The 138565-nt window shown below is 51.8% G+C and overlaps 6 protein-coding genes across 17 annotated transcripts; 4 read left to right on the top strand and 2 right to left on the bottom strand.

The window, feature by feature from the left end:
* The first annotated feature begins 9846 nt into the window (after positions 1-9846).
* Positions 9847-19083, top strand: LOC105471648 (solute carrier family 35 member C1). Of its 3 annotated transcripts, none has more exons than XM_011724222.3 (3): positions 9847-10248; positions 11616-12142; positions 16861-19083. In XM_011724222.3, the coding sequence occupies exons 2-3, from the start codon at positions 11647-11649 to the stop codon at positions 17418-17420; spliced, it is 1056 nt and encodes a 351-aa protein (XP_011722524.2). In that variant the 5' UTR covers positions 9847-10248; positions 11616-11646; the 3' UTR covers positions 17421-19083. The 3 variants fall into 3 exon arrangements, with proteins under 3 accessions (XP_011722524.2, XP_011722523.2, XP_011722522.2); XM_011724221.3 differs by having other exon boundaries at positions 10234-10345; XM_011724220.2 differs by lacking the exon at positions 9847-10248 and having other exon boundaries at positions 10352-12142.
* A 33514-nt stretch (positions 19084-52597) lies between these two features.
* Positions 52598-90868, top strand: LOC105471649 (cryptochrome circadian regulator 2). Its single transcript, XM_011724223.3, has 12 exons — positions 52598-52830; positions 61145-61253; positions 63586-63728; positions 65716-65900; positions 67229-67317; positions 73899-74039; positions 76411-76722; positions 76958-77109; positions 77235-77437; positions 77744-77836; positions 78990-79131; positions 88532-90868. The coding sequence occupies exons 1-11, from the start codon at positions 52616-52618 to the stop codon at positions 79127-79129; spliced, it is 1782 nt and encodes a 593-aa protein (XP_011722525.2). The 5' UTR covers positions 52598-52615; the 3' UTR covers positions 79130-79131; positions 88532-90868.
* A 2421-nt stretch (positions 90869-93289) lies between these two features.
* On the top strand, positions 93290-114088 carry LOC105471651 (mitogen-activated protein kinase 8 interacting protein 1). 2 transcript variants are annotated; one of them, XM_011724226.2, is made up of 12 exons: positions 93290-93570; positions 105736-105841; positions 107787-108104; positions 109630-109711; positions 109998-110810; positions 110992-111067; positions 111615-111787; positions 112081-112190; positions 112350-112466; positions 112603-112673; positions 112783-112881; positions 113280-114088. In XM_011724226.2, the coding sequence occupies exons 1-12, from the start codon at positions 93470-93472 to the stop codon at positions 113350-113352; spliced, it is 2139 nt and encodes a 712-aa protein (XP_011722528.1). In that variant the 5' UTR covers positions 93290-93469; the 3' UTR covers positions 113353-114088. The 2 variants fall into 2 exon arrangements, with proteins under 2 accessions (XP_011722528.1, XP_011722529.1); XM_011724227.2 differs by lacking the exon at positions 93290-93570 and adding an exon at positions 104247-104607.
* A 90-nt stretch (positions 114089-114178) lies between these two features.
* On the bottom strand, positions 114179-117159 carry FREY1 (Frey regulator of sperm-oocyte fusion 1). Its single transcript, XM_011724225.3, has 3 exons — positions 114758-117159; positions 114477-114550; positions 114179-114317 (listed from the first exon to the last, which is right to left on the bottom strand). Exons 1-3 carry the CDS (start codon positions 114856-114858, stop codon positions 114196-114198), a joined length of 297 nt encoding a protein of 98 aa, XP_011722527.1. The 5' UTR covers positions 114859-117159; the 3' UTR covers positions 114179-114195.
* Positions 117160-117287: 128 nt separating this feature from the next.
* Positions 117288-126390, bottom strand: LOC105471653 (peroxisomal biogenesis factor 16). 6 transcript variants are annotated; one of them, XM_011724232.3, is made up of 11 exons: positions 125913-126390; positions 125620-125706; positions 124104-124180; positions 123571-123704; positions 123336-123436; positions 122472-122552; positions 122182-122334; positions 121997-122069; positions 121685-121804; positions 118488-118552; positions 117288-117765 (listed from the first exon to the last, which is right to left on the bottom strand). In XM_011724232.3, the coding sequence occupies exons 1-11, from the start codon at positions 126022-126024 to the stop codon at positions 117674-117676; spliced, it is 1095 nt and encodes a 364-aa protein (XP_011722534.1). In that variant the 5' UTR covers positions 126025-126390; the 3' UTR covers positions 117288-117673. The 6 variants fall into 6 exon arrangements, with proteins under 6 accessions (XP_011722534.1, XP_011722535.1, XP_011722539.1 ...); XM_011724233.3 differs by having other exon boundaries at positions 117288-117762; XM_011724237.3 differs by having other exon boundaries at positions 117288-117896; positions 125671-125706.
* A 4612-nt stretch (positions 126391-131002) lies between these two features.
* Positions 131003-137239, top strand: LOC105471652 (LARGE xylosyl- and glucuronyltransferase 2). 4 transcript variants are annotated; one of them, XM_011724230.2, is made up of 14 exons: positions 131003-131209; positions 131300-131646; positions 131951-132033; positions 132303-132426; positions 132651-132822; positions 132926-133030; positions 134175-134287; positions 134358-134483; positions 134578-134733; positions 134847-135007; positions 135447-135725; positions 136052-136201; positions 136309-136504; positions 136762-137239. In XM_011724230.2, exons 2-14 carry the CDS (start codon positions 131362-131364, stop codon positions 136975-136977), a joined length of 2166 nt encoding a protein of 721 aa, XP_011722532.1. In that variant the 5' UTR covers positions 131003-131209; positions 131300-131361; the 3' UTR covers positions 136978-137239. The 4 variants fall into 4 exon arrangements, with proteins under 4 accessions (XP_011722532.1, XP_011722533.1, XP_011722531.1 ...); XM_011724231.2 differs by lacking the exon at positions 131003-131209 and having other exon boundaries at positions 131300-131443; positions 131537-131646; XM_011724229.2 differs by lacking the exon at positions 131003-131209 and having other exon boundaries at positions 131306-131443; positions 131537-131646; positions 135577-135725; positions 136762-137233.
* The last annotated feature ends 1326 nt before the right edge of the window (positions 137240-138565 follow it).

Raw genomic sequence — 138565 nt, 5'->3', positions numbered from 1 at the left:
GAAAGAGCATTTGGAAGATGTTTGCTAAATTAAACCGATTTCAAATTCCCAGGCATCCACAGCAGCCCACCTCACCACCACCTCATTGCACCTGCCAGGTTTACAGCAGAGACTAAGAGAAAGAAGTCAACCTTAACCTGCACCCGCCTGCTGGCAGCCCTTCTGCAAACACACCAGTATGTACACATCCTGGTCTACACTTCCTGCTGCCCTGCTTTTTTCCTTTCTCCCTGCCCCTGCTCTTGGAACCCCACCACTTAAGAAGAAGGTGGGGCTGTGGTGTCCAAACGTGTCCAAACACGCTCCCTGGCACTGGTCAGTTCCTGCCCTAACCTCTCTCCTTGGACAGGGAGAAATGCCCACAATGTTATCTAGGGTTTTCTGATTGCAAGCAACAGATACAGACTTCAGCCAAGTTATGCAAAGAAACGGTTAATAGAAGAGTCCAGGGAAGCTCACAGAACTGAGGAAAAAGCTGAAGAATCAGGCTGGGATGGAACCACAAGCAGGGCAGCTCTGGAAATCTCAGTTGCAGGAAACCGTGAATGGTCTCTCTGGATGTTGTTGCAACTGCGAATCAGCTATAACCAATTTCAGGCTTTGTTGTTGTTGCGTCTGCTCTGGATTCCATTTCAGAGAGAGAAAAAGTAAATAATTGGTTTATTAGCCTTGCCTGGGTTATGCACCTTTGGCTAGGTCATGCCCTGAGGCTAGAGGAGAGCAGGAGTCTGGGTTGATGGCCCCAGAATACTAAAACAGCCAAGGTGGGACACTACCAACAAGAAATGGGACCGGGCGCAGTGACGCACATCTGTAATCCCAGCACTTTGGGAGGCCAAGGCAGGTGGATCACTTGAGGTCAGGAGTTTGAGACCAGCCTGGCCAACGTGGCAAAACTCCGTCTCTACTAAAAATAAAAATTAAAAAATTAAAAAAAGAAAATGAGCCGGGCATGGTGGTGCATGCCTGTAATCCCAGCTACTCAGGATGCTGAGGTAGGAGAATCACTTGAACCCGGGAGGCGGAGGTTGCAGTGAGCCAAGATCATGCCACTGCACTCCAGCCTGGGTGACAGAGCGAGACTCCATCTCAAAAAAAAAAAAAAAAAAAGGATGCTCTTACTAGATGCCTCCTGCCCATACCTCCTTCACATCTCATCACAAAAGGAATGGACAGGAGCAGCTCAGAGTGACCATCGGGCAGACAGACTCTAATAGGAGGGCCTCCCCAAGGAAGGGGCGTCTTCAGTGAGCCCTCAAAGATATGTTAGCCAGGTGTAGGGATGAGTGTGTGAAAGATATGTTAGCCAGGTGTAGGGATGAGTGTGGGAGAGCTCTGAACAAAGTAGGAACCTTCCAGATTCCCTTCCCGGCTTCCAAGGCAGGCTCCTCATGTGGACACTGGTAGCTTGCCGTCCAGCATTCATCCCCTTGTGATAATACCTCCCAAAATTCACTTGCAGAGTCCTCCCCAACTCTCAGCCCCCCTTGTCTGGGCCTTTGGCTAGGAACCCCCAGTTCCCAGGGAGTGGAGCTTGTGACACAGGGCTTAAACCAGAGTGCTGGTCTTATCTACTTGGCCACCGTGATTGGTCAGGGTGGTCATGTGACCTGAGCCAAGCCAATCAGAGTGAACCTCAAGACTTTGGAAGAACAGTGATTTTTTCCCCCCACCGGACTTCAACCAGATGGTGTAAGATGTGGAATAGCTGAAGGCATTTTGCCATCACATGCAGCCTCAGAACAAAACCAATACTTGGATAAGAGCCTACACCAGGATCTGTAATAACTGGGTCAAGCTGCACCTAAAGCTAGTAGATCTCTGAGACTTCCCAGTGACATAAGCCAGTAAATTTCATGTGGCTTCAACGGGCCCTCCCCTACAACCCACTTACCATCTGGGATGAGAATCAGAGTCTTTTACCTTAGAAGCCATTAAGCCTGGCTCCCCTTCCATCTTACTGATGGGAAAACTGAGGTCTAGAGTGATGGAGAAATTATCTAAAAATCTCAAGATTGTAGCCACTAGGCCAAGACCTAAAAGTCTGGGAAGGTTTGCGCCATGCCTCAATGTCTCTCCAGGTGGATCTGCGCCATGAACTCACAGAGTGAAGTGTTAACTCAGCCACTGAACCCTCTCTCTCCTCACCCCCAGCCAAGATTGAGACAAAGCTGTTGCTTTTTTTTTCTTTTCTTTTCTTTGAGACAGAGTTTCACTCGTTGCCCAGGCTGGAGTGCAATGGCGCAATCTTGGCTCACTTCAACCTCCACCTCCCGGGTTCAACTGATACTCCTGCATCAGCTTCCTGAGTAGCTGGGATTACAGGCGCTCACCACTATGCCCGGCTAATGTTTGTATTTTTAGTAGAGATGGAATTTCACCATGTTAGCCAGGCTGGTCTCGAACTCCTGACCTCAGGTGATCCGCCTGTCTCAGCCTCCCAAACTGACAGAGGGTGAGTCACTGTGTCTGGCCAAAAGCTGTTGCTTTTGTGATCCCCCTGGGATTTATCGGTGAAGCAACAGTTTCTGGTTTTGTTTTTCACAAACCTACTACGTTAGTTTCCTAGAGCTGCTATAACAAATTACCACAGACTTGTAGCTGAAAACAACAAAACTGTATTCTCTCACAGTTCAGGAGGCCAGAAGGCAAAAATCAGCAGGCGTCGGTTGCGTTGGTTCCTCCTGGAGGAATCTGTTCTGTGCCTCTCTCCAAGTTTCGGGAGCTTGCCAACAATCCTTGAAGATTCTTGGCTTGGCGCTGCACCAGTCCTATTTCTACCTTCTGCCTCCATCTTAACAGGGCCTTCCAGCCATGTGTGCCCACTCTGCATCTCTGCGTCACCAAATCTCCCTCTCCTTACAAGGACACAAGTCACAGGACTGAGAGCCCACCTTAATCCAGTATGAACCCATTTAAACTCAAAACAGCTGCAATAATCCTATTTCCAAGTGAGGTCATATATTCTGGGGTTCTGGGTATGAATTTGGGGGAGATACTGTTCAACCCAGTACACTGGCTATGTGCCAGCCATCGTGCCCCATGCCATGAGACATACCAAAGATGTACTGGAATGGAGTGGTGTGTCTAATAATGATATGAGCCCTGGCCTCACATCCATTCAATGCACACTTCCTGAGCACCCACTGTGTGCAAGGCATTGTGCTAGGGGCCAGAGGCCTAAGGATGCCTATGATGCAGCCCCAGTGCTTAGAGAGCTCACGGGGCAGGGAAGGAGCCTAGGGTCTGGCAGGGCTCTCTATGAACAGTTAGGAGAGCAGGGTTCCAGTCCTGTCTCACCCTTTCATAAACTGTGTGACCCTGAGCAACTCATTCCTCTCTTGACCTATTCATTCTCTGTAACATGAGGGGGGGTGGGCAATTTCTAAGGTTTTTTGAAGCTCCAATGCTCTAAAAGCCTTTTTTTAATGTGGGTGAAAATGCTTTGTAAACCACAAAGTGCTATATACACAAGGAGAGGCAGAATAACATGAATAGTTAAGGGAGTAAATCAGTTGGCCTGGGGTTCAAATCCCAGCTCTGCTACTTATCAGCCCCTATGACCTTAGGCATGTTAACTTTACCTCTGCAGACCTTAGTTTCCTCTTCTGTAAAATGGAATAAGAATGCCCAATTCACAGAGGTATCATGGGAATTAGAGGAATTAATCCATGCAGTGTCGAGGCCAGGGCAGAGCACACAGCAAGTGCCCAATAACTATTAGCTATGACGATCCCTAGACAGCCTCTCTACTACCACGGAGCTTACAGTTAGGTGGGAGATAAGATTAATGGGTGGAAAAGCTACAGACAAAGACCAGACAATGGATCGGTCAGAGGGTTCTCAAGTACCAGCGTGGAGAGAACCCTGGGACTGGTGCAATCCAACCCTAAGCATGTATCTGCTCTTCAACAGCAGGATGGACAGCAGCAAGGCCAGGGTCACTCCATAGGACCAAGGACCTGGAAGACCAATTGGAAAACTCTCTTGGAGTGAGGTGAGCTCATGCAACAGGATAAACTTCTGCTCAGAAGTCAAAATGGCCTGGGTTCAAATCCAGCTCCTACCTCCTCACTGGGTGTCCTTGAACCAAAGACTTAACATCTCTGTGTCTCAATTTCCCCCTCTGGAAAATAAGGATATGATGGTGGACTCTACCTCACAGCATTGTTGTGAGGACTGACATGTTGTATATAAAACACCTGGTGTGAAGCCAATCTCCAATAAATGTTAGCTGCTGGTAACACACCCTCCACCAAGAGGGGCAGACACCATTACTCCCAATGGATTAGGATGGGGGAGACATCACTCCTGCTCAGAGATTAATCAGATACATATTTCAGGAGTTTTGTGAAGTGATGCTTTTTACTACTTGTATTAGTCCGTTCTCACATTGCTACAAAGAACTACCTGAGACTGGGTAAATTATTTTAAAAAGAGGTTTACCTGACTCACAGTTCTGCAGGCTGTACAGGAAGCACGGCTGGGGAGGCCTCAGGAAACTTACAATCATGGCAGAAGGTAAAAAGAGGAAGGAGTCATGTCTCACATGGCCAGAGAGGGCGGAAGAGAGCAAAGTAGGAGGTGCTATGCACTTTTAAACAACCAGACCTCGGGAGAACTCTGTCATGAGACAGCACTAGGGGGATGATGCTAAACCATCTGAAACCATCCCTGTGATCCAATCACCTTCCCCCAGGCCTCCCCTCCAACACTGGGGATTACAATTCAACATAGGATTTGGGTGGGGAACACAGAGCCAAACCATATCACTACTCTACATCTCAACAGATCCAAATAGGCCAGCACTGTCCAAAGTCAGCCACTGCCCAGAAGCCAGACCAGGGATCCAAGGTGGTGCCTTGTGTCATTGTGAAAGGGGAGCCAACTCTGTGCCAATCCCCTGCCTATTTCCCGTTCTTGCCTGAAGAATCCCCTCCCCTCGTTTCTAGCCACACATCTCATGCTTTGGGATTTGTTTGTCCTCATTCTGACTCTCCCACTCCCAATCCTTCTCTGGCAAGTGGGCCCTGCCTTTGGAATTCTCCACCCCACCTTTAGCTCATCAGCATGGGTTCACTCCCTGACAAGTGAATCTTCCACATTGCTGCCCCAGACCCAGAAACCACCCAGTCCTGAGCCTTCCTGGAACCTTCAACATGAGTTCTAGCAACACTGAATTGCCCACTAGAGCACTGTTTACATTAGGACTTTCCTCCACAGCCAAAACCAGAATACCATCCTGGAGAGGTTTAAACTGATAGGGGTTCGTCATCTCCTACAACAAGGCTTAGGCAGCCCAGAGCTGGGAGGGAAGCTTAGCCAAGCTCTAAAGGACTCAGGACAGCTCCAAGCTTCTGTTCTGCCATCCTTAGTTTTCCTCTTCATAGTTTTTGCCTCATGGCCACAGGATGGCTGCTGCCTTTCCAGACATCAGTTCTGCATTAGGCAGAACAAAGAAAGGAAAAAAAAAAAAAAAAAAGTCTATACCTATGGTAAAAAGCAAAAACTTTCCCAGAAATCCTCAGCTTACTACTCATTGGCCAAAATTATGTCACGTAGTCACCTCTAGCTGCAAGTAACCAGTTCGAGGTGAAACATGTTGACATGTTGACTTACAAACAAAATATGGGGAATGTTAGTAAGAAAGAAGAATTTTTTTTTTTTTTTTTTTGAGACAGAGTCTCATTCTGTCACCCAGGCTGGAGTATAGTAGCACAATCTCAGCTCACTACAACCTCCGCCTCCTAGGCTCCAGCAATTCTCATATCTCAGCCACCCCGAATAGCTAGGGCTACAGATGTGCACCACCACGCTGAGCTTATTTTTGTATTTTTAATAGAGACTGGATTTCACCATGTTGGCCAGGCTGGTCTCAAACTCCTGGCCTCAAGTGATCTACCCACCCTGGTCTCCCAAAGTGCTGGGATTACAGGCGTGAGCCACCATGCCCGGCCAATTATTCTTCTTGAATAATTTAATATAGAGTAAACCAGAGGTCTGCAAACTACATTCCCCATGAACCAAATCTGGCCCACTACTTGTTTAACGTTTAAAAAAAAAAATACTGATATAATTGTACTTTTTGAGTACATGTGATATTTTGATACATGTATATAACGTATAATGATTAAATCAGTGTAATTGGGATACCCATTACCTCGAACATTTATCTTTTGTGTTAGGAGCATTACAATTCTTCTCTTCTAGCTATTTTGAAATATACAATAAATTATTGTCAACTATAATTCTTCTACTCTACTATCGAATACTAGAACTTAGTCCTTCTAAAACTGTATTTTTGTACCCATTAACCAACTTCTCACCATCCCTCCATTTTTACAAATAAAGTTTTATTGAAATGCAGCTGTACCCATTTGTTTACAATACTACAACAGCAGTGTTGAGTAGTTTCGACATAGACTACGTGGCCCACAGAATCTAAAATATTTACTCTCTGGCCTTGTACAGAAAAAGTTGTCAACTTCTGAAACAGATGGTTGGTAGTACCTGCCACAAGCACTAGAAAAGGAGGACATAATTGTTTTCTGGAAATAACTTACTATTTTCAAAAGAGCATTCCAGTAATGAGAAAAAAAAAAGATTTTTGCTCTGCTCACATGTATTTTGTAGTTTAGTGTTAATTTTTACTTTGAATTATATGTGGGATGAATGAGAAGCCTTATAAACTTCAGGGATTAGGGTCAACAAAGTTCTTAAATTGGCCCTGATTTCCAGGCATTCCTACCCATGGTCTGACTTCTACTCATTCCACAAAGAGGCACTAGGCACCTACTGTGGCAGGCATTGTGCTAGGTCCTGGATAAGGTCAGGATGGACAGATGGATGGTTGGATGGTTGGATGGATGGATGGATGGGAAGCCGCGAGAGAGAAAGCAAAAGAGACAGACAGGAACAGAGAGATTAGACTAACCAATTTCATGCCTTCTCAATTTTGCCTAGAAAATAAATGTGTGAGGAGGAAATGACATTCCAGTAGGCATGTGGGTAAAGGCCTGGTTGCTGTAGCAAAGAGACCCCTTTAGAAGTGTGTAGGTATGCAGGGACATAAGTTGATTTCCTGCAGTCCACAATGGCTAGTGTCTCTGCTCCACAGAATCAGGGACCTTGGCTCTTTCCATCACATTCCTCCACAGTCTCTAAGACGTTGTCCTTGTCCTCATGGTCAAGACTGGGTTATAGATGCATTTGGTTTCCAGGTTATGGGAAGAGGAAGAAAAAGCATGCAGGAACACACTCCTAAAGTTTTAAAGACCTAGAAAGTAGCATATCTCTCCTGTTGCTATAGACTGGAAGTGTCCCTCCAAGATTCATATACTCAAATGAACCCCTAAGCCCCAGTGTGATAGTATTTGGGGATGGGTCTTTGGAAGGTAATTAGGTCATGAGAGTGGAACCCACATGGTGGGATTAGTTCTCTTATAAGAAAATACATGAGATCCTACCCCCAACTCCACTCCCATCTATCTGCCCGGTGAAGACAGAAGGAGAAAGCAGCCTTCTACAAGCAGGAAGCAGCCCCTCGCCAGACACCAGATCCACCTGGGCCTTGATCTTGGACCTCCCAGCCTCCAGACTGTGAGAAATAAATGCTTACTGTTTAAGCCACTCAATCTATGGTATTTTTGTTATAGCAGGCTGACCTCACCAAGACACCTCCCTTCACCATCCACAAAGTCACATGGTTCATCTACTTAGAAGGAAGGCTAGGAAATGTAGTCTTTGGCTGGGCAACCATGAGACTAGCTACAATCCAATTATTTTGGATGAATGGGGGAGTGAATTTTGGTAGACAACTAGGAGTGTCTATCACATAGAGTAGGCTCATGAGTCCTTGTTGAACTCAAAGAGTGAGACAGTCAACATCTGTGTGTTCCCAGAAGTTCTCAAGCCACATAGGTATAAATCCACTGACACCTGAACCTGGGAAATTAGTTCTGTTTACTGTGACTGGCAGAAATAATTTCCTGCTGACATTATTAGTGGCTCCCAGCCAAGGCAAGAAAATGAGACTACACCCATAAAGGGACTATTACAGCCCTTCAGGTGCCACGTTGATGATCTTATGCTCCACCTCACACCAAATTCACACCCTGGGTAATCACTCTTGGCAAGGCCTAAAACTTCACCCTTTGTGGATAGTTTAAACAATTAACATTCCTTAAAGAAAATTCAAAAGCAAACCGTTTATGCAAGGTACACAGTTCCTGGGGGCCTTAGACCCCCTAAGAAACATCCCCACCACTCCTTTCCCTCATAAGGCATAAAAAGGATTAGAATCCAGGAAACCTGCTGTACTGGCCTGTTACAACCTTAATCCAAGGGAGTGACACTAATGACAGAATTTCAGGTATGATGTAAGGTGAGAGATTGGAGACAGGGGTGTACGTTAGCCTCCATAGAGAGCCCACACTGTCTCCCACACACACAGCACTGACTGCCCCTAGGCCTCTCTCAGCGAAGTGCTTCTGGCCTATATACGATATATATCTCTTCCCTCCAGTTCAAGGTGGCAGGAGTCATCAGACAAATTCCTGCTAATGTGCCAAGGAGAAGGCCCTTCCAGGTCACCAGTGCCTCTCAGAGACAAGTTTGCCCTGTCATTAAATTATTTCTCATGGTAAGCTCTCGGGCATAAGAGAGGAGAGACTGGAACAGGTACGCATTGCTCTTAATAAACCAAAACCCACACCTTCAAAGGAAAATCCCAGAGGTAGACTCCAGGTGGGGTTCAGGAGATCAGCTCAGTCCCTTTTAAGCCTTTCTTTCCCCAAAAGGATATTTTGGTTCCAAAAGTGACAAGATAACCAGACGGTATCCTCCAGGTGGAGAACAGCCCATAACTAGGAAGCAGAGTCTCATCCCTTGAGGAGGAAGAGGGCAGTGGAAGAGGGTAGGGTGTGGGCCGGGCTTGCTCTGGCCCAGCTGTTCACTTCACTGCAGCCTGCAACCCTCCCATTTCCCTACAGCCCACCCAGGACTGCACTCAGCTCCAGTGAAGGTTTGTGCAGTTAGGATCTGAGAGTTTAAATTACTACATAGGTTTTACCTTTTTATTCTGGAAATTTGCAAATGTACACAAAAGTAAGGAAACTCTTGTAATGGATCCTCGTGTATTTATGCCCAGCTACAGTTATCAATGGCTTATCTTGTTTAATCTATCGACCTTTTAAAAAAATATTTTTGAGATCGGGCGCGGTGGCTCACGCTTGTAATCCCAGCACTTTGGGAGGCCGAGTCCGGCGGATCACCTGAGCTCAGGAGTTAGAGAACAGCCTGGCCAACACGGCGAAACCCGTCTCTACTAAAAATACACAAAAATAACCTGGTATGGTCATGGACGCCTGTAATTCCAGCTATTCGGGAGACTAAGGCAGGAGAATTGCTTGAACCCGGGAGACGGAGGTTGCAGTGAGCTGAAATAGCACCACTGCACTCCAGCCTGGGCGACAGAGCGAGACGCCGTCTCAAAAAGAATAAATAAATAAAAATAAAAAATATTTTTGGTGAGTATTCTGAGTATTTTAAAACAAATCCCAGCCATGACATCATCTTACCCGTTCATTAAATGGCACTAATTAAATGGTGCTTAAAATATTACAAACATCTATGTTCGACCATACCACCTAGAGTTCTGGGCAAGAAGGTTGGGACCCACAGGTCAAGCCTAGCCCCTTAGTTTTACCACGAAGACAACTCAGGCCGTTTGAGGAAGTGGCCGCCCCACGCAGGTGCTAGAGAGCGAACCAGAGAAGTCGGTCCTCCGCGTTCCCCCGGCTGCCTGGTGAGTGGCAGACCACAGGCTAGATTTCCCGGGCCCGGCCCTGGAAGGGGCGGGGGACTCTCCCCTCAATGCCGGCTGGAAGAATCCGGGCGGTCCCCTCAAGCACTTCTGGAAGTGCAAGCTGGGAGCGCGGCGGGCCAGGGATAAAGCCAGGTCCCGGGACGTGCCAGCTCTGATAACTGAGGCCTGGGTCCCGGGCGGGCGGGGGTACCAGGGACAGGAGAGGCCTTAGAAAGAGGAGGGGGCCTGCGCCCACGACCGTCGGAATCGCCGCCTCTCCGCCGGCACCCCCGGGCCCCATGCCGCTAACAGGCCGGCGAGCCTGGCACGGTGCCTGGGCCCGGGGCGGAAAGCAGGAAGTCGACCCCGCGGGCGCGGCCCAGGGTGCGGCGCTGCAGGTGCGGCGCAGGGTGGCGGGGCGGGCGCCCAGTGCACCGGAGGAGGTGAGCGCCAGGTCGCCTTCGCGGCCGGGGGACAGAGGCAGGGGCGCGGGAGCTGGTGCGGCTGAACCGGGCGGGGAAACAGTATTTTCTGGAAGGGGTAAGAGATGCTGCCTTGAGCCCTTGGAATCTTGGATCTGGGCCGCCCAGAGAACCTCGATAGGAACACAGGGATGACAGACTGAAGTCCGAGAGAGGCGTGGCCTCCGGCCTCTGGGAGCGCTGCCGGGAGTCTCGGGCTTGGGAGAGGGCCTGGGGGAGGTGAAAATGGGGGGAAAGGAGGGGACCACAACATCGTTGTGGAAGAATGAGTCGGGTTGGCAGAGGGACGTGGAGCTGCAACGCGGGGCTCTGGAGGTGGAGGAGTCCAGGCTGATGGAGCGCCGCCCGGGTCCTGGGTCGGGGTTCCGGGAGGTGGACCTGCGAGCCGAGCCAAGCCGAGTCCGGGGCAGACGGAGATGAGGGTGGGCAGGTGAGGGTGATGCAGCCCTTGCAGGAAGCAGGGCGAGGCTCAAGCACACAGAAAAACCTGTGGCCGCCGAGGTCCCCCCGCCAGCAGCGGGCAGCGGATCGCAGGGGCGGGGCTGGGGACTGGCGAAAGCCGCCTCTCTGGGGCTGTCGCTTTAAGGGCAAGGCGGGGCGTGCGGGCCCTTTAAGGCCACGTGGGGGCGTGCCAGGAAGTGAGTCCCGGGCCCGCCTCGCGGGGAGTAGGCCTCGGCTGTCCGGAGGCTCCTGGGCTGAGCCAGCGACAGAGCCCGGGAAGGCAGCGAGACGTGGGCGCCGGCCCAGCCCCCTCCCGCGTCCGTCAGCCCCAAGTCCCGAGCCCCTCTGACCCCTCCGTAGCCCTCCCTCCAGCTGCGCCCGGCCTGCGGCAGCTCCCTTAACGCCTCCCTCCCCCTGCCCACCCCTCCCTCCCACAGCTGCCCATGCCGCCCTCTCGGCAGCTCTTCCAACTCTGCCCGGCGTCCTTTTCCTGCACCTTCGCCCCGCGTACCGCCTCCTGCCCCGCCCTGCCATTCCTCTCCCCTCCCTTCTCTCTGCGACCCCTCCCTGTTAGGCCCCAGCCTCTTCTCCCCTCACAGGTCTTCTCTACCCTGGCCTCACCGCCTTAGCCTATCCCTCCCCCTTGCCCTGTGTCTTGTCTCAGGAGCCCCCTTGGGGTGGGAGCAGGTTGTGGAGCGGCACTACTGGGCTCACCCCAAAGCAGAACTTCTCTATCCATGAGGACACTGGGGAGTCCTTTAGGCCAACCCCCATGTGACAATCAGGGCTGCGGCTTGCGGAGAGCACAAGTGAGCTCACTGCCCTGGACTCCAGGGAATCAGAGTTCTGGCCGCGGGGTGACCCAGCTCCTGTGCTACCATGAACAGGGCCCCTCTGAAGCGGTCCAGGATCCTGCACATGGCGCTGACCGGGGCCTCAGACCCCTCTACAGAGGCAGAGGCCAACGAGGAGAAGCCCTTTCTGCTGCGGGCATTGCAGATTGCGCTGGTGGTCTCCCTCTACTGGGTCACCTCCATCTCCATGGTGTTCCTTAATAAGTACCTGCTGGACAGCCCCTCCCTGCAGCTGGACACCCCCATCTTCGTCACCTTCTACCAGTGCCTGGTGACCACGCTGCTGTGCAAGGGCCTCAGCGCTCTGGCCGCCTGCTGCCCTGGTGCCGTGGACTTCCCCAGCTTGCGCCTGGACCTCAGGGTGGCCCGCAGTGTCCTGCCTCTGTCAGTGGTCTTCATCGGCATGATCACCTTCAATAACCTCTGCCTCAAGTACGTCGGTGTGGCCTTCTACAATGTGGGCCGCTCGCTCACCACCGTCTTCAACGTGCTGCTCTCCTACCTGCTGCTTAAGCAGACCACCTCCTTCTATGCCCTGCTCACCTGCGGCATCATCATCGGTGAGTGGCAGCTGGGGCCACGCGGGATAGGGTGGTCATGGGGACTGAAATCCTGAAGAACAACCCTTCTAGGCATCCTAGGACTTCATCTGTCCCAGCTCCTTTGGTGCAGCAGTCATAGGAGAAAGCCTGGGGGCACAGAGAGAGCAAGTAACTTACTAAAGGCCACCCAGCAAGTTAGGAGCCCAGCCAGGGCAAGAATAATAGTAATAATAATAATAGCAACAGCAGCAAAAGCAACTGACGTTTGTCGAGTGATTTAAATGTGCCAGGCACATAGATCTTAGCCATATTAACTCAGTTAATCCTCATAACAAGATGGGATTATAATCCACATTTTACAGATGGAAAAACCAAGGCACAGAGAAGTTAAGTAACTTGTCCAAGATCACCCGGCTAATAAGTGGCAGAGCTGGAATCTGAACTCAAGCAATCTGGCTTCGCAGTTCACATGCCCGACCACTGTACTTTATTGTTTCTCAAGAGCTCAGGTGTCCTGATTTCCCATCCAGTGCTCTTAGTAGAGGACAATACGTCTTTTAAGAAATATACCATCACTCTCTGCCAGCTCAGGATAGCGCCTGAGACAGTAGCAAGCGATACGCTTTAAGAGGCCTCAGCTGTCTTCCCGGACTTGATCCTCAGAAAATAATAATTATTGACAGGGAAATTATGCTGATTATTTCACATATAGCATCTCCTTTGTTCTCCCAGAGATCCCTGGGTTGTGGCATCACTACCAGTGGTCATCTCTATACAAACAAGGAAACTGAGGCTCAGAGATGTTACATTACTTGCCTACGGCCACACAGCTAGCAAGCAGCCAGGCTGGGATGCAAACCCAGATTGGCCAGACTCCCAGGCAATGCTTCTATCCCCTCTGCTCTTCTTGGAGGTTAGAACTGCAGTATTCAATACAGTAGCCATTGGCCACTTATTTAAATTAAAATTCAGTGAAATGTTAAACATTCATTTCCTCATTTGCAGGTGTTACAATCTGATTTTCTAGCCACATTTCAAGGGCTCAGTAGCCACATGTGGCTGAGGGCTATGGTATGGGACAGCACAGGTTAGATGGGCCCATATTTTTCTGGGCCCCATGCTGGGTTAGAGAGCCTCCAGCATCCCATTCGCTCCGAGTCTTCCCAGGGCTGTGTCATCTAGGAATGGAATCCTCATTTGAACCTATGCAGGTTTTTCCTGGTGCTATAAAGTTTATCTTATTTGGCCTACATATCACATTCTTTGCTGGTGGCTCAGAGTCCCAGGCTAGATGCACCAGTTGGTGGGGGAAGGGACCCATCCATGCCACCTGTCCTAGAAAATGTTTCCCCTTGTTGGGCAACTGCTGGATCTAGGGCTGCTGGGTCTAGGTCCAAGAGGGGAGAGGGGAGAAGGTCATGGTTAGAGTGGGGGAAGCTGCAAGACTCCTGCTTGCCAGAACTCTCCCGACCTGCTTCCACTTCCCCCTCAGGGGAACAGGTGTACCTCCCCTCCTCTGTGTGCTCCTCAGATGCCCCAGGGCTCTCTACTCCATTCTTGCTGACCCTGCCAGGAATGGACTCAGGGGTGGAGGCTCCTAGTTGGAGAATTTGCTTGCAGGAAGGTGAAGACACTAGGGTAACTGGGCCCAAACCCCAAAGGTCATCCAAGTAACCAACGGTGAGGTTCTGAGAATGGTACATTCACCGGCCTGCCTGACTGGGACAGGGGCCGGGGAGGTGGGTGCTCTCTGCTGACCCAGGTCCTGGCCTCCTATCTGCAGTGTTTCCTCTTTCTTCCTCCTTGTGGGGGAAGACAAGTCTCAGGCAACTATTCTAGGCCTCCCCTCCTAGCCCCCCATGTCACAAAATACCTTTCAAAGCTCCTTCTGGGCCGGGCACAGTGGCTCATGCCTGTAATCCCAGCACTTTGGGAGGCCGAGGCAGGTAGATCACCTGAGGTCAGGAGTTCGAGACCAGCCTGGCCAACATGGTGAAACCTGTCTCTACTAAAAATACAAAAAAATTAGCCAGGCATGGTGGCATGTGCCTATAATCCCAGCTACTCGGGAGGCTGAGGCAGGATAATTGCTTGAACCCAGGAGGCAGAAGTTGCATTGAGCCAAGAGCGCACCACTGCACTCCAGCCTGGGCAACAGAGCGAGACTCAGTCTCAAAAAAAAAAAAAAAAAAGGAGGCCCAGGCAGGCAGATCACGAGGTCAGGAGATCGAGACCATCCTGGCTAACATGGTGAACCCCGTCTCTACTAAAAAATACAAAAAAAAAAAACTAGCCAGGCGATGTAGCAGGCACCTGTAGTCCCAGCTACTCGGGAGGCTGAGGCAGGAGAATGACGTAAACCTGGGAGGCAGAGCTTGCAGTGAGCCGAGATCCGGCCACTGCACTCTAGCCTGGGCAACAGAGTGAGACTCTGTCTCAAAAAAAAAAAAAAAAAAAGTTCTTTCTGGGTGAGAGTCACTCTAGAACATTGAGGTTGCAGTTGCTTCTGGACTCAGAAGGTAACCACCAGGAGGGCTGTGGGTGCTCTAGCCAAGCAGGTGAGTAGGTGGTGCAGTTCTCTGCCCCCCTCACCCTGCTCCCAGCAGGTCTATGGGTACCTCTTGTGCAAAGGTTATGTCAAGAAAGAGGAGGGTCAGGCTCTGTGGTTGGGCTGGGCATGGTGGCTCATGCCTGTAATCCCAGCACTTGGGGAGGCCGAGGCGGGTGGATCACCTGAGGTCAGGAGTTCGAGACCAGCCTGGCCAACATGGTGAAACCCCCTCTCTACTAAAAATACAAAAATTAGCCAGGCATGGTGGCGCATCCCTGTAATCCCATCTACTCAAGAGGCTGAGGCATGAGAATCACTTGAACCCAGGAGGCAGAGGTTGCAGTGAGCCAAGATCATACCACTGTACTCTAGCCTGGGTAACAGAGCGAGACTCTGTCTCAAAAAATAAAGAGAAAAAGAGAAAAGTGCTGCGTGTTGAGTGCCTATGATGTAGGAGATATCCTGTCTCCTTTAATACAACCACCTCCATAACAACTTTCATTCATTCATTCCACAACTAGTAATTGGTGGCTAAACACATGCCAGGCACCGTGCCAGGCTTTGGGGATACAAGTTTGGAAAAGGTAACCTCAGCTCCTACACTCCTGGAGGGCATGGTGGTGACAGTTACACTAGCATGGTAAGGGCTGTGATGGGGCATGCATAAAAGGGGCTGTGGGAGCTCTGGGCGAGGGAGGGGACCCAGGGACAGGGCAGTCTAAGCAGGCCTTCTGGAGGAAGTTTAGAACCTGGGTTTAGAGGAAGAAGTAGGGACAGAACGTTCTAGACAGAAGGAAGAGCATGTGCACTTCTTCATGGCTGGACCACAGCGAGACTCACCAGACACGAGGCTGCCCAGTCAGGCTGACTCCACGTGGTGCAGGTCCTGAGAGCTGTGGTGAGTGAGTCGAATTTCTCCCGAAGGCAGCGGAGAGCCACAGAGGGGCTTCATGCCAGGGCACGGCCTGGGCTGATCTAGACTTCAGGATGATCATTCCGGTTGCAAGGTGGAGAGTAGATTAACTGGAGTGGACAGGGAGGTGACCCAGAGAGCTCAGAGAGGTTAAGTAACTTCTCCCGGGCCACTCAGCTTCTAAGTTGCAGAGAGCCTGATTGGAAGCTAAATCTGTCCCCAAAGCTTTCCCCACTGCCCCATGTTGCCAGATGCTGTGGCAGGAAGTATAACGTGCATCGTTCAGCCCCTGCCTTCTAGGAGCATGGGATCTGGCTGAAAAGACCAGGCTGTCACCATGGGCAGGGGCCCAGCAGCCCAGAGCAGGCAAGGGGCTTTGAAGGAAAGCGAGGCAGTAAGAGTCCAGGTTCTGGGGCTATCAGGAAAAGATTCCCCCAGAGAGGCCAACTTTGACCTTGACAGATATGCGTAGAATCCCCCAGAAAGGAGGAGGGTGTTTCTGGCACAGGACATGAACAAGGACACTGAGGCCCAGGGTGAGAAGCAGGGAGACGAGCAGAGAGGCTGGGGCAACCACAGGACAGAGGAAGGGCTGGCAAAGGTTCAGGGACCCCCGCCTGCCATGCCAAGGAGTATAGTCCCGATGGCAGAAGTGGGGAGCCATGGAAGCTCTTTGAGCAGGAGGTGACACAAGATGAGAGTCTCAGAGTCACTGCCACAAATGACACAAGAGATTCTAACTTAATGCTCCCCATGATGACATCATAGGCTCCCATTCCATGCAAGAAGCAGCCAAGACTTAGACACTGAAAATCATTTACCCAGGGTCACCTTAAATCGCATTAACCACTAAGTGGCACTCATCTTTCAGAACTCAGTTCAAATGTTATTTTCAGATGCCGCAGGCCAGCTCAGTCGCCCACTTACGGACTCTCACAGCACCTTGTACTGCTTTATGGACCTCATTACAATTCTTACAATTGTAATTAAAGAAGTAACTGGGAAGCGATTTGTTTTCCTGTCTGTCTTCTCTGCTAGCAGATAAGCTGCCAGAGGAGGTTTTCTTGCCCTGGGCCGCTCCCATAGTCCATGTAGAGTGCCTTGCCTGCAGTAGAGACTCTGGCTGTGCTTATTGGAGGGAGGCCTAGGGAGGAGTGGGGAGGGCCGCAGTACTCAGTCTATGAACTTTGGTGTCTGATCCTCTGTCCTTCTTCCTCCTCATCCTCATCCCTCTTCCCCACCCTTCCCCCACTCCTCCTCTCCCTACTGCAGGGGGCTTCTGGCTTGGTGTGGACCAGGAGGAGGCAGAAGGCACCCTGTCGTGGGCGGGCACTGTCTTTGGCGTGCTGGCCAGCCTCTGTGTCTCGCTCAACGCCATCTACACCAAGAAGGTGCTCCCGGCGGTGGACGGCAGCATCTGGCGCCTGACCTTCTACAACAACGTCAACGCCTGCGTCCTCTTCCTGCCCCTGCTCGTGCTGCTCGGGGAGCTTCAGGCCCTGCGTGACTTTGCCCAGCTGGGCAGTGCCCACTTCTGGGGGATGATGACGCTGGGCGGCCTGTTTGGCTTCGCCATCGGCTATGTGACAGGACTGCAGATCAAGTTCACCAGTCCCCTGACCCACAATGTGTCGGGCACGGCCAAGGCCTGTGCCCAGACGGTGCTGGCCGTGCTCTACTACGAGGAGGCCAAGAGCTTCCTCTGGTGGACAAGCAACATGATGGTGCTGGGCGGCTCCTCTGCCTACACCTGGGTCAGAGGCTGGGAGATGAAGAAGATTCCGGAGGAGCCCAGCCCCAAAGAGGGCGAGAAGAGTGCCATGGGGGTGTGAGCGCCACAGGCACCCTGGATGGCCTGGCCCCGGGACCCGTACAGCAGTGAAGGCGGTCTTCTGGACCCCAGAAGGGTGCTGTGGTATGGACTGGGCACTACTTACAGACCCAATCAAAATACGGTGGGGTCTGAGAAGGAACCAGTGTTTACAAGTAGTATCAGAAAGTTGAAGGAACCAGTGTTTATAAGTAATACCAGAAAGTTGCCAAACCCGTCTCTACCCTCTCGTATTTCTGAGTTTTTGACCTTCCCGAGGGAGTACCCTAGTGAGAGTTGAACCCCTTCCTTCCGCCTCCAGGGCCTGTCTGCCTCCACATCACTCTGAGGACAGGGACAAGCAACAACCTTGAAGGGACAGCAATGGCAAAGCCACGAAGGCTCACTGTACTCAGGGGAGATGGCCCCACCACAGCCACCTGGAGAGGGTTGAGAAACCTTCCATCTGCGGTGGGCAGGCAGCCTCACCCTGGGCCCACAAACCAGCCTTCCTTCGGAGGAACGTGTGGGCTGGACTGAGGGAGGAAATGATCGAGTTCCCTCTGAGACCAGCAGATCCCCAGGGGCTGCTGGGCAGTGGCCCAGGAATGGGGTGGATTGTGAGAAAGTGCCCACCACCTGCACCCTGTACGTCCAGCTTTTGAACACGAGGGAACCATGCTTCTCTTAGAGGTTAAGCAGGGCCATTAACATCCTCCCCCAGTCCCTAACACCACATTGTCCTGCGTGGCTCCTCTGGCCCTGAGTGGCACCTGCCCCTCTGGTCTCCCAGCACCTGGCTTAGGTAACAGCCTTCTGAAATCAGAGCCAGGGAGCTGCTTCTCTCTTCTCCCAGTTCTGCCTCCCCCACAGCCTTCCTCCCCAGGTGGGACTGATGGAGCAAGGGTCCAGACTAACAGCCTTCCACCCCAGCTGTGTCTGGCGCCCCTAGATCTCTGCAAGGGAGGTGTTACAGCTTGTTCTGAGCCTCTTGCCTTGTGATGGTAAGACACCAGCCTTTACATTCTCCCCTGAGGTTGCGGCTGACAGGGCCTACTTGGCCCAACTCTTAGTCCAGCGAGCTCCTATATCAAGATGCTGTAGGCCAGGTGGCTTACAAACAACAGAAACTTACTGCTCACAGTCCTGGGGGCTGGGACGTCCAAGATCAAGGGGCCAGCAGATTCAGACTCCGCTGAGGTCTGTTTCCCATTCCATAGATGGTGCCTTCTTGCTGTATCCTCAATGGTAGAAGCACAAACAAGCAAGCTCCCTCCTGCCTCTTTTATAAGGACTCTAACCCCGTTCATGAGGGCTCCGCCCCCGTGACCCAATCAGCTCCGAAGGCCCCACCTCCTAATACCGTCACGTTGGGGGTGAGAATCCCAACGTGAATCTGCAGGGGGAGGGAGGGATACACACAAATGTTGGGACCATAGCACCCTTCACCGCACCCTCCTGCCCTCGGGGTGGCTTTCACTCCCCGGCCCTTCTGGTGGGCATTTGGTACGTCCTTTCTCTTAGGGTGATTTCTGAGGTTTTTAGTCCCTACAGTGAAAAGCTGGGGAGAGTGGATCTTCTCCCGGGTCCCGCTCCAGTCCCCTCACAATCCCAGGGGGGTTCTAATGCAGCTGCTGGGGCCTGACGCCCTGAGTTGTTTGTGATTCAATAAAGAATCAGTAAGATCCTGTGTGTGTGGCCTGAGGGAAGAGGCAGCAGGGCTGGAGAGCATTTATAAACAGGGCCGGGGGGTGGAGGGGAGCCGGGGACCTGTCAGAGGCAGCTGGGCTGGAGGTTTGTGAACAGGGCCCTGAAGTGGTGGGGAGCTGGGGATTGGTCGGGAAGGAAGGCTCATCCCTGCCTTCGCCAAGCCCACCCACTAGCAGGCAGCCTTTGTAGGAGCTGGTTCTTTCTAAGGATACCAGGCTCCTTCCTGGAAGGTAGGTGACCAGACTTCAAGTTTCCTATTAGTTGTCATTGTCATTTACTGGGTGCTTGTTGGGGGCCATAGGCTGTGCTGAGTGTTGTACATCCACCCTTGTGAAGTTGTGAAGTTCATCTTCATAACTCCCCATGGCCCCTGAGGTGGGAGCTGTCACTGATCTCTTTTTTTTTTTTACAGATGAGGACACTGAGGCTCAGAGAGGGCCACAGGAAGGAAGAGGCAGGAGGAGGATTCAGAGGTCCGTGCCTTCAGAGCTTGGTACCTAACTCTACCCCAGCATTCTGAGTCCAATACCCAGCACTTTTTTGTTGTTGTTGTTAAACAGTCTTGCTGTGTCACCCAGGCTGGGCAATGGCACGGTCTTGGCTGACTGCAACCTCCATCTCCTGGGTTCAAGCGAGTCTCCTGCCTCACTCTCCCAAGTAGCTGGGATTACAGGTGTCTGCCAACACACCTGGCTAATTTTTTGTATTTTTAGTAGAGACGGGGTTTCGCCATGTGGACCAGGCTGGTCTCAAACTCCTGACCTCAGGTGATCCACCCACCTCGGCCTCCCAAAGTACGGGGATTAGAGCATGAGCCGCCGTACCTAGCCTACCCAGCACTTTTCTGAGCACCTGTTATATGCCAGGCACTGTGGTAGGTTGTCTTCATCCATTTAGTGTTGCTATAAGGGAATATCTGTGGCTGGGTAATTTATAAATTAAAAAAGACTTATTGGTCGGGCATGGTGACTCTAGCCTCTAATCCCAGCACTTTGGGAGGCCAAGGCAGAAGGATCACGAGGTTAGGAATTCGAGACCAGCCTGGCCAACATAGTGAAACCCTGTCTCTAAGAAAAATACAAATATCAGCCAGGCGTGGTGGCACACACCTGTAATCCCAGCTACTTGGGAGGCTGAGGTAAGAGAATGGCTTAAACCTGGGAGGCGGAGGTTGCAGTGAGCCGAGATCGCGCCATTGCACTCCAGCCTGGGTGACAAAGTGAGACTCCGTCTCCAAAAAAAAAAAGGCTTATTTGACTGATGATTCTGATGTTGGGAAAAGTTCAAGGTTGGGCATCTGGTGAAGGCCTCAGGCTGCTTTCACTCTGGGAGAGCCAGCTGTGCAGGGATCCCATGTTGAGGCAGGGAAGCAAGACAGAGGAAAGAGGAGATGCCCCGGCTCTTTTCTTTTTTAAAGGCAGGGTCTCACTGTGTCGCCCAGGCTGGAGTGCAGTGGCACAATCAGCAATCCTCCCACTTCAGCCTCCAAGTAGCTAGGACTACAGACGTGCACACTATGCTCCGGGTGGATTTTTTCTGTTTTTATTTTTGGTAAAGACAGGGTCTTTTTATGTTTCCCGGTCTGGCTTTGAACTCCTGGTCTCCAGCGATCCTCCTACCTCAGCCTCCCAAAGTGCTGAAATTTCAGGCGTGAGCTACCACGCTGGCTGCCAGGCTCTTTTTAACAACTAGTTCTCATGAGGCTAACAAAGTAAGAACTCACCACCCACTCAGGGAGGATATTACTATAGAAAAGAATAATTATATTATAATCTTAAGAATTAATCTATATTATAATCTTAATAATAATAAATTTATATTAAGAATATTAACAAATCGGGTGCGGTGGCTCACACCTGTAATCCCAGCACTTTGGGAGGCCGAGGCAGGCGGATCACAAGGTCAGGAGATCGAGATCATCCTGGCTACCACGGTGAAACCCCGTCTCTACTAAAATATACAAAAAATTAGCTGGGCGTGGTGTCGGGCGCCTATGGTCCCAGCTGCTCAGAAGGCTGAGGCAGGAGAATGGCATGAACCCGGGAGGTGGAGCTTGCAGTGAGCCGAGATTGCGCCACTGCACTCCAAACCGGGTGACAGAGTGAGACTCCATCTCAAAAAAAAAAAAAATTGACAAGTGATTATTAATCTATATTAATAATATTTAATAATTAATATTGTTAATATTAATATTGTATGGTTAATGTATTAGTAATAAAATAGTATATTAGTGATATTAATACATAATAGTTAATGTATTAATATAATATATTAATGATTATATGATTATTGATATATTAATATATAATTCCTATAGTATCATATAATAATTGATATATTATTGATTCATGAATAATATAGATTATTCATGTGGCATCTGCCCCTGTGACCCTCCCATTAGGCCCTCACCTCCAACATTAAGATCAAATTTCAACATGAGGTTTGGTGATAAACATCCACACTATAGCAGTTATATTAATATGAAGACCCAGATCTGCTTCCAGGGGCTCGCACGTAAACATGTATGCCAGCCCCATAACAGAAGCCACGTTGGAGATCTGAATATATTGCCATGAGCAAGCAGAAGGTGGACAGACCAAGTCTGGGGAGTCAGCCAGGTCCTCACAAGGGCCAGGATATTGGAACAGGCTTACTGAGTGAGCAGAGGCCTCAAAGAGGAGATTTGGAGGAAAAGCAGGGAGAAGGTTAAGCTCAGGAAAGAGCACAAGTGGGAGCGGTGAGAGGGGGGGTTGGAACTGGAGAGGAAACCAGAAAGGCAGGGTGGGATGTGGGGTGAAGACCTTGAATGCAGTGGTCAATCTGGACATGATCGGATTGATTGCTACGCCATTGCCAGGTCCCTAAAACAGAATGGACATGATCATTTCTGCTCCCTTTGTACACTCAGAAAATTGGGACTATTTTCTTAATGCTATTTGCACTTTTTTGAGGGAAATCTAAACTGGGCATGGCCGCTCATGCCTGTAATCCCAGCACTTTTGGGAGGCCCAGACAGGAGGATCGCTTGAGCCCAGGAGTTCAACACCAGCCTGGGCAACAAAGCAAGACTCTGCTGCTACAAAAAATTTAAAAATTAGCTGGGCATGGTGGCGTCTGCCTGTAGTCCCAGCTACTAGGGAGGCTGAAACAGGAGGATCACTTGAGCCCAGGAGGTGGAGGCTGTAGTTCATTGCACCACTACACCCCTGCGTGGGTGACAGAACAGGCCCTGCCTCTAAAAAAAATTGAAAATAAAAAAAAAAAAGAGAAAGATCTAAATTTCAACTTTTCACCAAAAATGCTTAAATGCAGACAAAAGGATGCGTGACTTCTGGCTTCTCAAACGTAAACAAATTCATGAGTTAAAATAGTTCAGAGAGGGCCCAACTCTTAGGACACAATTGAACAGCCCTCACCCACTGTGCAGGACTCCACACACACATACAAAGACACACAGTGTAGGTAGATGGGTTTGGATCCACACAGTGCCGTAGGCCCCAATTCTCATGCAAATGAAGCCCAGGGTTAGCCTGAGCCAGCTGGCCAGCATCCCAGCCAGGTTCCCCTGTCAGCACCGCCCCACAGCTCATCTCTGTGGTATTTAAAGGGGCCAAGACCACCTCCAGGAATGATGTTTCTCTGGCAAGAAAGAAGAGTGCTGCTTCCCCCACCCACCCCTGGCCAGAGCCCAGACTGTCTCCCCTTCTCTCTTGTCCCTTTCAGAAGGCAGGATGTAGATGCTGAGCTGCCCAATTAAAAAAAAGAGTAGGCCAAGTGTGGTAGCTCAGGCGTATAATCCCAGCACTTTGGGAGGCCAATGCAGGCAGATTGCTTGAGCCAGGAGTTTGAGACCAGCCTGGGCAACAGTGAGACCCCCATAGCTACAAAAAAAATTAGCTGGGCGTGGTGGCTCCCACCTGTAATCCTAGCTACTTGAGAGGCTGAGGCACGAGAATCGCTTGAGCATGGAAGGCTGAGGTTGCAGTGAGCCGAGATCATGCCACTGCACTCCAGCCTGGGTGACAGAGCAAAAAACAATAAAAGACATGGAGAATTTAGGAACAGTGACCTACCACACGCCTCTCCTGCGTCGCCCTTTCACTTCTGCTTTTGAAGAGCACCTGATCAGGGGTCAGGAGACCTGCGTTCCACTTCTCAGAAACTACATAGCCTAAGGCAAGTCTCCTAACCTTTCTGGGCCTCACTTTTCCTACCTGAGGTATGGGGATAATCCTTGCCCATCCTGCCACACAAAATGATTGTGAATGAAGCATGTAGAGTGCACAGCATAGTACGGGACCATAGCGAGCTACTGTTACTGTGCACATCAACAAACAACAGTCTCCTCATTGAGTGCTAACTATGCCCAAGCACTAGGGGAGAAGCAGTGGACAAGACACTAAAAGCAAATAAACAATCAAATAAATGCATGTGTGATAAGGACAGTGAAGGAATAAAACAAAAAGGCAAAATGTAGATGATCTGGGGGAACCTTCTCCAGATGGAATATTCACAGGCCTCTCTGAGCATAACATTTAACCTCAGGCCCAAATGGTGGGAGGGAGCCAGCCATAGGAAGAGTGAAGAAAGGGCATTCCAGGCAGAGGTCACAGCTTGTGCACAGGTCCTGCAGGAGGAAAAGAGTTGAAGGTGGTCAAGGACCAGAGAGAAGGCCAGGGTAGCAGGAGCAGACTTGAGGAAGCTAATTGACTGTTTCCACTGGGGTCCAACCTCACAGGGGAGGACAAATCCCAGAAATAGGAAAGGAGGTAGAGATAAATTTGACAGCTTTCTGACATTCCTTCAAAATGCTGTTTCCTTTTGATTCCACTCACCATGGGGAAGAATGGAAAGAGGGGTTAGAGGCCTGGGCTCAGGCAGGGAGTACCAGATTGAGCACCACAGCAAGGGGTTTAGATTTATTCCCCAGTGCCATGGGCAGCCACTGGGAGTGCCCTGATTTGATTTATAATTTACAAAGATCTCTCTAGCCTTTGTGAGGAGAATGAATAGACACCAAAGGCAAGGGTGGTGAGGGCACAAGTAGGGTGACCAGTCAAGAGGTTACAGTGTGGCCAGGAGAGAAACAATGGTAGCTTAGACTAGGGTGGTGGCTGCATAATTTATAGACAATAGAAATTTATCGCTCACATTTCTGGAGGCTGGGAGGTCCAAGATCAAGATGCCAGCAGACTCATTGTCTGATAGGGCTCATTCTCTGCTTCATAGATAGTGTCTTGTTGCTGCATCCTCACATGGCAGAAGAGCAAACAAGTTAGCTCTGGCCTCTTTTATAAGGGCACTAATCTTATTCATGGGGGCTCCACCCTCATGATTTAATCACTCTAAAGGTCCCATCTCTCGATACTATTGCAGTGGAGCTTAGGTTTCAACATATTTATTTTAGGGGAACAGAAGCATTCAGACCATAGCATAATCTTTCTTATAGCTGGGCATTGATAGCAGCCCCTCTGTAGCCCATGATATGTAGGAAAAACAAATGGGACATGTCTGTGTTATTTCATATAACTCAGCCAGGAACCACATTAGATCTGAATGTATAATGAAAGTTTAAGCCCAGTTCTTCACAGAACTCCCAGTGTGCCCTCTCAATAGTAATAGCTAGAGGTTTATACTATGCCTTTAAATTTTCCTACCACTTTCTCACTTAGAGTCATGGACTCTCAGAATCAGAAAGGATCAAGATCACAGATTATCCAGCCTAAATATGAGCCTGCCTCCCTTCATGGAATCATCTATGACTTTGATTAAGCTGCCTCTAATCATGACTTTTTGAATATTGTTATTGTTGTATCTAAAAAGCATTAAAATTCATTTTTTTCGGTAAATATTTTTTGAGTACTTACCATATGCCAGGCATACCTCAGAGATTGAGACAGACCACAGTTCCTACATTCTTAGAGGTTAGTGAGAGAAGAACAACAGTCAACAAAAAGACAGAATATAAATAATACATAGCAAATGCCACAAAGAAGATAAGGCCTAGTTAAGGGACTGATGGTGTCAGGGGGATGACTTTAGATCAGAGGGTCGGAGAAGACCTCTCCACATAAAGATGTGAGTAAAGATCAAAATGTGGCAAAGGAGCACTCAGAAGAAGATCTGGGGTCAGAACATGCCCGGAAGAGGGATCAGCACGTGCAAAGGCCCTGGGATGGGAGTATGGCCAGCATGAGTAAGGAAAGGCAAGGCCAGGGTGGCCGAGAGATGCTAAGAGATGAGATCAGCGTATGGAAGGTGGGAGTTCATAAATGATAGGATAAACTAGTTAAATTTCTTTTGCCTGCAACTAAGAAATCAACTGAAACTAGTCACAGTAGTTGCATGCACACCTGGTCACTTTCCGTTCCTTCCAGCCCCACACGCACATACTGGCAAGAGGTGGGTTCTGTTGAATCTTTAAGTCAGGGCTGATTGTGTAACTTACTCTAACCAATAGAATACAGAAAAAGTAACATGCTGGGGCTTCGGAGGCCAGGCCTTAAGTGAAGTGGAAGCTTGTGCCTCTCCCCTCGCAGTCCTGAGACCACCATACTATCAGGAAGCCTAAGCGAGTCGTATGTAAAGGCCACATGGAGGAGAATCGAGGCACCGCAGTCAACAGCGCCTGCTCTCAACCCCACTGGATGAACACAGCCACACAAGTGCCCCTAGGTCAAACCAGCAAAAGAACTACCTAGTCCACCCACAGATTCTAGAGAAATAGTAAATTGTTGTTTTGATCCTCTAAATTTTGGGGTCATTTATTACACAGCAATAGATAACTGATACATTAGCCTAAGTAAATGGGGCAGGGGTTGTTTGAAGGAAACTGGGGTTTCTTATGGAATTTCAAGATCAGAAAAGCTAACTCTCAAAAAGGGCAGGAACCAGAATTCTGTAGCTCAGCAGCAGGAGTTTAACAGCCTTCCAGCCAGAGCACCTGTTAATGCGTCCCAGTCTAACATTCAGATCCGACTCTCCACTTCCTGGGAGGAGGATGTGATTAGGTCAGACACCCTCACCCCCAAGCAAGGACACATAGGTCACCCAGACCATTGCTAGGGGGCCCCACAGCATGCTGGGACAGTAGCTGAGGCTGCACCCACTACACTGGAATATTCCCCGCAACGGACTCTAATGGGTAAAATTAATGTAGCAAAAAAAGTTTTGATTTTTTTTTTCTGACTTGATCTTTGTTCATAAAATGCTGCTCATCACTGAACTTGCCCAAGCTCCTTACTTTGCGGTTGAGGAAACTAAGACACAAAATGTTAAAGAAAGTTTCTGAAGCCACAGAGCAAAGTAGTGGCTGTGCCCAAAGTAGACCATGAGTCTCCTGATCCTAATCGCAAACACTTTCTTCTTGCTTAAGGTCACATGCTGATTGGCAAGGGAGCTATTTTTTAAATTAAGCAAACATTTAAATAAACTTTACTGGATGTCAGGCGTGGTTGAAAGTGTTTCGCAAATATTAATTTACTTAATCCTCATAACAACCCTATGTGGATACAATTATTATCTTCCATCTCACAGATAAGAACTGAGGCACAGAGAGGTTAAATAATTTGCCTGAGGTCACACAGCTAATAAGTACCAAAACTAGAAATCAAACCTAGGCAGTCTGGCTCTCAACTGTAAAACCATGTTGCTTCCCTAGTATAAAATTTATTATTTTCATATTATCATCATCATAATCCCATAATGGAAGTAAAGGTGAAATTATCTAAAGGTAAAAAAAGACTAGGTCTTAGGGTCTAAAGATCTAGATTCAAACCATGTGCTAGTTGTGTGGGCTTAGCCAACTCACTTAACCTCTCTCTGATTCTTTTCCTCCTCTGAAAGAAAGGAAAGTTGTTCTACTTTAAGAGATAATATGGGTTGGGCACAGTGGCTCACACCTGTAATCCCGGCACTTTGGGAGGCTGAGGCGGGCGAATCACAAGGTTAAGAGATTGAGACCATCCTGACCAACATGGTGAAACCCCGTCTCTACTAAAAATACAAAAATTAGCTGGGCATGGTGGTGTGTGCCTGTAATCCCAGCTACTCAGGAGGCTGAGGCAGGAGAATCCCTTGAACCCAGGGGGTGGAGGTTGCAGTGAGCCGAGATCACATCACTGCACTCCAACCTGGCGACAAAGTGAGACTCTGTCTCCAAAAAAAAAAAGAGAGAGAGAGATAACATGATGGCTTAAGGCATCAACATATATAAAATTTAATTGCCAGGCCTAGCATGGTGTCTCACGCCTGTAATCCCAGCACTTTGGGAGACGGAGGTGGGCAGATCACTTGAGATCAGGAGTTAGACACCAGCCTGAGCAACATGGCAAGACCCCATCCCTACAAAAAATGCAAAAATTAGCTGGGCCTGGTGGTGCATGCCTATAATCCCAGCTACTCAGGAGGCTGAGGCAGGAGAATCTCCTGGGAGGCGAGAGGTTGCACTGAGCTGAGATTGCACCGCTGCACTCCAGCCTGGGTGACAGAGCAAGACTCTGTCTCAAAAACAAAAAACAAAAAACAAAAAAAATTAGTTGCTAGATGAAAAACTGAGGCCCTAAAGGGTCAAAGGACTCACCCAGTGTGAAGAAGGAATTAATGAAATCAACCATAACCTAATAGTAGTAGTAACAGAAATTTTAAAATCCTCTTAAAGTTGCTGCAAAATGTGACCCCTCCCCGCTTATACGCAAGTTAAAAGGGAATATTAACAGCCTGTCTTCTCTCTGTGGACAGTGGACCTTATCTATACTCCCCAACTCCACATTCCTCAAAGTTTATTACAGGCCAGCGAGTTCCTGCACGGCTTGCAGGGTCACAAGACCGCTAAGTTTAGATTGCAAGACATGTTTCTCTCAAGATGTAAGAAATGTTGTAATGCTGCCTTTGTTTCTTGCTTTTGTAACTTGCTTCCAGCCTCACATAGTCCCCGCCTTAAGATGTTTAAAAGTAGGAAAAGCCCTTTGTTCGTGGCTCAGACTTTCTGGACATACGTCCAGCTGGGCTGGTGATCACCTTAATAAACTCTCCTGAACCTTCTTTTCAGTCTCTCCAGTCTTTGATTGTCCCACAACAAGTGCAATGATGACAAAATCGGATGCAGTGCTCAGCTCTCCTGGCCTCCTGCCTGATTCGCTTTGGAGTATACCACATGGGTGGAAAAGCTGCCCCCACCGCATACAGCCCTCACGCACAGGCACAGTGTGATGGGCAGAACCAGGACCAGACCTACTCGGAGCCCTCCTCCCACACACTGTGGCTTCTGTGAAAGGACTAAATTTAGGACCTGAAACCAGCTGAAATGAGGACAGGAGAGCCTGCTGTGCTGCAGCTGCCCATCCAGGTGTGCTGGGAGCACAGAGGGAGTGTGGGTGTGGGGGAGGGAGGGGCGATGGCAGGGCTGTCACTACACACCCAGTGGGGAATTGACAACATTAGAGCTGGGAACCAGTTTGGAAGTCAGAGCCCAGCCCCCTGCTCTGCTGACAAGGCTGAGACTCAGAGGAGCCTCAAGAAGCCTGAGGTCACAGTGTGATGGGGCAGAACCAGGACCAGAGCTACCCAAAGCCCTCCTCCCAGGCCAGTGCCCTTTCCACTGAGTGTAATAATACTAATACTTTTTTAGAATTGCTCTGTCAGCCTGGTGTGGTGGCTCATGCCTATAATCCTAGCACTTTGGGAGGCCAAGGCGGGCAGATCACAAGGTCGGGAGTTTGAGACCAGCCTGGCCAACATAGTGAAACCCTGTCTCTTCTAAAAATACAAAAAATTAGCCAGGCATGGTGGTGGGTGCCTATAATCTCAGCTACTCAGGAGACTGAGGCAGAAGAATCGCTTGAACCCAGGAGGTGGAGGTTGCAGTGAGCTGAGATGACGTAACTACATTCTAGCCCAGACAAAAGTGCAAGACTCTGCCTCAGAAAAAAAAAAAAAAAATTGCTCTGCCACCCAGGCTAGAGTGCAGGGGCACAATCATAGCTCACTGTAACCTTGAACTCCTGGGCTCAAGCAATCCTCCTGCCTTAGCTTCCTGAGTTACTGGGACTACAGGTGCCTGCCATTATGCCCAGCTAATTTTTTTATTTTTTGAAGAGATGAGATCTTACTGTGTTGCTCAGGCTGGTCTCGAACTCCTGGCCTTAAGCAATCCTTCTGTCTCTGCCTCCCAAAGTGCTGGGATTACACAGGTGTGAACCACACCATGCACGCCCATAATTTTTTAAATAATAACTAATATTGTGTTGGATACTTGCCACATGCCAAGTGCTATTCTAAGAACTTGAGATATATTCACATCTGAAACAGATACTATTAATATGCCATTCACAGGTAAGGAAACCGTGGCACAGAGAGGTTAGCGACATGCCCCAAATCACATGGAAAGGCCTCCCTCTCTGCACACCGAGAGACCAAATATACAAACAGACAATGGTCAAACCGTATATGATAATAGAACTCTGCCCTACAACCTCCATCATGATCAGCCCTGGAAGCCAAACCACCACTTCTGCAGCAATTGGCCCAGAAGGATCAGGACTTGGTCAATGATTGCCAGTGACTGCCAGTTTCCTTATGTCCCCCGACACCCTCCCCAACAGTACAACCACCACATCCAACTCAGGACCAATCAATCACGTAGGATGTTGGGCTTCTAGTTAGCTGCCTCTAGCACCCCCATGCCAACAGCCTCCAGTGAGGGCACACCCAAGCCTTCCCTTTTTCTCACTGCAAATCTTTCTCACTCTGTCTGACTCTGAGTGTTTGCCAAATATATGTAGTATGAGATCATGCAACTACACTCCAGCCCAGACAAAAGTGCAAGACTCTGTCTCATGTTGTAGTGGTGGCCAACTCCCTTGCTATGGCTCTGAATAAAAAGCCTCTGTGTGGTCTTACTTGTGTGGTCATTGTTTATTTCTTTTTCTTTTCTTTTTCTTTTTTTTTTTTTTTTTTTTTTTTTTTTTGAGATGGAATCTCACTCTGACACCCAGGCTGGAGTGCAGTGGTATGATCTCAGCTCACTGTAACCTCTGCCTCCCAGGTTCAAGTAATTCTCCTGCTTCAGCCTCCCAAGTAGCTGGGATTACAGGCATGCACCACCACACCTAGCTAACTTTTTCTGTATTTTTAGCAGACGGAGTTTCACCATGTTGGCCAGGCTGGTCTCGAACTCCTGACCTCAGGCGATCCACCGGCCTCGGTCTCCCAAAGTGCTGGAATTACAGGCGTAAGCCACCGTGCCCCACCTGGTCATTGTTTATTTCTACACCCTCCACTGCCTGTCAGCTTTCTGTCCAGGTACTGGCTGGCTGGGGAGGAGGAGAGGATTCATTCTCAGAGGATTCTCAGGCAGGTGGAGGGTGCCTGTGGGCTGGGGGTAAGGCCAGCTGTCATTTCTACCAGGCCAGGAGTCTGGCACCCACACACCTTGCTCTGTAGCCACAGAAGGGTTATCTGATTTTCCAGCCAGCCAGTGATTCCAGCCCTGCTGCTTCCCCAGGTCACTGTACCTTGGGTCCCTGCCCCACCTCATCTTTCATTCCCCTATGCCAGAAGGAGGGAGGACCTGCCCTTCTTGAGTGCCTAATATGTGCTGGGCCTGAGCTAGCCTCTTTACATCCTTCACCTCATTTTTAGTCCTAACCCTGTGAGGCAAGGCCATGTTTCCACCACATTTGAGATACAGAGTGTATCCAAAGTCACTTAACTTCCCCCATGCCTCTGTTTCCATGTCTATAAAATAGAGGGAGGGGCCAGGCACAAAGGCTCATGCCTGTAATCCCAGCACGTTGGGAGGCTGAGACGGGCGGATCACTTGAGGTCAGAAGTTCGAGACTAGCCTGGCCAACATGGTGAAAGTCGGTCTCTATCTACTAGTTAGCATTTCAAAGTCTCGTTTGTTATCAAAATTAACCAGACAAATCGCTCCACCAACTAAGAACAGCCATGCACCACCACCCACGGAATCGAGAAAGAGCTATCAATCAATCAATCCTGTCCGTGTCCAGGCTGAATGAGGTTTCCCATGTTGAGACTGCAGTGAATAGAGATTGAACCATTGCACTCCAGCCTGGGTGACAGAGTGAGATTCCATCTCAAAATAAATAAAATAAAATAAAATAAAATAAAATAAAATAAAATAAAACAAATTTGCTGGACAAGATCAGTGCCTCCAGGAAGCTTGGAGAGCCAAGTAGGCTCCTGGCCTTCACTCCTGCTTCAAGCAGGGCAGCTTCAGGTGTGTCCCTTCACACATGGAGGATGTGCTTTAGATGTAGTTAAACTAACAGGGGTAGGGGGAGCCTTGCACACATTGGCCATAGGATTTCAGTGAGGGGAGTGAGTAGAAGTCCCTGTGGACCAATCTCTGCTCTTTCATCCTTGCATACAGAGCCACAGTTTTGTTCCTTTCTCTTCTGCGAAGACTTGGAGAAGGGAGAGGTGGCACTAAATCTTGATTCATTAGAATGAATTCTGATCATCCCAGCCTCCTTGTCAGTTATGAGTTTAAACAGGATTGGCCAATGAGGCATGAGAAGTCTACTAGTGGCTTCTGGTAAGGGTTTCCAACTCTTCAAAAGAGACACAGAACAGGAATGTTCCCTCTCTGGTCTCTTGAGGGATGCTCAGCATGATGGCTGGAGCTGTGGCAGCCATTTGGGACCATGAGAGCAATCACTTTAGGACACCTGAGTCTTCGGTGACATCACTGAACTTTAGAACTAACCAACTTATGCACCATTTATGCTTCTTTTAATGGTTTTCCCTCCCATGCAGCTAAAGTGTCTTAGCTGGCTTAGCTCAGCTTTTCTGTTCTGTGGTTAACATGGTCCTGTTCTAAGCCTTAAGAACCCATGACTAGAACAATGGGATGATGCAGCCCAGCGGGGCTTGAATTGAAACTATTCACCCAACAGCATCTGTCAGAGCAAGCTCCTGGGCACCTGCCTGGGTTCTCAACCTCCAAACAATCCCCTTCTTTTCCTTTTACTCTGTACTGTGCTTCTCAACCTATTCCCAGCCTTTCATCGGTTCTATGGCTTCCCCGCTTCCCCCTGAACCAACCTAGGCTCCACTCCTGGACTTTCATCCACTCCTTAGGCTTTCTGGTTAATCCGGGTAACAGTTCAGCCCCATTCAGCCTGCTCCCAAACTCCTGCCATGATGCCTGCCCATGGGTTTTCCTGCCTACCTCCTCCCAGAAAAGCAAATGAGACACAGAACCCACACCTGTGTTTGAAAACCCCTGATCTAAAGCACCGTCACTTTGGATTGAATCTCAAAGGGAGAGAAAGTAGAGAAATGATTTAAAACGATACAATCAGTTCAGTCACCACCGCAGTGAATCAGTGGATCCTGGAACCAACCCGATCAATCCTCTAAATCTTGGGCTCTGGAATGGCATCATAGCCATGGAACTGAACACGAACCAAACCATATTCCATTTGTCTCTGCTCTCAACTCCCAAAACCTGGTGGGGTAGGATCCACAGAGACAAACACAGACCTTCATCTCTGTCCTAGAACTGAGAACTCAAGCCCATCAGAGTTGAACTCTGGGAGGTAAGAGAACGTGCAGAGAATGTGAAGGTTGTCACCCCTCCTGAGGCCAGGCGGGCAACATGCATGAGGAAAGAGGCCAGGGTGTGAGGCAACAGCATCGGTGGGACCTGTGAGAAAGTGCGGACCGATGAGACCAGCAAAAAGCCAAAAGTCCAAATTTTCAAAAATACTGCCAGCTAAACTAGTTTGCCCCACTGGCCTCCAGTTTTCCAGCTTCTAGGCTTTGGAGTCAGTTGACCCTGCAATGGAATCCCCGCTCTGCCATCTGTTGGCTGGGTGACTTTGCAAGAGCAAGATAACATGTCTACAGCCTCAGTTTCCCAGCCACTTCTTAGCTGTGTGACCACAGGCAAATGATGTCTCTAAGCCTTGGTTGCCTCATCTGTAGCGTGAGGATCATAATAATTTCTATTCTAGAGGGCAGTGCAGTGGTTGGATGAGATCATGCATGTTGCATTGCTTAGCACATTGGCACACAAACAGCAAGTGTGATTATTAGATGGAAGCTTCCAGGAGAAAGAATGGCAAGGCTTTTTCCCCTCTGCTATGTGGGCTCATGGATTCAGCTCTGAGGCCTGCCAGAACAGCCTTCTAGACTGCTGGGTGGGAGAGGGCTGTGCTGGCAGGAACTAGAGATGCGTGGACCTTAGTGCTGCATCCATCCCTGATGCCCTCATCTGCTAAATGGATCTCCACTCCTTCCCTGCTGCTGCAATCTCAGATAAGATGAAACTTACTATCACAGGAGTGAATTCCTAATGAAAAGCCCAACGGGGACAACTAGTTACATAAAGGAGGAAAGCAAGCTGGATGGAGACGATGGTAAACTAGACAGTTCTGCATGGGGGAGCCACTCCTCAGCTCTCGTCATTTTTTGCCATTTGGGAATGTGGGCCTCAAAGGCTGGAATTTCTAATTTTGCAAGAGAAACCGGAAATCTGAAAGTTTATGTGCAATTTCCCGAGTTTAAAAGAAGATTCAAATGTATAAAAGACTGTGCGTGGGGGCTGTGTGGCACATATGTGGACCAAATTCAGCATCAGGCCATCGTTTCGCAGCCTCTTAGAGGATAAATTCTTTGCAAGCTTATCACATCAGTGAGAGGTCCAGTAGGACACAGAGCCCACAGGGCAAAGGTGGCAGTATCTGTACCAACCAGAGCTAATGGGATTGTGACTATTTTCTGTCCCATTTCAAATGCCATTCTTTTTCCACCTCCACAGAAGAGAAGCTTCCCATAGGGGATCGGTCTGGCTGCTTCTACCATTTTCCAGCAGCGATTAGTATCATAAAAAACATTCACAGGCTCTCTGAGTGTGTGAAAGGTTTTACTGCCCTTCTCTACTGTGTTCTTGCTAATGAGCAAGGCAGGGAAGCAAGAGAGAACTAGAGGAGCTGTGTGGTTGCTTTTGCTACTGCTGATAATAATAGTTATAATAACAAGCCTTCTGTTATAATAATAATTAATAATAATAACAACAGGCTGGATGCAGTGGCTCACGCCTGTAATCCCAGCACTTTGGGAGGCCAAGGCCGGTGGATCACTTGAGGTCAGGAGTTCGAGACCAGCCTGGCCAACATGGTGAAACCCCGTCTCTACTAAAAATACAAAAATTAGCCAGGCATGGTGGTGGGCGCCTGTAATCCCAGCTGCTCAGGAGGCTGAGGTGGGATAATCTCTTGAACCCGGGAGGCAGAGGTTGCAGTGAGCTACTGCAACCTGAGATCATGCCACTGTACTCCAGCCTGGGTGACAAGAGTGAAACTCTATCTCAAAAAAATAAATAAAAATAAAAATAGGCCGGGCACAGTGACTCAAGCTTGTAATCCCAGCACTTTGGGAGGCCGAGACGGGCAGATCACAAGGTCAGGACATCAAGACCATCCTGGCTAACACAGTGAAACTCTGTCTCTACTAAAAAATACAAAACACTAGCCAGGCGAGGTGGCGGGTGCCTGTAGTCCCAGCTACTCCGGAGGCTGAGGCAGGAGAATGGCGTAAACCCGGGAGGCAGAGCTTGCAGTGAGCTGAGATCCGACCACTGCACTCCAGCCTGGGTGACAGAGTGAGACTCTGTCTCAAAAAAATAAATAAATAAATAAAAATTTAAAAATGAGTACGAACCATTTTGGCCTGCAACAATTTGGGGAGGGCCTTAGGGAATTCTTTGATACCTCAGGATCTGCCAAGCTTTGCTGTATGTTGAACCAGCTTGCCAGAGTCACTATGGGCCATGCATCCAGCCTGCTGAACTCCCTTCCTCTAATGGCGTCTTCACTTGCTCTTCCTGGGGAAGGCCAATGCATTTTCTATAAGGTGCCCTGAGTGATCAGAGCCTGCTGGAAAAAGTTGTCTCTGGTGTTGAATATGTCTCCTTCCTCCTCCCAGGTGAGGCGGGCTCTGCCTCTGCTGTGTTTCTTTGCCTGGCTGGCTGGGATGCTTACACTATGGTGGGAGCCCAATAATGGTAGCTTTTATAGGCCTGGGGTTCTTGGCGTCAATTTTGCCTCTTTTTGCTTTTTATCTTTTGGTGCCTTTATCGGTTTAGACTCCAGAAAACTCAACTTGAAGGGCATAAATCAGGAGTCAGCAAATGTTTTCTGTGAAAGGGTAGATAGTAGCTGCTTTTGATTCTGTGAGCCGTGCAACTTTGTAAGTTGCAACTCTGTCTTTGAAGCTCAAAGCCGTAGATCAGGTGTAAACAAATGAGCAGGGCTGTGTTCTAATACAATTTCACTTACAAAACAGGTGATGATGGATGAAGCTTGTAAGCATTATGCTGAATGAAGAAGGCAGCTTCAAAAGACCACATATTGTCTGATTCCATTTATAGGAAATGTCCAGAATTGGCAAATCTCTATAGACAGAAAATAGATCTCTGGCTGCCTAGAGCTGGGGGTGGGAGGTGAGGGAAAATCTTCTAAAATTAGATGGTGGTGGTGGTGGTTGCACAACTCTGTGACTATAATAAAAAGCATTGAATTGTACACCTAACTGGGTGCATTTTTTTTGGGTATGTAAGTTATATCTTAATAAAGCTGTTTAAAAAGAAGAGTACACCGAGGTTCATAGCAGCCCTAATCACAACAGCCAAAAGGTGGAAATCAGTATCTGTCAATGGATGAATGGATAAACAAAATGTGATGTAGACATACAATGGAATATTATTCAGCATAGAGCGGAATGAAGTATTGATACATGCTACAGCATGGATGATCCTTGAAATCATGGGCTAAAGTGAAAGAGGCCAGACACAGAAGGACTAATATTGTGTGATTCCACTTATACGAGGTTCCCAGAATAGGCAAATTGATAGAGACAAAAATAGAATAGAGGTAACTGAGATCTTGGGGCAGGGGAAATGGGGGGTCATTGTTTCATGGGTATAGAGTTTCCATTTGGGATAAGGTACAAGTTCTGGAAATGGATAGTGGTGATTGTTGCACAACACTGAATGTACTCAATGCCTCTGCATTGTATGCTTTAAAATGGTCAGGCCGGGTGCAGTGGCTCACACCTGTAATCCCAACACTTTGGGAGGCTGAGATGGGAGGATTGCTTGAGCCCAGGAGTTTGAGACCAGCCTGAGCAACACAGTGAAGCCCCATCTCTCCAAAAGAAAAAAAAAAAAATACAAAAATTAGCCAGGCATGGTGGCATACACTTGTGGTCCCAGTTACACAGCTGGGACCCAGCTACACTACTTTTACAACTGGAGGCTGAGGCAGGAGGATGGCTTGGGCCCAAGAAGTCGAGATTGCAGTGAGCCATGATCACACTGCTGTACTCCAGCCTGTGTGACAGAGCAAGACCCTGTCAAAAAATATATATATATATTAAAACGGTAAATGTTATGCTACGTGTATTTTACCACAATTTTTTTTTTTTTTTTTTTTTTTTTTTGAGATGGAGTCTCGCTCTGTCGCCCAGGCTGGAGTGCAGTGGCCGGATCTCAGCTCACTGCAAGCTCCGCCTCCCGGGTTCACGCCATTCTCCTGCCTCAGCCTCCCGAGTAGCTGGGACTACAGGCGCCCACCAACTCGCCCGGCTAGTTTTTTGTATTTTTTAGTAGAGACGGGGTTTCACCATGTTAGCCAGGATGGTCTCGATCTCCTGACCTCATGATCCGCCCATCTCGGCCTCCCAAAGTGCTGGGATTACAGGCTTGAGCCACCGCACCCGGCCTTACCACAATTTTTAAAACCTGAAGAAAATGAAACAGGATACAGGTGAGGCAGGGACGGAACATCAGGGTGGCTGGTGCACACAGAAAGCAAAGTGGAACATGGCAGGAGGAAACTAACAAGGTGGATGGGGTCAGCTTATGCAGGGCCGTGTGGATGGAAAGGAATGAGCAGATTCCAAAAAGATCCAGATCAGGGAGCCATGACCAGGACACTGCATGGATCCTCAAAGGAGAAGGCCAGTAGAAGAGGACAAAAATGACCAGCAGCATCCCTAGGAACAGGCTCTGCTCTCCCCACCACACCACCCCTAGTGCGCCTACCTGCAGTCAAGGCTGTCCCCCACGCTGTCTTGTCCAGAGCATGTGAACAGTCCCCAATCACCCACCCACACAGACACCCCAGCACCCAGCAGGGTCTGCACACAGTGACCACTAAGAAACATTTGTTTCTTAAACAACAAGAACAAAAAGAACAAATGAGCATATCCCACTCTATTGTGTAATTGTGCTGGGATTACTTAAGATTTTTCTATTATTATTATTATTTAATTTTGGGACAGAGTTTCACTCTTGTTGCCCAGGCTGGAGTGCAATGGCACAATCTCAGCTCACGGCAACCTCCACCTCCTGGGTTCAAGCGATTCTCTTGCCTCAGTCTCCCTAGTAGCTGGGATTACAGGCATGTGCCACCACACCCAGCTAATTTTGTATTTTTAGTAGAGACAGGGTTTCACCCTGTTGATCAGGCTGGTCTAGAACTCCTGACCCCAGGTGATCTGCCCACCTCGGCCTCCCAAAGTGCTGAGATTACAGGCATCAGCCACCGCATCCAGCCAAGATTTTTATTTTCTGATTGGCTTTTCTGTGAACTTGCCAACTTGTTTAAAATGAACTTACACTACTTTTACAACTGGAAAAACAAATTCCATTACACAAAGCAACAGAAACCCAGATGAAACTGTTGGACCTACCCTCTTTGGGATTTTCGGGCCCATTTCTGCTCAGAGCCTATCCCCGCTCTCTGCTCATTTGGGATCTGCTGGTTTTACTTGGCTCCTTAACCCTTGGCCCATCCTGTTCCTCCATTTCCATCCCCCACCACATCAGATCCTCCTGTCTGGATCACATTTTTTGGATCAACCCACATGATCACTCCCTCAATCTCCCAGGCATTTACCTCCAGATCAGTAGTTCTCAACTAGGGGTAATTTGGCACTGTCTGGAGACATGTGGCTGTTACAGCTGGAGAGTTGCTATGGAATCTGGTGGGTGGGGGCTAGGAATGCTGCTAAACATCCTACAGTGCTCAGGACAGCCGCCACAGCACAGGACTGTCTGGTCCGAAATAACAAGGTTGAGAAAAACACACCTGAGCCAGTAACGATAATAACGTGATCATCCTGACCGCCATTCAACAAGAGCCTTCTATGTGCAAGGCAGTGTGCAGTGTGCATTACACAATTTAGCAATCAGAATCCTTGCAACAGCCTTCAGAGGGAGGTAATAGTACTATCTCCATTTTATAGATAAGGAAACTGCAGCCCAGAGAAGTTAAGCAACTTGTCCAAGGCCACACAGCAAATATCCAAGCTGGAATTTGAATCCAGGTCTACCTGACTGCAAATCCCATTAAAAGCCCCTAAGGGGCCCTCAAACACACACACCCCTCTTCCCTTGACCTTTAAGAATGGTTACTGTTTTCTTGAGCAACAACATGTGAAATTAAACAAGGTTACGTGCCCCTGTTCTCTTGGTTGGAGCCCCTCCTCTTGGTTTTGCTTTCTTGTATTTGCTTTATTTATTTATTTAAGACAGGGTCTTGTTCTGTCACCCAGGTTGGAGTGCAGTGGCACCATCATAGCTCGTTACGGCCTTGAACTCCTGACCTCAAGTGATCCTCCCGCCTCAGCCACCCAAAGTGCTAGGATTACAGGCACAAGCCTCCATACCCAGCCTGTTTGTACTTTAATATAGAGTCCACTATCTAGGCTGGCCCCTTGTCTCTCAAGGAGAAACTAAGGGCAGCTTTTCTGCGTGGTGGAACTGAGTAAGGGCTCAGTCCCAGGTGATCTGAGCATAGCCTCCTATGAACCCAGAAAATCTGAGACCGGTCTCAGTTAATTTGGAAAGTTTACTTAGCCAAGGTTGAAGACACAGCCTCAGGAAGTCCTGACGACAGAGGCCCAACGTGGGCAGGGCACAGCTCGGTTTTATACATTTTAGGGAGACATGAGACATCAGTCAATACATGTAAGAAGCACATTGGTTCAGTCTGGAAAGACGGGAAGACTCGAAGCCAGGGAGGGGGCTTCCGGGTCACAGATAGGTGACACACAAATGATTACCTTATTTGGAGTTTCTGATTAGCCTTTCCAAAGGAAGCAATCAGATGTGCGTCTATCTCAGGGAGCATAGGGGTGCCTTTGAATAGAATGGGAGGCAGGTTTGCCCTAAGCAGTTTCCAGCTGGAGTTTTCCTTAGTGATTTTGGGGGCCCAAGATATTTTTCTTTCACACCTCCCATTCCCTCCCACCAGCCCTTGACTCCATTATCTGATGACCACACTGCTGGAAAGGAACATCCGGTCTACTCATAGTCAGCTGTAGCGAAGATAAGAAAGCACTCACGTGCCCATTTATTTGGCCCTTTGTTCTAGGTTACCAGGTCAGGGTGCCAGGCAGGAGGCCAGGCCCAACTTTACTCAATGTCTCCTCCTCCCATGCTGTTGGATAAATAGTGCAAGCCCCGGTAAGACTTAACAAAAGGATGCTACTAGCTACTTCCTGCCTCCGGCAAAAACCTGTGTATGGCTTTAAGAGCTTAGGTCCCACAGGTCCAACTTCCTCAATTCCTAGAACCGGCAGAACATTCTCAGAAGGGATCTAGGGAAACCGCCAGAGATCCACCATTCTTCACAGGAGCTGCGTAGCCAGAGGATGTCTCTGTGCAGAACCCAGGGCACTACAGGGAAACCCTTGGGGGCCACTGTCTGGGGCTAATACAGCCAGAGAGGGCAGAAACAACTGGGGGTATTCTGAGCTCACCATGCCAGACCCACCCAGAGCCACCATCTTTTCTTCTTAAACTTCTCAATTAAATTGTAGCATATATACAAACAAAAAAAGAATCCTAAAAGAATACAGCACAATGGGTCACCATAAAATAAACACATTACACAGAACATTATCGGCACCCTAAAATCTTTCCCAGGAGCCCCCACACTATCCCATCCTTCTTAGTCAATGGCGACCAATATCCTGATGTCCGATGTCTAATACTATAGATTAGTTTTTAATTTTTTTTGTTTTAATTTGTGAGTTCAGAATCTTTTAAATATGGACATCAATAGATTAAATTTTTTTTTTTCAGATGGAGCTTCGCTTTTTTACCCAGGCTAGAGTGAAGTGGCATGACTACTCACTGCAACCTCTGCCCCTGGCAGGTTCAAGTGATTCTCCTGCCTCAGCCTCCTGAGTAGCTGGGATTACAGGTGCGCGCCATCATGCCCGGCTAATTTTTGTATTTTTAGTACAGACAGGGTTTCGCCATGTTGGCCAGGCTGGTCTCGAACTCCTGACCTCAGGTGATTCGCCCGCCTCTGCCTCCCAAAGTGCTAGGATTACAGGCGTGAGCCACCCTGCCTGGCCAGGTTAATTCACTTAAAACATTGTACACACTAAACCAAGGTATCATAATTCAGGTAAATAAAAGACCCCACAACATCAGTGAAAAACTTCATTCAAAGTTAATGTAAATAATGTATTTAGACTTTAGAATTTCTGAGTGGACAAAACCGTACAACTACATGGAAACTGGACAACCTGCTCCTGAATGACTACTGAGTAAATAACGAAATTAAGGCAGAAATAAAGATGTTATTTGAAACCAATGAGAACAAAGACACAACATACCAGATCTCTGGGACACAATTTAAGCAGTGTGTACAGGGAAAGTCATAGCACTAAATGCACACAAGAAAAAGCAGGAAAGATCTAAAATCAACACCCTAACATCACAATTTAAAGAACTAGAGAAGCAAGAGCAAACAAATTCAAAAGCTGGCAGAAGACAAGAAATAACTAAGATCAGAGCAGAACTGAAGGAAATAGAGACACGAAAAATCCTTTAAAAAAATCATTGAGTCCAGGAACTGGACAAAACACATAGACCGCTAGCCAGACTAATAAAGAAGAAAAGAGGGAAGAATCAAATAGACGCAATAAAAAATAAGAGAGGGGATATCACCACTGATCCCACATAAATACAAACTGCCATCAGAGAATACTATAAACACCTCTACACAAATAAACTAGAAAATCTAGAAGAAATTGATAAATTCCTGGACACATACACCCTTCCAAGACTAAACCAGAAAGACATCGAATCCCTGAATAGATCAATAACAGGTTCTGAAGTTGAGGCAGTAATTAATAGCCTACCGACAAAAAAAAGTCCAGGACCAGATGGATTTACAGCCAAATTCTACCAGAGGTACAAAGAGGAGCTGGTACCATTCCTTCTGAAACTATTCCAAACGATAGAAAAAGAGGGATCCTCCCTAACTCATTTTATGAGGCCAGCATCATCCTGATACCAAAACCTAGCAGAGACACAACAAAAAAAGAAAATTTCAGGCCAATACCCCTGATGAACATCGATGCGAAAATCCTCAATAAAATACTGGCAAACTGAATCCAGCAGCACATCAAAAAGCTTATTCACTACGATCAAGTCGGCTTCATACCTGGGACGCAAGCCTGGTTCAACATATGCAAATCAATAAAAAAATCCATCACATAAACAGAACCAATGACAAAAACCACATGATTATCTCAATAGATGCAGAAAAGACCTTTGACAAAATTCAACAGCGCTTCATGCTAAAAACTCTCAATAAACTAGGTATTGATGGAACATATCTCAAAATAATAAGAGCTATTTATGACAAACTCACAGCCAATATCATACTGAATGGGCAAAAACTGGAAGCATTCCCTTTGAAAACCGGCACAAGGCAAGCATGCCCTCTCTCACCACTCTTGTTCAACATAGTATTGGAAGCTCTGGCCAGGGCAATCAGGCAAGAGAAAGAAATAAAGGGTATTCAGTTAGGAAAAGAGGAAGTCAAATTGTCTCTGTTTGCATATGACATGATTGTATATTTAGAAAACCCCATCATCTCAGCCCAAAATCTCCTTAAGCTGATAAGCAACTTCAGCAAAGTCTCAGGATACAAAATCAATGTGCAGAAATCACAAGCATTCCTATACATCAATAACAGACAAAGAGAGAGCCAAATCATGAGTGAACTCCCATTCACAGTTGCTACAAAGAGAATAAAACCTAGGATTACAACTCACAGGGGATGTGAAGGACCTTTTCAAGGAGAACGACAAACCACTGCTCAACGAAATAAGAGACGACACAAACAAATGAGAAAACATTCCATGTTCATGGATAGGAACAATTAATATCATGAAAATGGCCATACTGCCCAAAGTAATTTACAGATTCAATGCTATCCCCATCAAGCTACCACTGACTTTCTTCACAGAATTGGAAAAAAACTACTTTAAATTTCTTTAAAACTACCTTAAATTCCAATTTCTTCACAGAATTGGAAAAAAACTACTTTAAATTTCATATGGAACCAAAAAGGAGCCCGCATAGCCAAGACAATCCTAAAGAAAAAGAACAAAGCTGGAGGCATCATGCTACCTGACTTCAAACTATACTACAAGGCTACAGTAACAAAAACAGCATGGTACTGGTACCAAAACAGATATATGGACCAATGAAACAGAACAGAGGCCTCAGAAATAACACCACACATCTACAACCATCTGGTCTTTGACAAACCTGACAAAAACAAGCAATGGGGAAAAAATTCCCTATTTAATAAATGGTGTTGCGAAAATTGGCTAGCCATATGCAGAAAGCTGAAACTGGATCCCTTCCTTACACCTTATACAAAAATTAACTCAAGATGGATTAAAGACTTAAATGTAAGACCTAAAACTATAAAAACCCTAGAAGAAAACCTAGGCAATACCATTCAGGACATAGGCATGGGCAAAGACTTCATGACTAAAATGCCAAAAGCAATGGCAACAAAAGCCAAAATAGACAAATGAGATTTAACTAAACTGAAGAGCTTCAGGATGCAAGAAAAATTATCATCAGAGTGAACAGGCAACCTACAGTATGGGAGAAAATTTTTGCAATCTATCTATCTGACAAAGGGCCAATATCCAGAATCTACAAAGAACTTAAACAAATTTACAAGAAAAAGGCTGGGCGCGGTGGCTCACACTTGTAATTCCAGCACTTTGGGAGGCCGAGGCAGGTGGATCACCTGAGTCAGGATTTTGAGACCAGCCTGGCCAACATGGTGAAACCCTGTCTCTACCAAAAATACAAAACTTAGCCAGGTGTGGTGGTGCGTACCTATAATCCCAGCTACTCGGGAGGCCGAGGCAGGAGAATTGCTTGAACCCAGGAGGCAGAGGCTGCAGTGAGCCAAGATCACACCACTGCACTCCAGCCTAGGAGACACAGCAAGACTCTGGCTCAAAAAAAAAAAAAAAAAAATTACAAGAAAAAAATAACCCCATCAAAAATTGGGTGAAGGATATGAACAGACACTTCTCAAAAAAAGACATTTATGCAGCCAACAAACATATGGAAAAAAAAGCTCATCATCACTGGTCATTAGAGAAATGCAAATCAAAACCACATTGAGATACCATCTCAGGCCAGTTAGAATGGCAATCATTAAAAAGGAAGCAACAGATGCTGGAGAGGATGTGGAGAAATAGGAATGCTATTACACTGTTGGTGGGAGCATAAATTAGTTCAACCATTGTGGAAGACAATGTGGCGATTCCTCAAGGATCTAGAACTAGAAATATCATTTGACCCAGGAATCCTTTGGGTATATACCCAAAGGATTATAAATCATTTGACTCTAAAGACACGTGCACACATGTTTATTGCAGCACTGTTCACAATAGCAAAGACTTGGAACCATCCCAAATGCCCATCAAAGATAGACTGGATAAAGAAAATGTGGCACATATACACCGTGGAATACTATACAGTCATAAAAAAGGATGCGTTCATGTCCTTTGCAGGGACATGGATGAAGCTGGAAACCATCATTCTCAGCAAACTAACACAAGAACAGAAAACCAAACACCGCATGTTCTCCCTCGTAAGTGGGAGCTGAACAATGAGAACACATGGACACAGGGAGGGGAACGTCACATGCTGGGGCCTGTTGTGGGGTGGGGGCTAGGGGAGGGATACCATTAGGAGAAATACCCAATGTAGATGACAAGTTGATGGGTGCAGCACACTAACATGGCATGTGTATATTTATGTAACAAACCAGCACGTTCTGCACATGTACCCCAGAACTTAAAGTATAATTTAAAAAATAGAATTTCTGAGTGGAATACTTGTCTTTTCAAAGTCCTGGCTGAGCACGGTGGCTTGTGCCTGTAATCCCAGCACTTTGGGAGGCTGAAGCGGGCGTATCACTTGAGTTCCAGAGTTTGAGAACAGCCTGGACAACATGGAGAAACCCGATCTCTACGAAAAAATACAAACACTAGCAGGGTGTGGTGACACATGCCTGCAGGCCTAGCTACTTGGGAGGCTGAGGTGGGTGGATGGCTTGAGCGTGGAAGGTTGAGGCTGTGGTGAGCCATGACATGTATACTCCAGCCTGGGCGGCAGAGCAAGACCTTGCTGTTTGTTTGTTTGTTTGTTTGTTTTTGAGACCGAGTCTCACTTTGTTGCCTAGGCTGGAGGGCAGTGGTATGATCTTGGCTTACTGCAACCTCTGCCTCCCGGGTACAAGTGATTCTCATGCCTCAGCCTCCCGAGTAGCTGGGACTACAGGCATAAGTCATCATGCCTGGCTAATTTTTGTTTTTTTGTAAAGACAGGGTTTCACCATGTTTGCCAGGCTGGTCTCGAACTCCTGACCTCAGGTTATCCACCCGCCTCATCCTCCCAAAGTGCTGGGATTACAGGCGTGAGCCACTGTGCCTGGCCTGAGACCTCGTCTTAAAAAAATAATAATAAAATCCTGTTCTTGTTCTGAGGCTTATTTTACTTTTTATTTATATTAATAATAGTCTATAAGTTTTTTAATAATCTTTGTTAAAATAATTCACATAACATACAATTCACCTATTAAAGGTAAGCTCACTTCAATGGTTTTTAGTATATTCACAGAGTTATACAACCATCATCACAATCAATTTTAGAACATTTTCATCATCCCATTAGTGTTTACTCCTCATTTTCCTCACCCCCAGCCCTCCTAGCCCTAGAAAATCAATTTCTATCTCCATGGATTTGCTATTCTGGGCATTTTATATAAATGGAATTCTATAATACAATATGTGGTATTTTGTAATTGGCTTCTATCATTTAGCATAATGTTTTCAAGGTTCATCAGTGTTGTTATGTGTATCAACACAACACTCCTTTTTTTTTTTTTTTTCCTTTTTGAGATAGGGTCTTGCTTTTGTCGCCTAGGCTGGAGTACAATGGCACAATCTCAGCTCACTGCAACCTCCACCTCCTAGGTTCAAGCTATTCTCCTGACTCAGCCTCCCGAGTACCTGGGATTACAGGCACCCACCACCATGCCCGGCTAAGTTTTGTATTTTTAGTAGAGACGGGGTTTCACCATGTTGGCCAGGCTGGTCTCGCACTTCTGACCTGGCGATCTGCCCACCTCAAACTCCCAAAGTGCTGGGATTACAGGCGTGAGCCACTGTGCTCGGCCAACACTCCCTTTTTATTGCCAAATGATATTCCATTGTATGGAGAGACATTTTATTTACCCATTCATCAGAAGACAGTCATTTGGGTTGTTTCTACTTATTTGGCTATTCACACATTAGTTTTGTCTGACTGCGAACTTTATGTAGTGGATATATACACATTGTGTTTTTCCATCCTCACACCACTATAAAGAACTGCCTGGGACTGGGTAATTTATAAAGAAAAGAGGTTTAATTGACTCACAGTTCCACATGCTGTACAGGAGGCAGGGCTGGGAAGCCTCAGGAAACTTACAATCATGGCAGACAGGCGAATGGGAAGCAAGTACATTTTCACATGGGTGCAGGAGAGAGAGAAGGAAGGAGGAAGTACTACACACTTTTAAACAACCAGATCTTGGGCTGGGCGTGGCGGCTCATACCTGTAATCCCAGCACTTTAGGAGGCCGAGGTGGGTGGATCACGAGGCCAGGAGATCGAGACCATCCTGGTTAACACAGCGAATCCCCGTCTCTACTAAAAACACAAAAAATCAGCCGGGCGTGGTGGCGGGCGCCTGTAGTCCCAGCTACTCAGGAGGCTGAGGAAGGAGAATGGCATGAACCGGGGAGGTGGAGCTTGCAGACAGCCCAGATCGCACCACTGCACTGCAGCCTGGGCGGCAAAGCGAGACTCCATCTCAGTACAAAAAAAAAAAAAACAGATCTTGTGAGAACTCACTATCATGAGAACCGCAAAGGGGAAATTCACCCCCATGATCCAATCACCTCCCACCAGGTCCCTCCAACACTGAAGATCATAATTCAACATGACATTTGGGTGGGGACACAGAGCCAAATCATACCACATATGTAAATATTTTCTTTGGTTTCTGGCTTCTTTCACTTAAGTTTGTGAGAATCACCCATGTTACTGCTGCCTATAACTGTAGGTTTTTTGTATGGTATTCCTATGTTTGAATACAGCACAATTTTTTATCTATTCTTTGGCTGATGGACCTTTGAGTTATCCTTGATTTATTATTATTACTAATAATACTGCTATGAACATTCTTGCACATGTCTCTTGGTGCACATGTGCACGGATTTTCGTTAAGTATATGCTAGGAGTGAAACTGTTGCGTCATAGAATATATCGTTCATGATTTGTAAGGTATTTGGCTTTTCGAATTTAATATATAATAACAGTTTTTAAAAATGGTTGTATCAATTTACAATCCCAACAGCAGTGTATTTTAATTGCTCATATCCTCCCAGACACTTGATTTTACCAATCCTTTTAACTTTATTCATTCTTGTGGGCCTATAGTGGTACCTCATTGTGGTTTTAATTTGTAGCTCCCTGATGAACTAATGAAGGTGAGTACCTTTTCATGTGTTCATTGCTCACTTAAATATCCATTCTTTGGGGCGAGGGTGTGTGGAAAGTGTCACAGGTAGCCACTATCTGGGGCCAGCGTCGTGCAGGCAGTAAAAAGAATTTACCAGGACAGTTGTAGGTAAAGAAAGGCAGATTTATTAGAGAAAGTATGAAAATACATTGCAAGGGTGCAATGGGCAGGTCAGCAAGAAGGGAACTGACTACAAAGAGACAAAGGCTTGCTGGGGATTTTATAGGATGGTGCTTGTGCTATGTACTGAAGAGGGCTTTGTGCAGTGCTGATAATGCCAAGGTTGCAGTGAGCTAACTTGTATTTTTCTATCAGCCAAGGGACTGGTGATAGCTGGGCACAGGAGGGCAATGTGTCCTGGACCACAAAGAAAGGCAGACTTACAGTTTATCTGCTTTTTCTTTTTGCTTTCCTTCAATCTCACCAGTCTGACTCCTTTTGCTTAATTAGGACTCCACAGAAAGTGCCTATTCAAGTCTCTGGCCTAGTTTCAAATTGGGTTGCCTATCTTTTTTTATTATTATGATTTCTAAGGGCTGTTGACATATTCTGGATTTGAGCTCTTTAAGAATTATAAATATTATGTAAGTATCTTTTCTCATTCTATGGTTTGCTTTTTCACTCTCTGAATAATGCTTTTTGATCAATAGTTCCTAATTTTAACATAGTCCAACTCATCAATATTTTCTTTAACGGTTAGTGCTTTTCATGTCTTTTTCAAGAAATGTTTGTCTTCCCCCAAGGTTGCAAAGATATTCTCCAATACGATCTTCTTAAAGCTTTATTGTTTTACCCCTCACATTAAGCATATAATCTACCTGGAATTGATTTGTATGTTGTGAGATGGAGTCAACTTTCACTTTTTTACAACAGAATATCTGATTGACCCATTACTTTCCCCACTTCTTTACACAGACATCTTTGTCGTGAATAAAATGTCCAGATTCATGTGGACCTGTTTCTGGATTCTCAATTCTGACTCATTAGTCTATTCACCTTTCTCTAATTTCATACTGTCCTTTATTATTAGTATCATCATCCCCATCTTACAAATAAGGAAACTAAGGCACAGAGAGGTTAAGTAGCTCGCCCAATTAAGTAATTTGCTAGTTAATGTCAGATCTGGAAATGGAACGCAGGGAGTTTAGTTTTACGGTCTATGCTCTCAATAAGCTTTACTGCTTCTCAAGCTGAACAGTTCCAATAACAAACATTTTACGTCACTACATCAAAGTAGGCTTTGCGTGAAGCCTCGGGAACAGGGATGCCGCGGTGTTCCCCGCACAGCCAAAAACCGAACCGCCGTTGTCCCAGTCCTACCACTAGAGGGCGCGGGTAACTTAAACTCGCCGGGGAAGTCCCTCCCGCCGCGCCCGGTTACCTTTCAGCCAATCATCAAATATTTACCCAAAGCGCGGTTCAAAGCCAAAGTAGAAAGATGTTTAATCCAGTCTCCGTGCAGGACATTAACAAAAAGAGACAAAACAGGACTAATCTATCTGCGTAAGCATCTTCAGGGAAGAAAGACGCCACTCAGTTCCTGGCTAATTCATCTCATCCTTAAAGCACCTTATCCTAAGTCGTCTCTCCAATCTTCACTCTTCCTAGTGTAAACTAGGTTGTTTGACATCCTCATGACAACCACTCTTTGGAGGTACTTTTTACAAGGTGTACACTAGAGTGCATTATTATGAGGTCAAAAATTAGCTCTTATTTCTCTCGAAGAGACAATAGTACCCCATTATATTTCACTTCCTTAGCAACGTACAAGTTTCTTTGGTCTCTCTCCAATTTCTCCATGTCCCTTTTAAAGTGTAAAAACCCAAAGTGGACTTTGCACCCTATTCTATCTAGTGTCAGATTTACTTCCCTATTCTTTTTTTTTTTTTTTTCGGAGTCTCACTTCGTCATTCAGACTGGAGTGTGGTGGCATGATCTTGGTTCACTGCAACCTCCACCTCCCGGGTTCAAGCGATTCTCCTGCCTCAGCCTCCTGAGTAGCTGGGATTACAGGCACGCATCACCACACCTGGCTACTTTTTGTATTTTTAGTAGAGACGGGGTTTCACCATGTTGGCCAGATCAACTCCTGACCTCAAATGATCTGCCTGCCTCGGCCTCCCAAAGTGCTGGGATTACAGGCATGAGCCACCGCACCCAACCTGCTTCCTGATTCTTGAATGTTACACTGTTAATATACTAAAGCAATATGCAATTATTCAATGAAGTATTAATAGTTCATCTTTGTTAACTTGACAACACAAACCACAAAAAAAAAAAACACACAAAAGTAATGATGCAGCAATATACAACAGGCTTAATATTTTAAGTTTCAAAAAAGCTGGGCCGAGTGCAATGGCTCATGCCTATAATCCCAGCACTTTGGGAGCCCAAAGAGGGAGGACTGATAGAGGCTAGGACTTAATTGCTTAAAGACCAGCCTGGGCAACATAGCAAAGCCCCTGTTTTTACCAAGAAAAAAAAATGTTTTTTAAATTAGCTGGGCATGCTGGTGTGTGCGTGTAGTCTTAGCTACTCAGGAGGCTGAAGCAGGAGGATCCTTTGAGCCCAGGAGTTTGAAACTGTTATTGAGCTAGGGTCACAGCACTGCACTCCAGCTTGGGTGACAGAACAAGACCCTGTCTCAAAAAAAAAAAAAAAAAAGAACAGGCAGGGCATGGTCGGTGGCTCACACCTGTAATCCCAGCGCTTCGAGAGGCCAAGGTAGGTGGATCACCTGAGGTCAGGAGTTCAAGACCAGCCTGACCAATATGGTGAAACCCTGACTCTACTAAAAATATAAAAACTAGCCCAGTGTGGTGGCAGCCGCCTATAATCCCAGCTACTTGGGAGGGTGAGGCAAGAATTGCTTGAGCCCAGGAGGCGGAGGTTGCAGTGAGCGGAGATCACACCACTGTCACTCCGGTGACAGAGCGAGACTCCGTCTCAAAAAAAAAAAAAAAAAAGAACAAACAAACCATGCAAACCATGGAGCACTGAACCTCTGCTTTGATTACAGTCTGCTTAGGTGTTTGTGGACAAAGTCTAGAAGGCAACATGAAGATAAGAAATAATTGATTTGTTAGGTTTTGGGAACTGAGGTTGATTACTTTTTTCATTATTGGCAAAATTTCGAGGACTTTTAAAAAATGAGTAAAATATTTTATTTACTCAGCAACTTATGGAGCCCACATTACATGTACGACCCAGGGCTGAGCATTACAAGGAAGACAAAACCAGACACAGGTCCTGCTGCTCAGAATAACAGTAGCTGATACAGTACAAATGCTTAGTATATCCTAAGTGCTATTATCACCCTATTGCAAAGATTAAGAAAGTGAGGAACAGAGAGGTTAACTAGCTTATCCAAGGTCACAGAGATTAAAAGCAGAACTAGAATTTGAACTCAGCAACTCTAATGTGCGAAGCCTAGGATTTAACCATTACACCACACTGCCTCTCGTGATAGCTTAATAAGAGAGAGAGTGGAGGGGAGGGAAATGACTTTTGATCATTTGGCAAATGTTTTTCGAGCACCTACTATATGTTAGGTACCAGAGTACCAGCTGGGAAGACACTGATAAGTAAGACAAGCACAGTCCCGGGCTCACAGAATACAGATACAGCATTACGGGAATTTAGAGGAGTAAAAGGGAAGAGGACTCATCTCTGAGGTTGTTTAAGGGAGAAACACCTCCTTACACTCTGTTCCATTCCTAGCAAAGCACCAACCTTGTGGAGAGAAGAAGGGATAGGAGAGGGGGAACACAAAACCTTAAAATAAAAGTAATGAAAGGTGGCATCGATTTATTCAGCAAGCATTTGGAAAGGAAATTCAAAAATAAGGACAGGGCCAGGTAAGGGGACTAGGATAAGCCTCTAAGAGCCTGCCAATATGAGACTCTAGTGCAATTTTTACTCAAATAATCCTTGAGCGTTAGGTGCCAAGCACTGAGCTAGACTTTGGACATACAACTGTAAATAAGCCACAGCCCCTGCTCTCCAGGAGTTTATACTTTAATGGGGCATTAAGACATTTAAGCAAGAAATTCCAGTATTGTGTGCCAAGACAAGTGACCACAAAGAAGCACAGAATGAGACGGGGCACTATTCAGGTTGGGATCAGACAGCAAGAAGGTGACATCTACACTGAACAATGATACAGAGCAAACTGGAGTTAGAAACAAAGAAGGAAGAGGGAGTGTGATCTAGACTGTGGGAACAGCTTGTGAAAAGCCCTGAAAATGGCAGAGAATGCCTAGGATTGCAGTGACACTGGTTTAGAGAGTGGTGCCAATTAATGCCACTAAATTGCAGACTAAATTGCTAAATGCTTTCATCACACTGTCCCAGGTCCAGGAAGGGTTCCAAGCATGGGCTCAACCTAGGGCCAAGTTGAAACAGACTGTTCTCCACCTGATAACCCCAAAGCTGCAGCTTGACTAAGCCATCTTAGCCTTCCCCAACACCTTGTTGCTGGTGTTTATAGCTTCTCTTGCCATTTAGTCAGTCAATCAGCAAGCTCTATGCTAGACGCCAGAGGAATAAGAGGGTTCCACCTGGCGTCCCAGAAGAATGGGGACAGTGTCCTCCACATCTCTGAACCCCACCCGGAATCCAGTACAGTGCTTTGCACACAATAGTACCACTGGATCTACTAAACAGACTAAAAGAAAATAAATTCATCTGATGGCATAATTACGAGCTCAAGTCCTCCACATTCCCAGTCCCTACTCCCAAATCCTCTAATGCTGCGTATCAGGGCACTCCTTCTCCATCCTTGGACTCTGCCACTTGGAATTACCAAGGATCTTCGCACAAAGAGAAGTATAGCTTCGTGGATAAAAGCAGAAGTTTCAAAATCAGAATAATCTGGGTGAAATCCCTCTTAGTAGCTTTATGATACTGAGCAAGTCGCTCAACCTGCGGCACCCTCCATTTTCTTCATCTGTAAAACAAAAATAACAGCAGCTCTTCCACTGGTGTTCGTTAAATGAATGTAACTGGGCTGAGTTCAGAATAGTAAATGAGACCGACTACGTAAGGAGATGATCATGTCTCTTGCCATATAAAGTGCACTTAATAAATGGCAGTTGTAGTAGAATGATGTAGGTGATGCTGGTGACGATGTTGGTGATAATAGGAAGGTCAGTTGTCAGTTTTGCAAGTCTCTGGCTGTAGTCACAGCAACCCCTACCAGCCCAGGCAGCTTCTTCTAGAAGCAGGCCCTGAACAGGACATGTGTAAGAGATCCGCTGTACCTCGAGACTCGGCCCACTCCCGGCCCTCCGCGGACTGTGCCAGCCTGCGTCACTTGTCCGCCTGCCAGCTCCACCCAGGCGGACCCACACATGGTAGGAACGTGAGGGGGCGGGGCCTGTTCTGGCGTCTCTGGGCCAATCGCCGGGCGGGAGGCACTCAGCCAATGGCACAGGGGCTCTAAGGCCCTGGGGGCGGGGACGAAGGGAGGAGCTGCGGCGTCATAGGTCACTGGGCGGTCTGTGGGCGGGGTCCGCGTCGCCTACCGGGGCGGAGCGGGGGTGGCCGGAGCAGTCTGGACAGTCATGGCGGCGACTGTGGCGACGGCGGCAGCTGTGACCCCGGCGCCAGCGCCCGGCACGGACGGCGCCTCTTCAGTGCACTGGTTCCGCAAAGGGCTGCGGCTCCACGACAACCCGGCGCTGCTGGCGGCCGTGCGCGGGGCGCGCTGCGTGCGCTGCGTTTACATTCTCGACCCGTGGTTCGCGGCCTCCTCCTCAGTCGGGATCAACCGATGGAGGTGAGGGGACCCGGGGCGGGGTGGCGGGGACGCAGCCAGGACCCTGACCCTGGGGTGACCGGCGAACAGCACGATTCTCTCAACCTCTCCACGGCTGGGAGGCCGTGGAGAAGCCGAGACCGGGGAAGTAATTCGTCATGGTCCTAACGCGCCGGTGGGCCAGGGCTCAGCCTCTGACAAAGCGCGTTCGCACTGTTACCCCTCTGAGCCTCACAACTGCCTGTGGAACGGAGATCATGATCCCCGTTGTACAGATGAGACCCTTGGGCCCTGGAGACCCAAAGTCGACCTGTCCAACTTGCAGCCAGTGAGTGGCGGAACAGGGGCTCCTGGTCTAGGGCTCTTATGGTCTACTCAGGGAGGGGCAGAAGGGAGATACTGTGGTGTGAGGGCGGGACGGGTTTTTGCTCGCATTCTTCAATGCGAGCCCATTGCTGGGCTCGGGGGGATCATTCCTAAGCCTCTGGCTTGTTTGAATCCGCCCTACCACCCATCCTGGCTTCCCTGCGCCCAGACCGTCCTGCCTCTAGGGGTGTCAGGTGACCCTGGCTTAGCATTAAATAAAGTCTTCTCCCCTATATTATAAATAAAGAAGCCAAAGGTGTCTTCAGGTGGAATCGCGTTGTGTTCAAAGCTCCAGAGAATCCAGGGGATTCTCCAAAATGGTTTAAGCCCTGCTCTGGAGCTTTGACCTCGATAAAAAAAATTTAAAAGGATCCAAAGTGTCACCCCGTCATCCTCTTGTCATGATTTTAGAGGACAGTTGAGCCATTAGAGATGAGACTTCTATGAACTGTTGTGCTAAGGTTAGGGAGCAGGAAAGCCATGATATCAAGGGCCCCTCTGATGACCCCCCAGGAGATGGAGTCGACATGATCATGGAAAAAGATGAACAGGTCGTTAATGTATTTTCTTTGTAAGCAGTATTCAAATTAATGAGTTTTGAGACATCATGTACCCATCGCTCTTCAGAACACCTAGTGGCAGTCGCTGGGTTTGTTTACATTGTTCTGGGGAATGTTTGCTTGTGGCCTTGTTGCACTGATGGACAGGGTTATTTCCAGGATACCGTGGCTCTCGGCACACCATTCTTTTCTCTCCAAGGTGTGTACCCTGCTAAGAGAGTGAGTGCTCCTAGCAGTAGGTCTGTTCAGTGTCCCCTCTTGCCCAGTTTATATAGAAGGAACAATTAAAGAGTCCTGTGGAGAGCCTGCCCACAGTTTTCAGGCTGCCTTATTGCTCTGTCTCTGCTCCAGTTTTCTACAGATAGGAGGTTGGGTTTGACAAGCATCATCAAATGACCATCCCTAGTGTGGACATTAAGCCAAGCCTCAGACTGCCCTGCACCAGTCAGAGCCAGCCAAATGGAATCCGACTACCTTCTTGTTACATTGTCGCAGAGTTTCTTCTTTTATTGGGTTTTGGGGGACACTGCCTAGTACTACCTACTCTTTTTTGATAGGGGAGATTAAAAATCAACAATAAAATTCCTGTTGATTAAACTCCAGTTTGCTAGGAACCAGGTGTTTATGGATTTTTGTGGGTTATCGTTTTGTGATTGTGCTGTCAATCTAGTGAAGGAGAAAAGGAATGTGGCTTAGATGCCTGAGTCAAATCCTGAAGTCAGAGGCTGTGTAGGAATGCAGATATTAATTGATTACTTAATGAATGCCTAATATCTGCCAGGTAGTGCTCTAGATGTTGCTAGGGATACAGCAGTGAATAAACAGATGTGTCTGTGCTCCAGAACTCCTGGAGCCTACATTTTATTGAAAGAAGACCAGCAAACAACCATAATTTAGTGAAACGAAGTGCCATGAGAAACATAAGATAAGGGGACAGACTAGAGCAGTGGTTCTCAATCTTGGCTGCTATGTATTGGAATCCCATAAGGATCTTTAAAAGATGCCTGGGCCCCTTTCCCCCAATTCTTTTTTTTTTTTTTTTTTTTTTTTTTTTGAGATGGAGTTTTGTTCTTGTTGCCCAGGATAGAGTACAATGGCACAGTCTGGGCTCACTGCAACCTCCGCCTCCCAGGTTCAAGCAATTCTCTTGCCTTAGCCTCCCAAGTAGCCAGGATTACAGGCGGCCACTGCCACACCTGGCTAATTTTTTTGTATTTTTAGTAGAGACAGGGTTTCACCATGTTGGCTAGGCTGGTCTCAAACTCGTGACCTCAGGTGATCTACCCACCTTGGTCTCCCAAGCTGCTGGGATTACAGGGCATGAACCACTGTGCCCAACCCCTTTCCCCCAGTTCTGTTAGAATTGTTCTTGGTTATGGCCTGGGCATTAAGGTTTTGGGGTTTTTTGTTTGGTTTTGGTTTTGGTTTTTGGTTTTTGGTTTTTGGTTTTTTGTGGGGTTTTTTGAGACAGGGTCCTGCTCAGGTGACAACCCAAGCTGAAATGCAGTGGCATGATCATAGCTCACTGCAACCTTGACTTCCTGGGCTCCAGCGATCCTCCTGCCTCTGCCTCCCAAGTAGCTGGGACTGCAGGCCTGCACCACCATGCCTGGCTAATTTTTGTATTTTTTGTAGAAATGAGGTTTCACCATGTTCTCCAGGCTGGTCTTGAATTCCTGGTCCTAAGCAATCGCCTGCCTGAACCTCCCAAAGTGCTGTGATTGCAAGCATGAGCCACTGTGCCCGGCCTTGGGCATTAAGGTTTTTAAAACTCTTATTGCAGCAAAGCTTGAGAAGCACTGGACTAGAGAACCTCAGTCCTGAGCTGGGCAACCTAGGAAGTGTGTTGCAGTGCATTGACAGGAAGTCTAATTAGTCTTGGCGTTCAGAAGAAAGAGGTGAAGTAACACAAACAGATTGAATATAATAACTGCTCCTGGGCCTGGTAACAGACACACTCCTACCACCTCCACCATTCTGCTTGCTTCCTGTATCAGTTGAAGGCAGAGCTGCATTCTCTTGTGTACAAAGTTGGGGATGGAGGGGAGGACTGGAGCCAGCCATATCTTGACATGACTGTAGTATGTGTAATCGTCCCGTGGCTGTTTCTGGATTCCGAGAGTGGTCTGAGAGAATTGTGCTGCACCATAAGGTCCTAGCTCTGTAGCTGCTTAAGTTGCCTCTGAGAAGCCTCCCTAGGAAGGCAAGGGAACATCTGCAAGGAGGGGAGGACCCAAAATCTGTGACTCTATTTCCCTCCTGCTCCTCCTACACTGACTCCCACACAGTGTTTTTCTGCAGATGAAATCAGATTAAAATAACTATGAATGGCACTAGGAGTAAAAAAGGACAGAGAAATGCAACCAAGAAATACACACATTGATTAGCAAGAAGAAGGCTAGTATACTCCCTGCCTTGGTGATGGTGGGAAGTTTATGGGCTAATTGTAGCTATATGAGCCTCAGGACTTTTTTTTTTTTTTTTTTCCTCCCAAGTGCTGCTTGGCTAAACCCTTTCACATTTTCTCCAGCCTCACCTCCCCCAAATTTGCTACATCTAGAAGGAGGTACTGCAGCAAGAAGATAAACAAAAGGAAGATGTGAGCAGTTCCTAGATTTTAAAATGGGCTCTGTGGTTTTTCATTACCTTTCTCTCCCCACCGCGACTTAGGTGGGTGTTAGCCACAATTTCTCTTCCACTTTATTGAAATCATTTTGTCCCTGGCTCTGTGCTGCACCTCTTTCAGGAGCTTCCGGGACAGAGGGAATTTGTGAAAATAAAATATGTTCCCTCTCAGCCCCTTTCTCTCAGAATTGGTAAATAGGGTAAACTGAGAACTTCCCAGGATGCGTCATGAGAACAAGTGTGCCTCTCTTCCCAGATGCTGAGAGCTGAACACTGTTGGACTGTTGGGAAGTGGGTTGAGAACTCGTCTACTGGCAGGGAAACAGGAGCTTCTCTGAGCTATTCACGTTGATATCTGAGAGAGGCACTTTACCATTCTACTGCCAAGGAAATGTTTCTGTTTGCCCAAAGGGGATAAAAACCTTCATCCTTCTCTTTGAAATTAGGAAAGAATAAATATATTTTTAAAATAATAAGTATTTAATATTTAAGTATTTCTAAGTATTACTCAGATACTTAGAAATAAATACCTGCCAGAGATTGTGAGTTTAGGTTATCCTTTTCCATGGGGCTTAAGCGCTCTTAATTACTTAGGAAAAGTTAATTTCTATTAATATCCTATGTAGCCAATCTGTGCCAGCCAATGGTATCATCATTATTGTTAGATAACCTTGGCTTGAAGCAGAAGAACTTGGTCAAGGACAGCCTGGACCCAAAAGAATTCACTGTTATCTTCCCTCCCCCTATTAACAACAAATAAATAAAATATTCCTCAACACAGGGTCAGTAGAGACAGCCATCCGTAGAGAAGGCCTTCCCAAAATGTGAGTACTTAATCAAAGGATCTGCTTGTTTTATTCTAAAGGCTAGCCTTGTAGAGTCCCAGAGTTATAGTGTCCTCTCTGTATTTTTGGAAATCCCAGTCTGGTTTTCTCTAGTTCTGCCTGCCTCTGGCTCCAGAGCACTTACGTAATAATGTAATTCAGTTGCACATGTTGTCTAATCCAAAGGGTAAGCTTTGCTCTCCCAGGACCACGTGCTCTGAATTTTGGCCATGTGAGCTCAGCTAAGAGCTGCCAAGGGTGAAGTGCCAGCCCCCAACACCACCACCTCCAATGCCAGGCCAGTTTCCTTCAGAGTCCCCTCACTGGAGTAAAGAGAAATTGGAGTAAAGAGGAGGGTTCTAAGGCACCACAGAAGGCCCAGGGTTCTCTCTGGTGAAAGAATACATATACCTGCCCAGTGAGCCTTTGCCCAGTCACGGCACTGCTCCAAATGTGATGGACAGCTGTCACCTGGCAGGCTTCAAAGGTGGTACCCTAGTGGTGGCTTCTCATTCTATGCATTCTCTCACTGCCTGGAGTCTGGAGATACTGGGGACCCTCCTCACATCTCCGCCTGTTGCCTCCGTGTGGTGGCTGTCCTGAGCCCTCCCTTCCTGGGTTGACTCGGGAGGGAAGTTGGAAGAAGCAGAGCATTTCTAGCAGGCCAAAGGAGAGGCAGAAATATGGATGCCCAAGAGAGAAAGTTTAGTAGAAACAAACTAGAAGCAAAGAAAGGCAACTTGTAACAGAGGCTAGAAGTAAAATTCAGTGTTCTAGAGTAGTGCTTGTGAAACTTTAATATGCAAATGAATCACCAGAGGATCTTGCTAAAATACAGATTCTAATTTTGGAGGTCTGGGTTAGAGTCTGAGATTCTGCATTTCAACAGACTCCTGGGTGTTTCATAGCCAATGCTGCTGATTGTCAGACCACACTCAGGAGGAAAGATCTGGCAGCAGAGGTGTTGTTGGCCTTTGAGTTGGCCTCTGGTGCTCCCTAACGGCTGAGCCCTGGGCAGCACAACCTCAGTGCTCTGTTTGTTGAGAGGCAGTGGCTGGCTAAAAACAAACATGTCAAGCCTGACAGATTGCCTGGGTTTGAATTCTGGCCACTTATTAGATATATAATGTTGGGCAAGTTCCATAATCTCCCTATGCCTCAATTCCCTCATCTGTAAAATGGGAATGATAATAGTACCTACTTGATTGGGCGGTTTGAGAATTAAATGAGATAATGTATGTGAAACAAGTAGAATAGTGCCTGTCAGTGTAAACGCTCATTAAATGTTAATCATTGCCATTATTATCATTATTTTTATTGAGTTGCTGGGTTCAGAGTTGGGCCTTCTACCAGCCTCACATCTCTGCTTTCTGCTGTAAACATCTCTTGTGAAAGAAGAAAAGACTCTCATAAGATTAGCTGTACTTTAGAGATGCTACGAGGAATTTCTCCTTTTAGTAAATGAGATCTAAAAATAAAGTTCTATAGAAGGCAGATTGCTACATGTTCTGGAACCTAGATTTCATGTGCATTCCAACCTTATTTATAGCTTCAAATCAAAGTCCTATGCAGCCTCGTGGACTGTGAAGGAAAAGGCCCCTGAAGCGCACAGTAAGGACACTCCTGGGAGCTGCAGATGGAGGACCCTGTGTCCTGGGGTTATGGAATTTAAATCACCGCTCCTAACCCTAGGCATTCTACCTGGCAGAGTCCAGCTTTCAGATGGCATGAGACCATTTGCATGGATTTCTCTTCTTTTCCTTCTAGAAGAGTGGTGAGGCTTGGGGGAGGCCAACACAAGTGACGCACTTGCAGCTCCCTTTTCCTTTTCTGGAGGTGTCAGTTTTTCAAAAACAGAAATTCACAGAGGTGGAGCTTTTGGTTTGCATAAAGCAGCATTCAGCCTGTTAGTCTTCCATCCCAACCCCTCAGAGAGTCTTCCACATGCTCTTTTGCAGACATGATGCTTTGAGCCGAGCCCAGGGCTCAGCCCGTGCTAGAATGTGGGTCGGTGGCACTGGCCGTAGGAGTGTGTCAAGTTGTGTACGTCAGAGGCAGCAGTGGGAGCTGGTTCTAGTTGACAGCCTGGGAATAGTCACTGCTTCTGTAAGCCTCCAGTAGTGAGAGAATGTGACTGTGATGTGCCATTCCTATTGTTGACAGAGAAGAATGCTGGGGATGGGCGGAGACCCAAGGAGTAGAGAGCAGGTGCCTCGGAGGTGTCTGTGACATATGCAGATTGGCCTGTGGGTTCCTGAGGAAGATGAGAATGCCAGTGGACTACCTGTAGTCAGATTGCTATTAGAGAAAAGGGTTTCAAACTCCTGAGGGCCTGCAGAATCTCAGCCCTGGAGCAGAGTTGGCGTACAACTAGAAATCTTTAGAAATGGGGCACAAAGCCCTGCACGGTGGCTCACACCTGTAATCCCAGCCCTTTGGATGGCTGAGGCGGGCGGATCACTTGAGGTCAGGAGTTCAAAACCAGCCTGGCCAACATGGTGAAACCCCATCTCTACCAAAAATATTTTTAAAAAAATTAATTGGGTATGGTACACATACCTGTAACCCCAAATACTCGGAAAGCTGAGACAGGAGAATTGTTTGAACTTGGGATGGGGAGGTTGCAGTGAGCCAAGATTGCGCCACTGCACTCCAGCCTGGACGACAGAGCAAGACTCCGTCTCAAAAAAAAAAAAAAAAAAAAAAAGGCACAGAGAGGAAAATGAGTGACCACCCTAGGTTCCTGAATCCCCAGCTTTGTCACTTAACAGCTATGGTCTTAGGCAAATTAATTTACATCTGAGTGTCTCAGTTTCCTCATCTATATAATAAGGATGGTACTATTTCCTTCAAAACAGTTGAGAGAATTAAATGCAGAAATGCACTTAAAAAGCATGACAGAACCAAAATCCCATTGATAACCTTGGTTGCCTCTGGGGAGGGAGGGAGGGGAAAGCCCTTTTTACTGTGTACTGCTTTGTCTCTGGAATTTTGAGCCACATGAATAGTTTATCTGGTTATAATGTTAATTTAACTTAAAAATAAAACACTGAAGGCACTCAGCAAGTGTTAATTTCCTTTCCCTTTCCCCTGGTGATCCAGGTCTGCTGCTGAAGTTCTTGCCTATCTGTAGTCTTCCCCATCCCCACCCCTACAAAAATGTGAAGATAGCTATTGAGAAGTACCTTTTAAAGCCTTCTCCTTCTTGGGATGAGAACCTGATCACCAGAACCTTGGAGAAGCCTGGAGAGTAAGCCACCTGCCAAACAAAGCTGTGGGAACTAGGGACCCATTGCGGGCTGTGAGGCTGTGGCAGCAGAAATACGCATGGCCCACAGCATGCGTGCAGAAAGTCAAGGAGTCTTTTCCACCAGAGTAAGGAGGATTTTCCCAGCTATGGCAGTCTGCTCCTCTGCTAAGAGGACCTTAAAGCTTCATACCACGGTATTGCACTGGCTTTTCAGATGGCTCCCATGTGAGTCTCACAACAACCTCGTGCTGGGCCGATACTTATATCTAGCCCCCAAGACTGCGAGGGAATAAGTGACTTGCCTCTGATCACACAGAAACACCACACTAGGAACAACTCACATTTATCTCGTGATGTCTGTGTGCCAAGCACGGTGCTAAATGTTTTTCACACATTATTCGATTTTCTTTTCTTAGCAATTTGATGAAGTACTAACATCAGCTTCACATTACTGGTGAGAAAACAGGCAAAGAGGTTAGGTGATTGCCTAAAGTCACACAGCTAGTAAGTGGCAAGGCCAGGGTTTGAAGCAGAGCAGCGCTGATCCACCACCACATCCCTCCTGGGCTGGAACCCTGGCCTTTCCAGCCCTAGTGATCATGAGGCTGCCTGTTGGGCATAAACAGTGAACCAGTTTCTCCCTGCTTTGTTAGGAAAGAGAGCCACTCTTCATGATGTTATCACTAACAAGGCCTGTGTGAACTCTGCAGGTTCCTACTTCAGTCTCTGGAAGATTTGGACACAAGTTTAAGGAAACTGAACTCCCGCCTGTTTGTAGTCCGGGGACAGCCAGCCGACGTGTTCCCAAGGCTGTTCAAGGTAAGCGTGCAGAGCCCCAGAGAAGACAGTGAGATTCTGTCCCTGAGAGTTTCCCCACAAGCTGAGTGAGATGATATTCCGACTGAGGGAATGGAAACATCAGGGCTGGTCTGGCTATTGCTGCTAGAGAAGTTGGGAGCAAAGGCAGCCAGTTAGCTTTCTCTTGGAATGGAAACTGTGTTAAGGAAAAAAATTCTGGGAAACCAGTGTCTCGTTGGAAAGCTCTCAGCTCAGTCCAGACATAGGATGTGGTAAGTCATTCCACCCCGGATGCCACTGGCTTCTGTCGATGTTTTCTTGGCTCAAGCCAGCAAGATTTATTAGGGTTCCTTCTAGGCCAAGACTTTGAGGGTGGGGTTTCATTTCTAGCAAGGTGTGTTTCCCATCTTGCTTTGCTCTGCTTATTGGGAAAAGTCAGCCTTTCTGAAGAAGCTTTCTTGTTTCCCATGGGATAAATGATTGATAGAAATCTTCATTTTGGTGCCACATAGGTTTCTGTTTGCAGTATCAGGGGGCCAGTCTACTTTTCCCTCAATCCCTTTAAAAGTATATTCTAAGGCCCACACAGAAGCACAGGAACTGATGGACAGAGGGCTCTGGGACAGACTGCCATCATCCTCAGCAGCACACAATGATTGTCTTGCCCCTCTCCACCCTAACTATGAGACAAAAGGAAAAGTCATGTCGAGGCAAACAGCTTAGTGAATACATCATCCTTCAGTTCCCCTCCCCGCACCCCCACACATAATTGCGCATACATGTACAAATCACACAGTGCTAGTAATTGCCCACATTCATTGAGGGCTGCCTATGAGTCAAGCGCTGTTCCCAGTGTTTGTTTACATCAACTCACTTCTTCCTCACAGCAGGTCTAAGAGGTGGCTACTGCTATCCCGATTTATAGGTGAGGAAACAATAATTGGTTGTGAAGTTAACAAGTGATGATCTTGGATTCTGACTCTAGAGCTGTGTCCTCTCCCACCATACCATATAAATACATTTGCCTCCCTTCTCCCCTCAACATTGCCCTTCTCTTCCCCAGCAACTCAGAGGCCAACCCACTTCTAGCCCAGAGCTATAGCTAGGTCATCCATTCAGTCATTTAATGTATTTTTATTGAGCTTCTGCTAGGTACTAGGCCCCATACTAGGTATAAGGATAATGATGATGAGCAAGACAACATGGTTTCTGCTCTGAGAGTTCACACTAATGGGGGAAACAGGCAAGTGTATCACTGTCATATAATACATGCTGCAGTGGAAAAAAGACAAGGTGCAGAAGAATTATAGTGAAGGAGGAGGTCAAGAAGGCTTCTTGGAGAAAATGTCATTTAATAATATTGTTATTGTTCACAGGTTACAATGAGTATTCAGTGATGTAATCTATATGAACTGTAAGCATGGTACCTGACTTATAGCAAGGGCTCAATCAATGTTTAATGCTGGTATCCTCGAATGAGGGATAACTGGCCCTGCTAAGGACCCACTCCCCAGGCAGGGCTGAGTCAGGACCAGACCAGTCTGTGCATGGCCAGGACATTTGCCCCTGTGGTTCAGAGCTTTCAGAGACCATGACCAGAGACTTTGGAGAATGTGTTTTTCTTCTTGCAAGTTGAATGCTCTAGGGTTTTCTGTGGGTTGTCTGTACAACCATTCACTGGGCCAGCTTGCCATGAGATCTAGAAATTCCTACCAGAAATGACTAAAGGCTTAGGAAAGAACTTCCTTCTTTCCAACATGCAGCCCCTCTGGTCAGTTTCCTCTGACCTCCAGACTAAGGATCGCTTCTCCTTTCCTGACTCTCTCAGGGCTGGAACCTATTAGCTCTGTTTGCTATTGGCCTCAGGAGTGTTGCTGTGGAAACAATTAAGACACTTCACATAGCACAACTCTGCCAAGAAAACTAGGCCACAAGTCTGCAGGGCTGTGAGGAGCTCTGGGAAAAGCTTGCTGAGCAGGTGGAAGGCTGTGGTCCTGTCCCACTCGTGAGTCAGTGCCACTCTCTGGGACTGGGGGTCTCCCAGGAGCATTGTATTTATAGCCTCCTGCCTCATTCTCCTACCTCAAGGACACAGCAAGTGCACAAGGCTGCCTACCTCTCTTCCGACTCCACTGTTGCTGTGCTGTTGGCTTCACCACACTGCCTGCCCTCCTCAAACTTTCTGAACCTCAACTTGTTTGCTTTCCAGATCAAATCCCTGTTCCTAGTTTGTTTGCTGCCCATCAGACAGGTCTCTAGACTAGCTCTGTTCTCTCCCAGGAAGGAAGTAAGAGTCCAGCTTCCCCCTCCTCCCCAAACACAGTGTCGAGCATAACAGATCCTCTCCCCACAGGAATGGGGAGTGACCCGCTTGACCTTTGAATATGACTCTGAACCCTTTGGGAAAGAACGAGATGCAGCCATCATGAAGATGGCCAAGGAGGCTGGTGTGGAAGTAGTGACCGAGAACTCTCATACACTCTATGACCTGGAAAGGTAAGAGATGGGGTCAGGTTACCAATTGTGAGAGTTAGTAATTTGGGCCCTTGCTGAGTGGAACTCAGAGAGGTTCATCATTAGGGCCACCTGACCCAGGAGGCATGGCATCTTCTAGAAGCTGGAAGAGAATAGGCCAGAGTCAGGGCCTGTAGAACAGGTCACGAACAGCTTTACCCGATTGGGGTGGCAGAGAGGCTTGTTAGGCCCAAGGCATGGAAGCAGTGAGGACCCACACTCAGGGTCTCTACAGATCTGCTCCTAGTATGCCCGAGTCCCACCTGTGCCTCCTACTCCCACTTCCATCCTGCACAACAGCTGCCCTCTGACCTTAGTGGACCCTGCCTATTACCCCTCCAACAGACCTCTGTTCACACAGGTCCAGCTTTTGTACCTAAGATGAGTTCCTAGGCTGGGCATGCTGGTGCATGCCTGTAATCCCAGCACTTTGAGAGGCCCAAGTGAGAGGATCACGTGAGTTCAGGAATTGAAGATCAACCTGGGCAACCTAGTGAGACCCCCCGTCTCTACTAAAAATAAAGAAATATATTAGCCACGCATGGTGGCACATGCCTGTAGTGCCAGTTACTGAGGAGTCTGAGGTGGGAGGATCACTTGAGACCAGGGGCTTGAGTCTGCCATGAGCTGTGATCATGCCACATCACTCCAGCCTGGGTGACAGAGCGAGATCCTGTGTCAAAAAAAAAGAGCTCCCCGGGCTCTATGACTATCTGGGTTTCCAGGCCATGTTGCTTGGTGGTGGGGAGGGCTCTAGAGATCCCTGCAGGGAGCTGCTAACTACAGAGGAGCCTCCTCCCCTGGTGACAGCCTCTGTGCTTTCAGAGATTCTAGGAGGAAATCCTCTCCTCCCCTTCCCTGCCATGCCAGAGCTGTCACCCTCCTGCTGCTGCTGCTGTTGCTGTTGCTGCTGCTGCCAAGCCAGCAGCCGCCACCGCTCCCCACCCCCACTCCCCAACCCAGTACTGGCTGCCAAGAAGCCAGGTCACACAGCTGTGCACGTGAGCCGGGCCCTCGGGAGGAAAGGCTGGGTGTGGAGATCCTCCTCCTGCTGCGTGCCAGAGGAGGGGGAGGCACAGCAGAGGCAGCAGCCGACCATATATCTCCACTAACGCGGGGAGAGCGAGGTAGAGCAAACTGAGAAATGAACTCACTCAGCCAGATGGGCCTTGCGTAAGCTACTTCTTAGCCAGGAAGAGCCCCGGGAATGTGACTCCATACCATCCTAATTCATCCTTATATAAACAACCTCCGTTCTGTTCTTCGCCCTCTGATACTCTTTCCTTCTTGCATGAGTGCAGTTATGTTTCCCTTGGTCATGAAAAATACTTTGTAAACTACAAGACACTCTTTAACTATCAGTTGTGGCTATGAACTCTAGCCCCAGTCTCTGTATTTGAGAAGATAAGCTGTCCTCCATCTCTCTGTTCTATGTTCTAATAAATGGAGGCTAAGAATGGCATGATTTTCCAAGAAAGGAACATGTCTGCTATTCCTTATGATGTTAGAGTAGGGAAAAAAAAGAAAAAAACATGTCTTCAGCTCTTGTCAAAGAACTTTCTCCAGGGCTTACATGGTGGTAGAGGCCTATGGGGATTCCCGTAGCTTGACAGATAGGCCAAGTGCCAAGCTGGTTAGTAGGGATTTTTCTGTGATTAGAGATATGTTCAGTCTCTGTCTTTAGGCAGCTCTGCGTCAACACCAGGGAACCTGGAATTGAGTCGCAGCTCTGGCCCTGCCTTGCTCCATTACTGAGGCACCTGCTCCAGCTCTCTGGGCTTTATTTTCCCTCTCGGTAAAATGGAGATGCGGCCTCCCTTGCCCCCTCCTTTCCATTCAGGCGTGGGACCTGTGAGTGGATGAGGAAAGCCACCCTCAAACCTTCAGAGTCTGGGTTCTTTTTTGGGTGGGCAGGGACCCAAATCACAGGGCCTTGTGGGTAACACCAGTTGTGCTTTGGGCTTCCCAGGATCATTGAGCTGAATGGGCAGAAGCCACCCCTTACATACAAGCGCTTTCAGGCCATCATCAGCCGCATGGAGCTGCCCAAGAAGCCGGTGGGCTCGGTGACCAGTCAGCAGATGGAGAGCTGCAGGGCCGAGATCCAGGAGAACCATGACGAGACCTACGGTGTGCCCTCCCTGGAGGAGCTGGGTGCGTACTTCCTGCCCAGAGCCGCTTGTGCTGGTGCCTCCTTTTGTGTAAAGAAATTGTTTGTCAAAGTAATGCATGTTATTATAGAAAGGTTAGAAAGCACAGGAAAACAAAGATGGAAATGGCAGTCACTATTACTCCACCACCCAGAGGTAACCACAATTAATTTTAAACTATGTCCTTCTAGTATTTGTTCTGTTCATACTCATACATGTAATCTTCTGTTTCTGGTTCTAGATTGTGCCTCTATTTTTGTACTTCCCTCTCACAGACAATACAGGCACTGCCTGGTGCTGGTGTCTGTGGGCTTCTCAGTAACAGTATAGCTAGTACTGCTTCTATTGAAAGCAGGGAGTCTGTCAGCCTCTCAGGTTACTAACTACACTACCTCACCCCCCCCCTTTCTTTTTTTTTTTTTTTTTTTTTCTTTCTGAGATGGAGTCTGCCCTGTCTGGAGTGCAGTAGCGCAGTCTTGGCTCACTGCAACCTCCACCTCCCGGGTTCAAGCAATTCTCTTGCCTTAGCCTCCTGAGTAGCTGGGACTACAGGCACGTGCCACCATGCCTGGCTAATATTTGTATTTTTAGTAGAGACGGAGTTTCTTTTTTTTTTTTTTTTTGAGACAGAGTCTCTGTCACCCAGGCTGGAGTGCAGTGGCACAATCTCGGCTCACTGCAAGCTGCACCTCCCGGGTTCATGCGATTCTCCTGCCTCAGCCTCCCCATTAGCTAGGACTACAGGCGCCCGCCACCACACCTGGCTAATTTTTTGTATTTTTAGTAGATATGGGGGTTTCACCGTGTTAGCCAGGATAGTCTCGATCTCCTGACCTCGAGATCTGCCCGCCTCGGCCTCCTAAAGTGCTGGGATTACGGACGTGAGCCATCACGCCCGGCTGAGACAGGGTTTCACCATGTTGGCCAGGCTGGTCTCAAACTCGTGACCTCGAGTGATCCGCCCGCATTGGCCCCCCAAAATGCTAGGATTACAGATGTGAGCCACCTCTCCAGTCTTTTGATCTGAGCAAAGCTATTAGCCTTTTTCACCTGAAAACCACAGTTGCCAGCTAATCTGAAAAGGCAGGAGGTCCAGGATTGTTCTCACCTGCCTGGAGTAATGAGGGTGCAGGGGAAAGCAGAGAAAATAGTGACTGTGGGAAGAGAACCAAGTTGACCTAGAAAACACTAAAACTTTAAGGATTACCTCACCCCCAGTAGCACCGAGACACTATGGTTCAGTTCTCATAAAGTTCAAATAACAGAACAGCTGTGCCAGGCTATCACTGAAATGGTCAAACCTCCTGTCTTGTGACCCTTCCTTCTCTTCAGGGTTCCCCACTGAAGGACTTGGTCCAGCTGTCTGGCAGGGAGGAGAGACAGAAGCTCTGGCCCGCCTGGATAAGCACTTGGAACGGAAGGTATGGGCTGTTTCTGAGACACAGAACTGCAGAGACTGATGTCCAGACAGCAGGGGATGTCCATGTCCTTTAGTCCCTCTTAGCTCACACTGGTTGGAAAATGAAAAATCCTCCTATCCTCCTGATGGCCATAGCAACAGCAACACTAACAGCAACTACCATTTAGAGAGTACTTACCATGTGCTGGTCACTAGGCTTGGCATTTCTGAGTTAAGTACCTGCTGGCATTTCTTTTCATATTTCCAGCAGCCCTACAAGGTAGATATTAAGCTGTTCATTCTACAGATTACAAAATTGAGGCTTAGAGAGGTTAAGTAACGTGCCTGAGGTCACAAAGTTAGTAATTACAGGTTGAGTATCCCTTATCCAAAGTGCTTGGGACCAAAAGTGTTTCAGATTTTAGAGTCTTGAATTAGGAATGCTCACTTTATAATACAGTAAGACCATGTTCTATGTTATTCTAAAGCTATGTCGGATTGCTTTTCTTTGATCTGTGGGCAGATTCACCCTACTAAGAGGATATCTGGTCAGTAAAATCTGTAAGATTATTTTGTGTTGATGTGTCTCCGCACCTTTTTGCTGGAACTCTTTCAGCGTGTTGATTTCCATTTGCTTGGACACAGAGCAAATGGCCCACCTCCCTGTGCAGTGAGAACTGGGGAGGAAAGAAGCCCAGGCCTCAGAGGCACAGTGTCACAAGGTCCTCACTTCCCCCTCTCCCCGCCCCGCAGCTAGAGGAGCAGAGAAAGTTCTCATGTCTGAGAACAGTGAGCTCCTGGTTTCCTGCACCCTGCAACTGGTTTTTAAAATCTCAGCTTTTTCTATGCCTGCTAAGATGGCTAGGTATATAGGTATTTTGCCCAGCAGCCAGATGATGATGATAATAGAACAAAGAAGCCAAGGCAAGTCTACTTGGGAAGAATGTTCTCCAGCCCTGGAGGTATCCAGTCAACAGTGAAGGCCCACAGCCTTGATGTTTCTACCTGGGTGTTACCCTCAGCCTGGGCCCAAAGCAAGCCCCACAGACTTAAAGGATGAGACCAGCTATCTCTGTCCACATTAAAAGCTTCATCTAGAGATTCTTGGGCCCAGTTTGAAGATAAAGGTTGGGCCAAGGGGCAGAAGGGTGGAGATGACAAATGGGATTGCAGGAGTAGAATAAGGCTTAAACCTATAAAGAGCTATCGTCTGTTGTTAGTTTTTATTAGCTGGAAAACATTTTGTAGAGGGATGCCCCTTAGGTCACTGACAGGAGCTCCTTTTCCACATACCCCCAGCGGGCCCCTTCTCTCAAGGGACCTTACGCCATGGATGCATTCAGACTCTGTGGTGGCCAGAGGAAATACTGTGTCCTGCACATCTGGGAGAACAGATGGTGCTAGAGATACAGGAGTTGAACCTGATTTCAGGATGTTTATTTTAGCTTCCTTCGGTTCCCCAAATCTGAAGGGAGCATCTACTTGTGCCAGGATGTTCTAGCTTCTAGAAAGACTGCAAAACAAGATAGGTATGAAGTCTGTCTCCAGAAACAGTCTTCTGGAAATGATGGACATTAAACAAGGAATTACAGAAGTTCTAAGGGTTAGAAAGGAAGGTTCAGAGTGTTATGGGAGCAAAGAGCATGAGGATTATATCAATCAGTTTTGCTTGCAAGCTGGCTTTTGAAAAGGGGAAAGTTTTTTTAGGTTCGGTTCCATAACTAAGAGTAGCCTTCAGGCACAGCTGGATCCAGGTTCCAAAGAATGCTATGAGGAATGCATTCTCCATCTTTCAGCTCTGCTTTCCTCTCTATTATTTCATCCTCAGAGAGGCTTTCCTTGATCAGTGGCAAAGCTGGTCACCAGCAGCTTATTTTCAGTCTGTTTAGCAATACTAGATAGAAGAAGGTATGTGCCTCTTTTCCAAAAGCATCAGGAAAATTCCCAAGGCGTGTTTTCATTGGCCTGGTTTGGGTCATGGGACTGTCCCTGACTCAATGACTGCGGCCAGGTATAGGACCTGGCCAGACTTGCATCATGAGTCCATTCCCAGAACTGGAAGGTAGGTTTACTTCTGCTTTACCCACTCGGACTAAGATTAGGGAAGGCTGGATCTCCACAGGAATATGAAATGCTGTTACTGAAGAGCGGAGGAAGCTACATGATCTTTACCACTGGGTTACCCAATGGTAGAGGAGGGCAAGCATCTCTCTATAAGAGTATTCTGATTATTAAATTAAAAAGGAATGATAGAATTTGAATACCACCATTATGTAACCCTCAATGAAGACGCATTATGTTTTGGTGACTGCTGACACCATAGAAGGAGGCAAGCATTATGTGCCCCCTGTAGTCTTGTCAAAGGGATCAAACCTGAGTCCAGTCCAGTTTCTGGTACCAGCCACCAATGTGCAGGTGATACACAGGACAGAACACTTGTTGAACTGCACCATGAGTATACAGTCAGCAAAATCCAGACTGTGGGAATCTCAGCAAGTCAGATGGCCTGGGTTCTTTCCCAGAACAATGGAAAGGAAAAGAAAGAAATGGCAGAAATGTGCAGATTAAAAGAAATTTAAATAACCTATTAACGTTTTTTTTTAAGGCCAGTCATGATGGCTCACACCTGTAATCTCAGCTCTTTGGGAGGCCAAGACAGGAGGATCTCTTGAACCCAGGAGTTCAAAACCAGCCTGGGCAACATGGCAAGCCCTCGTCTCTAAATAAAAACAAATTAGCCAGGTGTGGCAGTATGTGCCTGTAGTCCCAACTACTTGGGAGGCTGAGGTGGGAGAATCGCTTAAGCCCAGGAGGTCGTGCCACTGCACTCATGCCTGGGTGACAGAGAGTGGGGTCTCAAAAAAAAAAAAAAAAGGAAAAAGAATCCCAGCAATTTGGGAGGCCAAGGCAGGTGGAGCACTTGAAGTCAGGAGTTCGAGACCAGGCTGGCCAATAGGGTGAAACCCCATCTCTACTAAAAATACAAAACGTAGCTGGGCGTGGTGGCGTGTGCCTGTAATCCCAGCTACTCGGGGCTGAGGCATGAGAATCGCTTGAACCTGGGAGGTGGAGGTTGCAGTGAGATGAGATCACACTACTGCGCTCCAGCCTGGGTGACAGAGTGAGACTCCATCTCAAAAAACAAAAAAGAAAAGAAAACTGAGTAGCTGGGATTACAGGTATATGCCACCACGCCTGGCTAATTGTCTTTTTAGTAGAGACGGAGTTTCACTATGTTGGCCTGGCTGGTCTCCAACTGCTGACCTCAAGTGATTCTCCTGCCTCGGCCTCCCAAAGTGCTGGAATTACAGGTGTGAGCCACCGCACTCAGGCAGAAATAAAGTTTTTTAAATGGCCAATACTAAATTATAACACGTAGGAATACACATTTGGGTGAAAAAAAGAAGCTACTTAACATGGGGAATAACTGTGAAAAAATAAAGTCCTTCCTTTCAAACATGTTTTGCCAAAATAGAAAAATGTAAACATTTCAGAAATTCAGAAAGTGTGTATTATAAAAGCTGAGGTAGGGGTTATATATGTTGGGGGACAGGAGGGGACTATTCCTGGGATGAGCACATAGACTCTTGGGGTGGCTGTCAAAGCTATTTCCCAAACCTTGGTGGTTTGCCTTAGAATAATTCATTAAGTCACACATTTGTGTGATTTTCTGTATCCATGTTTCATTCAAAATAAAAATGTTTTAAAAGCGGGGGGCTGGCCGGGTGCGGTGGCTCAAGCCTGTAATCCCAGCACTTTGGGAGGCCGAGATGGGCGGATCACGAGGTCAGGAGATCGAGACCATCCTGGCTAACACGGTGAAACCCCGTCTCTATTAAGAAATACAAAAAAAAAAAAAAACTAGCCGGGCGAGGTGGCAGGCGCCTGTAGTCCCAGCTCCTCGGGAGGCTGAGGCCAGAGAATGGCGTGAACCCGGGAGGCGGAGCTTGCAGTGAGCTGAGATCCGGCCACTGCACTCCAGCCTGGGTGACAGAGCGAGACTCCGTCTCAAAAAAAAATAAAAAAATAAAAAAATAAAAGCGGGGGGCTAGCAAAGGTATGCGCAGGCAAAAATCCCTAGTGTCTGTTAGAGGTACTTAACCTGATACCACAGGGGTTACCTGCAGAGGAGGTGGCCTTGAGGTTGCGACTTGAAGGAAGAGTTTCAGTTAACCAGGTGAAGTTGAGGGAAAGGAAGGCAGCGGTCCAGAAGCAGCTGCTTGTGCACAGGCAAAGGCCAGTGAGAGCAGATGCGTAAAGAGGAGGGGCAGCGGGAGGCGGAGGGTTCAAATGCATTGAGATCGCATCACTGCACTCCACCCTGACCCTGTCTCGAAAAAAAAGAGTAGGGGCAAGAGACAGAGCTGGAAAGGCCTGGGTGCTGGGGAGCCACAAAAGCCTTTGTGAAGATTTGGGCTCTGTCCTCAGAGCAACAGGAAGCCCACTGTGCACATTATCCCGAGGAACAGGCATTACATCACTCTGGTCGCAGTGTGGAGAACGAGTTAGCAGGGGATGGGAGTGGATGCAGGGAGGCCAGTCAGGAGGCTGTCATAATTGTCCAGTCTAGATATGACCTAGCCTGAACCAGGTTGGTGGCAGCAGGGAATGGAAAGAAAAGGACAGATTTGGAAATATTTGGGCAGTAGAATTGACAGGACTTGGTGAGGGGATAAAGGATTGTGCCTTGGGCAGCTAAGTAGCCAGCAGTGTATTATTTGAGGTAGGGAGGCCAGTGGGAGTGTGGTTTTAAAGAAAGAAAAGGGCACATCCACCTTGAGGTGCCTGAGAGGCAGCCAAGTAGAGGTTTCTAGCAGGCAGCTGGGTGGAGCAACCTGGGCTAGAGGTATGGATGTGGTGATTGTGTGCAAAGGGGTGGAACCGGGAGCCATGGGCCTGGATAAGCTTGCCGAGGCACACAGTTGAGTAGAGAACCTAGGACTGAGCCCTGGGTGCCCACATTTAAGGGAGAGGTAGAGGAGATGGAGCTGGTGAAAGACCAAGAGCACCAGGCGGCTGGGAGATACCAGGTGATGTGGAGTCACAGAGGCCAAGGAATCCAGAGGGTAAGACAGCACAGTCAGCAGATGCAGTGCTGCTGAGAGATCCCAAAATACAAGGACAGAAAGTGCCTACAGGACTCTGGCACAGAAGTCACAGGAGACTTGTGGGAGCCAGCCTTGTCAGGTGGTCAAGGCAGAAGCCAGGATGGGGTCGGCCAGAAATTGGGAGGTAGGGGAGGTAGGGGAGGGGAAATGCAGAGAGGTGGGCTGTGAAGGAGGAAAAAGGACCCAAGTCTACAGGGTTGCCAGAAGCCCTTTGTTTTTATTTTGTTGTCTTTGCAAAAAGGAGAAACGAGATTATTTCCTCAATGTTTTGGGAGTGAAGAGTTAGAAAGAAAGAGGTTGAACATGCAAGAGAAGGAAGAAAGGGGGCTTCCAGAGCAGCCGGAGGTCTTGGTCTTGGGCGGAGTCACAGGAGGGGAGGAAGAAGAGGGGTAGGTGTGGGTGCAGGTGACTTTGTAGATTTAGTGGCTGAAAGCAGAGGTGTTTCCCACCTGATGGCTTCTGTATCCAGCAGAGTGTTGGAGCAGGAGGCCTGAAGAGAGTCAAGGTTGTGAAACAGTATCATGGAGAGGAGTAAAGGATGTTGGAAGTTAAGAAAGTGAAAATAGGCCGGGCGCGGTGGCTCATGCCTGTAAACCCAGCACTTTGGGAGGTCGAGGTGGGTGGATCACCTGAGGTCAGGAGTTCAAGATCAGCCAACATGGTGAAACCCCGTCTCTACTAAAAATACAAAAATTAGCCGGACGCGGTGGTGCACACCTGTAATTCCAGCTACTTGGGAGGCTGAGGCAGGAGAATCACTTGTACCTGGGAGGCGGAGGTGTCAGTTAGCTGAGATCGTGCCACCGCACGATCTTGCCTGGGCGACAAGAGCAAAACTCTGTCTCAGGAAAAAAAAAAAAAGTTGTGAGAGACTGCATGGAACAGCGAGTCAGGAAAGTAAAGTCCTATGCCAGCAACCAGTGATGATAAAAACATGACCGATAATGTTATATGACACATGGCCCCAGAAATGAATGACTCCATTGGTCCCCAGGAATGGATTGGAAGTTTCCTCCTTCCCCAGCTGCTGTTGAACAATAGTGCGAAGTCCATGGTGTCTATAATATAACCTCAGGGCCACTAGTGACTGGAGGACGGACTGAGAGAGATTCTTTTCTGTAAAGTAGAAACCGTGCTTCCTGCTGTATAATTAGAGAGTTCATTCAGTGCTTTCAGAATTCTTTCATAACTCATTTTAATCCGCAGGAGACTGGAAATTTTGTTCTTATTTAATAGATACGTAGCTGAGGGACGTAATAACGTGTTCACAATCACCCTGCAAATTAAAGAGCAAGTCAGGGAAGGACATGGCCTCGTTGTTTGGTCTGATGGTGGTTTCATTTCAAAATCAGCTGGACAAGCACAGTGTTCAAGTGCTGGCTCCATGGCTGGCTGTTCTGTGACTGTAGGCAAGTTCCTTAACCACCCAATGCCTCCATTTTTTCCTCTGTAACATCCAGGCCTTTCCTTTTACCACCTTCTCTTTCTGCTGTAGGCCTGGGTTGCCAACTATGAGAGACCCCGAATGAATGCCAACTCCCTCCTGGCCAGCCCCACGGGCCTCAGTCCCTACTTGCGCTTTGGTTGTCTCTCCTGCCGCCTCTTTTACTACCGCCTGTGGGACCTGTATAAAAAGGTAAGGGGGACATACGTGCCCACATTGCAGCTAAGGCCTGCAGCCAGGCCTTTTGGGCTTGTCAGTCACCCTAAAAAAGGCACTGGTGGGAGGGGGTTGGGCTGTGGCCCCTGGAAAGGCCTAAGTTTGTGTGGATAGTCCAGAGGAGGAGAGAAGAGTCAGTATCCAAGAGGGCAGAGCCAAGCACACAGTGAACTGCCCACCAGAATGAAGCCCAGACCATCATGTAGAGAATAAGGACAGGCAGTAAAGCAGGCATCAGATGTGACCCTAGAGGTGGCATATCCTCTGGCAGCTGGTGGACGGGGGCAAGGTCCCCAGGGTGACAGGCATGGAGAGGGTGAGGCTGGAGCCAGTCTGAAGTGGAAGAGCATAGCTGCCCACTCTGGGGCTGTGTCCACAGCATTCAAAAGCAGAGTCCAGAAACAGCAGTTGCCCATCAGCGATGGAGGAGTGGTCTGGAGGGGCTGCACACAGAGCTGTGCTATATAGACAAGAAGCAAATAAGCCTGTGTTAACTGTCCCCAGGAGAGAGGGCAACACAGTCAACATTCAGAGTGATCACCTCATCTTGTGCCTGTTTTTTGTTTCTGTTGTTTAAGAGACAAAGTCTAGCTCTGTTACCCAGGCTAATGTAGTGTGACCTGATCACAGCTCACTGCAACCTCAGACTCCTAGGCTCAAGCAATCCCCCTGCCTCAGCCTCTCAAGTAGAGCTAATTTGTTAAATTCTTTGTAGAGATAGGGTATTGCTGTGTTGCCCAGGCTGGTCTCGAACTCCTGGGCACAAGCAATTATCCTCCCTTGGCCTCCCACAGTGCTGGGATTACAGCCGTGAGCCACCATGCCTAGCCGTTGTGTCTACATTTGTTTGTTTGTTTGTTTGCTTGCTTTTGAGACAGGATCTCATTCTGTTACCCAGGCCGGAGTGCAGTGGTGTGAACACAGCCCACTGCAGCCACAACCTTTCGGGCTCAGGTGATCCTCCTACCTCAGCCTCCCCGGTAGCTGGGACTATAGGTGCATGCCACCACACCTGGCTAATTTTTTGTATTTTTTTGTGGAAACTGGGTTTCACCATGTTGCCCAGGCTGGTCTCAAACTCCTGGGCTCAAGCCATCCACCCACCTCAGCCTCTCAAAGTGCTGGGATTACAGATGTGAGCCACCACACCTGGCTCTATCTACATTTTTTTTTTTTTTTTTTTTTTTTTTTTGAGACGGAGTCTCACGCTGTTGCCCAGGCTGGAGTGCAGTGGCGCGATCTCGGCTCACTGCAAGCTCCGCCTCCTGGGTTCACGCCATTCTCCTGCCTCAGCCTCCTGAGTAGCTGGGACTACAGGCGCCCGCCACCGCGCCCGGCTAATTTTTTGTATTTTTAGTAGAGACGGGGTTTCACTGTGGTCTCGATCTCCTGACCTTGTGATCCGCCCACCTCGGCCTCCCAAAGTGCTGGGATTACAGGCTTGAGCCACCGCGCCCGGCCTCTATCTACATTTTTTAATGTTATCTCCTTATCCTTGCCATTATTGAGATTTTGTGGCATGGAATGGCTTTGCCAGTTTGGTGAGTAATCTTGTGACTTTAGGGAAGTCATTATTTGCTTGGAGGTCTGATTTCTTAATTACCTTATGGCCCCAGATCCAGGCTGTGTGTATAACTTATTCAACCAAAATCCAGACTGAGCATTTTTCTTTCTTTTTTTTGAGATGGAGTCTCGCTCTGCCGCCCAGGCTGGAGGTGCAGTGGCGCAATCTCGGCTCACTGCAAGCTCCGCTTCCCAGGTTCATGCCATTCTGCTTCAGCCTCCCCAGTAGCTGGGACTACAGGCGCCCGCCACCACACCTGGCTAATTTTTTGTATTTTTTAGTAGAGATGGGGTTTCCCCATGTTAGCCAGGATGATCTCGATCTCCTGACCTTGTGATCCACCCGCCTCGGCCTCTCAAAGTGCTGGAATTACAGGTGTGAGCCACCACGTCCGGCCCAGACTGAGTATTTTTCATGTGTGCTGATAGGAAAACTCCTTTTGACTTTCTAGAAGGTGGACCCAAACAAGGAACTCTGAGGACAAGGAACATGACCAGCCTTGGGAAGTTTGAGTCCTAGTGTAGATTCGTGTGGTGAGGCCCCTTCCTGCTGCCCGGCCCTCTGTAGCTTTCCTCTTGCTCAGAGCAGTGGCACAATGCAGGCAGGGCCTGGGTGTTGCACCTGCAGGCACACTGTGCCACTTCTAGGGGATAGTCCCTCCACATCTGGGAGTTGAGCGCCAGGTCTGTGGAGGGCCCAGATTCCTTTGTAGAAGAGACCTGAGAGGCATCATGCTAAGAGCTGGGTGAGTGTTCGTATCCATGTGCAACCCCTACCCCTCAGGTGAAGCGGAACAGCACACCTCCCCTCTCCCTATTTGGGCAACTCCTGTGGCGAGAGTTCTTCTACACGGCAGCTACCAACAACCCCAGGTTTGACCGCATGGAGGGGAACCCCATCTGCATCCAGATTCCCTGGGACCGCAATCCTGAGGCCCTGGCCAAGTGGGCCGAGGGCAAGACAGGCTTCCCTTGGATCGATGCCATCATGACTCAACTGAGGCAGGAGGGCTGGATCCACCACCTGGCCCGGCACGCCGTGGCCTGCTTCCTGACCCGCGGGGACCTCTGGGTCAGCTGGGAGAGCGGGGTCCGGGTGAGTGCTCTCTCAGCGAAAAGCTGGCCTATACCCTCTGGTCAGGACCAGCAAAGGGCAGCCCCCTTCTGGGCTGAGGGATGGGGTGGGATTTCTGGGTCCAGGAGATCCCCTCCAGATCCTCTGTGGCTTGCCTTCAGCAGAAGGGCTCTGGCTCCTGGGGGCACTGTGGTGACTTGGGAAAAAACATGGCAGCAGGTCCCCAAGGAGGCTGATCATCCTCTCCCCTATCTAGGTATTTGATGAGCTGCTCCTGGATGCAGATTTCAGCGTGAACGCAGGCAGCTGGATGTGGCTGTCCTGCAGTGCTTTCTTCCAGCAGTTCTTCCACTGCTACTGCCCTGTGGGCTTCGGCCGTCGTACGGACCCCAGTGGAGACTACATCAGGTGAGGATGCAGACCACGCTCTCTGGCTTCTGACCACTGTGGCCTCCTACTAGGATGGGATACCCAGGGCCCTTTGAAGGAGGGTCTAGGTATGCTGATGGGTCATCTGGTGTGTCTTATTTCAGGCGATACCTGCCAAAATTGAAAGGGTTCCCCTCTCGATACATCTATGAACCCTGGAATGCCCCAGAGTCAATTCAGAAGGCAGCCAAGTGCATCATTGGTGTGGACTACCCACGGCCCATCGTCAACCATGCCGAGACCAGCCGGCTGAACATTGAACGAATGAAGCAGATTTACCAGCAGCTCTCGCGTTACCGGGGACTCTGTAAGGACACAAACACCTAGCTCACTGAAGGGAAGGACAGCACCTGCAGGCTCGGGGGTGCCAGATGGGGATGGCCAGATACTTGCAAAGGGAGGCTGAGTGCTTTCAGGTTGACACCTTCTCTGGGTATGGGACACTGCAGGCTGGGATGGACTGGGCCTCCCTGAGTAGTTGTGGGGCAGTGAGAAGAAATGGAACCTCAGTGTCTTGCTCCTATCCTCCCCACCCCAGCTTGCTTCATCCTTCCCTGTAACCCTCTGCAATCCTGCGGGATGGCACTCTGATTACTCCCCGCCTCTCTCCCAGGTCTACTGGCATCGGTCCCTTCCTGTGTGGAAGACCTCAGTCACCCTGTGGCAGAGCCCAGCTCGAGCCAGGCCGGGAGCGTGAACAGTGCAGGTGAGCAGCAGCAGCCCACCTCCAATGGCCTCCTGTGGCCTGTGCCAGCACTTCAGTCATTCAGGACTGAGGCCAGAAGGAGGCCTTGCCCAATGGAGCTTATATTCCACCCAGGGCAGTCAGATAGTAAAGGAACCAAGTCGGATCATTTCAGATAACCAGTGCTTTGGAGGAAAAGAAAGTCAAGTGCCTTGACAGAGGGACTGGGAAAGAAAAGTTTCTTCTGTGTCACTTGAGATTGGAGTAGTCGGGGAACACCTCTGTAAGCAGAGACCCACGTCATGAGCAGTAGCCAGGCCTGCCACACACTGAGAAAATACCATTCCAGACAGAAGGAGTAGCAAGAAAAAGCTCATAAGCAGTACCAAGCTTAGCCCATTCAAGGAACCGAAGGGAGGTCAGTGTGGCAGCATGTCCCAGTGAGGAGCTGGGGAAATGAGGACAAGATACAGCATGAGCAGCATGTGGCAGACCCGATGTCCAAGACGAGGACTAGGATTCAGCCTTCAGTGCACTGAAGGATGGTCAGTAGGGCAGGGCATCATTGGACTTAGGTCTGAAAAAACTCCCTGGCCTGCTGGGTAGAGATTGGACAGTGTAGGCCAGAGTGGGCATAGGGAGGCCAAAGAGGAGGCAGCACAGACAGGGTGGTGGCCACACAGAGAAAGACTGGACAGATTTGCTGCATTTGGAGCCGCCTCCCTTCTTGGGGATGAAGATGAGTAACATGAGATGGCACGAACACGGGTTTTTCTAGTTGGGCCAGCTAGGCTGCTTCCATGGGCAGCATGCCTCCTTCTCAGGGGCCCTGCTCTTTGCTGCTCAGGGAGGCTGATTCAGGGTTGCAGAGGGAATGCCTCACCTTCAAAGCAAGGACAGCAGGCAGGCCAAGTCAGTCTCTGGCCCATAGCCCATGCCATTTGGGGCCCAAAAGCTGGCCCTGCTACCAGCAGGCCTGCTCGGTCATGTTCTCCTTGCACATTTCCAGGCAGTCACTGCTGAAAGCAAGGCCGAGGGGCAAGTCTGAGGAGCAGCATGCTGGCATTCCATTGATGAGTGTGCTACCTGTCCCCTAAAGACCGCTGCTGCATAGTGTGGGGTCAGTTTGGCTGCATGCACAGTCTGTGTGACCCTTTGACACGCTTCCCTACAGGCCCAAGACCACTACCCAGTGGCCCAGCATCCCCCAAACGCAAGCTGGAAGCAGCTGAGGAACCACCTGGTGAAGAACTCAGCAAACGGGCGAAGGTGGCAGAGTTGCCAACCCCAGAGCTGCCAAGCAAGGATGCCTGAGAGTGAGTGACAGCAGTCTAGATTCAACCTCAGGAAGGAAGGTGGGAGCGGGGGTGCCTACTGCCCTGCCAGCTGAAGGTTAAAACATAACAAACTAGATGAAAATCTGGTGGGACCACCCAATGCTCAGCCACTAAAGCTTTACCATTTTACAGTGGCAGCCGGGTTCAGTCCTGGCTTAGGGAATGAGTACTTTCTGGATCATATCCGTGTGACCCTTACCATTGGGCCTGCTGTGGTGGCTCGTGCTAGGATTACTAGCACCTTGGGAGGCCAAAGTGGGAGGATCGCTTGAGGCCAGGAGTTCAAGACCAACCTGGCCAAACCAACATAGTGAGACTCCATCTCTAAAAACAATAATAATAACAATCTGGTGGGACTGCATGACTTTTAGGATTTCAGCTCAAAAATCCCACCATTCTGACTTTTATCAGAGATTTAAAAGTCAAGCCCTTTTCTGGGTTTTTTTTTTTTTTTTTTTTTTGCTAGCTAAGGGAAAAAGGGAGGCATAGGGGCGAGGGGTGGCCCTTTCTACCTATTAAAGTGAGTCATGCTCAACAAAAAGAAAGCTGAGACCTGTGTGTGAAGCAGTGGGGAAAAGGCCCATTGCAGGGTCTGAGGCTGCTCCAGGCCCCCTGCTCTCCGACAGGCTGTGTTCTGTAGGCCAGCCAGTGGAGGGCAGCACTGACCTTGAGAAGCCTGGACAGAGGGCTGTGCTGTGTCTCACTCGGTCCAGCCCTGCCTGAGGACCAGTAGACGCAATCTGTCATCATCTTTGCTTTTACGGCCTCTCCTCCCTTCTCACCCGTCCTGTGGCCTCAGCTCTGCACCTCCCTGGCAGCGCTCATCTTGGAAGCCTCCCGAATGTCGTCAAAACACTGGCTTCTCCTTTCCCAGAGCAGGAAGGGCCTTTTATGCCCCTCTTGGGGAAATGTAATTTCCTGTCCCCTCTGAGTCATCGTCTCAGGCTGTTCCTTATGCACCGTGTCTTCGTCATGGAGGGTGACTTTTCTCCATGGAGCTGATAGGTTCTTTTTATCAGATCCCTCTTTCTTCAGGGGCCAGGCTGCAGCCATCTGGTTTGAGTGTCTGGATTTGTGTGCTCACTGAGATGGGCATTTGATGCCTGCACCCTTCACCTTTTCCGGGCTCTTTGACATAGTCATTGCTGATGGACAGATGTGTGCTGTCTTGTTCCTGGGAGTACCAGCAACCTGCTACTCTCTCGGTTATCTCTTAGCTCTGTGATACTAAGCAGAGTTCATCCTGTATTACAAATTTGGAACTTGCCAGGCTGACACTCTGATTTTCGGATGAGAGGACCAAAGAACAGAGAGGTTAAATGTCTGGGTCAAGGTTGCTTAGTAAGTTAATGGTGTCCAATTCAACATGAAATTGTTGCCAGCAGGTGGGTGAAGAAGGGGGAGCATTAAACATATAAAATGTGATGTGCTGTCCAGCCACAAGAATTGAACAGTCTGCTTAGATAAAAAGGAGCAATAACCTAGAATTCCTGGATAAATGATACAGACTATACAAGCTTAGCAGAAGGGAGCTGGTGTGGTCTGGAACAATCAGGAAACACATCACAGAAGTTTGCACCAGGGGGCCTGAAAAGTGAATTGGATTCAGGCAGTGAGCAGGGCACTTAGAACAAGAAAAACAGCTGAAGGTTTATGTGATCTTGTACAAATGACTTAACTGCTATGAGACTCAGTTTCCTCACCTATAAATTAGGTTGCTGTTGCATCAATTAAATGATTAAATCTGGGCCGGGCGCAGTGGCTCATGCCTATAATCCCAGCAGTTTGGGAGGCTGAGGTGGGTGGATCACCTGAGGCTGGGAGTTCAAGACCAGCCTCACCAACTTGGAGAAACCCAATGTCTACTAAAAATAGAAAATTAGCTGGAATGGTAGCACATGCCTGTAATTCCAGCTACTCGGGAGGCTGAGGCAAGAGAATCGCCTGAACCTGGGAGGCAGAGGTTGCAGTGAGCTGAGATTGTGCCATTGCACTCTAGCCTGGGTGATGAGCAAAACTCCGTCTCAAAAAAAAAAAAAAATTAAATCTGTATGTGTCAGCTAGAAATGTAGGGGTCTGCTAATAATAGAAAGCTCAATTACTGTGGCTAAAACAAATAGGGGCTTATTTTTCTTACCTAACAAGGGACCCAGAAATAGTGTTGGTGGTCTGGGCTTGGATGGCAGCCCCCGCTTCAGCCATCAATTCTTGATCAAAGAGGAAAGAGAAGGGACAGCAAGGGCAGCTGCACTCCTTCCGTACACATATCAAGAGCTCATACTTTGCCAGACATCGTTCCAGGCATTGGGGGATGTGGTTGTGTACAAGCCTGGCATTGTCCCTTCCCCCTTGGGTGCGTATTAGTGGAAGGAGACAGACAGTAAACAAATAAATATTTAAAATTTCAACAGGCCAGCCGGGCATGGTGGCTCATGCTTGTAATCCCAGCACTTTGGGAGGCTGAGGCGGGTGGATCACGAGGTCAGGAGTTTGAGACCAGCCTGGCCAAGATGGTGAAATCCCGTCTCTACTAAAAACACAAAAATTAGCCAGGCGTGGTGGCAGGTGCCTGTAGTCCCAGCTACTTGGGAGGCTGAGGCAGGGGAATCACTTGAACCCAGGAGGCGGACGTTGCAGTGAGCTGAGATCACGCCATTGCACTCCAGCCTGGGTGACAGAGCGAGACTCAGTCTCACCAAAAAAAAAAAAAAAGAGGCCGTAAGTGCTATGAAAACAATAAAATAAAGCTGGGTAAGAAAGTAAGGTCAGGCACAGAAGAGGTTGCAGTTCTGTGTTATAAGGGTCCCGGGACCATACTTGGAGAATCACTGACTTAGACCAATCAAAATCCATTTTCTGGGCCAGGCCCATTGCCTCCTCAACACATTTTAGGTTCTGTTAACCAGGAAGTGTGGATACTGGTAGACGGCTAACGGTGACTGCGTAATAGGCAAGACACTTCTCAAGTGTGTGGCTCGTAAGTCCTTGGTAAGCAGCAATTATTATAGGTATTGTTATGATTATTATTGTAGAGGAACACAAGGTTACAGTTGGGTCCGATGATGGACGGTTGTAAATGGCAGGCATGTGAGTCTGCTGGTGTACTCTCTGGGAGTGAAGAAACATTTTGGAACAGGAATGATCAAATTGGCATTTTGGGAGGATGAATTAGGCATTGGGCTAGGACCTGCAGAGGAACAGGTGGGAGCGAGAAAGCCAGTTGAGAGGCTTGGCAGTGATTCCAAGGGAAGACATGACCGGTGCAGAGGTAAGCACCCATCTCTTGCCCTGGAGTCCAGAAGATTGTCGGCCTACTGGGATTTTAAGGACTGATTCTTGAGGTTTACTCTGCCCTCCAGTGGTGGCTCAGTGGGGAGTTAGACCAGCTAGACTGTGAAGGTTGGGGGTCCAGAGGTCAGAGGACTTGGGGAGGTGCAGACTTCCCTCCAAGACAGACTAGGGAGGAACAGCTGAAAGGAGAGTATTCCATGTCTCACCATGTGCTGGCAGAGGCACCTGGGCCTAAAGATGCTTAGCATCCTCATCTGTAAAACGGTGATAATAGCATCTTGTCACCTGCCCTACCCATCAAGCTTACATGTTAGGGAAAGAAAATGAAAAACCACATGTGAAAAGTCTTTGAATATGTAAAATGCACTATACAAATGGAATCACATTATCATCTTGCACTTTCTTATCCGGGTGTCTTTGATTATGTTGGGGTTACTTCAGTCAGAGCCAGCACCCTGAGCTGAATGGACTACAGAGCTGTGGCTATGTAGCCCAAATTAGTATCATATTATATTGGGTGGGGTGGGGGTTGGGGAGACTTGTCCCTTTGTCCCCCATTTCCTCTGTCATTTTAAATTGTGTGACTTTGGCCTGGATCCATAGCTCTTCTGCCATGCTTTAGGTGCAAGATGTGAATAGTCGTTCTTCCCCAGCCTGAAGGCTACATCCTGGGCCTTTTGAGGTCTCCTTTAGCTCTGAGCCCTATAGTTCTGGATTCTGTTTTTCTAATGCCTCAGACCTGTGGCAGTGTACAGGGTGGACAGTCACTTAAAATTTAAACTGATCTGGTAGGAAAACATGGCCTCCAATCAGTAGGTTCCACACTTACCTCAAATCCACACCAGCTGTCTGTTCTGCTTTAAGTTTTATTTTACAGCATTCGCTAAACTGAAAAACAAGCCAGCCCCCAAATAGCTATTGTTTCAAATGGTTCCCCATAATCCCCAAAGCTGCTGACTGCTTCGGATTCCATTAGCCTTGAATTGTGTACAGATTTCTCTCATTGGTCCAATTATTTTACCGTGGGGAGAACAGCTCACGTGTTCCATTTGCCCTTCTGCTGGTACAGACTGATCTGTGGAGAGAAGCCCCATTGAATACAAAAGGTTCCTGGCCAAGGATCACCTCTTCCCCTCCCCCGCCAGCTTTTGTTGGCCCTGCAGTAAGCCTGACCGGGTAAATCATCAAGTAAAACCTGACTTCTGGATTCTCCTTGATGTCTTTTTGACACTAGTTTAGTTGTATACTCTGTCCTTGTAAGGTGAAAGGCACTAGCAATTGGTAAAATGCTAAATAGTGGAAGTAGAGGCAGTGTGGCATTGGCCAAAAAGCCCTGCGTTACACTCAGACCAGTGTCTGCATCCCAGACCTGCCAGCGTTACACTCAAGCCAGTGTCTGCGTCCCAGACCTGCCCGCATTACACTCAAGCCAGTGTCTGCGCCCCAGACCTTCCCACATTACACTCAGACCAGTGTCTGCGTCCCAGACCTGCCCACATTACACTCAAGCCAGTGTCTGCGTCCCAGACCTGCCCGCATTACACTCAGGCCAGTGTCTGCGTCCCAGACCTGCCAACATTACACTCAGACCAGTGTCTGCGTCCCAGACCTGCGAGCATTACACGCAGGCCAGCGTCTGCATCCCAGACCTGCCCGCATTACACTCAGGCCAGCGTCTGCGTCCCAGACCTGCCCGCATTACACTCAGGCCAGTGTCTGCATCCCAAACCTGCCCACATTACACTCAGGCCAGTGTCTGCGTCCCAGACCTGCCCGCGCAGACCTGCCCGCATTACACTCAGACCAGCGTCTGCGTCCCAGACCTGCCAGCATTACACACAGGCCAGCGTCTGCGTCCCAGACCTGCGAGCATTACACGCAGGCCAGCGTCTGCGTCCCAGACCTGCCCGCATTACACTCAGGCCAGCCTCTGTGTCCCAGACCTGACCGCATTACAATCAGGCCGGCGTCTGCGTCCCAGACCTGCCCACATTACACTCAGACCAGCGTCTGCGTCCCAGACCTGCCCGCATTACACTCAAGCCAGTGTCTGCGTCCCAGACCTGCCCGCATTACACTCAGGCCAGTGTCTGCGTCCCAGACCTGCCCGCATTACACTCAGGCCAGTGTCTGTGTCCCAGATCTGCCACTTGCCTGTTGTGAGACTCCACCCAAATAGTCTCACCTCTCTGATTCTCAGTTCCTGCCTTGAAAATAAGAAGTTTAGACTCATGTCCCCTAGCGCTTTCCCTGGTACTTCATAAGTAGACGTTGACTGATGGCTGTCCCTTCCACTTTCTTGCATGATCTGCATGCTGTGGGAGGGATAAAGGTGTGGTTGACCTGAGGAATGAGACTGAGCTAAGAGCTTCAGCTCTCTTTCCCATCCAGGCCCAGCTGTACTTCCCTGGCCCTCACTTGGAAGCAGGTAGCAAACCCTCTGCCTTTCCCAAGCTCTTGGGCACTGTGCCTTGCCCAATATGATGGGGAGAGGGAAACATTGAGACTCAGTGACAGTCTGCAAACAAAGTTTCCTCCAAACCATCAGCTGTTGTGGACCCTCTGCCAGCATAAACTCATGCCTGCACACGTGCATCCACCCCACCAGGGTGAGGAGCATAGGGATGGGCGGACTTATACACTTGGGTTCTTGAGAGCATCTAGTAGATGGGAAGGGGTGTGAGGGCAAAGGTACCCAGGAGGCCATGCTAACTAACATTGGGGTGCAGAGGGAGACAGTCATTCCACTACTTTTTGTTCTAGTTACGTCTGTGTTTCTTGTATTAATGACAGGTTGGAAGAGTTGAACAACTAAGATATTGATTTTTCAGTGAATGTTTTATGAGTTAGTTTCTCCCTTGGTGCCTCCCCTTGGCTGTTCTTCCCTTCCCTGTAGTCCCGCTGTCATCATTTTTCTGCAAGACTTCATTTGATTTCCCCAGACCCCTTTTTCTACAGACACATGCCCTACCTTGAGGACAAGAGCACAGCACCAACTAGTTATCTGCTGATCAAGCAGCTTGAGTAACTAGTGGAATAGGCCTTTGACTAGCTTTGCAGGCAAGGCCAAGCTGGTTCTTCTAAACATTGGTTTTCTGCGTTGGTAGATTTGAAACCATCATAGAGGGACTTGGGTGACTAGGGCTTATCTGAGGCCAGGACACTGCCACCTCCCTTCATTAGCGTGCCCAAAACTAACTGGTGCTGAAGTCAACATATGTCTGAATTGTTATTATATCCACCTGACTATACCTCACCCCCTTATCTTCTAAGCTTAGACATTGGTTCTTAAACCCTGTTTGGGTTACTCCCCACTTTGGAAAGTCTGATGGAGGATGGAACCCATACCCAGAAAACTGCATATGTTCACACACAGAGAGGAATGTGCACATCACTCCAGAGGCTCCATGGACTGCCCCAAAGCCTATCCTTGGACTCCTTAAGGCCCAGGAACCCCAGATTAATAGCAGTTATTCTAAGGAGTCTTCATGCACTCTTTATCTTCCCCCATCCCTGAAAATGGATAAAACACACACAAAAAAATGGAGGTGTTGGGTAACGAGGACCTTTTTTGGTATATCCTGTAATCCTGAGTTTTCTATTTCAGAAGAATAGCCATCTCTTTAGTTTAACAACAGGGGCCAGAGAGAGCCCTGTGTGTGGAGTATACACTCAAAATCAGCATATTTCAATAAACACATGTACACCTTAATAATACATACATTTATTTGCAAAAAAAAAATGGCTAGCTTATTATAGTACAAGCTTAAAGGGAAAAATTATTGAAAATAACACACATGTTAAAGAATAAAACACAGAACCAGGTGCGGTGGCTCATGCCTGTAATCCCAGCACTTTGGCAGGCCAAGGTGGGCAGATCACCTGAGATCAGGAGTTCAAGACCAGCCTGGGCAACATAGTGAAACCCCATCTCTACTAAAATACAAAAATTAGTCAGGTGTGGTGGTGGGTGTCTGTAGTCCCAGCTACTCGGGAGGCGAGGCAGGAGAATTGCTTCAATCTGGGAGGCAGAGGTTGCAGTGAGCCAAGATCACACCACTGCACTCTAGCCTGGACAATAGAGCAAGACTCTGTCTATTTAAAAAAAAAAAAGGCCAGGCTCGATGGCTCACGCCTGTAATCCCAGCACTTAGGGAGGCCAAAGTGGGTGGATCACCTGAGGTCAGGAGTTCGAGACCAGCCTGACTGACATGGAGAAACCCCATCTCTACTAAAAATACAAAATTAACTGGGTGTGGTGGTGCATGCCTGTAATCCTAGCTACTCAGGAGGCTGAGGCAGGAGAATCGCTTGAACCCGGAAGGCGGAAGTTGCAGTGAGCCAAGATCGCGCCATTGCACTCCAGCCTAGGTGACGAGAGTGAAACTCTGTCTCAAAAAAAAAAAAAAAAGAATAAGACACAGTACTGACCTATACAGGTACCCACTCTTATGTCTGCTCTTTATTTTGCCCAGCTTCCAGATAAATTATCATCAGATAAAATCTGCTTCAGATTTAGTATGTGGCCTTAAAAGCATCGCATGTGTCAGAAGACTAATACTGAATCCTTGCCTCCAATGTCTTTGACTTTAAGAGCATGTTCCCTTTTTGAATAACAGCTTAACTCACATGTATGTCTGTTGGATATTAGTCTTCATGCTGCCATGTTGAATTTCTTCTAAAAGTCTTCCCCAAAAGTCTTAATGAGCAATACTATCATATAGAGATTATTTGCTGGTAAAAATACAGATTTGAGAATCAGACAGATGTGGATTTCCTTCTTGGCTCTGCCACTTATGAATGCTGTTGTCCTGGGCAAGTTCCTTCTCCTCTCTGGTTTCTGTTTTCTCAACAAAAATGGAGGGCAAGCTTCAAGGTTACTGGGATCTCAAGTTTGTTAGTCTGCTCAGGCTGCCATGACAAAGTACCACAGACTGGGTGGCTTAATCAACAGAAATCTGTCCTCTCACTGTTTTGGAGGCTAGAAGTCTGAGATCAAAATGTTGCCAGGGTTGGCTTCTTTTCTTCTGAGGCTCCTCTCTGTGGTTTATAAGCAGCCATCTTCTCCGTATATCTTCACATGGTCTTCCTTCTGTACTGTTTGGGTCTAAATTTCCTCTTCCTTTAAGGACACCAGTCATATTGGATTAGGGCCCGCACTAATGACCTCATTTAACTTAATTACCTCTGTAAAGACCCTGTCTCCAAATACAGTCACCTTCTGGGGTACTGGGAGTTAGGACTTCAATATAAAAATTTTGTGGGGGGCAGAATTCAGCCGTAGCACAAGTGTATAGTACCTGACCCACGGCAGGCTTAGCAAGCCTACTTATTACCTACCTCACCCACATTTAAACTGCACAAACTTTTAATGGGACGCTGTGTGTCTCTGTAGACTCTCAGACACACTAAACCTATTTAAACAGATAACCCAGCATTGTGACAGGCACACCCTGTCCTTCCTTTGTTATCAGGGATGAAGCTGTTTCTTCTCTTTGCCCCAGATTCCGGATGTCATAAATCTTTAAAATGAGTCATCCTTGTGTCTCCTCTCTCCCTCCTGCCCCCACAATCTTCCAGCACTGTGCCAGGGTGCTTTCATCTATATGTGGAAATGTGCTCACCTGCTGATTCTAAACTCAGTCATTGCCTTACTCTTCAAAATTACTGGTCCCAGTGGGCTTCTCTTCCAGCCATTTTTTCCTGATTCTCCATCTCTGGCAGCAGCTGCTGTGCCTTGATTCAGAAGCTGCCCTTGTCATATCTGAGCAAGTATCCCCCAAGGCTTCACGTGACTCTCACATAGCCTTCTCCTCCTCCTCCTCCTCTACTGCCCGCAGCCCTGGGTGGAGGGCCTGCAGTGGGGAGCTTGTCCTGCATCAGCACTTCGGAGGGGCAGTATTCTCTCATCCCAGTGGCATCCCAGCAACAACCTGTGCCCAGGTACCATGGCCCTTTCAGCTCACTCTTTCAGTTCTTCCCAGTTCCCACTCTGAGTGTCCCCGGAGAAGCAGCCAGAGGAGCTTGTGTCCCTGGGCAACTGAGCAGCCTCCTGAATGCTCCTTTTGCACTTGTTTTTCTCTTCCAGCTGCAGAGCCCTTGCTCCGTGAGCAAAGCCTGGGTGCCCAAGCAGCCACCGCGGCAGCAGAGTACAACCTGCAGAGAAGCTGATCACCGGGCAGAGAGAGAGCGAGCATGTGTGTGTGTGTATGCGCGTGTGCAGAGGAGGGAGTGGTGTGCCTGTTTGCGTGTGCATGCATCTGTTGACACTCGTGATTCTGAATGTTGCCTGGGCTAGGAGAGTACCTGTAGCACACCAGTGCTGTTTCCCGGCCTCCAGACACAAGACTCGAGGTTATGGCAGTGACTTTCAGCCGAGACCTGTCCCTGCAAGCCAGCTGCCTTGTCTGAACAGAACCTAGTGGTAGGACCCTAGCAGGGATTCTGGCATCTGCCTCCCTAGACCTCCTTCCCTCCCTCCTCACGTCAGACTGTGGAGCAGGAGGGCAGCAGTTCTGGCTGTTGTCCAAAGCATGGGATTCTGGAGGCAGCCAGAGCCCTGCTGAGTTCCTGCTTTCTGACTTGGAGGCTGAGCAGGCCAGAGTGGATGGATGCTGTCCAGACGTAGCCACCTGGCCTCTCTTTCTTATTTTAAAATTCTCTGCTACTGGGCTCAGTCCCAGGCCCTTCCTTGGGCATCTGGGACTGAGCATGTGAGGCCATAGACAGATCTAAAAAGTTTCCACCACCCTACAGAAGTACATGCAGATACCTGACTGGTGTGGGATATGCCTGGTACTGTAATAGGAGCCTAAGACAGCACAGCTACCTTTTCAGGATTTAGAACCTAAGTTAGAATCCCAGCTGTCACGGTTCCTTTCCCAGAAGCTGAGAGCCAGCCTCAGAGCTTACGCAGGAGCTGTGGAGGGGCCAGGGTCAAACTCAGTCACTCTACCAGGAGGAGCCCAGGTTCCAGTGGCATAAGGTCCCCTGGTTTCTCTGGCCACACTCCAAGGCACCACCACAGTGCTGCCAGTGAGGACAGCTGACACCCAGCCAGGGAAACCATTCTAGTCTTTGTTCTGTTGGCTTCCAGGGCCTACCCTGGACTTGTCAGCGTCCAGACTGCCGTGTCAGCTCTCCCAGTAGCTGAGCTCCAAGGACTCAGGTGGAGGGACTCAGGGATGGGGACTGCCAGGGGCAGTTGGCAAAAGTCCGAGCAGAGATTACACCCAGCACACCATCCCTTCCAGGAGCAGTAGGTGGGAGGTTTGACCCAGAGAAGCCAACCCTCGCATTCCAGGAGTGGCCTGTGCCTCCCACCTCTTCCTTCCCACTGCCAAAGGCCTGCGTTGAGAAAGATGTCATGGAAAGGACAATAGTGGCCAACGAGAGCAAGTCTTCCTTCCACCCTGTGGCCTGCACTTGAGCCACGAAGAGTGTGTGTGTGTATGTGGTATGTGTGTGTGTGTGTGTGTGTGTGGCTATGAGGCTGATTCCTGTTTGGATTTTTGTCCTCACATGTATCATTAAGCTGGCCTTTGGGCCATTTCCTTTCTACCTCCCCTGTGACCTTTCCTAGCCTCAGATCTGTTAATTCTTTTGGCCCCAGCCCGATCCCTCACTGTCCTCTGTCCTTGGACCAGAACCCTGGGGCCAGACCCATCTCCTGTAGCTGTCCACCACACTGACAGGCTTCTTCCTGAGATATCCTCAGGTTCTCTCAGCCAGAGAGCTGCCTTTAGAGCCCAACTGTTGTATGTATGTCACCCTCACTAGAAATGTCCCATCATCATTGGAGGGGAGCAGGGCACAGGGGATGGTGTGCATTCAGAGCGTTGGGTTGGGGGCTTCCCTGTTCCCTCAGCCCCAGCCGAGAGGAAAGAGTATCAGGGGCCATTGCCAGAAAGAGAGTAAAGCAAACCTGGAAGGACAAATCTGAGACCGTGGGAAGGCCAAAGGCTGAGGCCCAGATTCAGTATTCACTAGCAGTGCCTTCAGGTAGCAGGATGATTTCTTTTCCTGCCTGTCTGATGCTGGCTGTCTCCTAAGGTACAGGTTGGCAGAACCACCTCCCCCTACTTCTCCACCATCCCTGGCAGGCCAGCCCGTTCCCAGATCAACCTGTCAGTGCACTCCTGGAGGCAGTGTACTCCTGGAGCCAGGAGGGAGGGGCAGGGTGGAGAGGGTATGTCCAGTAGCCTGGAGCTCCACAGTGGCTTCATGCCTCCCTTCTCCCAGCTCAGGTGGCCCTGAGGGCTCCCTCCGAACAGTGCCCCAAATCCTGACCTAAGGGTCAGCATGGGGAAGAGATGGTTGCGGGCAAAATGCACTTTATAGAGATTTTCTATTGCTGGGAAAGTGTGTTTCTCCCATAGTTTGTTTGTGAATATTCACTTGTTTTATAAATGTCTGACCTGTCTGAGTAAGGTTGTGCTGTCGTCAATCTTGTGGGAGGTCTGGAAACCAGGGTTTTGGTAAGGCTGAGCCTGAATGAAGCTATCGGTCACCCCATCTTGGTTCTGTGGGAGTCAGGAGTCTCCTATTCCTCCTTAGGAAGGGAAGCAGCCAGAGCAGACTGGGGCAGCTTGGTCAAGAGTTGGTCCAGAGCTTGGTCAAGAGTTGGGGGTCAACTGGCCAGAATAGTACAGAGCACTCTGGGCCCAGAGTGAGGGTCCTGAGTGCCATCCTGCAGTGCCACCCAGCCTCGCAGCCCACTTAAACACCCCCAGGCTGGGGGTCAGTCAGTGCAGGGCCTTCTCCAGGCCCTCAATCCATCCTTTAATTCAGTGCAGCCACTTAAGCTGCAGCCCAGGGGTGAGCTGTGAGTAGGGGATGCAGACTCTCTGGCTGTGACTAGGTGGTTGAGATCTGCCCACAGCCAAGCCTAGAGTGCCTGGATGCTGGCTTTGTCTCCTGCCCCCCGGCCAGAGAATGGCACCTTTCTGTGCAGTGTGCTCTGCTTCCATGCTAGGGGATGCTAGCCTTGGACTGAAGGCTTTATTAGCTCACACCCCAACTTTGTGGGAAGAGGTCCAGGCAAAGGCCAAGAATATCACAGTTTGGCCTGCACAGAGTGAGAAAGGAGGAAAGGGGAGGAACCTGCCTTGGGGACTTGTCTCATTCTCTCTGCTCTGAAGCTCCTGCTGGCCTCCTTCCTACCAAGACCTGGGCCTACCTTTCCCTCTTGCCCTTCTCCTGGCTTCTCTCTAATAATGGCTTTGGGTTGACCTTTGGATCTAAGGTATCTTTGTCTTGAGCAAAAAGTTCTGGAAGAGGGAGTTGTCCTTTACATACACCCCTGACCTGCTGAGAATGTTCCATAGCTGAGGCAAGTCCGCATTCTAAGGAACGATTAGTAGCCATGATGGCAGGACTACTTTCCTGAGAGGAAAAGCCAGGTGCCATGGCAGCAGATGGTTACCGTGAAGGCCCAGTGAAAGGGGCCTGAGCCGAAAGCTGAGAAAGTAGTGGCCACCCCTCTGGGCCCCAGGGGTAGGGAAAAGAGAAGCAGCCATGACCTTTGGCTCTAGGTCCTGGGATATTCTCAAGGCTGGAGGTTGGGGGTTGCCTTCTGCAGGGCAGGTGCCTCCAACTCCTTACTAGGTGCTGCACTGAAGGAAAGGGGCCAGCATGACTGGTTGGCGGTCCAGATTTGCAAATAGGATTCCACGAGTTGTGGCACAGTTTGCACGTTTTCTGCCCCGTCCTGCCCTGGGGACAGGGTCTCCAGCGTTCTCTTGAGGGACCAGAGAAGCCAATGAGGTTTGGCCAGAGGCTCTATGATCCACCAAAGCTAGGGCCCTAGCCTTGGCAGTCCATACTCTGTGAAATAACTCAATCGGGAAACACAGGGCCTTGAAGGCTGGAAAGTCCACGCTTAACACCCTCTTAGGGGAAAGACAATGAGGAAGAAACCATGGCCAAAGACTAGCAGGGATGGAGGTGCCAGAGGGAACAGAAACAACCAAAATGACCCCAAGAAGTCAACAGTGGGAGCAGAGGGAAAGGCCCCAAGTCTTAGAATGTGTGTGTGTGGGTGCAGAAGAGGGGTGCTTTGCAGGAAATGAAGTTGAGGCGCTAAAAAGAACGCTGGGAAGGTCCTGGCGAGAGACTGAGAAGCCCGGATGGCTCAATTCACCACGAGTAGCTGCTTGGGGCTGAAGAGAGGTTTGGGTCAATCTTTAGAGAGGACAGCCTCTAGGGAGAGTCTTTGGGAGGGTCCCCTCAAGGTAAAGGGACAGGACTGGGGTGAGGCCTGGATCCCAGCACAGGAGGTGGAGTGTTTCCGGGTCTCAGTGGCAACACATTTGTGTTACGTTACATTCTCACAACAACCATGAGAGGGACCGTTATTGTTCCATTTCGCAGATGAGAAGACCAAACCTTAGTGCTCTGAAGTCACTAATGCAAGGCCCCACTGTCCAGTCACTTGTGGAGCCAGTGAATTCACACCACCTGACTCCAAACCTGTACGCTATAAGAGCCCACTGACATCCTCTCCTTTCTCTGCCTTCCTCCACGACCCTCCTTTTCCGTCTGCCTTCTTGGTCTCTGCTGCGGGGAGCCAACCTGGATCTTGGGGTCCAGAGTCCTGCCATTAGTCATCTGATACCCAGGCACTAAGCCCACCCGGAGGGATAAGGCCCACACCGGCCACGGGGTGGAGGAGAGTCGGTGTCGGATTTAGGGCGGGGCTGAGCCAAGCCCAGGGCCGCAGGGGCCGTGGCTTCAGCACCGCGGAGAGCGCCATCTCCGGGGGCGGGGCTGGAGGGTGGGGGCGGGGCCGGGGCGGGGCGCGCGAGACCCCGGCCGGGGCCCGGGGGCGCGCGCGGGGCGCTCTCGCCAGTCCCGCGAGCCGTGCGCGGTGCGGTGCCGCGCCCTGCCAGACACAGGTGCGCCCGCCGCGCCCGCCTAGCCCGAGCCCTGCGGCGGAGGCTGCCCCCTCGCCGCGCCTCCGCCTCCTTCGCAGCCGCCGCCTCCTCCGCGCCGCGCTCCGCCCGGATGGCCAGGGCTGTGCCCGAGAATGGCGGAGCGAGAAAGCGGCGGCCTGGGCGGGGGGGCCGCGTCCCCGCCCGCCGCCTCCCCGTTCCTGGGGCTGCACATCGCGTCACCTCCCAATTTCAGGTGAGAGTCCCCAGCCGCCGCGCGCCTCGCCCTTCAGCCGGGACTGATTCGCCTGGGCTGCCCTGCCCGCCCCCCACCCCAGAACCTCGGGAACCCGGGAACGAGAGGGCAGAGTGGGAATGGGGTCTCTTCCCGGGACAGAGCCCCACCCCGCCCCCCAAGAAGCCCCGCCAGCCTCAAGTCCGGACTGGTAGCCGCTGCATGTTCATGAGGCTATTCCCTCCGCCATGCCTTGTCCTAGGCTGGGAGGTCTGCGCTGGAATTGGAGGAGGGGGCTCGGAGGCCGCCTTCTCCCCGACCTCCGGGCTGCGGCAGGGTCTGGGGTTGGGGCGATCCCGGAGCGGGCAGGCAAGCTGCATCTTAGCCTGTGCCCAGTTCGGAGGTTTCTGAATAGAGCTGGGAACAGCCTGCAGGGGCGGGGGTCGCAGTTTCCTGGGGCAACGACGTTGTTGGTGCTGGGAGGAGGATGTCTTGGGCCCCTCCCCAAGCCCTGCCTGCCCAGATGGGCCTACCTGCCAGGCCTGGCCGCCAGGCCCCTCTGGATTGGGCAGCACCGACCTGGGCAGGTGTGTCTCTCAGGGCAGGCGCTTGAAGGCTCAGCCTCAACCTGGGGAATCCTAGGCCTGGCTGTGGGAAGGGAAGTCGGCTCGGGAGTAGCCAGGGCCAGCGAGGGTGTGGAGGGAGATCCCTGCTGGGGTAAATACCCAGAACCCTGACCTGAGCTCCCATTCCACCACCCCTACCCCCCAATCTGGTGTTAGGCCCGTTGCATTTCAGAGAAGTGAAGGGTGAGTGTTGTGTGGAGGAGGAACAGATGTACCTCCCCCATAATTCTGATCCCTAGTTGGTGGGGAGGAAGAGGCCGAAGTCACTGCTCCGGGCCTAGAGAGGGAGGCTTAGACATACCTCATTGTTTCCCCATCTCAAGAACTGGCGCCTTCGCCTCTCCTGGGGCACCACCCAGCCAGGCTCCAGCTGGGCTATTGACGCCAGCCCCTCCTGGGAGCAAGGGGTCACTGGCTCCCAGGTCCTCAGGTGGGCAGAGACCCCTGGGGATCTCTAATGGCATCATCAAACCCAGAAACCTTCCCCGAGGCCGTGAGCTGAGCCGGGAGGATCAGAGGGAGCCAGATGGAGGAGGCCGGGCCTGAAGGCTCCAGGGCTGCAGCTCTCTGATAATGCCTTAGACTCACAGGCTGAGGTCTGAGACTCCACCTGGCATGGCACATGAGGCCTCCATGCAAATACTGCCTCCTCACCTGGAGGCCTCTACAGTGGAAGCACATGGGGCTTAGAGGGACCTGGGTTCAAATCCTAGCTCTACTACTTTCTAACTGCATTACTCAGGCAGGTTTTTGTCCTCTCTGGGTGCCATCTGTTAAGTGGGCTCATTAATATTGATTCTTGCCTGGAAAAGAGAAAAAGCACATCAGGTCAGTGTTCAACAAGTGTGTCAGCCCCCACACTCGCAGACAACACTACGGCTCGCTGCTGTCCAGAGCATCTTCCCAAGGCCCCTCCCTTAACCCTCATAACTGCCCCAAGAGAGGGTAACAGTCTGCCCATTTTATAGATGAGGTGATTGAGATTAACAAAGGCAGGATGGCTCATCTGGGGACTCCAAAATAGTCAGAGGCTAAGGCCACACCGGGACCCAGGTCTGTGCGTGTTCAATCCTCTCTACCTCCCGGCCCTGCCTCTGGCCCAGCGGGTAGCTTTTCCTCCTCAACCTGCTTCCCCAGGTGTCATGGATGCTTTAGTGAGAGGAGCTGAGGAAGCAGACACCAGCCAGTGAATGTGTGGCCAGCTCTGCGGCACATGGGACGAGGGTGGCAGTAGGCCACGAGGTTGAGGCGTGGGCCAGCCCTCTGGGACATGGTGGCCTGGCTGCGGAGACAAGGCCAGCACGTGGGAATAATAAACGTCAGTGTCTCAGGCCCTGCTGGCCTGCCCCACTGCTCCTGAAGCCCCCGCTGCCCTTTCTCCTGGCCCGCCTCTCACTGTGCTTGGCTGGGCTCCACTTAACCCTGGGTGGGTGGGTAGTGCTTTCTTGTGGCTCTTTGGTGGAGTCATGGATCCAGCTGGCCTGGGTTTGGATCCTGGCTGGCCCTTCTTAGCTGTGTGCCCTGACACTGGGCATTTAAGCCCTCTGAGCCTCTGAGATGCCAGCACTGGCCCCTGCTCAGGATGATCCTAAGAATCAGATGAGATAACATGTGTTGAGTGTTTTAAGGGCTGAGGAGAGCCGCCTGTAGGCAGGGCTGTGTGTGTGCACACGCACGCAGGTGCCTTGACCCCCGGTGCCACTGTCAGCTCCCAGAAGACACAGGGGTTCTGTACCCAAACTTTGGTATCCCTGTTGCTCAGCACAGGATAGTTAATAACAGTGGTAAGCGCTGACATTTGGAAGGCACTCAGTTCACCCAGGCACCATTCTAAGAGCTTCCTATGTGCAAGACTATTTACTCCTCGCAATAACTGTATCAACAGAGCGTTGTTATTATCCACACTTGCATGAAGAAACTGAGGCAGAGGGAGGTTAGGTAAGTGGCAGAGCTTGTAAGTGGTAGGCAGTCTGATGTCAGAGCCACCTCAAAAAGAAAGAGCCCTGGAGTACTGGAGGAGCGTGTGTGGAGGGGTGAGCATGTGGGCCTGACCTGAAAGAGTGGGAGCATTCGTTTGTTGGTGTTGGCTGAAATAAATACGTGTTGATTTTTGTTCTGATTATAGAAATGCGCCAGCTGGTTATAGTGGTTGGTCACCTTTGGGTGTGGTATGGGGCGAGGGATTTTCGCTTCGTATTTTACATCCTTTTTTTTTTTTTTTGGGATGGAGTCTCGCTCTGTCGCCCAGGCTGGAGTGCAGCGGCATGATCTTGGCTCACTGCAACCTCTGTATTCCGAGTTCAAGCGATTCTCCTGCCTTAGCCTCCCAAGTAGCTGGGATTACAGGTGCCCGCCACCACACTTGGCTAATTTTTGTATTTTTAGTAGAGATGGAGTTTCACCATGTTGGCCAGGCTGGTCTCAAACTCCTGACCTCAGGTTATCCACCTGCCTCAGCCTCCCAAAGTGCTGGGATTACAGGCATGAGCCACCGCGCCCAGTGTCATACTTTTACAGGTTGAGTATGCCTTATCTGACATGCTTTGGACCAGAAACATTTCAGATTTCTAATTTCTTTTGGATTTTGGAATATTTGCATATGCATAATGAAATAGCTTGGGGGTGGGAATCCAAGTCTAAACATGAAATTGTTTTTTTCTTATATATCTTACACATATAGCCTAAAGGTAATTTTATATAATAGTTTAAATAATTTTGTGCATGAAACAAAGTTTGGATTGCACCTGTCACGTGGAGTCAGGTGTGAATTTACCGCCTGTGCTGTTGTGTTGGTCGCAAGCATTTAGGATTTTAGAGCATTTCAGATTTCAGGCTTTTGGATTAGGGCTGTTCACCTGTATTTGACTTCTTATTTTATCATGAGCATAGGTTACTTCTGTGTCTTACAAAATAATAAAAGAAAATTCAAAATTGAAGTGATACATGTTCATTATAAAGAAAACTCTAGAAAAGAGAATTTAGAAATTTACACAGTGGAAACACTGGCACTGGGTAGGTGGGACAAAGAGGAGGGACAGAGGGACAGTTCACATGGGAGGAACAGTAGAGACAAAGGGGGTTTCATGGGCAGGAATGGAGCGAGCGGCCTGTCTGTGGTGTGTAGAAGGGGAATCTTGGATCAGAGAGAGACCTTAGAGACCAGGTCATCCAACCGGCTCCCTCCCCTTATGAAGAAACAAGACAGAGCGAGTGCTCCCCCAAGAGCACACAGCAAATTAGTGGTGAAGCTGGGACAGAGCGGGGCCATGGCTGCCTGGATGGTTTCCATCTGCCCCACCACCCTGCCTCAGGGATGAGAGATGAGGCCACCGAGAGGCTTCTTCCTTCATCACTCAACAAACGTTTGCACTTTGCCTAGGTCACCAGGGAAACACTGCAAAGGCCCAGACGTGGGCCTGGTCATCATGCTGGTGGTGGTGTAGAAGGACGACAGACAAATGGACAGACGGCTTTACAGATGGGCTGGTGGGTGTGATGATGGCTCAGGTCAAGGGACCCAGGCTCAGCGGGTCAGGACAGGCCCCCCAGAGGCAGGGACATTTCAGCTTAGGCCTGGTAGACGCATAAATATCACCCAAGGGTGTCACTGGAGTGAAGGGCTGAGACCAGAGCCGTGGGCAGGGTGCCTGGTGCGCAGTCTGGCGGGAGGGTGGAGAGCAGGATGTGCAGGAACTTGTAGGCCATGTGAGGACGCTGACCTCTTCACTGACAGAGGAGCCGGCAGGGGGTTAGGCAGGGAATGACAGGGTCGGACGGATCCTCTAGGACAGGGGCGTCCAATCTTTTGGCTTCCCTGGGCCACATTGGAAGAAGAAGAATTGTCTTGGGCCACATGTAAAATACACTAACACTAAAGATATCTGATGAGCTAAGAAACAAAAACAAAAAAATCACAAAAACATCTCATAATGTATCAAGAAAGTTTACGAATTTGTGTTGGGCCGCATTCAGAGCCATCCCGGGGCTCGTGCACCCATGGGCCAGGGGTTAGGCAAGCTTGCTCTAGGAGGATCACCTGGCTGCTGGGTAGAGTGTGGCCGGGGGCCTAGCCATCCTGCTGGTAAAAAGAAGGGACAGGTTCAGGGTGTGAGGAAGAGTTAGGGGGCAGATTAGCCCACTTGGTGAGGAATAGGGAGTGGAGAGGCAGGAGTCTAGGATGAGGCTGGGGCTTCTTGGTGGGTGGGGTGTCCAGTGGGAGACCAGAGGGGTGGTGGGCAGCGTGCGAAAATCATGTGGGGACCTGCTGAATTTGAGACTGGGGATCATTGGAGGACCCAATTGGAGGATTCATACAGTCAGTTGGTTTTGGGTCTGGAGCTCAGGGGAGAGGATAGGGCTGGGGCCAAAGACCCTGGGAGTCTGAATGTGGAGGGATGGCCACTGAAGCCTCAAAGAAGACATCACTTTCCAGGGAGACTGAGCAGAGGGCAGGAAGATGGCCGACCAGTGGCCTATTCAGCCAACCATGTTTTGCTGGAGATGAGGAGGTGCTGCCGGAGCTGCCTCATGCCCAGGACTGCCCTGGCCTGGCCCTGATGGACCTTGGATGTGGGGGCAGAGAATGTTGACTTGCCTCACACAGCCTGGCAGTGGCCAGGGCAGAATTTCAACCCCAGGTCGCTGATGGCAGAGCTTCAAAGTTCGTCTCTGGATTGCTGGAAATGAGCCACAACCCACTTCTAACCCGGGGCCCCCATGGTTCCCACAAATTGGGTCACAGCCACCATCTACACGTAGTTCTTAACCATTCTACGATGCCATCTTTGTTCCCTGGCCCCACTCTTGTATTCATTCCAAAATAGCAGGCACATCTCTGAGTGCCTTGCCTTGTTCCACCACTGGAGATGCCAGTGGAGAGCTTGTGGCTCCTGCTGTCATGGTGCTTGCAGTGCCTCTTTAATAGGCACTGATTTAGCACCTAGGGTATGCAGGGTCTTGGGCTTTGTGCATAGATAGGAGCGAAGGTAGGGAGTCAGTGCCCAGGTGAGTATGATGGCCCCGCCCTCAGGAAACTCACAGCTCTGGGGAGGGCAGGCAGCCCAGCAGCAGACAGGGAGCCCACGCTAGGCTGGCATGGCCCAGGATGAAAGTCTGTGAAGGAGAGCAAAGGAGAAAACAGCGCCCCAGATTCTACCCCATCTCACAACTCAGTGTCCATGTGAGTGTTTCTTCCTGTGTGCGATTCATCCTGGGGAGACCAGTGGATCATATATTCTGTCTTTTTGCTCATTCTGTTTGTTGCCGTTTTGCACCTTAATACGCAGACTTTATAATGTTCATTCCAAAAGACTGCATCACATTCCGTCCACTGATGGTGACGGTGGAACCAGCCCCCGGTGCTGGCGACGCAGGTGTTTTCAGTTGTTTGCTATGATGAGGAAGGAACATCCTGTGTGTCCCGGTTCTTCTCCAAACAATGTGGGATTGTTTCCTCGAAGCCGTTTCCCAAAAGTCGAATCACTGGATCCCAGAGTTCTTGCAACGTATCGTCACGAAGATGTTTAAACAGATCAAACACGTTATACCCCAAGTGGGGCTGTCCCTCGGGGCTCATTTCTTTGGTTGGATTCAGTTTTCGTTGGAGATGACCGCCGTCCCCGTATGGAGGTGGTCAGGAAGGGAGTTCCGACCCAAAGAACAAACCCAGCCCAACCCCATGTTCACCCAGAGCCGGGTGGTGCGGGTAGAGACAGGGCCTGAGAGGGATGCTGGACCTGGCTCATCCCCACCCCACCATTTCAGCCAGTGCCATCTTCCCGGAGGACCTGACATCCTAGTCCAGACTCCGGTGTAGGTGGGAACACAGGAAGTTGATTTGAAAAGTGGACTGACAGAGATTTCCAAGGCAAAAATCCAGAGAGCCCCGGGACACCTGTGGTTAATTCATTCAGCATTTGTTAAGTACCTATTAGGCACCACACATGTTGATCGAAACAGATATGATCCCACCCATATGGATTAACTGACTCCAAGGGGAGGCCACCACGGGCCACATAACCCAAAGGTAAAATTACAGTGATTCGGAACCACAGCCAGGAGGGACTCCGAGAGCCCATAGCAGGGCGGTTTGGCTTGGTCCCAGAGGTCAGAGAAGGCTTGCAGAGGAGACCATGCTACTGCTTTGGGAGCTGCGTTACTGGGGGAAGAGATAAAGGCGGGAGGTGGGAGGATTGAGGGGAAATGATGCTGGTTGGAGGGAAAGGAGGCTTTACAGAGCCTTCAGGCCACAGATGAGAATTTGGGGCCCTTCCCCTAAGGACCTGAAGAAGCTATTAAAGGGCTCTGAGCTGGGGAAGAGGGACCAGACCAGATTTGTATTTCAGGGTCAGCTTTGCTGTCATTGCCTGGTGGAGAGTGGCTGGTAGAGGAACCAGAGGGAAATGGGGAACCCACATAGGGTTGAGCAGCCAGTCAACAGGTGTCTTGATAACTCATTGGGAGCCAGCTTCGTTCTCAGCACTTAGAGGGCTGCAGAGAGGCAGGCTGGACCCCTGGACCACACGGGCCCTCTGTCACAAGAGAGGCCTGTGGGGCATTGTGGCCAGGACCCAAGGTCAATCAGTTGGCATCCTTACCTCACCACAGTGCAGCCAGGAATGCAAAGGCCAAAGAATGGCATCCAAACAGCCAATGCCTGGCTCAGATTCGGCCTTGCTCAGCTAAAGCCTCAGCACTTTACCACTTAACCCTTACTTTACATACACTTCTAACTCAGCCTACTACTGAGCTGAAATAGTCCATCAGAAAGGGCAGGACTGCGGTCGGTAGAAATGCGACCCAGCAAGGCAGGGGAAAAAGGCCGGAAACCAACATCAGAACACAAAAGGCATGTTTGTTCAGGGCCATTTAGGAAAGCACAGTTCAGGGTGGGGTGGGAGCAGGGGCTGGCATGGCCAGAACTGTGAGGAGCCGGCAGGGCCAAAAGCAAGGACTGAGGCAGCAGGGTAGGAGGAATCAGGTGAATGCAGGAACAGGGGCCTCACGTAGAAAGGTCAGGGTGGTCTCCAGAGACCAAACTCATGGCTCAGAGCCACCAAACGTTAATATGGATGACGTCTGAAGGATCACAGCACCCAGGATAGACAAGCAGGTCTGAAGGGTGGGCAGGGGCTGCTTCTACAGGAGGCTGCTGAAACTTCCAGACCCAGAGGTGAGGGAGGCCGGCCTGTGGAGGGCTGTAGGATTCAGTTTGGAGGCCTGCTGGTGCTAAGGCTGCCATGAGCAGGGTGGATCAAGCAGGACAGGAGGAAACCGTCCTCTTTTCCCCTTCCTTCTCCCCTCCATCCTTTCCTCCCTCCTCCTTTCCCTCCTTCCTCCCCCACATTGACCTTCCATGAGCCTTCAGGGACCAAGCATCTGTTTAGCCTTCTCTCCATAAAGGAACCCCCCAGGGTTTTGGCTGGGAGGCCAGAATATCTGGTGCCTGGAAAAGAGGAAAGGGCAGAGTCTTGGATGGGGGGTGACTTGCAGAGGGGACTCTTTGACCAATCAGTCCCCCTGGATCCTGGGTAGTGACCTCCTACTCACACAAACTCCATTCTGCTAACCCTCACCAGCCCTCTGAGGTGGGTGGGCAGGGATTGGTGGCTTCATCCTGTATGTGGGAAACTGAGGCATAAGGCACCTTATGTCTAAGCCTTAGTGTTCCTCATCTGTAAAATGGGAAAAATGGAATGAACCCTCTCCCAAGGTTGTTGCAATGAGGATTAAGAGAGATGCATGGCATAAATGTTGGGGCCAGGATGGGGCAGCTTCAACGTGAAAGAGTCAGGATTTATTTCAGGCCTCCCGCTTCCAAGCCTGATACGGTGATCATTCTTCCATCCTGCCTTACTTATGAGAGGCACCCAAAAAGTTAGACAAATCATCCCCCTTAACCCACCCCAGTAGGGCCAGGGATCAGCCATGGGTTCTCTGACCCCCAGCCCAGTATTCTTTCCAGCATTGCCCAGTTAAAGCCCACTGCCCTCAGCTGTACCAGAAGATGCTGCTGTCCTTGCCTCACCCAGACCTATTGTCCAAGGAAGTGGGAATATCAGGTGATGTTGAAGGTGTGGAAATGAACTGAGAAGCCTCTAACCCAGGTCTAAGCCAGACCCCGCAGGCCCTGCTCCAGCCTGCAGTTCGAGAGGAGCAGGTGGAGGCGGAGGCTGTCCTTTGACAGACATCTAGCAGGCTCATGCTGAGCACCCAGTGTGTGCAGGATGAACTCGCCAGCTCTGCCCTCCAGGAGCAAGGGGAGGAAGGGGTCTTGATCACCTGCTGGGTACAGTATAGGGTCATCAGTCAGGGTGCTGTGTACAGGCCCCAGCCACCTTTGGAGCAACCAGGGTTGGGGAAGTGGGTGTTTCTGAGGGAGGGCTGGCCCTGTCTGCTGCACACACTACTATACATCCAGGCAGATGGTGACATCAGCCGCATGCAAGGGCTGGGAGGGCTTCCTGGAGGAATGGGCTTAACTGAGCACTCTTCCAGCAAGCATGCTTTGAGAGTCTGCCATGTGCTCCATCTGAGCACTGGTTTTGACACAGGGCCCACGCGGACTACGCGTGGAGCCGGAGGCCTTGTCTGCAGGCACAGGAGCCTGCTGCTAGCGGAGAGCCTTGAGGGTTCCAAGTGGGGCGGGAGGGATGATGGCATTTCTGGCAGTTTTGTCTGATTGTCTGATAGTGGCAGGTGAAGTGGGATGGTGCAGGCATGGGGAGACTGAGGCAGACAGGCCAGTGGGGACATCTGGGAGGGCAGAGGCTGGACTAGGGCTTGGCAATGAGGAAGAGGAACCACGTGTGAGGAGACACAGATATGTGCAGGGGGGCCGGGCGCCTTGGCTCATGCCTGCAGTCCCAGCACTTTAGGAAGCTGAGGCAGGCAGATCACCTGAGGTCAGGAGTTCAAGACCAGCCTGGCCAACATGGTGAAACCCCGTCTCTACTAAAAATATAAAAATTAGCTGAGCGTGGTGGTGCACACCTGTAATATCAGCTACTCAGGAGGCTGAGGCAGGAGAATCACTTGAACCCAGGTGGCAGAGGTTGTGGTGAGCCAAGATCATGCCATTGCTCTCCAGCCTGGGTGACAGAGTGAAACTCTGTCTCAAAAAAAAAAAAAAAAAAAAAAAAGTGCAGAGGTCACTGACAGAGCAGGGGCATTTGAGGCCACCTCTGGGTCAGCAGTCCTGCAGCTCTCCCATGCCATCTGAGTCCCAGGGCCTCCCCTTTGCACCACTGGCCTTCTCGGTGACCATCTGGGCAGCCAGTGTGAATTGAACACTTACTTGGTGTCGGCCACTGGGTTACTGTCCCTGAGCTAGAGATGCCACCGTGTCCTGGACGGATGCAGGAGGGCTGCTCTGGCTTCTGGGCCAGGCCCTCCTCCCCAGTTCCACCCCAGCTGGCCGGCCACACCCTCCCCATGGCCCGGGGAACCACCACCCTTGGGCTGCAAGTCAGAAGTGACCCTACAGGGCACCTTGTCCATCCAGCCCCCATCCCCCACCCCTCTGTGCAGTGCCCTCCAGGGGCCTCCAGGTTCTGTTTATGTCACTCCAAAGGGACAGGAAGCTCGTTACCACCCAGCAGCCCTTCCAGCTCTGCTCTAAGGGCCCAAACACTGGCCCGCCCTTAGCTGTGGCTCTGGCGCCTCCTGCATCCATAGGCCCTGCCTTCCTGGGTCCTGAAGGCTTTGAGCCCTGGCTGCAGGAGGAGGCAGCCCAGATCAAATCCAGTCTGGATGCATCCTGGGCCCACAGAAGCCTCCCAGATGAGGTCGGAGGGCTGAGCCTATGGCAGTGCGAACGGAGTGTTCATTCTTGAGGTGTTTGGGAAGCGCCCCCTCATCTCCCACCTGGCACCCTGACTGGGGCACTGGCCCTTTAAAGCCAATCAAGGGCTGGCTTTTGGGGGGAAACATCCTAGATTTCTGCCATCTACTTACAAGCCTGGGCCAGGGAGGGGGGCCACCTCAGTCCCCGACAGGGGCATTGGAAGGGCAGGTGGAGCCAGTGGCATTGATTGAAGTAACCTGATCCCGTGAGGGAGGCGGCCACAGCGACAGCAGACAGCAGCGCAACGGCCAGCTGGGAGGAAGCTGCCTGCAGCTGAGGGCTGCGTTGGGAAGAGCTGGGGCTGGGACCCGGGTCGGCAGCTGCAGCCTCCTCTCCTGGCCTATCTATTTTTAATGAGCTCCCCAGGCTTCTGCAGCGGGCAGGACGCAGAAAGACAGGCCCAGGCGGTGGAGGCCAGAGGCCCCCAGCCCTGCCCTGAGCCCTGGCCTCCGCACCCTTCCGGGCATGAGAGGGCAGCCCTGGGGCCCCGCAGCCCCCCTGCCGGGCAGGGCTCTCCATGCAGCTGGTACTGAAGATGGATTCGAGCCCAGACAATGACAGCTGGTTGGAGGATCAATGGGAGCGCTGGTAGGGGCTACCGGGGCTGGCAGGGGTGGAGACCAAGCTGGGGTGAGCTCCATTGAGCTCAGGGTCTCTATTTGGTCTGATTGAGGCGAGCGGCAGGGAGTCTAGGCCTCCTAGGTTCCCCTGGGGGCTAAGCCACCATCTCTTCTGGGTGACCTTGGACTCGTGGGTTTCCCTTGCTCTGTGCCTCAATTTCTTGGACTTATCTGGGAAAAGCCTCATACATTCTTCCCAACTTCCCAAGTGTTCTACCCTCCAGCAAGCCAGGCAGAGTGCCCAGGACTAGAGGTGAGCAAGAGACAGGCTGCCTTGCAGTGGCTGGCCCAGCTCTGCATTCTGAGGTGGGGACTCAGGGCTGGCCTAGGGAGAGGGGGGTTCTGGTGAAGCTGGTTAGTGTTGTAGTGCCCCGGTGCTCTGAGCTGTCTCCTGAGCTTATAACACCTCTGATTCCACCTGGGGCTTTTCCTGACCCCATGTGTGCAGCCTCCTGTTCAGGGTCCTTACGATGGAAAAGGAGAAGATTTTGTGGTTGAAGAGATGAGACCACCAAGTGCACAGCATGAGGCTATAGTCCTTTCTGGAATAGGCTGAAACTACCCACACCAGATTTTCCTTCGCTTGTTCCCTGGGCTCAAGGGGCATGAGTCTTCCTGAGCTGGGGCGTGGGGCCCTCCTTTGAGGCTGCTGCCAGCACCTCGGGTCTTGCTACTGCAGAGATTGCACTGGGAGCTCTCCTACTCCAGGCTTGCTGCTCTTCTCAACTCCATGGATTCTCCATGGTGAACTGGCCTTGGCACCTGCCTTGACCCTGGGAGGAGGCTCTGACCAGTTAGGCCTTCTAAGCACTGCCTGCTGGTTGGCAACAGAATGACAACTCCCAGGGAGGAGCTGGAGTAACCCAGAGCCGCCTCTTCCGCTGCCACCCTAGGAGGATTGCCTTTTGGCCCGAGCCCCATGCTCTTTCCCTGCCTGCTGACTACCCCCTGCATTGACACAGATGGACCCCAAATCCTGTCCTCTGGGGGCTGTGTTCGGCCTTCAAGAGGCTGCCCCCTGAAAGAGGTAACAGGGAGATGTGAGCGGGCATAGCAGTGCCCCTGAGTTGTAACTTTGGCTTCCTGTCCCCACCAGGCTCACCCACGACATCAGCCTGGAGGAGTTTGAGGATGAGGACCTCTCGGAGATCACTGATGAGTGTGGCATCAGCTTGCAGTGCAGAGACACCCTGTCCTTACGGGTAAGGGTGAGCTCCCAGGAGCTCCTGAGTGGGGTGGCAGGAAGACTAGGGACGGGGTAAGGGCATCCCCATATCGATAAAGGGTTTCAGGTCTGTGCTGGCACCCTCATGAAATGAAATGATGTGCAAGAAACATAGGTATACTGCTTGGCATGTCTTGGGTGTACAATCAGAATTTTATTTATTATTATTATTATTATTACCGCTGTCGGGGACTAAGGCAGGAAGTAGCTCCTTCAGCTGCCCACAAGATGAGAGAGGTAGGAAGTCTTGAGACCTAGGGCATTCACAATTAGGACCAGACTTAAGGGAGACTCAGGGCTACCCTAAATCCTTTTGGGAGCAGCCCTGGAAAGGGCCTGAGGCAGACAGGGTGGAGTCTGGTAGAATCTGCAGTGCTTTGAGGCAGGAAGAAACAGCCAAGGCACTCCTGGAATAACTCCTGTGGCTGCTGGCTGCTATACACCAGACAGATGGCACTGCATGGCCTCCCAGACCGTCTCTGGCCCCTAGTCCTAAAGGCCCCCACTGAGGAGTTTGCTCAGCATTGCTGCTGGTTTGGGCCCTTGGCTTTGTCCTAGGGAAGATGACTGTCTCCTGTCCCTAAAGATCTGAATGCTGCCAGGAGGTCCCCAGCACCTGGGGAGCTGCGGTCAGATGGGGATCCCAACTATGTCTTTTCAGAACAGGAAGAAGGGGCTGGCTAGCCAGGAAATGGAGGACAGAGCACAGGGGTTGGTTTTAGAGCCCAGAGCTCCTCTGAGCCCCCAAGAGGGCAGGTAGCCAGATATGGTGTCAGGAGAGTGGTTACCATAGGAGCATGCATTATGCCTTGGGGAGGGGGTGCCTGTCTCTGTGTTGACCTCCTGCTACCCCCATAGACTCAGTAAGCTCTGCCAGGCAAGAGGAAACCAAGGGGTGTGGATAACCCCCTAGTCCCCAGTACCCCAACCTTCCACTCTCCGGCCAGGCCAGGAAGAGGCAGAGGCCTCTAGATTTGGGGAATGGTCTCAGGGCCCTGACTTAGCTTCTCAAAGGTCAGGCACCTGTTCTGGACTCTCACCCTGCCCTCTCCCCCAGCTGCACTAGCAGAGCCTTGGAGAGGGTTGCCCCCCAGCTAGGCAGGGCCCCCAGGCACTACTGGCCAGAGGTGTGCCCCTGAGGGGCCTCAGACAAGCTCCAGCGGGCTTCACACACGTTCCAGTGAGTACTCAGCTCTCTTGGAGGTTGGGAGGCAGTAGTGTTGTCCCCCCTCAACTGATGAGGGGCCTGAAGGGTCAGGGGATCTGTCCAAGGTGCCAGGGAGTTGGCGGCAGAACTGGAGCTAGGATGGGGCTCTGCATCTTCAAGGCAGACTCGTGGAGGGCCGATCTCGGGCTGGAGGGGCCTGGGCCGGCTGGCTTAGGACGGGGCTTCCACCGCCTTGGTTCGGGGGCCCCGCTCGCCCCTCCCCCTCGGCGTCCCCTTCCCATCCCTTTCAGGTCTCCGCCGTTCCTTGCCTGGCTGAGCCTCAGTTTTTCCCGTTTTCCTCAAGTCGCCTTCAAATACTATTTCCCCCGCCCCCATCCCTTGCCGCCGCCCCCCCCCGAACTCCTTGGCGACCACTGAGTCCCCATAGCAACAGCGGCGACTTCACTCTGGGCTCGGCTTACAACCCCAGTGAGGTCACCGGCCGTTGCCAGGGGAACGGGAGGGCGCAAGGAGTCCGGGGTGGGGACTGTGGGGAGGTGCAGGCAGTCAGAGGCACGAATGGAGCCGGGAGGCGGCGGCCTCGCGCTTCCTAGCGGCCGGCGGGCGAGAGCGCCCCAGTCTCCAGCGGCCCCTGCTCCGCTCGCCTCGTGACCCCTTCGCGCAGCAGAATGGACTCGCCCGGGAGGGGGGCGGTGCAAGCGGCCTCGGCCCCGCCCCGGCCCCGCCCCCTGACGCCCCTCCGTGCGCCACGCAGCCCCCGTGCGCCGGGCTGCTCTCTGCGGGCGGCGGCGGCGCGGGGAGCCGGTTGCAGGCCGAGATGCTGCAGATGGACCTGATCGACGCGGCGGGGGACACTCCCGGGGCCGAGGACGACGAGGAGGACGACGACGAGGAGCGCGCGAGGAGGACGACGTCGGGAGCGGGACCGCCCAAGGCCGAGTCCGGCCAGGAGCCGGCGTCCCGCGGCCAGGGCCAGAGCCAAGGCCAGGGCCAGGGCCCGGGCAGCGGGGACACGTACCGGCCCAAGCGGCCCACCACGCTCAACCTCTTCCCGCAGGTGCCGCGGTCTCAGGTGAGGTGCCAACGCGGGGGGCGGCGCCCTGGGCCGCCGCGGAGATGTGAGGGGGAGCGCAGAGGGGCTGCAGCGGAAGGGGACACCCACGGGTCCAGTGTCTGGGGACAGCGCCTGCATAGAGGCCGCAGTGGCTTGCTCCCGGGGGTGGGATCCGAGCAGCGGGCAGAACCATCCTTAGGAAGAGGGCTAAGTCCAGCTGGCCGGGCTTGGAGCCTTGAGGCGGGATTGAAGGAGGAAAGGACTGGGGTTTGTAGAGGAGTAGGGAATTAAGAGAATGACGCTCTGAGGGGTTCGAAGGGTTTGGAGTGTGGGACCGCAGGCTGTGGCAGGGTTTCTCCTTTAGGGTATGGGGTTCCTGATGAAAGCGGGGTAGGAGCAGGGCCTGGAGAAAAGGGCATCCGAAGTGGTCATCGTCGGGGAGGCCATGGGAGATTGTGGCGAGGTGGGGATGGGGAGCTCAGGGGCCACAGGCCGTTTGAGATCTGGGCAGCTGGGGATTCCCGGAAGGCAGGGGAGAGGAATGGGGGATGGAGCTGCTTGGCTAAGTTGGGGGCCTAGGGCCCCTGGGAGGGTGGCTGGATGCCAAGGAGAGTTGAATAGGGTTGGGGGAGCCGGCTGTGGCCCTTTGTCTTCCAGGCTCATCAGGAGCAGTGCAGGGAAGGAGCTCCTGGGAGGTGGGGCTGCTGGGGCTGCAGGGAAAGGCTTGGTCCCTTTCCCAGGATCCTGTGAATGGCTTTTGGCAGCCTGGCTCAGGAACGTGAGGGCTTGGGAGAGAGCTCCCAGGGGAGGGAATCTCCGTGGAGTGGAGGGAGCCCTGTGTGGGCATTGTGGGGAGGGGTCCCGGGGCTGAGAATGTAGAATGGGCAGCCCGGGATACCCAGGAAGGAGGGCTGCTGACAACTGCATCTGTCAGTCCTCAGTCACGTGCCACTGTGGTGCGGGGTGCAGGAAAACTCTGTTATGGATTTGTCACTGGGATGATTCATCCCTGTCCCCCAGGCCAGCTGCTGGGGAGACCCTTCCTTGTGCTTTTTCCAGGCTCTACCAGAAGGTTCCCACCCCTTCTAGGCCATAACTTCCCAAGCTCCAGAGCAGAGAATCACCTGTCTCTGACTTGGGCTGGATTTGAGCATTTTCCAAGTAACCCTCAGTGTCTGGGACTGGGTATCTGACTGTGTCTCCAGAGAGCTCCTGCTTCTCTTCTCCCCCACCTCCTACCCCTCTTGCCACCACACACATTGACCATCACCACCTTTGTTAAGGGTGATAAGAGCATCTCCCTGAGGGTTGACCAGCTTCCCTGAGCAAGGCGGAAGGCCATCCGGAGCCAGCAAGCCTGGCTGTGACTTGCCACCCTTCCTGCCTGCTCCAGAGGAGAGTTGGGAGTGAGGCCTTTGACAGTGGAGGCGGGGTGAACACAGCAAATGGCCCTAGGGATGGCCTGAGGGGGCAGGGCCGGGGCCTCCCTGTGCCGGGCACTGTTGACCACTTCCATCACAAGAGCCTTTTGTTCCCCGCACAGGACACACTGAATAATAATTCTCTGGGCAAAAAGCACAGTTGGCAGGATCGGGTGTCTCGATCATCCTCACCCCTGAAGACAGGTAAGTCAGGGCCCTTTTCCTTACCTGGACCTCCGCCTGCCCTGACTCAGTCCCCACTGCAGAGAGCAAACCCTGCAGTCTCCAAAGGGCTGAGTAGAGGTAAACGGGTCCACCCACATCCCTGCACAAGCCCATCCAGGGGGTGAGATCAGTGGTAGCGTGAGTGAGTTGACTGGCCCCAGAGAGGCTTTGTCTTGGTTTCTGTGTCACCAAGCTGAGAGTGGCGGGTGCAGGCAGCTGGGAGTTGGGACAGAGCCCCTGCCTTCATGACCTGCCTGCTCTCCAGGGGAGCAGACGCCGCCACATGAACACATCTGCCTGAGCGATGAGCTGCCCCCCCAGAGCAGCCCCGCCCCCACCACAGACCGGGGCACCTCCACCGACAGCCCTTGCCGCCGCAGCACAGCCACCCAGATGGCACCTCCGGGGGGTCCCCCTGCTGCCCCGCCTGGGGGTCGGGGCCACTCGCATCGAGACCGAATCCACTACCAGGCCGATGTGCGACTAGAGGCCACTGAGGAGATCTACCTGACCCCAGTGCAGAGGCCCCCAGACCCTGCAGAGCCCACCTCCGCCTTCCTGCCGCCCACTGAGAGCCGGATGTCGGTCAGCTCCGATCCAGACCCTGCTGCCTACCCCTCCACGGCAGGGCGGCCACATCCCTCCATCAGTGAAGAGGAGGAGGGCTTCGACTGCCTGTCGTCCCCAGAGCGGGCTGAGCCCCCAGGCGGAGGGTGGCGGGGGAGCCTGGGGGAGCCGCCGCCACCTCCACGGGCGTCTCTGAGCTCGGACACCAGCGCCCTGTCCTACGACTCGGTCAAGTACACGCTGGTGGTGGATGAGCACGCACAGCTGGAGCTGGTGAGCCTGCGGCCGTGCTTCGGAGACTACAGTGACGAGAGTGACTCGGCCACCGTCTATGACAACTGTGCCTCTGTCTCCTCGCCCTATGAGTCGGCCATCGGAGAGGAATATGAGGAGGCCCCCCGGCCCCAGCCCCCTGCCTGCCTCTCCGAGGATTCCACGCCTGACGAACCCGACGTCCATTTCTCCAAGAAGTTCCTGAACGTCTTCATGAGTGGCCGCTCCCGCTCCTCCAGTGAGTCAGCAAGGGGAAGCAGTTGGGGGGTGGGGGTTCCCTAGCGGGACAGAGCCAAAATGCGAAGTGTTCTGGGAGGCGACCCCAGGCCCCATCTGGTTAGGACTGAGGCTTCTACCTGCCCCGCTAAACCTGGATCAGAGCTGCAACCTCCCATCCAGCCACACCCCCTCACCTGCAGGTGCCGAGTCCTTCGGGCTGTTCTCCTGCATCATCAATGGGGAGGAGCAGGAGCAGACCCACCGGGCCATATTCAGGTGAGAGCCATGGGCTGGCTGGGCCTGGCCACGCAGCAGTTTGGGCCACACACCACCCTCCATTTGTCACCCCTACATGACCTCAGCCTAACCCCTGCCATCAGCATTCGTTGATCCACTCAGCCCTGGGAGGACAGTGTCCACTCTCTAGGGACTCAGAGTATGGTGACAAAGAGGATGGCTACGGTGAGGGATCCCAGGACTGCGCACCTAGTCTGGTCGGGGGCAGGGCACCCAGGAGGGTGACCAAGAGAATGCCTGCCCACACCCCACCTGACCCTTCTCTAGACAAAAGCCTGCGCTTCCCACAGCCTCTCCATTTTAGAGGGTCCCTGCCCGCACCCTCCCTTGGCCTGTGTTTCCTCAATGGCAGACGCATGTTTGCTTGACCTTGCTCTCCCCTGGGGTTAGCACTGCCACAGGCACACAGGATGCTTTTGCAAATGTTTACTGAAATGACGATGCTGCTGTGGCTCCCAGACCGCAGAGTAGGCCTGGCCGGACAGGCCCTGGTGCCGAATTTCTCACCTGTCCTTGCTGGGGACAGGTTTGTGCCTCGACACGAAGACGAACTTGAGCTGGAAGTGGATGACCCTCTGCTAGTGGAGCTCCAGGCTGAAGACTACTGGTACGAGGCCTACAACATGCGCACCGGTGCCCGGGGCGTCTTTCCTGCCTATTACGCCATCGAGGTCACCAAGGAGCCCGAGCACATGGCAGGTAGCGTTCCCTGCCTGGCCTGTGCCCCCAGCCACCACATCTGTCTGCCCCGACTTGCTGCTGGGTGAACGTGTACTCCAGATCTTAGCCAGACAGGTGGGGGGCTGAGTGGAGGTGATTTTAGGTCCTTTTCACGATTGAGCAAAGTGAGGCCCGGCCAAGTTGGGCAGCCAGGGATTGTGGCAGCCTGTGTGGGCTCTGCCATTCCCTGTGCCTCACCCGCCCTCCTTCGCTTGGCTGCTCAGCTCCCTCCTGCTGTTTCTGCCCCTCCTCAATTCACACTTGCTTTCCAGCCCTGGCCAAAAACAGTGACTGGGTGGACCAGTTCCGGGTGAAGTTCCTGGGCTCAGTCCAGGTTCCCTATCACAAGGGCAATGACGTCCTCTGTGCCGCTATGCAAAAGGTACCTGAGCCCTCTCCCTTCTCCTCCCTTGGATGCTCCCTGGGGCAGAGGAATACAGGTGTCTAGAGGCAGTAAAGGCCTCAGGGCTCAGGCCCTGGGACAGGAGGGATCAGCAGAGGAACAGACAGCAGCTGACGTGGCTCCGTGTGTCACCTATAGATTGCCACCACCCGCCGGCTCACCGTGCACTTTAACCCACCCTCCAGCTGCGTCCTGGAGATCAGCGTGCGGGGCGTGAAGATAGGCGTCAAGGCCGATGACTCCCAGGAGGCCAAGGTGACTCCTCCCAACCCAGCCCCTTCCTTCCATGGCCCCCAGCTTTCCCCCAAGACTTGGAGTGAAGAGGCCGTCTCCTCTCACCCTCATTGCAGGCCAGGTGACCGCCCTCTTGCTTCTTTTCTCCCTCCTGTAGGGGAATAAATGTAGCCACTTTTTCCAGTTAAAAAACATCTCTTTCTGTGGATATCATCCAAAGAACAACAAGTAAGTGGGGGTGGGATGGCAGTGGAGGAGGCACGGGTGGTCTGCAGCCTTCAGGTGGTTGGGTGTGGGCCGAGCCCCTGTCCCAGCACAGACAGACCTGTCCCTGCAGGTACTTTGGGTTCATCACCAAGCACCCCGCCGACCACCGGTTTGCCTGCCATGTCTTTGTGTCTGAAGACTCCACCAAAGCCCTGGCAGAGTCCGTGGGGTACGTGTGCATCCTGCTGAGCACCCAGCCCGAGGGAGCACACCTCATCCCAGGCCCTAGGGCTGCTTCCTGGCGCTCAGCTTTGCCCCTTGGTTTCCCCCGCAGCTCTGGAGAACCATCTCCAGACCCCAGTGCAGTGGCCTGGAGGGGGGGTGGCAGGGCAGGGCGAGCCTGAGGAGTGGCTTCCAGGCTTGGTAGCTGCTGAGCCACGTCTTCAGCTGACATCTTACTGGGAAATGCAATGGCAATTCTGTAGAGAACAGAGCCAAGTGGCCCCGGCCAGAGGAACCAGAGCCGCATTCAGGCCCCAAGGCTCCGGTGGGAAAACCCTGGGTCGGGATCCCATTCCTCCCTTGCCAGTGGCGGTCTGAGCCATCTGTGTGTCCCCTGGCTTCTAGGAGAGCATTCCAGCAGTTCTACAAGCAGTTTGTGGAGTACACCTGCCCCACAGAAGATATCTACCTGGAGTAGCCGTGCAGCCCCGCCCTCTGCATCCCCCGGCCCTCAGGCCAGTGCCAGGACAGCTGGCTGCTGACAGGATGTGGCACTGCTTGAGGAGGGGCACCTGCTACCACCAGGGGATGAGGAAGTGGGGGCTGCTGGCCCAGGGTAGGGGAGGGTGGGGCAATGGGGAGAAGCAAATGCGGTTTATTGTAATATATGGGATTAGATTCATCTATGGAGGGCAGAGTGGGCTGCCTGGGGATTGGGAGGGGCAGGGCTTGGGGGGCAGGCCTCTGGCAGAGAAGGATGTCCGTTCCAGGAGCACACGGCCCTGCCCCATCCTGGGCCTTACCTCCCCTGCCAGGGCTCGGGCGCTCTGGCTCCTGCCTTGATGAAGCCCGTGTCCTGCCTTGATGAAGCCTGTGCCACCTGCAAGTGCCCACCCTGCCCCTGCCCCAACCCCCACCAAAAAGCCGTGAGCTCAGGCTGAGCCCAGCCACCTCCCAAGGACTTTCCAGTGAGGAAATGGCAACACGTGGAGGTGAAGACCCCGTTCTCAGCTCCGTCATTTGCGGGACTTTGGGTGGCTCCTGCCACTGACCTCACCGGCATGCTGGCCTGTGGCAGGCCTAGGACCTCAGTGGGGAGGAGGAGCTGCCGCAAGGCCCTGTCCCAGCAGGAGGGAGGCTTCCTGACTGACACAGGCCAGCCCCATCTTGGTCCTGTCACCCTGGCCCCAACTATTAAAGTGCCATTTCCTGTCTGGACTGCAGTGGATGTATCTGTATGGACCCCTCCTGTCCCCATCTCACTCCCAGCCCAGGAAAGCCAAGCCTTTGTCATGTGTAGTATCTTTATGGGGGCCTTGGGTCATAGGTGTGCGTCGTAGTAATACTCAGCAAGGTCGGGCCCATCCCGCTTGCGCTGCTGGGCCCGGGACAGGAGGGGTCGAGGCCCTCGCGGCCACGGGTGCTTGGGGAGAATGCCATAGTCTAGAGAGAGAAAGGAGGGCATGGGTGGGAGGGGCAGCTGGCACCCTTGAACAGATGTGGTTTGGGATGACAAGCCCCTGAAGGCTGGACTTGGGGCACCCCTTAGGGGAGTCTCCACTGTCAGGGAGGGGCAGGGGCAGGGGATGAGAGAGATACTACCATCCACCAGGCCGGAGAGTGGCTGTGAGAGTTCCAGGGGTGCGGAAAATGCCTCAGGAACAGACTGCTGAGACCTGTGGGAGAGGTTGGGGTGCTCGGCCCTGGCCCAGAAAGCCACCGCCACCTCCTTGTGAATGGGGGGATGGCCCAGTGTGGGGGCACTTGGCAAGCCCTCCAACACCCAGGGTACCAGGGCCAGCCAGCCCCACTCCAGAGAGGGGAGGGGCAGCACCTCTGCCATCCAGCCCGAGTGCCCTGCCCCTCCGTGCCCCAGGAGTCACCTCAGAGGCTGGGAGTGAAGCAGTGCCACTGCCAGGATAAGGTGGAGGAAGAGGCTGAGCCCAGCCCGGGGGTGCAGAGCCCCCAGCATGGCGAGAACCATCTCCTACACAGGTCCCAGCTCCTGTCGTCCCTCTCCTGGCAGGATGGAACCTGTTGCCAGTTCCCAGGGCCACCTCACAAAGGGCCTTCATTCCAGGCTTGCGTCAGCACCTGCAGGGCCAGCAACCTCCACCCTGAGGCTTTTGTTCTTATTGATGCTGTTGGCTAATAGGTGCCAAACCTGATCTTGTTCTAGTGTCGCTGCCCAGGGAATCAGGGCACACACTGTACAGTCAGATCTCAGCTGAGGTCCTGACCTTGCCTCTTGGTAGCCGGACAAGTCACTTCATCTCTGTGTGCCGGAGTTTCGTCATCTGTGATGTAGTCCATAACACACCCTACAGACACAGGCCCTCCGAAGAGGGCAGGGGCTCCTCACCACCCAGAGCCCCAGCCATTCAAACAGCCTCCCCAACTCCCGCTAGCATAGCAGGAGGTACGGGCAGGTCCTGCCAGCTGAGGAGCCCAGAGTGGGTCTTTCAGCTCTGCCCATCTCAGGGTCTACGTGAGAGGGAGTGTCCAGGCTCCCCATGTCCCCGGCTCAGGACCTCTCTCTCTCTCTCGGCTGCCTGCAGCTTAGAGCGGCCTGAGGCTAGATGGATGGCTTCCAGACGTGGTGGCAGAGCTCTGGACCTGCCCCTCAAATGCAGGCTTCAGGAGGGCAGGGACAGCTTTGTTCACTGGAATCTGCAGCCCTGGACCCCTGGTAGGCGCCCAGTGAGCACGTGCAGCTCGGCCCTGCACTGGACATCTTCCCCTCGCAGGCCTGAGCTCAGCTGCAGGTGCCACCAGAAGGCCTCTGGCTGGCTCCTGGTTCTCCACTCAGCAGCCAGGCTCAGTCCACTTATACCTGCAGTGCGAACCTGGCTCACCAGAACCACAGCAAGCCTTCAAAACAAAGTTCCTGGCCCCACCCCAGATCTGTAGTATCAGAACCTGAGAGGTGAGCCCAGGGCTCTGGAGCTTTGGTAATCCAGTTGCTTGAGACGGCCAACCTGCTGGCTGGCCTAGCCGCGCTCCTCTGACGGCCGAGGGCCCCAGGGAGAGAAGTCCCTTGCTTCCAACCCTGGCTCCTCCAGTGGCCTCATTCATGCTCCTGGTCCTGAGAACCCAAGGCTGACAAGTTCTTGGGGTTCCTTCAGCCCAGTCACCCCCTGCATGTTGTCCCTGCACTCACTTCCCAGTGGCCACCTCCCTTTGTAAGTCCTGGAGACAACACGTCTCCACGAGCCTGCCTCAGCATCCTGTGCACACCAAGGCTCGCTCTGCCAGGAACCTGGAATTCTGTCCACTCTGCCTAACCCCAAAGTCCCTCGTCCTTTCTGCTCCTCATCTCCTAGACACCATCTTCCTCCTCCACGCCAGTCCCCAACACTAGCTGGGGTTACCCCAATCTCCCTCTCTCTGCTGCCACTGCCGTTGCCCCTCCCACTGCTACAGACCACTGCCTCCAATGTCACGGCCCCCATTCTTCCACCTCTGCCCGCCAAAGCATCCTCCACCAGGCTGCTGGAATTTTTACAACACAGGCCCCTCCCTGCCTACCACAGACCAGGTCCAAGTTTCTTCCCTGGGTATGTGATGCTGTGTTCAGTTTGGCCCTGACATTCCCCTCCAGCCTTCAGCTCCCACCTCCCAAGGCTACACACAGCGGTGACCCCGGGCACACAGCCGCCCCTTGCAGGCTGCCTATCGAAAAACTGGACAGTTCTACCGGCTTCAAGCCTGCCTGAGTCAACGCTTCGCCAATGGAGCCTGATGAAACCCTTCACCTCTGTCACCACCGCAGGCAGGCAGTCGCCACTACCGGGCCACCCCCACGCTAGACCCCACTCTAGACATGCCACCTCCTCCCAAGCCCCCAGTGTGGCACCTGCATCCACGTGCCTGTCTCCTCTGTTGGTGAGAGGCGGAGGACAGGGGTCCGTGCTTCACTGCTGGTTTCTGATGGCTGGGCATGTGCCCAGAAACGCCTGTTCCACTAAGCTGGAGACCATGGGAGCCCAGGCAGCCCCTGTGGGTGAGGGCCTGGGGGGCGCTCCTCAGAGGGCCCTGAGGAAAGCAGCGTGTCTGGGAGGAGCTGAGGCATGGAGGACCCAGGTGCAGATGGAGCCCTCTCTGTGGGTTTGAAACTCTAGCAGGAGAGGCTGGCTCTTCACAGGGCCAGTGGCTGAGGACAGGCTAAGGTCAGGGAGAAGAGCAGCCTGCAGCCCACCCTGTCCAGGCCCTCCCCCATAGCAGCTTACATGGCTCCAAGTGGACCCGACCTCTGGAGCCTGTAGGGCGAGTGTGGGGAACCCCCGCTCATACCCCCTGAACTGGCCCTGGCTTCCTCCCCAAGCCCGTCCAGCTCCCACTTCCTCCCCAGTACTGGCCGGTGCCGGACGTCCTTTTTCTAAGGAAGAAAAGCCTTTTACTCTCAACCAAGGATGCAGGGCTTGAAGTGCCACTTGCGTGGGAGCCAGGCTCACTGTTCACCAGGCTCTGTCATAGGGAGGCTGACAACACCATGGCCTTGGGCTGCCAGAGCCACACGGCCCTGCAGAGCAGGGGCAGGCAGAGGGCCCCGGCCATAAGACACGCTGGGCAGCGTTCGGGCATCACCCAGGTTCAGCCTTCCTGCCCTCACCAGGGGCCAGCGAGAGAGCAGCAGTGTTCGCTCCTGTGGCTGCCGAGGCAAGCGGCTTCCCAGGCTCCATGAGGTGAAGTTACCGCTTTCTGTGGGAGAGGAGGCTGGATTCCACTCCTAGTGAAGGCTTCTTGGCCCAGCAGTGACAAGGTGCGGGTTGCAGTGGCATCGTCACAGGAGGGCGCAGTCAAGAGGGTCCCGGGAAGAACGCTGGTGGCGACCAGGGCTGTGTGCAGGGCCTGGCCGGTAGGCACGGAAAGGCCGCACGCTGGGACGCTGCTGGAGTCAGTTTTATTAGGGAAGGGGGCCCCCTGCCCCGCCCCTCCCCACACCCTCCTTCCGGGAGGTCTGTCAGCCCCAACTGTAGAAGTAGATTTTCTGCCAGGTGGGCAAGTAATCCATGAGCGGCCCTGCAGTGGGAGAGGGACACGTCAGGGCGGGCCAGACCCCAATCTGCGCTGTGGCGCCACATACAGCACCTCACCCCTGCGGCCCAGGAGCCCGGCTGGCTCTCTTGCCCTGCCCCTAGGGAGGCAGCATTGCAGGGGACTCTGGCACCATTTACAGACAAGGACCCTCAGGCCCAGGGAAGCTCAGCCAGGGTAGGCACTGAGGGGCCTGAGTCCGGTCCAGTCACCCAGTGCAAGCCCAGTGGGCCTCTGCTGAGGGAGGATCTCAGCAGCCCGGTGGACTGCTTCTCCACCACTGAATCCCCCCACGATGAGATGGTCCCGTATTGCTCCAGGATACTGTGACCAGAAAAAGGCTGGCAGCTGATGTGGTCTAACAGTCGCCCCACCACTGGACACCCTCCTTCCAGCCACCCCTGGCTCCTCAGGCCACCCTGGCTTTGGCCAGGGTAGTCCCACCCAATCCTGACTTCCCGACTTCCTCTCCTGACTGTGCCAAGAATCGAATTGCAAGGAGACACAGGAGTCAGGAAGATGGGGCACGCATGCGCCTCCCAGCACTACAGTCATCACGTCCCCACCCCAGCTTACTTGTGACCAGGCCAACGCCAGGGATGTGGTCGGCCAGCAACTGGAGCAGGAAGAGGATCCTGGCCCTGGCGGAAGCAATAAATGGGGAGCAAGTTGAGTTGGGGGTTTCCCTGCAAACCAGGAGGCCCAGAGGCCTTCGCTTTTGAACGCAGCGCATTCCCAAAAACAAAGGTGACTTTTTTGGGAGCTAGAAGAGAGCCCGGTACACACGGGCGAGACCTCTGGGGTTGGCTCTGGCCTCCACGCCCTCCACCAGCTCAGCTTCGGGGTGGCCGCTGGCCCACAACACCTCCTCCCATTCCTCCTTCAACTTCCACCGACATCCAACACCAAAGGCCTCCGGAGGGTCATGTGTGGAGCAGCGCCCGGGCAGTATGGAGGCGGGTTCAGGGAAGACAACCCCACCCTGCCCTCGGGAAGCCCCCAATCTGGCAGAAGCGCTGGCCTGCATGGAAACCTCATAAGCCACCACCAAGAGCAGTCAGGACCCCGGGAGGAGACACAGTACTGAGGAGGGCACATTTTGGTTCAGGGGAAGGGCAAGGGCCAAGGCCCTGATTTTTAAGAGATGAGGGTTTTCCACAGGGGAACTTGGGTGAGAAGAGGATGCTGATGACAATACATAGTGCTAGGTGCTTACTATGCCCCACGCACTGCCGTATGCGTTAGTCACTGAACCTCCGAAAGTGGGTGCTGTCATTATGCCCACCTTACAGGTGAGGAAATGCAGCACAGGGCATCAAATAACTTGCCCAAGGCCACACATCTGGAAGGCAGCCTGGCTCCTTATGTGTCTGTCTGAGCAGCAAGAAAAGAGGAAGGCTGGCCGGGCGCGGTGGCTCAAGCCTGTAATCCCAGCACTTTGGGAGGCCGAGACGGGCGGATCACGAGGTCAGGAGATCGAGACCATCCTGGCTAACACAATGAAACCCCGTCTCCACTAAAAATACAAAAAAATTAGCCGGGCGTGGTGGCGGCGCCTGTAGTCCCAGCTACTCGGGAGGCTGAGGCAGGAGAATGGCGGGAACCCGGGAGGCGGAGCTTGCAGTGAGCCGAGATCGCGCCACTGCACTCCAGCCTGGGCGACAGAGCGAGACTCCACCTCAAAAAAAAAAAAAAAAAAAAAAAAAAGAAAAGAGGAAGGCTGGCCGGGTGCAGTGGCTCACGCCTGTAATCCCAGCACTTTGGGAGGCCGAGGCGGGCGGACCACCTGTGGTCGGGAGTTTGAGATCAGCCTGACCAACATGGAGAAACCCCATCTCTACTAAAAAATACAAAATTAGCCAGGCATGGTGGCGCGTGCCTGTAATCCCAGCTACTCGGGAAGCTGAGGCAGGAGAATTGCTTGAACCCGGGAGGCAGAGGTTGTGGTGAGCCGAGATCACGCTGCCAGCCTGGGCAACAAGAGTGAAACTCCAGGCCGGGCACGGTGACTCAAGCCTGTAATCCCAGCACTTTGGGAGGCCGAGACGGGCGGATCGCGAGGTCAGGAGATCGAGACCATCCTGGCTGACACGGTGAAACCCCGTCTCTACTAAAAAATACAAAAAAAAACTAGCCGGGCGAGGTGGCGGGCGCCTGTAGTCCCAGCTACTCGGGAGGCTGAGGCAGGAGAATGGCGTAAACCCGGGAGGCGGAGCTTGCAGTGAGCTGAGATCCGGCCACTGCACTCCAGCCTGGGCGACAGAGCGAGACTCCATCTCAAAATAAATAAATAAATAAAAAAAATAAAAGAGTGAAACTCCATCCCAAAAAACAAAAGAGGAAGGCCGGCTGGGCGCAGTGGCTGTAATCCCAGCACTTTAGGAGGCCAAGGCAGGCCTTTGTTTCCCCAAAGGACAGGGAGCAGGGTCCAGAGAGATGCCAGGGTACAGTCTGGAAGGAGCAGCCTTAAGTTTTTTTTTTTGTTTTAAAAAAAAGAGACGGTGTCTTGCTCTGTCACCCAGACTGGAGTGCACTCACACGATCTCGGCTCACTGCAACCTCCGCCTCCTGGGTTCAAGCGATTCTCCTGCCTCAGCCTCCTGAGTAACTGGGACTACAGGCACCTGCCACCACGCCTGGCTAATTTTTGTATTTTTAGTAAAGATGGGGTTTCACCATATTAGCCAGGATGGTCTCTATCTCCCGACCTCATGATCCGCCTGCCTCGGCCTCCCAAAGTGTTGGGATTACAGGTGTGAGGCATCATGCCTGGCTAAACTATGCCAGTTTTGTTGTTGTTGTTTTCTGTTTTGTTTTTTTTGAGACAGGGACTTACTCTGTCACCCAGGCTAGAGTGCGATGGAGTGATCATAACTCACTGCAGCCTCAACCTCCTGGCCTGATCCTCATGCCTCAGCTTCCTGAATAGCTGGGACTTACAGGCACACACCACCATGTCTGGCTAATTTAATTTTTTTTTTTGTAGAGATGGGTTGCCCAGGCTAGTCTCAAACTCCTGGCCTCAAGCAAACCTCCTGCCTTGGCCTCCCAAAGTGCTAGGATTATAGGTGTGAGCCACTGCTGCCCAGCCTATGCCAGTTTTTATGTAGTTATTAGGTCCCAGACAAAGGGGGTCCCAGGAGCCTTGTCTGTCTCACAGTCCCAGCCACTGCACAGGGTTCCCCCATCAGACTGTGGCCTAACCTCACGCAGTCACAGTGGCACTGGTCCCAAGCTGCCCCCTGCTCAACCCAGCAGGCCTCTCTGAGGCTGGGAGCTCTGGAACCTCACAGGTGACTTGAGTGGGGGCTGGGCCAGGCAGGGAAGGCCAGGGGAGACCATGGGTTTGGGATCTAGCTCTACCACTGGCCAGCTGGGTGTCTTTAAGTTGCCCAACCTCCTTGAACCTCCAGGTCCTCCTCTGAGAAGTGAGGATAAGCCAAACTATTTGGCAGGAAAAAGTGGAAATGAGCTAGAGGCCATGGGCGCTCACCCTGTTGCCATCCCTGTGGGCCACCTGGCAATGCCCTCAGCCCTGCCCTCAGTGCCTCTCCTGCCAACCAATGTTTAAGTTCCTGCTCAAGTGGCCTGATGGCCCGGAGAGCTCTGCGGGCAGAATGGCTGGCATCGGTTGACTGCTACCCAGACAACACACAGTGGGTGCTCGGTGAAGCCGGGATGAGGCATGGGGGAGGGAAGGCACCAGCAGGGACCGGAGCACCAGTGCCCGCATGCCGGCCCTCTCCCTGGCTGAGGGTGGCCTGGGTGCTCACTCGGAAAAGCGGTCGTAGAATGGAGAGCGGAGCAGGTAGTACAGCAGCAGGATGGTCCGGCGCCGCAGCTCCCGCCGTTCCCTCCGGGTCAGGCCCTTTCTGTCACTCAGGAGGCTCAGGCTGGGAGGCAGGTAGGACATGGTCAGGGCCAGGGGCATGATCTAGGCCCACGGAAGGGGAGGAGCCATGGACTGGGTGTCCAGAGGGGCAGCAACAGGAGGAGCAGGGGCTGCTACTGCCCCGCCTACGTGAGGCCGGGATTGTAGCAGAAAGCCCAGAGGAGAGTGGAGCCCCGGGCGGGCCCAGGCTCACCTGGTCACATCCACAACACCAGCCAAGAGCCAGGGTTTCCACGACCTCTGACCCCACAGCCCCAGGCTGAGCACTGACGACCAAGGCGTCAAGGATGTCTCCAGCACAGGGACCTTGCTTGGCGCACCCCCCACTCAATCCCCAGCCCACAGTGCCAGCCCTATCCTGCCCCGCGCTAAGGATACAGTGCAGCAGCGGCCGGGCAATGTACAAAAACTCTGCGATGGTCTCCTGCAGCCCCAGGGGGGTGGGGGTCGCACTCAGCTCCTCGTGGTGCTGCTGCTGCCATCCCTCCCGCTGCTGGGGAGCTCCCCAGTGCCTGGAGTGCAGGGACGGCGCTAGAATACAAGGGCAGCAGATGAGCGAGCCAGGCCCGGGCTGGGGCAGGGGAAGGTGGCTGCTGACCAAAGCCAGTCCCTCAGGCCCAGGCAGACACAGCACCTAGGTGCCCAGGCCAGCCACATCCTCCACTTACTGTTCTGGAGGGTTCGCACCACCCGGTTTGACCGCTTCCCCACGTAGGACTGCTCATGGCTGCCATGGCTGTGGTCACCATCTAGCAGGGATAGACAGAAGGCCATACAGTCAGAGGGACATGCTTCCAGCGGAGCCTGCAAAGAACATGCATGCAGTGAATGCTCAGGGGCTAAGGGGAGAACGGATGAGCTTCTACTATGGCAACAGCTGAGTCAAGGGAACTACAACTGGGGTGGTGGCTCAGCACGAGACCTGTCCACAGAGGAAAGCACTCTGCAGCCCTCCCTGGCCTGGGGAAAGCTCAGCATAGCTGTGGCCAGAACCAGCCTCCTGGAACCCATGGACAAGCAAGGCAGGGAGGGCCCAGCCTGACCACATCTATGGGGACCACAGCACCAGAGGGGCTGTCTCCTCTCAATCCTTTGCCTTCAAAACAATCATGATGAGAGGCAATGAACTGCCCCCACTCAATGTCCAGAGAGTGAGGCCCAGAAGCTGACAGGATGGGCTCAAAGCCCTGAAGGGACAGATGTGGCAGGTTCCCTGCCTTCTGCCTCTACAGGCTGTGGCTCTGGACACAGAACCAGGCCCAGAGGCAAGGTTGGCAGCATCCCATCTGTTCCCTCTTCCTGCAGGCCACAAAAATGAATGACTCTGGCCATGACAAGTACTGGGTTTGTGTTCTGATTTTGTCCCTAGCCGCATCACTGTCTTCTTCATCGAATACAGGGCAATGAGAACAGAGGTGGTGGGGTCAGGTGTGCTCCAAAAACAGATACTACTGTATTCATGCTGGTTGGATCTAAATCCTCAAGTTAGTCCCACAGCCCATTCCACTCTAGGGCTTGGGGCAGTAGCTCACCCGGGGGCTGTGCCTGGGTCTCTCTGTCCAGTGGAACGATGGGGGGTGAGGTCTGGAGGCCAGCCTTGAACCAGAGCAGCAGGAGCATCCGCAGTACAGCCCTGGGTCGGGGAGTATGTCAGGGCTGTGGGGAGGTGGCTAGCCGGCGGGAGGTCAGGGATGCTCTGCTGAGCACCATCTGTGTAGTTGGCCTGCGTCACCCCGACCCAGGACCCCCTCCACAATCCCAACCTACTTGGCCAGTTGGATGAGGGCGATGACAAGCCAGCGGCCCACTTCGCCCCACACCTTGGCAGCTCCCATCTCCATGAACACCTCCACGCACTCCAGCACGCTCAGCCATGTCAGCAGCTTCTGCTGGGACAGCGACTGCAAGAACCCCAGGCCAAGAAGTCAGGGGGCTGCCTGTTGTCCCAGGCCCTTCTCCTAGGAGGGAGCTTCTCTGACAAGAGATGTGGACTTGCCCCTTTCCAAGACTAACTGTGCAGGTGTGAGTTCAAACACCAACTCCACCACTAACAGGCTGGGGGACCTGAAACAGCTGACTCTACCTCTCTTCATCTGAGACAGTCTCTTCATCTAAGACAGTCTCTTCATCTAAGATGGAATACTCACACTTTACAGCTCACCTAATGAGATGGTTGAGGCTCAGATGGACATAGGCCTGTCTCATACTCCATGAGACACGTGCTGCATGCATGGGCTAGCTGCTACTATTTCATTCCTGAGTCCCCATGCTTCCCACCCTGTTCCTGGCAGAATTCTCACCACAGGCAACTTTTTCCGAAGCTCCTTCCGTAGGATCCCGTCATTGAGCAGCACAAGCAGGTTAGAGGCGGAGTACACTGAGGGGTAGAGTGTGGCCTTGAGAGGCTGGCTCTGCAACCTCCATCCCTCTCACCTTCTGCCCAGAGCTGCAGGGATCACATGTCACCTGCTCTGCTCAGACACCCACAGACTATGTGGAAACCAGCCTGCCTCTCCACCCACTTCCTCAGCACTCCCCTCTCCCCAACATGATCTCACAAGGGTGGTTGGACCAAGAAAGGATGGGTCAATCTCAGTGACAAGCCAGCTACTGCCCTGTCGGATGGCACTGGTCATCCAGCTGCCCACAACTGCCCATTGCTCTCTGAACTGCCACAGATATGCGGTCCTTCCTCCTGGCCTTTTTTCTCTCGGCAGCCTGTCCCTGAGGGTCTATTCCACCTCCACTTTTCCTTTTTCTTTTTTTTTTTTTTTTGAGATGGAGTCTCGCTCTGTCGCCCAGGCTGGAGTGCAGTGGCCAGATCTCAGCTCACTGCAAGCTCCACCTCCCGGGTTTACGCCATTCTCCTGCCTCAGCCTCCCGAGTAGCTGGGACTACAGGCGCCTGCCACCTCGCCCGGCTAGTTTTTTGTATTTTTTAGTGGAGACGGGGTTTCAGTGTTAGCCAGGATGGTCTCGATCTCCTGACCTCGTGATCCACCCGTCTCGGCCTCCCAAAGTGCTGGGATTACAGGCTTGAGCCACCGTGCCCGGCCCACTTTTCCTTTTTCTTTCTTTCTTTTTTTTTTTTTTTTGAGTCAGAGTTTTGCTCTTGTTGCCCAGGCTGGAGTGCAATGGCACGATCTCGGCTCACTGCAACCTCTGCCTCCTGGGTTCAAGCGATTCTCCTGCCTCAGCCTCTCAAGTAGCTGGGACTACAGGCACCTGCCACCATGCCCAGCTAATTTTTGTATTTTTAGTAGAGACGGTGTTTCACCATGTTGGCCAGGCTGGTCTCAAACTCCTGACCTCAGGCGATCCACCCGCCTCTGCCTCCCAAAGTGGCTGGGATTACAGGCGTGAGCCACTGCACCTGGCCTCACCTCTGCTTTTCAAAACCCACTTCATTCTTTCAGGACTGTGACAGCAGTCACTGGACAAACACTCTTGAGGTAGTTACCATCTGCGAATCCTGGAATCTGGGAGATCTAGACTCGAATCTTTGTTCTGGGACCATCAGTAAGTGTTCTCTAACCTCACTGAACTTCTTCCTTAAATGGACAGTGAGGACAATAACAGTTCCACTTAATATGACTGTAGGGAGGATTAACAAGTAAAGGTAAGAAAGGTACTTAGCCCAGCTCCTGGCCAGTAGTGAATACTCAGATAAGGTCCCCAGGCTGTCTCTTGACTTAGGGACATGGAAGGCCCAGGACAGTGAACAACAGACCTTGTTCCGATTCAGTCATAGCACAAGGAGTCTAACGGGCAGTCCAGGACCTCGGGTTGGGGTGTTCACCCGCTCTGGGGAACTCACCTGGGGCCAGGCAGCCGATCCCCCATCCCCCACCCCCAGAGCCCGGCTCACCCAGCTCTGACAGCTCGTGCGAATCGGCGAATCGACCTGGGGAGAGGGTACAGAGGGAGGTGTGAGTGAGCATCTGCCTTACATTTAGTCTTCAGGTCCCGGACGTCCCCTCCCTACGCCCTTTGGGAACCTGGATGGGTCTTCTCAAGCACAGCGATCACTACCCTGACTCCGCAGGGAAGGGGGCCACTGGGGTCATAGGTCAGGGCCCAGAAGGAACGGATCAAAGGTCAAGGTGGCACCTGCCAGCAGGTAACTGAGGCCCCGCACTGCCGTCTCCAGCTGGGCCGTGGCGGCCGGGTGACGAGTCACGTACTCCTGGTAGCGGAGGCCCAGGAGCCGCAGCTTCTCCATCCTGCCCTCGGCACCAACAGATCCACGGAAGGACCGTACGCCAGGCTGCGGCGCCCTGCTTCCTGCGCCCTCCTTCCTGCTTCCGGTCTTAGGCCCACCTCTCGGTTGCTTAACTTCCGCGGGCCAGAAGGCTGGTGACTTGAAGAGCCGGTGAACCACCCTTCACCCCATCTCTTGAACCACTTCCCACTCGGGTAGCGCTTAGCAACTGAGGGCCCAAACCCGGCCCCCTACTCCCTCAAGTCATTGGTTAGCACGCTCACCGCCCCTGACCCGCCCAGTGTGATCGGCACCCAGCTCTTCCGTTTACTGGGTTGGCTGCCTTTGCGCCTGCGCAGTTAACACTCCGGGAAAGCTGGGCGGCAGTCAGAGCAGTTCATTCTAGAGAAGGGAGCTGGAGCGCCGAGTCTTTCCAATGGAACGCCGAGAGACTCGAACGGCAGGGCCGGACTTTAAAGGGCTGGGAGATAGCGGGTTCTTGAAAAAAGGAGCCTCGATCAGATTCGGAGAGATGCGGGCGTCTAAATGCAGTCGGACTGTGTCTCAGAAGGCGCGCGTTCGGCCAGTATCCCCATCTCCGTTTCCTCAACAAAGGTAGTGCTGGGGAAACTGAGGCAGTAAGGAGTCCAGCCCCCTAGTGCCGTATGGATCCCCTAGACAGCACAGTTAGTGCTGGGTTTCGGCCCCAGCTCCCGTATGCACTGTGCCCCCCAAGGGCGCGCGCCTGCATTCCCACATACGCGAAGAAAGCCCTGGCCCGGGCTTCTCTCGGCTAGGGGGCCCTTGGGCGGGAGTGTCCCTTCTCTGGGTCTCGGATTTCCCGATCTGTAAAATGGTTTGAGGGCAGACTTGATCCTTGAACTCAGAATCGATCTCAGCTTTTCGGCCCTCGGACGCACCTCGCAGTCCTCAGCTGCGCCCCAAGGGAGGGGGCGACTCCTGCGGAATACCTTCCCAAACCAAGCAGCCTCCCTGGAACGGGTGGCATCGGGAGAGCTGCGGCGAGTGGTGGAGGGGACGGGCGCTCTGGGGGGGCAGCCGCTGATTGGCTGCGGGGAAAGGGGCGTGGCAAGGGTGAAGCAGTGGGCCAGCGGATTTATGGTACCCTGAGAATAGTAATAGTAATGCTTTTTGTTTGTTTGTTTGTTTTTTTTTTTTTGAGACGGAGTCTCGCTCTGTCGCCCAGGCTGGAGTGCAGTGGCCGGATCTCAGCTCACTGCAAGCTCCGCCTCCCGGGTTTACGCCATTCTCCTGCCTCAGCCTCCCGTGTAGCTGGACTACAGGGGCCCGCCACCTCGCCCGGCTAGTTTTTTTTGTATTTTTAGTAGAGACGGGATTTCACCGTGTTAGCCAGGATGGTCTCGATCTGCTGACCTCGTGATCCACCCGTCTCGGCCTCCCAAAGTGCTGGGATTATAGGCTTGAGCCACCGCGCCCGGCAGTAATGCATTATTTTATCTAATCCTCTCCACCAGATATCACCAGATGAAGAAAGCATCCGTTTAAGAACGCCCAGCCAAAATTTGAGTGCTGGTCTTTTCTGACCTCAGAGACTAGGCGGTTTCTTTTTATTCATTTTTTTTTTTTTAACTTTAATTTTCTTTTTAGAGACCAGGTCTAAGCATTACACCTCACCAGGAAACCACAGCCTTCCTTCCACTGCCTCACCCCACCCTACTCCATAGCTTAGTTTTCTTCTCTATCAGGTGGGGGATTAGAGCTGCCCTCTACTCACATCAAAGAACGACGACGCAGGGAAAGGTGACCAGGGAGGAGGTGGTCATGGGCATTGTCGACATCATTTCTGGCCACCCTCTGGGTGCCAGGCTTGCTTACCCTCCTCCCAGCAACCCCAAGTTGCCATGAACTGTTCACAGATGGGAAATTAGAGGCCAATAAGGAGGGGAAAGGATTTGTCCCACATGGCACAGCAAGGCACTGGCCAAACGGGCCACAATGCAGGTCTCCAGTGGCAGTGACCTCTCTCCTACTGCCCACAGCCCACAAGAACTGTGACATGTTGAGGCTCCTTGGTCATGAGGCCAGTTAGCAACTGGGATTAGGACCTAGGCTTGGGGCCCTCAAGGTGAGGCTCCTTCTCCTTTCCTCTGCCCCACCTTGTTTTTTGTTTGTTTGGTTGTTTTTGAGACGGAGTCTCACTCTGTCGCCCAGCTGGAGTGCAATGGTGCAATCTCAGCTCACTGCAACCTCTGCCTCCCAGGTTCAAGCGATTCTCCTGCCTCAGCCTCCCAATTAGCTGGGCCTACAGGTGCCCGCCACCACGCCCAACTAATTTTTGTATTTTTAGTAGAGAGGAAGTTACACCATGTTGGCCAGGCTGGGCTCGAACTTCTGACCTCAGGTGATCTGCCTGCCTCAGCCTCCCAAAGTGCTAGGTATGAGCCACCATGCTCCAACATCTTAATGAACTTGTTCCTCAAACCTCCAGGTTGGCCACTCTTCCAGCCCTCCCTCTGCAGCTGTGGAGAGGGTGTGGAGGGAGAATTTGAGGTTCTTCAGCACTCCTTGGGCTGGAGGTCCTGTTTCTGAGGAGAGCAAGGTGTGGAAGGGAGAGGGGCCGACTCCCCAGGACAGAATAGGTAGGGGCTTGGGCTGGAACCAGTTTCTCCTCCCTCCCTCCAGAACTGGGAGGGGGAGCATGGGCCCAGCCAGGTTGGCAGCAGCAGGTCTGCCTGAATTTCCTCTCTAGATCCCAGGCCTGATTAGGCCCCAGAGACAAAGAGTTGCCGTGTGTGCAGGAGGCTCCTAGGGTGGCCCTCCCCTGCTCCCTGGCCCCCTGCCTGGACTTGGCCGTCTTGTTGGGCTGGAAGGATTCTTGGGCAGGTTGAGCTGTATCATATCTCCTTCAATTTGCCCCAAGTCACAGGGGAAGAGAGGTAGACCAGTCCAACATGTACAGATGAGAGTACCAGAGGCCCAGAGAGGGAGCCTCACTGGTCTAAGGTCATACAGCAAAGTCCTGGGCAGAGCTGGGTCAAAATGGGTCTTAGGCCAAGAGGAACAGCACCGTTTATATGCCCAAACTTGTCTCTTTCTCCCTCCACGCCCCTAGAACAACCCCTTGGGGGCCTAGAAGGCATCTCAGCACTTCAGTTTCCCTGAGTGGTGAGGCTGAGCCAGAAGAAGGGCCAGCGTTGTGAGTGACCACAGTGAGATCTGCAGACCCAGCTTCCTGCACTGACTCCCCCGGCCCCTTTACTGAAGACGAATCCTGGGCCAGCCCCCAACTGTGTGTGTGCTCTACCTGGTCCCACATGGTGTTTGTTTGTTTGTATTTAGAGACAAGGTCTCTGTCACCCAGGCTGGAGTGCAGCAGTATGATTATGGCTCACAGCAGCCATGACCTCCTGGGTTCAGGTAATCCTCCTACCTCAGCCTCCCAAGTAGTAGGCGCATGCCACCACACCCAGCTAAGTTTTGTATTTTTTGTAGACATAGAGTTTGGCCACATTGACCAGGCTAGTCTCGAATTCCTGGTCTCAAGCAATTCACCCGCCTTGGCCTTCCAAAGTGCTGGGATCCCTGGCCTGGTCCCACATGTTCAACCGCCACAAACAGTCTCTGTTGAGGGTCCTGGAGAGGAAATCACGTTCCCCCACCCCAACTTTAGGCTAGAGATGAAGGTCAGGGAGGCTGGAGGCTCAAGCTCCAGATGCCTGAGTGGCCCTTGCATGGCCCTTCTCAATTCCCGGGTGTACAAGGAGCCGCCATCAGTCTCCATAGCAACCATTATCCCTGCTCTCCAGAGACCCAAAGCCTGACCTTCCCCATCTCCCAGAGGAAGGCTCCTGGCCTCACAGAGGAGGAGACTGGGGTCTCAGGCTGGGCTGCTTTCCACAGCTGCTTTTGAGTTTGCCTCACTGTTTGCAGCCAGAAGTTGGGCAAAGGACACAGCCTGAACCCCCTTTCCAGGGTCATGGGAGGGAGATTCTCATTCCAATCCACTTTCCACACGTATTGAGCACTTGGTATGTGCAGGCCCTGGTTGGGCACTGGGGACTGGACAGACAAGGTTCCAGTCCGGTGAGCAGCTTACATTCTGGGAGGCAGACCAGCAATAAACAAGCAAACAACTTCAACTTTCCATGAGTGCTAGCCAGCCCTGGGAGGCTCCACTGCCAGAAGGAACGTCAAGGGCACGTCCTGGGGCGGGAGACCCTTCCGGAGGAGGAGCAAGAAAGCTGCTTCTGCAGCGCTGAGCCTGGGGAAGGGGGATGAGTGGGGCCGCTTGAGACGGGAGGAGCCGAAGGGTGTTCCTGTCTAACAGGTCACTTAAACTCTCTGGGGGAGAATCAGCCCGCATCATAGGATTAATCGAGGGTAGTTAAACCCTTAGCACAGGGCCTGGCACGCTGTTCTGGTTTAGGGTCCAAAGCGCCCTCCACCCCTTCCCTGGCCTGCTATGGGGTGCGCGGGGGAGAGGGAGGAAAGACGAGCTCCAGGCCGGGGCGCCCCGGCACAATCACGACGATTTGGACAAGAGTGGGGATCCCCGGCCCAGCCCAGGCAGTTTAGGCCGCCCGCGTCTGGGGCCCCTCGCCAGCTCCCGGGCGGGAGGCGGCCTTCACAAGGGCGCTTTGTCCTGGAGGCGCCGGCAGGGCCTGGCTAGGCCACCTGGACTGAGAGTGGGGGAGTTAGGCGAAGGCCTCAGGTGCCTGGCGGCTCTGGGGCAGGTGTCGGCCGGCTCCGCCCCTGTCCCCGGAGCAGGTGTCCCGGACCCCTGCGGCCTGCATTCCAGCCCCCTCCCCCTCACTCGTGTCGAGCTCCGGCCGTGTCTTTGATCCCCGGCCCGGGGACACTGGCCCCTCCCCTTGGGGAGTGAGGGGAGGAGACGGGGCCCCAGAGCGGGGGCAGGGCAGGTAGCGGGGCCTGGGCCTTCGCGGGTGGCTGCTCCAGCTTCCCCAGCCCTCCCCGCGTCCTGGTGGGAAACTCAGCCCAGAAGGAGTCTTCGGGGGCTCCTCGCGGGTTGGGGAACCGTCGGACGCTGGCGCAGGGGGCGGGGCAAGGACCCCGGGGGGGTCACCCCGCCCCTTCGCGCTCAGCCCTGCCGAGGTGAAACCTGAGCCCAGGTCGGGGGCGGGACCGACCAGCGCCTCTCTCCCGGTCCCCGCACCCTGGCCGAAGGCGGCGAGCGCAGGGCCCGGCCGGGGAGCCGCTGGAGCAGGTGAGGGAGGGCTTGGCGCGAGCCGTACAACCCGGCCGTCGGGCCCCGCCGCCCAGGGCTGAGTCTCCTATCTCTCCCCTCGGTCCGCAGGGCCCGCGATGGAGCCTGCAGCCCTGGGTCGCGCCCCTCCCTGAGCGCCCCCGTCGGCGGCCATGCTGCCCCGAGGGCGCCCCCGGGCGCTGGGGGCCGCCGCGCTGTTGCTGCTGCTGCTGCTGCTCGGATTCCTCCTGTTCGGTGGGGATCTGGGGTGTGAGCGCCGCAAGCGGGGCGGGCGAGCCGGGGCCCCGGGATGCTTCCCCGGCCCGCTCATGCCACGTGTCCCCCCAGACGGGAGGCTGCGGAGAGCCGCCGCCCTCGACGGAGACCCGGGGGCTGGCCCCGGGGACCACAACCGCTCCGACTGCGGCCCGCCGCCGCCGCGGCCGTCCAAGTGCGAGGTAGGTGCGCGCGGCCCCGGCGGCGGGAGTCCCGGGGCGCCGACCCCCAGCCCAGCCTCTTGGACAGCTACGAGAATCACAACACCTGGCGTCTGTCCAGCACTGGCCATCCGGCTGGGGCGCGCCTCGGACGTGCAACTTCTCTGCTCCCGACCTCAGTTTCCCCATTTGAAATGAAGGGTTGGCTCCTGCTGCCCCGTCAGCACACTCTTCCCGTCTCTGCTGCGGGGTGGGGCAGCTCAACCATGGGTCCTCACCGCCTCGCGAAGGGGGGCCTGCTGCCGACCTGGGCGTCCCTCCCCAGCTCTTGCATGTGGCCATCGTGTGTGCGGGGCATAACTCCAGCCGAGACGTCATCACCCTGGTGAAGTCCATGCTCTTCTACAGGTACAGCCAGGTGTCCGTGGAGGAGGGTCAGGAGTGGGGAAGGGACAAAGTCTGGGACACGCTGCTGGTCTCAGAGCTTCAGCTTCCTCATCTGTGACGTGGGGACAGTGTCCTCTTCCTCCCTTGAAGGGCAGTTGTAAGAACATCCTGAGCTGGGCATGCAAAAGCTCTTTGCAGATGGCGCTTCCATCTGTACGCCCCTCAGGGTGGGGCTGTCCCATGTTGCTCCTGCTGGGGCCTCTTAGGCTTCCTCTCTGCCCACCCAAAAGGAAAAATCCACTGCACCTCCACTTGGTAACTGATGCCGTGGCCAGAAACATCCTGGAGATGCTCTTCCACACGTGGATGGTGCCTGCTGTCCGTGTCAGCTTTTACAACGCCGATGAGCTCAAGGCAGGGGCCCAGCCCTTCCCCGCTCCCCCTAGCTGTGTCCACCGCTTTCCTCTCTCCAGGGCGTGGTGGGGTTGGAGAAGAGAATCCTCAGTCCCATCCACCTACTGAAGCGCAAACCCCTCTCTTTTTGGGGTTTACCCCCTCTCCTCTGTGTCACTCCAAGCATGTGTTCTGGTGCTCATAGGCCCCTCTGCCATCTCATCCCCTGCCTTTCCCCCACACAGTCCCAGGTCTCCTGGATCCCCAACAAGCACTACTCCGGCCTCTATGGGCTAATGAAGCTGGTGCTGCCCAGCGCCTTGCCCACTGAGCTGGCCCACGTCATTGTCCTGGACACGGATGTCACCTTCGCCTCTGACATCTCGGAGCTCTGGGCACTCTTTGCTCACTTTTCTGGTGAGAGGCCTGGGAGCCTGCCTGGCCTGCCCACGACCCCTGCATCTAGCCCTGAGCCCAGGTCCTGTGGCAGCCTCAGCTCCCTTACGCCCTCCCCTCCCAGACACGCAGGCGATTGGTCTCGTGGAGAACCAGAGTGACTGGTACCTGGGCAACCTCTGGAAGAACCACAGGCCCTGGCCTGCCTTGGGCCGGGGATTTAACACAGGTGGGGACAGTGGTGAGGGGAGGCAGGGGGGGTGGTCTGCTGGTCCTTGGGCCCCTGGGGTTGGGTGGGGCAAAGAATGCTAGGAAGCCCCCCAGGAAGAACATTGCTGTGAAAAGAACCCTGGATGAAGAAACAGACAGCAGTTCCAACAGTCCTGTGTGTGCTGGATGACTTTGGCCAGCTCTCCTGCTCCCTCTGAGCCTCAGTTTTCTCGTCCATTAAATGGAGGATAATTTTAACAGCCCTGGGCTCACCAAGTGTGAGAAGAAGGCCATGGATGTGCTCTGTAAGCTGGACAGCGCCTCCTCTTCACCCCCAAGAGGATTGACTGTTGACAAAAGTAGTCTATGAGCAAGCTGGGTGCAATGGTTCATGCCTGTAATCCCAGCACTTTGGGAGGCTAAGGTGGGAGAATCGCTTGAGCCCATGAGTTTGAGAACAGCCTTGGCAACATAGTGAGACCCTTGTCTCTACAAACATTAAAAAATTGGCCAGGCGTGGTGGTTCATGCCTGTAATCCCAGCACTTTGGTAGGCCAAGGTGGGCGGATTACTTGAGGTCAGGAGTTCGAGACCAACCTGGCCAACATGGTGATGTGTAGATGGTGAAACCCCATCTACACTAAAAATACAAAAATTAGCCGGGGGTGGTGTCACATACCTGTAATCCCAGCTACTTGGGAGGCTGAGGAGGGAGAATCACTTGACCCAGGAGGCGGAGGTTGCAGTGAGCTGAGTTCACACCACTGCACTCCAGCCTTGGAAATAGAGCGAGACTCTATCTCATAAATAAATAAGTAAATAAATAGAAAGAATAGGTGTGGTGGCATACCTGCAGTCCCAGCTAGTTGGTGGGGATTGTGGTGGGGTGCTGACGTGGGAGGTTTGCTTGAGCCTGGGAACTCAAGGCTGCGGTGAGCCATGATTGTGCCACTGCACCACTCTAGCCTGGGTGACAAAGCAAGACCCTGTCTCTAAAAAACAAAACAAAACAACAACAACAAAAAACAAGTGGTAGTCCATGATCATGTCTGAACAGTCAGAAAATACCAATAAGTCAAAAAACAAAGGACACCTTCATGACCCCCATGTCCCCCAGGAGCTGGTCGTCCCAGGTGGGCATGACAGCATCTCTTCATTGGCAGGTGTGATCCTACTGCGGCTGGACCGGCTCCGGCAGGCTGGCTGGGAGCAGATGTGGAGGCTGACGGCCAGGCGGGAGCTCCTTACCCTGCCTGCCACCTCACTGGCTGACCAGGTCTGGGGAAGCCTTGCCGGGTGGGGTGTGGCAGGCTGGGGGCTGGGGTGTGATGGGTGTCTCTGCTCAGGACATCTTCAACGCTGTGATCAAGGAGCATCCGGGGCTAGTGCAGCCTCTGCCTTGCGTCTGGAACGTGCAGCTGTCAGATCACACACTGGCCGAGCGCTGCTACTCTGCGGCGTCTGACCTCAAGGTGAGTGGGACAGGAGGCTGCATGGTGGTGGGGGGCCATGGATGGGGACTCCTGCTTCCTGCTCCCATGGCCCCAACACCCTCCCGGGTCCCAGGTGATCCACTGGAACTCGCCAAAGAAGCTTCAGGTGAAGAACAAGCATGTGGAATTCTTCCGCAATTTCTACCTGACCTTCCTGGAGTACGATGGGAACCTGCTGCGGAGAGAGCTCTTTGGGTGCCCCAGCCAGCCCCCGCCTGGTGCTGAGCAGGTGCGAAGGAGCTACCTTCCCCTGCTCCTCTCTGCTTTGGTGGGGCCCAGCCTTGTCTGGGGGATGTGTCATTCTGCCCTACCCCTGGTCCTTGTCACCCCTTATCCCCTCAGTTGCAGCAGGCCCTGGCACAACTCAACGAGGAAGACCCCTGCTTTGAATTCCGGCAGCAGCAGCTCACTGTGCACCGTGTGCACGTCACTTTCCTGCCCCATGAGCCGCCACCCCCCCGGCCTCACGATGTCACCCTTGTGGCCCAGCTGTCCATGGACCGGTGAGGGTGCAGAGGGCAGCCCAGGGAGTATGGCATGGGCTGGGTTGGACATTTCTGAGAGGGGGTTCCATCTGGCAGCCTGATGCTGTGGTAGTGAGCTGCCTGGCCCTCAGGGAGTTCCAGAAGTTGGAGACACTGGATATGGTGGAAAGAGCTTGGGCTCTGGAGTCATTCAGATGCCCGGAGCTGTCCGTCGGTCGCTGTGGGACCATGGGCAAGTCTTCGTATCTCTGGCCCTTTGTTTTCTCTCTCTAATGAGAAAGTACCCACCTGGTGGGGGTAGTTGTGAAGATTCAATCAGATGGGCTCTGTAAGTATTTGAAGGGTGCTCAGTAAGTCACTTGAGGAGGTGGCAGCAGCAGCTAACTGGGGCGGTTTTCCAGGCCTCCCTGAGCTGTGCAAGAAGGGCAGAGCTGTGCTGACCTCCCCCTCCCCATAGGCTGCAGATGTTGGAAGCCCTGTGCAGGCACTGGCCTGGCCCCATGAGCCTGGCCTTGTACCTGACAGATGCAGAAGCTCAGCAGTTCCTGCGTTTCATCGAGGCCTCACCAGTGCTTGCTGCCCGGCAGGACGTGGCCTACCACGTGGTGTACCGTGAGGGGCCCCTGTACCCTGTCAACCAGCTCCGCAACGTGGCCTTGGCCCAGGCCCTCACACCTTACGTCTTCCTCAGTGACATTGACTTCCTGCCTGCCTATTCTCTCTACGACTACCTCAGGTGGGCCAGCAGGCAGGGAGGGGAACAGTGTATGGGGTAGATGTGGACAGGGCACACGTGGGACCCCAGGCTTCCATGTCCCTGCTCCTTTCTGGGCCTCAGTGGCCTCTGTCAAGTGGGGTTTGTATTAGGCTGTTTCTCTAGGCTGTCAACAGGGAAGCCAGGGCCAGCTTCAACAGCAGCTCCACCTGTGGTTGTATCCACCCGTCGCATTGGACAAGATGGCCCATGGTGGACGGGTCCTGTGGCTAATGCCCTGATGAGGGTCACTGGCCCAGTCCTGGAGGCTCCACTCTTCTCCCCTGCTCATGGGTGCTCCTCCTCAGGGCCTCCATTGAGCAGCTGGGGCTGGGCAGCCAGCGAAAGGCAGCGCTGGTGGTGCCGGCATTCGAGACCCTGCACTACCGCTTCAGCTTCCCCCATTCCAAGGTGGAGCTGCTGGCCTTGCTGGATGTGGGCGCTCTCTACACCTTCAGGTAGGAGAGGCTACTTCTCTGCCCACTCCACTCACTTGCCCACACTGGCCCCCACTACCCACAAGCTCCTAGCCTCAGCCTGGCTCCCACCTGACCCTGCTGCACAGGTACCACGAGTGGCCCCGGGGCCACGCACCCACAGACTATGCCCGCTGGCGGGAAGCTCAGGCCCCGTACCGTGTACAATGGGCGGCCGACTATGAACCCTACGTGGTGGTGCCACGTGACTGTCCCCGCTATGACCCTCGCTTTGTGGGCTTCGGCTGGAACAAGGTGGCTCACATTGTGGAGCTGGATGCCCAGGTGAGGAGGGCAGCTTGCTGCCACCACCTTTGATTCGAGCACCTCCAGGTCCAGGGAACTCATGACACCTGCATGGGGGACCACACTGCTAGGCGGCACTGTTAGAAATATCCTCCTTCTGTAGAACTAAAATCATCTGCCCTTTGGCCCTTGCTTTAGCTCTCAGGGGCTACAGGGTAAGCCTGTTTTCGGGAGCTGCACCTTCCCCGCAGGCCAGGCAAGCCAGGCAGCCACTGCTCCTCTGCCCCACCCTGCAGGAATATGAGCTCCTGGTGCTGCCCGAGGCCTTCACCATCCATTTGCCCCATGCTCCAAGCCTGGACATCTCCCGCTTCCGCTCCAGCCCCACCTATCGTGACTGCCTCCAGGCCCTCAAGGACGAATTCCACCAGGACTTGTCCCGCCACCATGGGGCTGCTGCCCTCAAATACCTCCCGGCCCTGCAGCAGCCCCAGAGCCCCGCCCGAGACTGAGGCTGAGGCTGGGCGGGCACTGCCCCTTGTCTTAGCATTGGGCAGACACCAGGGCAACCCGGCCTGCCCTCCACCATCCCTGCTATTTAAATTATTTAAGGTCTCTGGGAAGGGCTGGGGCGGAGCATCTGTGGGGTGGGGTCTTCCCCTTGCTGCTATTGTTTGGCTGGGGTCTGGTCTCCCTCTGCGCCAGCCAGTTTGGGGCTGGTTCCCCCATCTTCAATCGTTCATCCCTTTTTCATAATTAAAGTTTTAAAAAATCCTTTTTGTGTTCCTCCTGGTTTGGGGGAGCAGGGGCACTCTGGGGCTAGGGTGTCAGTGCATAAGGGAGGTGCTACATCCAGCTGGGGTCACAGAAGGGCCTGGGCCCTTAAGGGCAAGCACTCCCCCAACCCTCAGACAGCCAGTCAGGGAGGGCAGAGGCTGGGACTGGAATGTGTCCTGCCCACCCTCCCCTGCCCCAAACCCAACACCAAGAGGCTGAGAGGCTTTATTTGGCTTTATTTAGTAAAATGTTAAAATAAATAAATACAAATTGATCAGCTGCTCTGTATCCCCCCCACCCCCTCAAAACAAAAACCAAACAAACAAAAACAAAAACTTTGAAGCACAAAACTCCAAATACAAGTCTACCAAGACTGAAATCACAAAGGGCATGGACAAGAGACAGGGTTGGGGTCTGGCTGGCTCTTCTCTGCTAGGAGCTGGCTGACCTCTGGCCTGCCCGTCCCACCCCGCCTGACTGCAGCTCACCCTGGGCTGAGGACCCACGGACATCAGAGAGAGGTGAGGGCCCAAAGGCTGCTGGGGAAGGGGTAGGGATCTGGGGTCCTCAGGAAGAAAGGGCCTTGTGGGAGGGGGTGCCAAGTGGAACTGGGGAGCCCTGCTTCCGTTTAGAGGAGCTGTTTTTCAGAGTTCCTACCCTGGCTGTCTGGAGGGCAGCCCCAGCTTCCTGCCTCTCACTTTAGCAAGGGGGCCAGAAGACTGCCCAGGGCCGCCCACTCCCGTCTTGGAGAGGAGCTGACTCAGAGGACAGTCTAAGTTAGGGTGAGAATGGGAGTCCTGCTTCCTGCCAAGGGTGCCTGGCCGAGGGACAGGAGCACCCAGCCGAGGGACAGGGGCGAGGTTCACACAGAGCAAAGTTGCCTCCACTCAACAGAAGCCACGGGATCTGGAGAACCCAGGCCCTGGAAAATGCACCTGGGCCACCATCCATCCCATTACCCTAGGAACCTTTTGCCCCTGGGTAAAAAGTCTCCTAAATTCAGCCCTTTAGATAAGTAAGAAGGACCATGCCCTGTAAGGGAATGAAGAGAGGAAACCACGAAGAGCGTGTGAGCCGAGAGGTGAGAGCCCAAGGGAGGCTCTGATGGCCCCGAGAGAAGTATCAGAGGTGGCTGGAGAGGCAGCCGTGCATGCGGAGATGGAAGTGCGCTGCAGACACGGTCACCCTCAGGGAAACAGCTGTGTGCAACCGCCCCCATGCACACTGCCTATTGGGCCTGAGCCAAGCAGCAGCAGGGACAGAGAAGCAGACATTGCAGGGAAACCAGGCACACGATGGTGCCAGCAGGAGGCTGCCAGGGCG

This window comes from Macaca nemestrina, chromosome 12 (genome assembly GCF_043159975.1).
Source record: "Macaca nemestrina isolate mMacNem1 chromosome 12, mMacNem.hap1, whole genome shotgun sequence".
NCBI classification, from domain to species: domain Eukaryota; kingdom Metazoa; phylum Chordata; class Mammalia; order Primates; family Cercopithecidae; genus Macaca; species Macaca nemestrina.
The sequence above is the reverse complement of the archived record's forward strand: the minus strand, read 5'-3'. Positions and strand labels throughout refer to the sequence as shown.

Coding starts and splice junctions, on each gene's coding strand:
- LOC105471652 (XM_011724228.2), top strand. CDS start 131,362: ATGCTGCCCCGAGGGCGCCCCCGGGCGCTGGGGGCCGCCGCGCTGTTG. Junction 132,034..132,302: donor AAGTCCATGCTCTTCTACAG/GTACAGCCAGGT, acceptor CCCACCCAAAAG/GAAAAATCCACTGCACCTCC. Junction 135,726..136,051: donor TCTCTCTACGACTACCTCAG/GTGGGCCAGCAG, acceptor GCTCCTCCTCAG/GGCCTCCATTGAGCAGCTGG.
- LOC105471651 (XM_011724226.2), top strand. CDS start 93,470: ATGGCGGAGCGAGAAAGCGGCGGCCTGGGCGGGGGGGCCGCGTCCCCG. Junction 105,842..107,786: donor GAGACACCCTGTCCTTACGG/GTAAGGGTGAGC, acceptor TGCGCCACGCAG/CCCCCGTGCGCCGGGCTGCT. Junction 109,712..109,997: donor ATCCTCACCCCTGAAGACAG/GTAAGTCAGGGC, acceptor CCTGCTCTCCAG/GGGAGCAGACGCCGCCACAT.
- LOC105471648 (XM_011724220.2), top strand. CDS start 11,608: ATGAACAGGGCCCCTCTGAAGCGGTCCAGGATCCTGCACATGGCGCTG. Junction 12,143..16,860: donor CACCTGCGGCATCATCATCG/GTGAGTGGCAGC, acceptor TCCCTACTGCAG/GGGGCTTCTGGCTTGGTGTG.
- LOC105471653 (XM_011724232.3), bottom strand. CDS start 126,024: ATGGAGAAGCTGCGGCTCCTGGGCCTCCGCTACCAGGAGTACGTGACT. Junction 125,707..125,912: donor CCTCAGTTACCTGCTGGCAG/GTGCCACCTTGA, acceptor CCCTCTCCCCAG/GTCGATTCGCCGATTCGCAC. Junction 122,070..122,181: donor TGCCCGGCCGCTGCTGCACT/GTATCCTTAGCG, acceptor CTTGGTCGTCAG/TGCTCAGCCTGGGGCTGTGG.
- FREY1 (XM_011724225.3), bottom strand. CDS start 114,858: ATGGTTCTCGCCATGCTGGGGGCTCTGCACCCCCGGGCTGGGCTCAGC. Junction 114,551..114,757: donor CTTCACTCCCAGCCTCTGAG/GTGACTCCTGGG, acceptor CCTCTCCCACAG/GTCTCAGCAGTCTGTTCCTG. Junction 114,318..114,476: donor ACTCTCCGGCCTGGTGGATG/GTAGTATCTCTC, acceptor TTCTCTCTCTAG/ACTATGGCATTCTCCCCAAG.
- LOC105471649 (XM_011724223.3), top strand. CDS start 52,616: ATGGCGGCGACTGTGGCGACGGCGGCAGCTGTGACCCCGGCGCCAGCG. Junction 74,040..76,410: donor TGTGGGACCTGTATAAAAAG/GTAAGGGGGACA, acceptor CCTACCCCTCAG/GTGAAGCGGAACAGCACACC. Junction 77,837..78,989: donor CGGGAGCGTGAACAGTGCAG/GTGAGCAGCAGC, acceptor GCTTCCCTACAG/GCCCAAGACCACTACCCAGT.